This window comes from Impatiens glandulifera, chromosome 2 (assembly GCF_907164915.1).
Source record: "Impatiens glandulifera chromosome 2, dImpGla2.1, whole genome shotgun sequence".
Lineage (NCBI taxonomy): Eukaryota > Viridiplantae > Streptophyta > Magnoliopsida > Ericales > Balsaminaceae > Impatiens > Impatiens glandulifera.
In genome coordinates, this window is record NC_061863.1 from 61617995 (window position 1) to 61725258 (window position 107264).

The 107264-nt window shown below is 28.2% G+C and overlaps 10 protein-coding genes and 1 long non-coding RNA gene across 13 annotated transcripts; 6 read left to right on the top strand and 5 right to left on the bottom strand.

The window, feature by feature from the left end:
* Positions 1-4362: 4362 nt before the first annotated feature.
* Positions 4363-6604, top strand: LOC124926834 (the record flags this gene model as incomplete). Its single annotated transcript, XM_047467145.1, has 3 exons — positions 4363-4756; positions 5017-5051; positions 5603-6604. Coding segments are annotated over 3 exons (1227 nt in total), but the record flags the coding sequence as incomplete, so codon positions are not given.
* A 1027-nt stretch (positions 6605-7631) lies between these two features.
* LOC124927173 (cyclic dof factor 3-like) lies at positions 7632-8888 on the bottom strand. Its single transcript, XM_047467537.1, has 2 exons — positions 8641-8888; positions 7632-8530 (listed from the first exon to the last, which is right to left on the bottom strand). Exons 1-2 carry the CDS (start codon positions 8794-8796, stop codon positions 7793-7795), a joined length of 894 nt encoding a protein of 297 aa, XP_047323493.1. The 5' UTR covers positions 8797-8888; the 3' UTR covers positions 7632-7792.
* A 7622-nt stretch (positions 8889-16510) lies between these two features.
* On the top strand, positions 16511-18334 carry LOC124926387 (myb family transcription factor PHL8-like). 2 transcript variants are annotated; one of them, XM_047466599.1, is made up of 6 exons: positions 16511-16973; positions 17069-17145; positions 17219-17281; positions 17361-17436; positions 17512-17581; positions 17670-18334. In XM_047466599.1, the coding sequence occupies exons 1-6, from the start codon at positions 16912-16914 to the stop codon at positions 18135-18137; spliced, it is 816 nt and encodes a 271-aa protein (XP_047322555.1). In that variant the 5' UTR covers positions 16511-16911; the 3' UTR covers positions 18138-18334. The 2 variants fall into 2 exon arrangements, with proteins under 2 accessions (XP_047322555.1, XP_047322554.1); XM_047466598.1 differs by having other exon boundaries at positions 17236-17281.
* A 5086-nt stretch (positions 18335-23420) lies between these two features.
* Positions 23421-24834, bottom strand: LOC124925141 (amino acid transporter AVT1I-like). The gene is made up of 3 exons (XM_047465111.1): positions 24735-24834; positions 24059-24654; positions 23421-23987 (listed from the first exon to the last, which is right to left on the bottom strand). The coding sequence occupies exons 1-3, from the start codon at positions 24832-24834 to the stop codon at positions 23460-23462; spliced, it is 1224 nt and encodes a 407-aa protein (XP_047321067.1). The 3' UTR covers positions 23421-23459.
* A 9261-nt stretch (positions 24835-34095) lies between these two features.
* On the top strand, positions 34096-35698 carry LOC124925332. 2 transcript variants are annotated; one of them, XM_047465304.1, is made up of 7 exons: positions 34098-34342; positions 34648-34719; positions 34823-34884; positions 34971-35124; positions 35212-35301; positions 35389-35478; positions 35552-35698. In XM_047465304.1, exons 1-7 carry the CDS (start codon positions 34208-34210, stop codon positions 35696-35698), a joined length of 750 nt encoding a protein of 249 aa, XP_047321260.1. In that variant the 5' UTR covers positions 34098-34207. The 2 variants fall into 2 exon arrangements, with proteins under 2 accessions (XP_047321259.1, XP_047321260.1); XM_047465303.1 differs by having other exon boundaries at positions 34096-34342; positions 35389-35649.
* On the bottom strand, positions 34690-35506 carry LOC124925333. Its single transcript, XR_007098306.1, has 2 exons — positions 35379-35506; positions 34690-35299 (listed from the first exon to the last, which is right to left on the bottom strand). It is a non-coding gene; the product is annotated as an uncharacterized LOC124925333 (long non-coding RNA).
* A 7305-nt stretch (positions 35699-43003) lies between the features above and the next one.
* On the bottom strand, positions 43004-44475 carry LOC124925142 (putative NAC domain-containing protein 94). Its single transcript, XM_047465112.1, has 3 exons — positions 44286-44475; positions 43788-44104; positions 43004-43717 (listed from the first exon to the last, which is right to left on the bottom strand). The coding sequence occupies exons 1-3, from the start codon at positions 44473-44475 to the stop codon at positions 43004-43006; spliced, it is 1221 nt and encodes a 406-aa protein (XP_047321068.1).
* Positions 44476-57899: 13424 nt separating this feature from the next.
* Positions 57900-62327, top strand: LOC124923916 (probable methyltransferase PMT2). Its single transcript, XM_047463917.1, has 7 exons — positions 57900-58133; positions 58677-59331; positions 59417-59627; positions 59698-59992; positions 60737-61105; positions 61498-61575; positions 61845-62327. Exons 2-7 carry the CDS (start codon positions 58684-58686, stop codon positions 62077-62079), a joined length of 1836 nt encoding a protein of 611 aa, XP_047319873.1. The 5' UTR covers positions 57900-58133; positions 58677-58683; the 3' UTR covers positions 62080-62327.
* Positions 62328-70164: 7837 nt separating this feature from the next.
* LOC124927320 (transcription factor TCP15-like) lies at positions 70165-71511 on the top strand. Its single transcript, XM_047467718.1, has one exon. The coding sequence runs from the start codon at positions 70387-70389 to the stop codon at positions 71371-71373; it is 987 nt and encodes a 328-aa protein (XP_047323674.1). The 5' UTR covers positions 70165-70386; the 3' UTR covers positions 71374-71511.
* Positions 71512-78258: 6747 nt separating this feature from the next.
* On the bottom strand, positions 78259-80964 carry LOC124926430 (F-box/kelch-repeat protein SKIP11-like). The gene is made up of 2 exons (XM_047466656.1): positions 80652-80964; positions 78259-80218 (listed from the first exon to the last, which is right to left on the bottom strand). The coding sequence occupies exon 2, from the start codon at positions 79972-79974 to the stop codon at positions 78700-78702; it is 1275 nt and encodes a 424-aa protein (XP_047322612.1). The 5' UTR covers positions 79975-80218; positions 80652-80964; the 3' UTR covers positions 78259-78699.
* A 23292-nt stretch (positions 80965-104256) lies between these two features.
* Positions 104257-105607, top strand: LOC124927716 (transcription factor PRE6-like). Its single transcript, XM_047468172.1, has 2 exons — positions 104257-104656; positions 105227-105607. Exons 1-2 carry the CDS (start codon positions 104513-104515, stop codon positions 105377-105379), a joined length of 297 nt encoding a protein of 98 aa, XP_047324128.1. The 5' UTR covers positions 104257-104512; the 3' UTR covers positions 105380-105607.
* The last annotated feature ends 1657 nt before the right edge of the window (positions 105608-107264 follow it).

A 107264-nucleotide genomic window follows, 5' to 3' on the forward strand; every position in this document is an offset into this window, starting at 1 on the left:
AAACAAATGATGCTGCCCAGGATCGAACTGGGGACCTACTGCGTGTAAAGCAGACGTGATAACCACTACACCTTATGTAAATTAGGAAATTATAATTTTTATTAGAGCTTTATATGTATTTCCTTTTTGAAGTTACTAATCATCATTGAGTTTTGCCTGTATCTAATTATCAAAAAGAAGTTGTATTCTAACTTAGGTCAAAATTTGCTTATATTCTTATATATTATGTTAGTAGGTATAACACCCTTGTTTGAACAAGAATATAACATTTCCAAGTTTTTTGGTATTTTTGTTTTTATTGAAGGAGGGAAAAAACTTTTATTTTATTTTATTAAAATACAATTTTATATAAAAAAGACATTTTAAAAAATAAATTAAAAACTAATAGAGACTCATAATTTAGTGGTAAGAGTATAATAACTATGTTCTCATTATCATGAGTTTGAAACTATTTAAGAAAGACAAAAATATAGACTTGTTTACTTTAAGAACATTTAAGTATTATCGATGAAGATAAAGGATTGAAAGACCTAAAATTCACCTCAGATATTCTAGCGAATCACTTCATTAAAGATTCATATTCAAAATTGGCAGATCCAAAATCGAAAGAATATCCAAAGAACGATTTCATGAACCGCTCTCCACTACACCCTCACGAATGTTTCACAACTATAATTTATCTCAATTTATCAATATAAAATATTAAGATTATATACTTAAAATAATAAAAATTTAGATTAAAGATTCAAACATAAACTCATAAATATATTTTAAAACTAAGTGTACATTTAATCATGTTGACGTCGTACCAATTTGTGGTAATATCAATAAATAACACGAACTGACATGTGAGACACGGCCCAATTGTACTAAACTATAATAAATATAATATTTTTAATCATTTAACCTTTGTAAAATACTAATATCAACTCTAATCATGCATCTTTTGTTGCATGGTTTTCTTTTGATGTAATTCTACTAAATTTGTTCTTCTTAATTTGTTTTTCCTATTATTTATGTATTTCATTGTAATTAAAAATAAAATAAATAATTCATTTATGATTATTAACTAATCTTATTTCATTCAGGGTAAGGAAATCTTATTTCATTTGAGGGTAGGGAAAGTTAGTTATTTTTATTACTATTTAATAAAATAAATATTTATTTTAAAAAATAATAATAATATTTAAGTATTATTTAATTGTTAAAGAAATAAATAAATAGATTATAAATTATCTAAATAATTAAATAAGTTATTCAACTAACTTTTATAGTCATCCTAATGATATCTAAACTAGAATAGTATTTTTATTCTATGCTTTGTTCTTTTCTAGATAATTTGTTCTCTTTTTACCATACCCATATATATCAATCCAAATTGAATTTCATCTAACTTAATTTTCATTTGTAATTTAATAACTTAAATATATATTCAACCCTAGGGTAGCGTAAAACACATCCTTGAGACATTACTCAACACAAATCCAAAACTAAATATCTTGACTATTTATCAAAATATTAACCCTCATACACTCTATATAAATGTCTATTGTCATGTTAATCACCCTCACAATAAAATAAGGTAGACAAAAAATATGACCTAGATACCTTAGAGGCCATTTACTAAATATATAACATATTTAGTTAAACATACAATGTTGTAGTATATTGGTTCAAGATATAAATATAAATTTTTATTTTGTTATATATTCAAATCTCACTTAAAAATATTTTTTTTTTAATCAAAATTTTAAATTAGACCTAGGACTTCAAAATAAATATTCACATTTTTTCTTCGTAGAGCTGGGACAGCCCAAAACTTAGGGCCGACTCTGCATAGATGCATAAGTGATCTTTTGATCCATATATAGTTCGCACAACAACCCTCAATAATAACTTAATACATCCCTGGTTAGTTTGGCCCCATTCATCCTTTCAATTCAGAAAAACAGGACAAACATATCTCACAATCTTAACGCCGACTTGAGTTAACCTTTACAAAGCATTCTATGTTGTAACATGAAGGTGTATGTCAGATTGATGAGGGTGTTATATATATGCCTAAAACATATCACTAAACAATATAGATGATCATGATCACCTTCCGAACTTTTGAACTACTCCTTGTCAATACAAATGATTTTTTTTGAATACTTAACTAAATTTTGATTTAATCTCAACTAATCCAGAAACAAAATCCACACCAAAAAGCTGCTGAACTTTTAATGAATTTCATACAATAGTTTTAAAGTCTTTTTTAAGTTAAAAATTTTATATCAACAAATAAATAAGATATTACAAAAAATCATATTATTCGTTAAAATATATATGATAACTTTGTAAGTGAAGAATAGCTATAGTAAAATGTTGTGTTCACTTTATTTAATAGGATTAAACTCTATTAAAAGAAAATGATAATTTATATCTATAATTAAGATAATAATAAAAAAAGCAATCATAGGAGCAGTTGTAAGTGGAATGTGCTTGTGGAGTTGTGGGTTATTGATTGTGATTCAAATCTCCATGCGTGTGTTTTCAGCATTAAAGATTAAACAAGTCAGTGTTGACCATTTTTTTTAAGTATGAAATTAGTATAAAACTAAAATTTTCAATGAAAAAGATGCAACATCATACCATTTGTTGAGGCCGGCTTTAACGACAAATTGATTTGAATTTTTAAATGATAAGTGTTAGAATTATAATTAGTCGAATGAACCAACAGAAATGAAACAGGATAAAAAAAATATAAATAAAAAACGAAAACAAAATACATTATTGGTTTGAAATATGAATTATAATCAATATCGAAACAAAGAAATTTACTCTATGTGACTATAGCTGGAAAGATTCAGCTTGAGGGGGTTTGATCATTCTGATTTTATGGGGTTTATGTTGGTCAGTTTTTTTTTTTTTTTTTTTTTTTGTACTAACCACTAAAATGAAACAATTTCTACTAACCATATCAAATTAAACCTAATTATTTATTAAGTAGTTACAAATTTTACACATAAAAATTTGACACATTAATTTCATTCTAATGTCATCACTTTTTGATAGAAAGAGATTTATATAATACAAAATTCAGAGAAAAGAAAGAATGAGGATTTTGTAGAGATGTGACAAAAAGATGAGGGGTATGAATGATAATATAAGCATCGGGGTTCGCGTTCTTCCCGATTTATTAGGGTTCCATATCGGCCATTTTTCCCACTTCGCTTCACCACAGCTAGAAGAGTTATTCGGTGACCCTAAGCGTAAGAAATTTCTCTATCCTTTCTTTTAATCCATCTTCTGTATGCGCGTATGGCTCAAGTCTCTGTTTTCAACTTGTATTCTTAGCGTCCAAACTTGTTTAATTACTTTGCCCCCCCGTAGTTCGGTGTGGTGAGTTTCTCATTTGAGCGTTTTGGTTTAAAATTTCAGTCCTACCTTTCTCAGATCATTCGAGGTGATGGTAATCTGTTCGTCTTTTCTCTAAAAGGCGGCTGATTTAGCAGGAATTCGACTTCTTACTTATCCTAATACATTCTCATCAATTTCTGTTTAGGTGGCAAAGATTCCATTTGGCTTTTCATGTTGATACTCACTCCGCACGATACTAAAAAACTCATAATTTCATTGTTTTCATCACAAACAATATGCATTTTAAAGTTCTTTCATGTTTATCTCTGTTTAAGTGCTTCTTTTGTGCTGATATTTGTTTGGTTACTATCTCCTAAGGCATATATGAATAGTAGTGATAGTGAAAATGTGCAAAAAGTAGATTGTATGAATGATCTTACCTTAGATACTAGCGGATTGCTTTCACATGGGCGGTCAGAATTTGAAAGCTGGAATTTTGACTAGTCTTTTGAGTTTCAATTAGTGTCCTTTCCCTTTTAAATGTTTAGTGTCCTTTTCTGTGGTAAGATGACAACTCCTTTGTATCTTCTGTTCAAGTATAGCTCAATCATCTTATTCTAGTAACTATTAAGGAATATGATTCCCAATGATTATATGAGGATTCTTTATCTTCCTTTTTATTTCCTCTTTCAGGTTTAACTCTTGGATTTCATTAACTTGAATGTAACTTTAATTTTTTGAGAAAAGTTGAATGGAACTTTGCAGAGTACTGTTGCAATCTAATTATATGATTTGTGAATCTTCGCTGTTAGATTAAGATCCATCTAGTCTAGCAAATTATTTTATACAGATAAATTTACTTAAGTTCACTGTTGAATTCTATCCTGGTTCTGGAATACAGTTGTTGTTTACAATGGAATAAACTGTTCGGTTTAAGCCTGCACTGACTGGAAAAATGAACTGAACAGTTGCGGGGAAGTCTAAGAAAGCTGATAGTGAAGTTGCTGAGTTCCATAAAACATAGCTAAGACGGGGTCCCTCTGTTGTGTGGCCGCGAGGCCACATGGGTCTAATGCAGCCAGTGGAGAGTGGTCATTGGATCCGCAAGAGCCATATTGGCAGACTAATACGAGCTTCTCACCTCGACCGTCAAGATGGGACCTCCAGTACCAGCCTGAAGAATTATCGTTTGGTTCACAAGATGGTGTTCTATTATATGGATCCTCTACATCATCTAACAGTAGAGGGAGTCGGAACTGGATAAGAGGGATTCATATATATAATCATCAACACTCCACATCTGATGGTGTTGGAACATATTTTAGTAGCCCATCTGAGATTTCTCCGGTCCAACAGTGGACTCCATCGATACAAGAAATCAGAGGAGATGATTACGGGAATTCATCAAGGAGAGGTAGTAAATTATGGCTAGTTCACTATTCACTGACCCCATCTTGAAACACCTTTATTTATATTTGTGTGTCTAGAACTGAATCCAAATTCGTTTGAACTTAACTTAAATAAAATCTGATTCAAAATTTTATTGGTTTGTCATCCATACACAAACAATTAACAAAAATTATAAGTTTTTCCAAACACGGCCAGTATAGAAATTCTCTAATATATATGTTAATTACTTTATGTTCTGAAATAAATTTGTTCTCCTATTTGCAGTTCAGAGGCCATCATCTTTTTCGCCTACCATGGAGGTACAAACATTTCATGTTATTTTTGGTATTCATTTTGAACTTGTTTGTTGTTCAAAATAATCTGGGGCACAATGATATGGGTTATTTGAATTAATCTCAAATTATCCACTATTTCTCAGATTTATTTTTTTAATTAACCCACTATCCAATCATCAATCCCCTAATCAATCACTTCATTCAAATCATCAACCAAAATATTGTCTATTTCTTTTGTAAAAAGATATGTTCTTCATTATGTGGTATCTAATGTCATTATACCAAAATAAACCCAATTTACAATAACCTACTTACCTACACCTAAAAAACGTTATTTTGAAATATTCTATTGGTTATTCAAACAAGGCCTGATTTCAAAAAAAATAATATTGTTTGATTGAGAAGTAGATTATTTGGGTTAAATAACTAAAGGATACTTTGTATTTAATATTTTAGTACTATTGTTGATGATTGAAGATTGTATGAAGGGTTAATTGAATTAAATCTGAAAAACCCTTGATTAAACAAGGCCTGTGTGTTTGACTGAAAACTTTCAATATTATCTAATAATGCAGGGAACTGTGACGGCTCAAGACAGTGCAGGCTCCACTTCATCAAGATCCGACGGTAGCGAGTCTGATCCCATTGTGAAATCATCTCAACAACGTCCATTCCCAAGTCGTCGATATTTTATGTCCAAACCTGTTCATCCTATGTCCTACCTGCTAGAAACTCCTACAGAAGAAGTCTCAAACAGGTCAGAGTCTGATGCTGCCACCACTCCACAAAGGGATCTAAGCAGTTGGAGTGGTAGCATCGATTTGACAACAGAAGCTCCCGATCTGTTCGAATGCGAGTCTAGCGGCGGTCCTTTGAAATTCAAATGCGGATTGTGTGAGAAGTATCTTTTCCAGAGATCCCCATGGAGTTCACATCGGATTGTGAGGAGTGGAGACATGCCTGTTGCCGGAGTCCTTTCATGTCGTCATGTTTTCCACGCAGAATGCTTGGACCAAACTACCCCAAAGGGCGGAAAGAGTGACCCTCCATGCCCCTTGTGTATGAAACAAGAGGAAGAAACCGCCTCCTCTCCAGAGCAGAAGAAGCTTATCTCTAAGCTAAAGGGTGGATTGACAAAACATAAACCGTTCAATGAAGAACTTACATCATCGAGACCCTGGGGGGGATGTGTTCAGGCAGGGGACTGTCTGGAAGGAGCATTGCAGGCTCCTTCGCGAAACACGATGCTGTTACTGAATCGGAGCCGCATGAGAAAAACTCTTACTTCCAAGCCTAATCCTCCTGTAACCGAGTTTCCTGGTAAGTTGAGGAAAAATGGAACACTGGTGATTGGTGGTAAGTCTAATGATTAGGGAATGGAAAATGTGTACAGTTTGTTGCTGCCTGCTAATTTCTCTGTTGCTTGATGGGTGTGTGATCCTAAACTGTTAAGACAGTAAGTCAGTCAGGGTATTGACAAATTTGTTTAATTTTGTATTTCCACTATTTGTTTTTGATGACCAGCTTAGCTTAGCTTGCTCAATCCATTGTGTTATTGCCAGAGGCGGATCATATGGTATGGTACTAAGTTTATTCAATCCTACTTTTTTATTTAACTATGAAAATCATTTACAATATCAAATCTTGGGTTAGATTGATTCAGTTTGCAAGATGTTACTAGAAAATTATAACTAAAATATTCTCTTAAAATGTAACTGTCTCTTTATTTTCTTATTTCCACACTTTTTCTTACTCTTATCATTTTTTTTTCTAATTTCTTTTTATTCACTTTGTTAAAAAATTTATTTAATTTATTAATAGTATAAAATTATTATAATAATATAGATTTAAATTTTACTATAAATATATGTTTGTATCAATTTATATGAAAAATATAAATATAATTTTAATTTCAGTAATAAAATATTTATATTAAAATTAAAATCAACTTTTAAATGAGAAGGAGATTGAAGCAGAGAAAATATGCATAGCAATCTATTCTTTAAATTTTGTTAAGAAGTGATGTTTTTTCTTTTATTTATCTAATTATTTATTTTAATTAAATTTAAAATTATATATTAATAAAAATTATAGAAACTATTAATTTAAGTACTTTATTAATATTTAAGGACATATCACACACATATTAGTTAGTTATGAGTAAAATTTTCATTTTATCTTAGTTATTGTTTTTTTGGTGTTTATCTACTTATTTTTTTCTGACAGTTTGATTAGTTAAGTCTTAAGTGTAATTGAATATATAAATATTTGGATAGAGAGTTCATTTTATTCATGAACTTACATGAGTGTTTTTTTGTTGTTGTATTTTGTTTATTATAGTCTTAATTTAAGACATTAACTCTAATAAATTCATATATATTTTCTCTACACAATTTTTAAATAGTTTGTTATTTTAAAAAAAAAAATCTTTATATATTAAAAATAATAAAAATTCGTTTAAATATAACAATGAAAAATAAAAAAATTAGTCATAATATGTTATCGTTTCCAAGTCAGACGACAATTTTTTAAACTTTTATTTTCTCAATTATTTATAAAAGTATTATTCAACCTTCTAAATTGAATATGAACAAGTGACATAAGTTGAGAAAATAACTTTTTTTTTTATATTTATTTCCTAAATATTTTATTGTTCCTTGGTGCTTCACCAAGTGGCTCACAATCTTCACCAATTGAGACAATAATGGTTGAGAATTTATAATACATAAACAACAACCAAACGAAACAGGGTTCATGAAAATCAGTCAAGATCTCTCGTGAAATCGGACAGATCTAATCATGGCCGCCGGATTAGCTTCTAGTACGATCAGCGACGGCTCCACTCTGCTGCTGCAGTTCTGCTGTTCGTCTATATTCAACGGCAACCCTTTCAAACGCCCTCCTCCACCTTCCCTATTCCCGTTGATTATTGAATCATGATCAATAATTCCAAGAGTAGACCATATAGAACTTCTCGCAGCTTCAATTGGATCATCAATCCTCATCGTCTTCGGAATAGTACAGATCCTGTTCTCTGAATCATCCGACTGACTGATCATTTCCACTTCTCTTGAATGTTTACCCAGTGCCAGAGCTAGGTTCAGGGTAGTTGAATAATTAGGCGGCCGGCGTCCATTCCAAGATCCGCCAAGGGCGGCGCAACCCCAAAAGGGGTGTATTGCCGGAGAATTACTAGAACAGTCGGAATCCCCATTAGGTCTTATTAGTATTGGAGGATAATGCAAAGAAGAAGAAAACGGGATCTTGTTTTTACGGCGACCGGAGCCGACCGGAACGTTCCTCATGTTTCCTCCGGCTGTCCAGTACCTTTGACATTTCTTGCAGAAATGACGAGGCTGGTTGATGTTGTAATTGTTGTAGTAACAGAATTTTGTCTCCATACTGTTACAACGTTGGCATGGAATTATCTTGTCTGGCTTCTTCAAACCCTTCTCCTCCTCGTTACCTTCTTCTTCTTCTTCTTCATCTGTTGAGCTATCTTTCTGGAATTTCAATCAAATTGAATTAGAGAAATTGAAGAAAAAAAGTAATCACTACCCATGAATCAAATATGAATCTTAATCAAATGGGTATTATCGAAATATTTCAATACCTCGCTGTCGCCGTGGTGGTCGGAAGGGGAGGTTTTGCCTGCCGGAGGAGTAGTCGGCGGAATAATAATAATGTCCGGATCTGAAGGTTGACGTGTCGGTAACGAGATGGATTTACCAAAGAGTTTTATTCCCGGTTCTTTAAGTTCTTCCGACATACTTAACCGTCGACTCTGTTCTTCAGCTCTCTCTCTCTCTCTATAACTCTCTGTTTAATTTTGGACTTCTCTCTCTTATCTCTGTCCACAAAGTATTTAACTTTTGTATATATTGATGATTGATGAAGTTGAGGAGGGGCTACCACGTCAGCTCCAGACTGGAATCTAAGCCACAAGTTGATTTGTGGCTTCAAGAATATCTTTTTTGGTTCGATGCCTCATGGCTGTGTTTTTATTATTATTATTATTATTCTATCCCTTCACACGTGGCTTACAAAAGAGCAGCACCTTTGTGTTCCTTTACATTTATGTACACGTCATCACCTTTCCTCCTCATCCATTTAAGTAGATTAATTATAAATTAATCTAAGTAGATAAGAAAGGATTTTATTAGGGCAAATGGGATGAGAAACTATTTATAAAATACTATTGAGCATCCCTACCACGTGGCGGGTGGGGGGACCACAAGGCCAATTGAGAGGAAGATAACCGGCATTAAGATGGATCGATCCTATTTGGATAGAAAGCGAAATGAAAAAGTTCTAGGCAGACAATCCCATGTTACAGATCATCGGTTTCTGCCACGCGGTTTTGAAGACCATATATGGTTAGGTATGTTTATTCATTTCTTCCGATCATGGACAAACCAAGATTCGGTTTTGGGATGAGTTAATTTTTTTTTTTTTTTATGATAGACTAAAGTAAAATTAATTTTTTTTTTTAAATAAAATGGATAAATAAAAGTAAATTTTATTATTTTTTAATAATTAAATAAATAAAATAGTGAATTCTATTAATTTTTTTTAATAATTAAGGGATAATATCATATTTTAACCGTAAAAAAAATAATATATATTTTTTTTATTTTTTCGGGGTGGACTTCAGTCCACCCAAGCCCCTACATAGATTGATCTCTGCTTATATGCTTAATTTTGAAAGTGTCCGGATTGTCGGGTCGAGAGATATGGTTAATTTGGATATATATGTGAGACTAAATATATACTTGTGTCGAATTGTGGGTTGACCTGTTCATAAACTTAAAACGATTAAAAATAAAATTAAAAATATTATCACATTTTTACCGTAATATTTTTTTCATGTTAGTTTAAATAAAATCTTAAAGAGTTTTGAAATAGCTAGGTTTCAATATATAGTTGAAATAGTTAAAAGTTAATGTTCATGATAATATTTAATAATTAGTGGTATCTTAATTCTTAATCCATCAATCCAATTTATTAAAAGTTTATACATGGGTGGTTATACAACTGCCACGTGTTAAATTAATCTGACCTGACCCATATTTGGCCAAGTGATTGTTGCACGGCTGACCGAGCAAAGCCGGGTCGATATGTGCAGGAGCACAAGACCAAGGCCAATTATTTTTCTTTTCATTTGTTATTAGGTTTATATTATTTTTTTTAATAATAAAAAAGAATTATTGATCAAATTAACATTACCATATATAAAGTTCAATAATTAGGCTATTAACTTTTACTAACATAAAATCGTCCATCTATCCGAGCTATATTTTTTCACAAAATCTATTGATCAGACTAGTCACTGGAATACAACCATATCATTTCTAATTGAGTGGCTTTAAATAAAATAAGTTGTATTGAATAATCTTTCTATTCATCTTTAATGATTCTCATTTCCATATCAAATATTTTGTGGAATCTTTCATCTACTCCTCAAACACACAGGGACCAGATGTTAGAGTGTGTGCATGGAATAAAGCAATATTTTTATATTTGATTAATTTTGTACTTTTTCATATAGTTTGTAACAAATTAATTCCAAGATGTATGCTCTCATCATTTTTTAGTTTGTCGAATCTAAATACTGGACGAGCTTGTTTGGCAATTACTTTTTAATTAAAAAAATTCACATATCTTATTATATTTCCTTCTAATCACCAAATTAATTACTCTATTTATCAACTAACGTATTCTTATTCTTATTCTTATTTTTATAAATTTTAAATATGAAAAGATATTAATTAATTCAACAAATTAAAAATTCAAATAATTTTTTTTTTTATCAAACAAGCTCCACATACTTAATAGATTATTGCAAGAAACTTCAATATTTACTATAGCTTATTAATTTGAGGAATTTCTTTCCTTTTCAAAATAAATGATTTTTTAGTTATTGAAAATCTCTTTTTATATGAGATAATTGATTGATGATTTTTTAATTTATTGTCTATATGTTCTTCAAATTGTATGTGCAAAGATAAGAAAAAAAGTTATATATATTTAAAAAATCATTAATTAGAATTTTTAAAATTCTCTTTCCCAAATTCCCTCCTTATAAATAAACATTATATATATATTTAAAAAATCATTAATTATGAGTTTAAGTGAGTTGGTTCAAAAATATTACAAAAAAAAAGTTACAAATGTGGAATATTGGAACAAAATGCTTATATATGATCAAGGACTTTTGAGCAGTTGCAAGAAAAAAAAAACTTCATATGAATTATATAGATCCATTCCAATTTTACTAAAAAATGTGACATATGAACATCTAGCTTAATAAAAACATTGACTCGGTGCATCAGCCATCAGGTATTCCAAGTTGATTGGTAAGTTATTTATTTATTAATTAATTAATAAATCAAAGAGTTACATATCAAAAATTAAATTACAGAATAACGTCAATAAAATTAAAACAACTAAACAAAAAATTATGTGTTAAATAATATGACATATTTGAAATAATTAAAATTATAATAACGAAGATCGAATAAATTTATTGAGGGTGACTCCAAAAATCGAACAAACCAATCAAACGGTGTCGAAAGAATCTCAACAAAATATTCTGAACGGTATTAAATTTTGTCCTTGATCGAGGGTTGATAAGTAACGCCGGAAAATGTCATGTCATGTGATAACTGACCATCTACGTATTTGGTAAAAAAAGTGAGAAATCCTTAGAAATAATGGGAGGATATCTGTAAAAGGGTCTCCGTCTGAAAGATTTATTCGATGACTCTTTATTGGAAAATGAAAAACAACTAGAGATCCGGTAACTTCATCTCTTTACTGCTAAAAAGTGGACGGACGCGAACTTAAGAAAACATCACCAACACAATTGAAAGATATGAGCAGCAAATAATCTACCGAAGATTGAGAAAATTATTCAAATTACAAAAATTCGAGATAAAATTTTGATCGACTAAATAAGATACTGCATCGAACAAAATACAATACTAACTTAAATCTGAGTGGTGAAAAGAACTAAAAAATTAAAAGTGATAAATGAATATTTTTTCAACTTTTTATTTATTTATTTTACTTTTTCTTAGAAAGATGATTAGTAAGTTTATTGAATAAGTATAAAAACATTGAATATTTGTTTCACTTGCATTGATGGTATTCGAATTCAAGCATCATACAAAAAAAACAAAAAACAAAAAACAAATTCACGAAAGTGGGGAGAATCTTACATCTAGAGTGGAAAATATTATAGTGCGGAAAAAGATTGTGCGAAAGTTATTTTGGATCATGGGAATTGTCCTTGTGTTCTTTAAGTATGATCATTTTTTTATTTTGTTTTCATTTTTCTGTATATAATTATTATTTTTATTTTATTTAATGAAACAAACTTTAAAAAAATTATTAGTTATTTATATTATATTAATTGTGTTTTTTCATATAACAAAAAAAGATTTCAAAATATTATTATTATGGATACATTGCTATCTAGCATAATTGAAATTGAAGGTCACGAATTCGATTTTAACTTAGAACGACTTAAGTTGAAAATGAAAGTCATAATTATAGGATATAACTTCTAACATAAAAATAAATAATATATGATTCTAAAATAAATAAATAAATAATAATATTGCTATATATGATTCTAGCCAATAAAAAACAAATAATATTGCTATATATGATTCTAGCAAATTAAAATGTAATTATTAATTAATAAGCAACATACCCTTAAATAAAAGATATATCCCTTACTAACGGGCAAGATAAAAGCACAAAAGAATAATAATTAAAGTTAAAAATGTGATTTAAAAAAATGCTATTTAATAATCTATATGTAATATGTCTATAGATAGAAAATAAATAATAGTAACTAAAGTTTAAAATATGATTATTTACTATATACTGAAAAAATTGCGATTTAATGACTCAGATATTAAGGTTTGAACAAAATTTATTTGAAAATATTTTTGTTATCAAATATCAAATTGAACTATTAGTTAGAAGAGATAATATATATTCAATATATATATTGAAAATATTCATTAATTATATATTAACATTTTTACGTAAAATTTAGCTGCACTCAAACAACACTACTGGATTAAACAAAATCTCCACTCCAACCGCTAATATTAAAGACATTAAATGAACAAAAAATTATAGGTGTTTTTATACGGTTCATAATATTTATTGTGTTTGAAATACTTATATAACTAGTTTAAAAGTTAATATCATTAGCTATTCTAATTATTTTAAATTAAATTGCAAGAATAATTTATGTCACATCTTTTTATTTTAACTATATATACTTTGTTAAAAACACTAAATTAGATATCCCTTTTTTAATCTTAAATTAGAAATAGACAAACGAAAGCAATCCCGAAAGGCCAACTCCCTTGACATCACCATCTTAATTTCTTGCTAAAGTATGATTTTCAATTTGTCTTCAACATATTTCAGGGAAAAAGATAAAAAAAAAAAATTAGTTTGAAATTCATCATCTTTATATGCAGGAACAAACAAGGAATATATTCTCCATTAGAAGGTATGAAAATGAAGAACTAAATAAACCTTCTAAACTTGGTACTAAAGATGGTCGGGTTTGGTTTGATTTGATCTGTCTATTTATAGCCACAAAGTGGTGGATTTGAGATCTTATAAGAAAAAATGAAATAGAAATGCAGGTTTTTGGCCCTGCTATGCAACTGCAAGACATTGCTTTTGACATCATTTAATTCTCTAAGCTCATTATTGTAGTTCATCATTTGTTTCCAATGAACTTTTTCAAAAGAAAAGTAATTTCTACAATTAACAAATTAAAGAATATATATAGTATCTACCTTAAAATTATAGCTAATATCATATGATAAAGGAAACCTAAATATAGGTGGAATTCAAGGACAAGAAAAGGAAACCCACTAAATTGTTTGATGTGTGAACGAACCAATCATTCTAGGTATTGGACCGAATCAATCATGTTCCAAAAATTAAGATTGTAATCTATAAAAGTACAATAAGTTGATCTTGCTTTTTCAGGGTAAGAACTCAATTAATTAGATTAAGAAGGGAATTAGGATTCAATGTATCGATTACTTAAAATATCTTATAGACTATTGATGATTACGAAATTATAGACCTATAAGATAAATAAAGGCTCGTTCATGCTATAAAACATGGAAAATACTATTATTGATCATCTTCTTGGATCCATATACAGTAGTACTATCTTTATTCTTTGAGCTAGCTAGATTCCTTGAAAACGTTCCATCTGGGTTATTTGAATTTCATCTGTAAAATCAGCAGTAGACCTGATTGAGAATTTATACCGATTTGTCTCACTGATCACCTCACTTTTGCTACTTGCAAGTATGCCGTTTCGTTTTCAATGAATTAATTAAGCTCTTGTTTTCGCACCACTATTGTTTAGCTTGAATTTCAGAGTCGGATTCAGCTTATGTTATGTATTTTGCTACAAAAAGAAACTTATGGCCACTAGTGAACCCATAACCCATTTGTGTGTTGGTGTAAATTGGGTTCGGGTTCTTTTGATTATGAATCAATTAACACAAAGTTTTCCCTTTTTGCTGTTTCTCTGCTGACGATTGGTGGAATTTGGTAATTGAAATCCTATTCTTCGTTGGAGTAGAGTGTGCTTATAAAACTCTTACTTTTTGGGGTTTGGGGTTTGGGCTGTGTGTGTGGATGAAAAACAAGTGGGAGACAGTTTTCACACTTTTCATTGTGACATGACCCAAGGCATTAGATTCAGGAAGTCGACATAACGTTAGGCAGCATTAATTGCAATTTTCTGAATTACTTACCAAGTTACCATACATACATTTAGTCAATTTCTGAAATGTTTGAGAATATGTTGCAGTTTGTAGGGGCACTTGTTTTCCTTACTAAGTTACTAGACAGAATATCTCTGTTTTGACTGATGTAAAATGCCATAGCAATAGTGAAGCTAGTTGACAGTAGCTCCAGATTTCATGCATTGATTCATGCATGCATGGGTGATGGGAAGAAGCTTTGCTTTGCCTGACAGTAATTTCGTAAGAGCATGTGAAAAAATGTGAGTTGCTGGCTGGCTCCATTTTCAGCATTGCCATTATGATGCATCCATTAACATTATTAGACCAATTAAATATAAATCTCAATAATTTTGTTGGATGTCAATATCACTATTATTTTCCTTTTGTGTGTGTGTGTGTGTGATTCTTAGGGTAAGTACCTTTTTCTCCATCGATCTTAAATCTCTACTTTTAGATGTGTGAGATCTCTGTATTGGACCCTACTGAGGAGGAGGAGGAGAATAATAAGTGATGAGGCTAACTTTTATTTGAATGACTTTTGATCCAAAGGAACTTCCATCCTTCCTTCCTTCCTTCCTTCTGCTAATGTCCTAAGAGTAGCAGAGAGTCACTTGGCATCTCCTGGAATTCCCTTTACTCCTTATGGAATATATTAAAGTAAGATAAGGGGCTCCTAAAGTACTTAAAGAGAAAGGTGTCTTGGAAAACTCCATTTTTCTTTCCTGTTTTTTCAAACATATGGGCCATATTTATCATTTAAATCACTTGCAATAATTATATTCCTTTGATGCAAGATAAGACTTGTTGCTAACTTGGTTTTGTATGCTAGATATATAATACCACATTAAATTCATAGGAGGGACGAGTTCTTCGAAATTAAATTAAAAGGTCACATCCTTAATTCCTTGTCAATGACTCGAAACGAATAACTTTTTATTTATTTTTTGCTATTTCATTTATCCTTTGCTTTGTTCTGTTTTTCCTACTTTTAATAATAATAATCTCTGAAGCAACTTTTTGCAATTTGTTATCTTCATTTAATTTGGCATTTGAATCTTGGTGTTTGTTCACTTAACTTAACCTTGCTGCAGTAAATCAGAAATATTAAACAAGTCATTAATTGAGTGGTGTTTTTGAGGCCCATTTCGTTTGACATGCTTATTAATGACATTGTCAAAGTGATTAAGTATGATTTATTTGTTACTTAGGTTCTCTGCCCTATGAAGTATGAATTGACAAACATTTTTTTCTTCTTCTGTAGAACGATTTTTATAGGTTGAACAAATAGGGTTCGATTCCAATGCAAAGTATCTTGATTATTGAAGTGGGGGTTATTATATATAGTGGATGTTTTGTTAGCTTCATCCAACCTTGTCTCAATTATTATTATTTCTTTTTTAAAAGAGTGCAGTAACATTAGTTTGGCATGATATGATTCAGACAAGTTTGTCCTAAAACCTAGAGCTAGATTCTTTGATTCTCTCATACATACGGTGAAGAACAAAGAAATCGCCCAAACCACCACTGGCCACATAAAAATAAAATAAAAGGAAAAAAGAGAGTAAAAGTACACAAATAAAAATGGGTTTTGCCTTTGGATCATTTCTAAGAAGTTTGATTTGAAGTCCAACTGTTATTTTTTATTATTTTTTTTACCTTTGAAAGCTCTTCAAGTGTGAAATTTAATGTATTTTGAGTTTTTTTCTCAAGACTGTTTTCTTCTGCATGGGAGAGCCCTCTTTCACATTCTGTCCCGCCAAGAAGAATAAAATTATTGAATGGCGTAAATTCAAAGAAACAAGAAGAAGAAAAAGATATTAGTGCAAAAAAGAGAAGTCATGGTATATATTCTCCAATGGTTACCCCACTTCATGTTTCCAGATGTGAAATGTGAATGAATACATATGACAGTTGAATCAAGTCTCTCTACTATAAAGGGAACCAAAGACTCGCCGATCGTACTTCAGACAGAGATTGTAAAGGCCCATACAAGAAGAAATATTGAAAATGGGATATCATCAAAGTAGGCAAAATCAAGATATGAATTTAGTCCTATCAAGTGATGCAAAACCAAGGCTGAAATGGACTCCAGAACTTCACCAGCGATTCCTCGAAGCAGTCTTTCAACTTGGAGGAGCAGAAAGTAAGTGTGAATTCAATGTACAAAAAATATAATCTTAAACTGTTTCAATTCATTTTGGTTTAATATATAATGATGATGATGATGATGATGGGCAGAGGCAACACCCAAGTCCTTGATGAAGGTGATGGCCATTCCTGGACTCAGTTTGTATCACCTAAAGAGTCATTTACAGGCAATTGCAGTTTTCTATCTTTAAATAATTCAGGCTGACATGAAGAGATAGTCTATATATTATATTTACACAGGCTGCTGTTTTCTGCAGAAATACAGGCTGGGGAGAAGCCAGCAGTCAGAAGTCTTCCATGAAAGTAATAATTAAATCAAAATTTCAAGTTGAGCAAGATGGATCAGTTTAAGTTTAAGGTTTTTTATTTGGGGTTTTTGCAGGCTCCCAAGAGAATCTGGAAGCAGAAGTTCATTTTGATGGGAAATTTTCTCCTCTACCACAGAATCCAATCAAAGAGTATGCATTTTAGTCTGGAATTTCATCTTTCCGTTTGCATGTCTGCTAATCTTTTGTGGGTTTTGCCCGAAACAGAACCTGGCAGATAGAACAAGCCCTGCAAATGCAAATGGATGTCCAGAGGAAACTTCACGAACAAATGGAGGTTAGAAATGTTAAAACTTTATCCTCTTGATTACTTAAATAGTGAAGTTGTTGTTCTTGTTGTTGTTGTTGTTGATTACTTTGATCAGGTGCAAAGGCATTTGCAGCTGCGTATTGAAGCTCAGGGGAAATATCTGCAAACTGTTTTAAAGAAAGCCCAAGAGACGTTTTCTGGACAAGGGTCTCCATTAGTGTCGATAATAGAGAGTGGATACCCTAGCTCCTTGTTATCTGAATCAACAATGGACAATGAAAGCGCAAGTATGACAAGTTCAGGTAGGAAGAAGGGAAAAAGATTAAAGTTGGGGGCTGATCTTTCATTGATGGGTGGAATGGATGAAAGGGAAAAGTGCATAATTGATGGGAATGGGAAGAAAAGGATTAATGGAATGGAAGAACAAAAATCATCATCTGGGACTGGGAGTGTGAAAAGATCATCGGCTGCTTCAAATGTTGCAGGGGAGCCATGGAGGAAGTTCTTAGGGACGTTAGATTTGAACAGTCAATGTGTGAATGACTTTGATTCTGGCCCCAAAGCAATGATAGACTTGAACTAAATAAACACTTTGAATCATCACAGAATATATATACTCATATGGTGGTTGGTTTCAGATATGGGTAGTGGTAGAGCTTGATTCAATTAATTATAAACAGTATGTATATATGCTTAATGATATTTGTAAAAGCTTTTGATTTCATCATCTGTATATGTGTATTTTCTCATGCCAATAATTAAGATAGTTGATGACTACTATATATTATACAGTTTGGTTATAGCTATAAGCTTTTTATCAATAATAACTATACTTTGTTTGGCTAGGGATGATAATTTGTGGGTACCGGTTCTTTAGGTTAATCAGGGTATATAACCGGGTTCATGGATGGTTTGAGAATTGAGATACTTGACTGGGTTCCGGACCGGATGAATGGTGATTGGTGAGTGGACAAACCTTCACCAATATTCAAAACTAAAGTTGATTTATTTTTATAATTTTACGTTTTCAACTGTTTGGATTATTTGTACAAATTTAATTATGTTGTTTTTTATAAAGTATAAAAGAATGCTTAAATACTTAAAATCAAGACATTGGTGATATCTTTTACTAATTGAAAAACTATCAAAATTAAAATTGAAAGTTATTTTTTTTGGAACATAACTATTTTTATCTTTTTAAATTTGAATCATGATTATAACATTTTTTTTATTATTTTATTAGTAATAAAGTGACAAATTCCATTTCAATTTAAGGATATATAATTTTTTTATAATGATAAAAATTAAAATTATTTGAAGCATTACTAGGATTCATTGAGTGATTTTCGAGTTTTAGGTAGTTGTTGAAAGGTTTGATTGATGCGATCAATATGACATGCCCACATATTTGGGTTATCATTCCAATTATATTTTGGTCGGAGAGAAATCGCCAAATTTTGAATGATCGCAGTCTTCTGATACGTATTATTTATAATGTTATTATTATAACGCTTTTTGATATTCGTTTCGAAAAACCGATAGAGTCAATCGATGAGTAAATCGTTTTCTCGAGAACTTACCCATTCCATAACCTATTGAGTCACAAAAAATTTTTCATGTCATGCTTTTTCGTTGTATTTATACGTTTTTTTTATCATTTTTAATATTAATTGACTATTTTTAAAAAATAATTAAAATTGTATGGAAATAGTCCAAATTATATAAATATTTAAAATTAGAATGATAGTAGTTTAACGAGAATAAAACTAAGTATTATCATACAAAATTGAAAATTAAAATTCATATAATCAAGAGATTATGGGTTTAATTGCGATAAACTTCTTAACTAACTCCATACATTTATTTATAATATTAATATGAACTATCCCTAAATGAGTTGAGAATGTCTAAAACAAATTTAACCCCACATAAGAAGGTATTTCCACATAAGAAGGTATTTAAGATGAACATGGTAGACCGGGCCAGACCTAAGAAATAGAGTTGGGGTAGGCTTAAAAAAAATTAGGATAGACTTAAAAAAATATTGAGAAAAATTCTGAATAAATATAAATTTTATCATTTTTTTAATAATTAGGTAAACAAACATTGAAATATATTGAAATTTTATAAGAAATTAGTGGGTATAATCAAATTTGACCATAAAAATAATATATATATATATATATATATATATTTAGAATTCAGTCTAATCGAGCCCTTACATAGATTGGTCTCTGATTATTGATTTATATTTGATGGGATAGAAAACAAAATATATAATTATATGATATGTAAATATATAATTATATGATATGTAAATATATATTATATTTATTATATGGGTTAAGAATATTATCAATATTATAGAAAATGTTAGATGGATTAATCTTGTAGTATTATTGATTTCAGTCTTTAACTTTTTAATCTTATTTATCAAGTTAATGTTTTATTTTTGAATATTTCAATATAAATATTCTACATTTCTGTCATATATTGGTATTAATGGTTACCGAGATTTAAAAAAATGATTAAATTGCAATAATATTTTTGATTTGATGTATTTTATTCATTATTTTATAAAAAAAGTATACCCATAATTACTTAATTCTAAATCCATTCATTTTCTACTTACCTATTTCATTTCATTTTCCAAACTCTCATGCACTTTTATATTACTATTTCCAACTATCTATTTTCTCTATAAATTAATAAATTATTTAATTTTATAAATATAAAAATATATAAAATATGTTGGGCCAAATAATCAAAGCAGTTAAAATATGATACTATTCCCAAATTTGTGAGGCACAAGTTGGGCCTAATGATCAAAGCAGTTAAAAAAAGCAAACAATTTTTTTCCAGACAAAAAAATAAAACTACGTAAACATGAACACAATTGCCCTGCCCTTTTTCCGAACGCAACTCTCCTACTTCAAGATATGTATTGATAAAAGGATTGACAACATGCATCGAAGATGGAGTAGAGCCGTGTATAAGTAAATGAGTCCAGTTAAAACTATCAAACTAAAACTATTTAGTTAAATTTATTATAATTTTAAACATAAATTGTTATATCTTTGTTTAACATACAAATTTAGAATTTTTATAGAGTTATAAGTTCAAATCACACCAAAAATATTTTTATTAATTTTTTAAACTAGATCTAGAGTAACAAAAAAAAGATATCGACATTTTTCTACGGAGGACTCAACTATGGATAAGAATATTAACTTCAGCTAGACTCTTTGAGACGATGCATATGAGATTGACAATATTTCAACGCCTATTTAATTTATATTTAATTTTTTTATTAAATAATAATTAGATAAATTAATATAAAGATGATAGAATATATATACCTAACATAGCATTGAGACCATTGAAACAAGTCACAAGGAAAGTGGTGCCTATATATTTTAGGTTGCTGAAGGGCATCATGGTTTTGATTCTCAATTGTATTTGCACATCCCATGTTATTTGAAGGATCAATAAAAGGGTACGTAGTGCCTCATATTTATAATTTATATACATGACTAGCATAGAGTTTGGATTACTAATAATATATTGGACTGCTCCTGTTGGAAAAATGTGAAATTATTTTTGTTGCCATGTCTAGTTTAAATTTTTTTTATAAAAATAGTGAAATTAATTTGAACATATAAATAAATAAAAATTCTTAAACTTTATCTAACCACTATGTTACAATATATATATTTTTTAAGCATACAATAAATTTAATAGTTTTTTATTAAATATACTGCCCTAATAACCCTAAGAAAAGTGGTGCTTATTTTAAGTTGATGAAAGTTAACATGGTTTTGACTAGTACTGGGCACAGTGGGCTAATTCGTGCCAAATCGAAACTCATTCTCATTCTTGTCGTGTCGATCCTTGAATGGATGCACTCAAAATATCCAGACTCACATGACTATTTATATCGTGCTAATTTGTGCACAAATTTGTGTGGCGTGTTGTGCCGACTAGAACTGGTCATTGTGTCAGCCTAATTTGTCGGGTCGAGACCTATTTTTATGTGTGTCATACCATGTCTTGACTCGCTCAAAATATTATAGTTCACGGTCCATTCAATTCATATTACATTATTATTATTATTATTATTATTATTATTATTATTATTATTATTATTATTATTATTATTATTATTATTATATATATGATTTATTGTTTATTTACTTAATTTATCTACAAATATCAATTACCCATTATTATTATAAATATATTAGAGATAGTTAATTAAATGACTTAACTTGGTTTAATAGGTTAAATGGGTTGTTTTAGAATTATTAATTAATTAATTTATATATATATATATATATTAAGTTAATTAAATATGAAATTTTATAGTTTTTAAAATTTTAGATGATAATTAACTCATAAATATTAAAAAGTATATGATATTTATTAGAAAATATTTTTATTTATTTATTATTTAACTTTATTTTTATTATTAAGTTTTAGAATTTTAGAGTAATTAAAATTATTTAAAATAATTTAGTATATACCTATAAATATTCAATTAATATTAAAAGCAATGTATATTGTTAGGAAAAAATATTGGAATAGGATAAATTAATAAAGCGGTCCAACAGAAAAGAAAAGTGCTATTTTTTCACGGCCTACAGGCTACATTTGAGGTCCAAAGATCGCAACGATCCAAGCATCCAACAAGAGAGAAAGTGCTATAGACTGCACTCAATAGAGCTTCTCTCAAAGATTGTTGAATCCATTTTTGTGTTCAGATCAGACATCCACAGGTCCGAAATCCTATAATTATTGATGTGTCATTCCATCTATTTCATGTAGTTATTTGAATTTTAATATTGTCCATTTATATGAAAATCATTAATTTACTCTTTCATAGACGGATCCAAAATTTAGAGACGAGATGAACTTGAAAAAAAATATGGTAAACTTATATAAATAACGATAAAATTTTGGATAAAACGAGTAAATAAAAATAAGTTTTACCATTTTGTAAATAATTAGATAAACAATATTTAATTTTTTTAAAAACAAATAAAGAATAATGTCACATTTTTATCGTAAAAAAATAAACATTTTTTTTTGGGATGGGCTGAAACATAGATATGTCTCTATTTTCGTCATTCTGTAATACATGTATCAATGACTTCAATTTCCTTTGAATTGATTGATTTGATGATGAAAGAAAATTAAATTGATATTTTTTTTAAGGTTATTTGCATAACAACAAAAACAAGGCATATTTTGCATTACTTTTTGTTATTTTAATTCAGTGTCGATCTTCCTAATTTGGAGCTCTGAAATCAAAATATTAACTGTTTCATTATTATGTCAATCTCATCAAGTCAAATGATAGTAATAAGGATGAAAATATTGTCTTTTTAACATTCTCTTGTTTCATTCTCACTATTTTTATAGTCCTGACTATTTTTATTTTTTTAAATATTTTTTTGAAAGTTAGTATTATTTTTATAATTAGAACATCTCACTTTAATTTAGAGTATTTTTATTAGAAATTAAATTAAAAACATTTATTTATTAAACAAATATCTTGTCATTTTAACTATCTTAGTAATTTAAATAAAAAAATTATTCAATTATTGTGAATTATGATTATAATAAAAAGAATATCCTAATTAGGTAATTTATTTATTTCAAAGCCAAAATATTGTTTTATTTATTACTCCATCTAACCATTTTCTAGTTAGTGCAATTGTACAATAGTACTCTAAGTGGTACCCTCATATGCATAGCACCAAGTTTGGTCACAATCAAATACTTAACACTAACAAGTAGGTTTATGTTTTGTCAACTATGCATTTCTTTCTCCTTTTCTAATTTTTCATTTCTCTCTCAATTGACATCAATTGGTAAAATTATTTTATTCATAGATTAGATTAAATTAGGATGATGATGACAATAAATGCATTACAATATTTCTAATAGAAGTATAAGTACCCACAATGGAAACAAATATACCCATCATCAAAATGATCACTATGATCATATACTCTAATCCAAATCTCTTCATATCTTTGTGGATCTTCAAATAACACAAGCACGGAAGCACGATCGAAACTCCCACCCCAAGAAAAGCTCCCATGAACGTCATCACATACCCAAAATAAGGAACCGCCATCGCCACCACTACGGTGATGAGTAATATAGCGGTTCTAATAAGGATGGTGATGACTTTTCTTCTAGAGAAAGGGAACATATCTTCAATTGCGGTCGCGATGGGACAGATCACTAACGCGTATTTTGTTATTGGCCCGACTAGAGTTGTATAAATTGCAATTTTAGAACTCATGAGCTGAGATGGGAGATTTAGTGTCACTTGTGACACAAGACTTCCACCAAACATGAGGTAGCCTTCGATTGCCATGGAAACATAGATGACGGTGCTTATTAAGAAGCAAACAAACAAAACCTAAAATAAATTATGTGATTAATACTAAATTCTCAAATTAAGGTGTCAATTAATTGTAATTAACTCATCACCTTGGGGAAGTGGATCTTGTCTTTCATTGAATTGTTAAGAGTAGGAAAAACTGCATGTCCACAATAACAGAAAGTATATAAGCTTATGGCTGTCGGCAAACTGCTCCATATCCAAAGCTCTCCTTTTTCCTCGAACCCTACACCATCTGCGGCTGCACCTGACCAAAACACCGAGCCCACCATGATAAAAGAGGCGAAGACACCTCCAACCGAAACATAAGCCAACAAGCCCAAATTTGTGAGGCACAAGGTAGGCCAAATGATCAAGGCAGTTAACAAAACAAACAGTTTCTTCCCAGCAAAGATAAAAGAGACACCCGGAAAGAGCTTATCCAAGTTGTCTCCTTGTAGAATCAAGAACTCAACCGCTACCAAGAACAACTCTAAGTACATAAACATGGACACGATTGTCCTCCCCTTTTTCCCAAACGCCAACTCTCCTACATCGGGATATGTATTGGTAAGAGGGTTTGCATCCATGCATCGACGGAGGAGTAAGGCCGTGTAGAAGCAGATGATTGCTACCATGAATAAGAGTATTAAGCTCATCCAGCCTCCTTGAGACAGTGCATATGGGATTGACAATATTCCAACACCTATATATTTATAATCAAAGATTTCTTTATTATACTAGTTATTAGATAGATTAGTAAAAAGATTGAAAATATATAAATACCTGACATAGCATTGAGGCCATTGAAACAGGTCCTAAGAAAAGTGGTGCCGGTTTTAGGTTGTTGAAGGGCATCATGGCTTTGACACTCAATTGTATCCATGTTTGCTTAACATTAATAAAAGGTAGTGCCTCATATTTATATACATGACTAGCTAGATAGGATAGTGTTTGAATTCGAACTATATTATTATTATTTTTAATAAATAAATAAAATAGTAATATAATATTTTTTTTTTTAAAAATGATTAATATACTAAATGAACAAGATGATTTGGAAAAATAATAAAAAAACATGAAAAATAACTTCAAACATAAAAAACAAAATTCATACTATATTGTTATTATTTTAAATAAATAAAATAATAATATAATAAAATTTTCAAAAAAAATGATTAATATACTAAATGAGCAAGATGATTTGAAAAATAAATTAAAAAACATGAAAAATAAATTTCAAACATAAGAAACAAAAATTAAAAAAAAAATATATATATCATAATAATATTTTGTAGGAACTTAAATAGTCAAAATAAAAATAAATGCATGCATACAAACATGCAAAGACTTTAGTAAATCAGAACAACAGATGCCATTCATTTTCTGATCTAGTTCATAATTGCGTTGAATGAGCATCTTGTTATATAGGTTCATAAAGGTGACAATTACTAGTGATGTTGAGTCAATTGTCATTTTAAATGCTTAAACAAAGAAGATGAGAAAAAGAAAACTAAAGTTAATGTTAAAAGCAAATCTGATCAATAAACAATGTAAGTAATTAATTAATGGTTGTCATTGCATGCAACTGCTAAAATTAAAGTCCTCTTTTATGATGATCTTATCATGTTATGTAGATTACACGTATATATATTATTGACAGAAATATAACTATTAGGTTAAATACATTAGGTTACACGTGTTTATATAGAAATATATTTTTTAGGTTACACGTGTCTTGATTATTCACAGAGAAATACAACGTGTGAGTATATACATCTCGATTATTTATAAAGAAACACGTTTTTTAGATTTTACCATAAAAAAATATCACAGAAAAATAAAGCAAGACTATTCACGTATATTTTAAGTCACGCATTATGATTATTCAAAGATAAACATATGAATTATTCACCCAGAAATACTAATGCAATAGCACACTGACTCATCATTCATTTGATTTTATTATTTTTACAAATTCTTTAATATAAACTCTTATATCCTCTTAATATATTATTTTCAAATAAATGAATACTTAATTAGAATATTAATGAAATTAAAAAAAATAAAAAAAAATGACAATATATTATAGAAGGAGTCAACATCGTGTCATATTTGAAAAAAAAAAATTATTATAGAAAGTGAGACAAAAACTTATTTCCTATTACTTAGAGAAAGACAACTATTTCCGCTATTAAAAAACATAGATTAAGAATAGATGCACTAATATTTTAAAACCTAATAATTAGACCTTAGTGTATTAGTTACACTGATGAAAATAGAAATGCCTAATTACAATTTAATATATATTTTAGTATTTTATATTTAAGCATTAGCTAACACAATAGACAAAATGAGTAAACACCACGTATGACTCGATTAATCTGAGTCATCTTGAACATGAATATTAAAATTAGACTATTTTGCATAACACAAATCACAGTAAACATGACGTGATTGGTTCGGGCCGATACTATGCCACATCTAATATAGGTTCGACAAATGATAGAAATATTACAATTTTTTTAAAATTAAACTTAAAAGATAAATCTTGTTATTTTTAAACTTCAAAAATAAACTAAAAACTTCATAAAACTTAAGTAATAAAAATTATTATTTAATTAAGAGACCAAAATGGGAATTTAATTCTCTTTTAAAATATAAGTTGAAATTAAAGATATGATAATTGAGTTACTGATAATTTTTTAATTTAAATAGATATAAAATCTTATAAGTAAATTAATTATTTAGAAAGTATGTGAAATGTGAGATTATTACATAATTTTAAAAAAAAATCTCTAAAGAATTTAATTTACTTGAATTAAATTAAGTTCGTTAATTCCATAATTAGTTAGGTATTTAATTATTTTCAAAATAATACATTTCTATTTTCAAAATTAATGTACAATATTTCCAAAGACTACATCTAAACATTTATGGTTTTACTTGTATTTTTTTTTTAATTATTAGAAAAAGGGTTATATTTTAAAAACCCATTGTTATAAAAGTTATTTGTTATAACTTAATCAGAAACACTCTTAACAAAATCATCACACCAAAATGCTCAATCAAAACTTATAAAAAATTTAAAAGGAAAGGTAAAACAACTCATATGGACTGATATCAACATTAATGTTAACATATTTGATGTTCCATTTTCGGTCTCCGAACAATTTAACTTAAATGTGATGTCCTGAAAAAGATTACGTGATAACTTGAAAATATTTAAACAAATTCATCACCGCAATGTAAAATTCAATATTTTTATGTCATTTGCGTGCGACAATGGTTGTCTTACCATTTCATTTTAGTTATAAAGATAACAGGTATTAGAAACAGAAAAATCGTGAAAGTTACATCACGTATCAATAAACTCACCTTGTTTAAAGCATGCTCGACAAGCACTTGCCGCTTCCATGTTTTATGTCACTTGAAGCTTGCTTTATATGTTTGACGAAACCTCAATTCTAACAATGATGCAACAAAATTGGACTTTGATTAGAACCATTTGGCTCCATGTTTTGTCATTAGAGAATCATTTATTGTTTTTATGCCTAGTTTAATCATAACAACAAAAATATTTATATAAAATCAGAATACACGTACATCAATATTTAAATTAAATTTCTTATGTCAATATGGTTCAACATCCTTCAAATAACAATGTGTATTTCTATTTCTTTAAAACAACCTCTTTTTTTCTCATAGAACCATTTTTCTTTGATAAACAAATCAAATTTTGATGTTAATAGGAGTAGCTTAAGCACAAAGTATTTATACAAATCCCATAATAACATACAAAACTCTAACTAACTAAAGCGATCTCAAAACATTCAAATTATCAAAAAGAAATGGTAATGAGTCATTTTCCATAATACATAATACTCTACTATATATATATATATATATATATATATATATATATATATATATATATATATATATATATATATATATCTTTGCAATCAAGTTTCTAATGACCTTTTAAAATATGTCTGGAAGACCACATACCCCTACATAGTTTCTTGAAATTTGTCCAAACATTAAATTATTGAACTATATTAATTGATGAGTCTCTCAATAGATGCATTTGAAGCACTAATTTTTTCTATCAAATAAAAATGGAGACTTTGATTAGAACCAGTTACTCCTCAATAGTCAATTATATATTATATCCAATTGCTCCAAACTAGTCAATCTTCCTCACCAAATAATACCACAAAATTGTTAAGGATCATCTTTAAGCTGCCAAATCTAGTTCATAGTATATAGTGGTAGTGGATTAAACGCCTAAACATGCATCACAACATTGATATTTTCATAACTTATTTTGTTTGTTATTTTCCGCTTTTATTATTGTAACACTTAAATCCAATTCTGTACAAATTGGATCAAATCAAGACTCAAATTAAGAGATTGCATGCAATAATGTCATATGAAGATTGAAAAAATATTGGAATCAATTTGATATGTCATTTGCATTCCCTTAATCTTCTTTTGACATTATTGCAATGCTATACATTTATCTCAATATCTTATTCTGCTTTTACGTTTCCATTATTATTCATCTTCAAATTCATAACTACAAGATTAAAAGTAAATAAAGTAAAAGTCATTCTAAAGTATGATATTATAAAGTAAATTTAGTCATATGTATCATTTTAATATATGGAATATCGATTCAAAATAAATAAAGTACAAGAAAAGTCAATTCAGTCATATATATATATATATATATATATATATATATATATATATATATATATCATTTCTATATATAATACTTCACTATAAAATTTGAATTTATGACACATTTCAAATACCATATAATTTCTACAAAATGTAAAGTTATAAATTTGTTGTATTAAATTTTCTTTCATATTCTTAAATTTATAGTTCTTAATTTGTGGGTGGCTAAAAATCACATTTGTCAAAAAAAAATAATAATTTAAAATTATGTGCCTTCTTTTTAAATCCTTTGAAACTCATATAAGTGTTAAACGGAAATGACATACATAATCTTATTGTATTGATTCTTACCTCAATTTAAAATACTTTTTTTTACTGAAACTAATTTGTAAATTAAATTTTTGAGACGCGTGTACTCTCACATATTATCTATATAAAATTAAAATAATAAATATGTTTTTTTCCTCACTAGTGGGCGGTTAAAATATCAATCTTTTTTTTTCTTTTTCTTTTTTTTTTTTTTTTTTTTTCCTTTATGTCTTCTTCAATCTTTTAACCATTTTTGGACTTTGTCACCTTTCTAAATTCCTAATAACTGGAATCTTTGAAACTACTTCAAATTAAATTAAATTGTTATCAATATTTATTTGGGTAACGTTATAATATTGAGGTAGTGTTTTGGTAAGTGATACAAATTATATAAAGTATAAGTTATATAGAAGTATAAATTGTAACGAAGTATAAATAATATAGGGTAGTATAAGTTGTATAGGTTATTGATGTTTGGTAAAAATTATAAAAATGGTATAAGTTGTATATGGTTTATAATTTTGTATTTGGTATAAGAATGTAGTATAAGTTGTATAAATAATAAATATTAATTTAAAATTAATATTAATATTATTATTTTATTTATTTATTTATATTATAAATAATATTATTTATTATTATAAATTATTGTTTTGTTATTATTTAATAATTAATATAATTTTAATTAAAATATAAAAAATTAATTGTAATATAAACGATAAATTATGTTTATTTAATTTAAATATTATTAATAATTTTAATAAAATAAACTAAAATAAAATTATTATTTATAATATAAGTAAATATAGAAAATAATAATTAATAAAAAATAAATAAATATTTTTTAATTAAAATATTGACTATTTAAAAAAATATATTTTTAAAAATGATCATATATATAATAATAATAATAATATTATTAAAACTAAATAAAATATTTAATATATTATACCATAATAGGTTATATATAATATTAATAAAAGATATAATAAGAAATTAAAAATTAAATTATACAAGGATAGTGTTGTACCTAGGGGGACTAGTTACTATTTTATACCAGATATGATGTATAAATTATATAGGGTTATAATTTATATAACCGTAAAAATGTAAAAGAACACTATATTAAAACTCTAATGGTATAATTTATACTACACCAATAGTGTAGTACCCCTCTATACTTCTAACCAAACATACCCTGATAGGTAAAAAAAAGTCAATATTAAATAATAACATCTTAGGATGAATATTTGAACAAATAAATGATCTTGTTGACATGGATTTTTTTAGCAAACCTTTTTTTTTAAATGGTTCGGGTGTGAATATATTTGAACAGGACTATGATAACATTAGTTTTTATTTTATTTTTTCTCTACCAATAAGTTGAGTGAAGAGTCTCCACTTTTCACTTAGACTAATTTAATGAGTTTAATCTATTATATTAATATCACCTCCACATATTAAAATTAATTAAAAGAAATTTCTCTTTTTGTGTCTCATGTCTTCTTCAATATTTTTAACCATTTTTGTAGTTCCTTATCCATGTCACCGCTTTCTAAATTCCTAATTAATTACTCCATTATTGTACAGACATTGACAAATGGAATCTGAATATGTTTTAGAATAATTGAAAATGGTCTTAGAGATTGTTTGACATGTGTATTATGAAGATTATTTCCAAATAATAATCATCCCATCAAACATTGAAATGAAACATTTTTTTTATTTTTTTCATAACATTTTAAATTATTAAATCCAAAGAAATTTTTAATTGATTATCTTATTAAAATCAAATTACTTTGACACCAAACATATTTTTATAAAAAAAAATTAAAAAAAAAATTCAAAGAATCCAAGATAAGTGTTGAGATTATTTAAAAAATAATAATAATATAATCCTTTAAATCAATTTCATCACTCAATTCATAATTAAAATATTAAAATAATTTTTATTTAAAAAATTAATTTTATTATTATATATTAATACTTTTTAAATTCTTTTATCAAACATACTAGGAAGATTGCGATACACGAATAAAAATATAAACAAAATAAATTTAATTAAAAAAATAAATAATATATATATATCCAATGTTTAAAATTCTTAATAAATCACGAATAATATATTAAAATAAAAAATAAAACACTCTCATTTCACATTTTATTTATTTCAGTAAATAACTTATCTTCTCATATATCTCATCACATTTTTTTTCCGAATGAATTTCTTATCTCGTGACTTTACATTTTCACATTGATCAATCAAATATTTGATTCATATTCTTTAACCACTTTCAATTGATACCGGTCTATTATCCATCGACAAACCACATATCAATCACACGTAGTTAAAGGGGTACTTGTTTTTGTTAGGTTGCAAGTTCAAAACATACATATACCGTTTGAAATTTATGTCGGGTCAATCCACAATCCGACCCAAATATCCATTTACTTTCACATATTGTATCCAAATTAACCACAGCTCTCGACCCGACAATCCGGATACTTTGAAAATTAAGTATCATTATATATATATATATATATATATATATATATATATATATATATATATATATTATTTAGCTAAAAAGTTGCACTTATATCAAATTAATCACGGCGAGAGCCCCGACAATTCAATTACTTTGAAAAAATTAAGCATCATTTTATATAGGTATATATTTCACTTTTTCAAAATTATCACTTATCAACCTATATTATTTAATCCACCGAACAAGGAACGTAGAAAAAGAAAAGATATATAGCACTGTTATAAATGCTATCACAGTTTGGCTATAAATGAGAGTGGTGAATGAGTCATCTCAGACTTTGCCAACTTTTGTCACCACTATAATTATATATATATATTATAAATAAATTAAAGGAAGCCAATGATTTTTCCTTAAAAATAGATCATTAATAATATTAAAGGTTGATTAATATTATATTGGAAACCAATAGACTCGACTGTGGGTTTGGTTGATCTTTTTTTTATTGTCATTTGCAATGATCTATGCTTTTGAGATAGATATATCACTTTAATATAAATAACTAATTGTGAAGAATTATTATGTAACATTAATGATATAAATAACTAATTGTGAAGAATTATTATGTAACAATATTAATGGCATACGATAGGATCAAAGAATCCCTTCCCATGGGAATTGGTTTGAAATAGTACAACCCCATTCAAAATGTCATTTTTATTTATTTGTGTATAGTAAAGAAGAAATGTTTAAGATAAAATACTTAGAACGAATTAATCATTTCGGTTAGTAACGCCATCTCCGGTTCCTTTAAGGCCTTCACTATGTTGGTTGGTGTATGTGAAATATCGATCTTGTTTGGTTTGACCTTGAACATTGTTCATTTCATTTATTATAAATTTTAAAAAATTTCTTGTTCGGTTTTTACTTTCTCATTCATTCATTCTCCTTTTAGCAATCTGTCGAGAATTAAGAAAAAAACAAAAAAAAAACATATAACATTATCACACATGCTTAAGTTGTAAGTCTTTCCAATAAAGAACATTAACATTCAACATAGTTACGGGGAAGTCAATAAAGAGGTTTAAAACTCACTAAAAATGAGGTTTGTGGTAAAGAAAATATTAGAGATAAATATAAGAAACCAATGATAAATCAAATAATAGAAACACATATTTTTAATTATGTTTCTTTATGTAATGATATTGTCGTTAAAATTAAATAATTTTTATTTAATTTGCATGAATCAATTTTTAAAAAGTATAGACTATAGATAATAATATCTTCTTGTTGTTCATGATAAAACAAACAGTAAAGAAAAAAAAATGCAAAATAGAGTAGTACATATTCTTTTCTAATTCCTTCTTGCTAATAACATTTGAGAAGTCTAAATAAAGAAGGACAAATTTTGTACACCAATTATTATCTCATTAACGGACCCATGAGGCATCACCCACCCACCCACCCATCCATCCGAAACATTAATGAATTCCTCCTCCTCCTCCTCCTTAACGTTGCAACCAACAAGCCAAATGTCTCTTCTTTGTAAATTGTAATTAACCACATGGATCTATAGAGGTCAACTTTGTATTTATCTTGAGAATCATATAAACCCAAAAATTATATTTCTTCATATAGCTGAATTACAAGTTTGTTCTCTTTAGCCAAATATTATAGACTAATATTTGGGTTATTCTAGTACATTATGCAATATTTGAAAAATTGAGTCAATATTTAAGTCAGATTAACTTATTATGATAACAAATCCAACTATAAATTTCCTGATAAAGTTGTAATATCTTTTAATTGAAGGATGAAAAGCAATTCTTGTGGGCTTTCTTACTAGATTTCTTTTCTTTAAGGTCTTATTAAGTGTGGGCTTCATGTATTCATCCAAATCAATATGTGTGTCCGGTCTTCTGTACAAATTTTTTATTTTTATTAATATCAAACTGTTTAAAATAAAATAGGTTGGTCAGTCTAATTTAGTTTTTTTTTAATTAATTTGATTTTCTTTATTTTTTTTTTATTTTTTTTTTATGACTTAAATGTCTTAAAACTTATTCTATTCAAATAAACTTATATATATTTTATATAGATTCTTCAAATTTGTTAATTTTTTGTAAGGTCCAATTATTATTATTATTATTATTATTTTAGATTCGAACTTGGGACAATCTTACTGAATAACTCGAAATTTGAATTTATCCATTTAAGACTCCTACTATCAAACATGTGACCATACGAGAATACTTTTTTTTTTTCAGAAACGAACGGTTTTAGTCCGTCTTTTAGATAATAAATATTGTCCCTTAAATAATATACAAAATAATATTATTATTTTTTAATAAGCAAAGAAGAAATCAAAGACCAGACAATAATTAGTTAATTAGCGAGAAATGTTGAAAAAGAATAGTTGTTAGAAAAGGAAAACATTCAACACAAAGAGAGACAAGGCAAGGCAGAAGAATAGTTGGATCCTTGCTTGCTTGCTGGTTCGTTGTCTCCAACGGCATAGCCCGTCCCACCCATTACGCAGTTCCGTCTTCCTTTTCTTCTTCTTCTTCAAGGTACGACGCTCGATCCCCACATTTTCTTCATCTAATTCTTCAAGGATATGTCTTTCTGGGGGGTGGGTACTCACGAATCCTCGTTTTCCAATAATGATAGACATAATAATAATAATAATAAACTGCGATATGGGTGAGACGCCGCTCTGCGTTTAGACCAGCTCAGGCAAAGCCTGCGGCGGTGCGATCACTTTCAGAGGTCAAAATGGCCGAACCCTCTCCTTCCGCAGCGGATATGGAGAAGGATCCGCTAATTAAGATGGCTGAGTGTCGCATTTGCCAAGAGGAGGATCCTATTGACAATCTCGAATCACCCTGTGCCTGTAATGGCAGCCTTAAGGTATTAGAATTCTTCTTCATTTTCTTTGCTTAATAATAATAATAATAGTACTTAAAAGATGTAACTTTAATTTCATTCATTCAACAATATAGCAGCAATATGGATGTCATGAATTATAACACTTAAAGCTCTACATTCTCCCTTTTTGGGTGTTCTTCTAGTTTCTTCCTTTGAATTTGTGATTTTTAACGTTATTTTCTTCAAAATGTTCAATGATGAATGTATCATTTGCGGTTTTGTTCAATGGTGAGACTGCTTCATAATACTTATTGAGCTTGGATTGTATTGGATTGGTTTTTGTGCAGTTTGTTCATAGAAGGTGTGTGCAACGGTGGTGCAATGAGAAGGGAAATACAACTTGTGAAATTTGTCATAAGGTATTATTTTATGGAGTGCGACATATCTCAATAATAATATGATTGGATTGCATTTAGAAAACCTTGGATTCTCACACTTTTAGTGTTACTTGGAATCTCACAGCCTTACGAACCTAATTATACGGTTCCCCAACCACCACCCGAAGAGATTGCTATCGATATCAGGCATTACTATTAAACTAACTCTGTTCTTTTAATGCGTTTCCTTTCAAATTTATTCTCTTTCAATCCGTTTTTGATGAAAAAAACAGTGGGTGGACCGTCTCCAATACCTCATTTGACTTGCACGACGCTCGCATTTTTGCTATGGCCGAGGCAGAACGACGCTTTTTGGAGGCTGAGTACGATGATTATCAATCTACAAATGGTGGTGGATCTGCATTTCTTCGCTCGGTTGCTTTAATTGTAATCCCGGGAACTTTCTTTTTCATTTTTTTTGGACTCGACCCTTGTTTTTTGCATTGTTGCACTCATTTCTTTTGTATTTGGCAGGTAATGGCTCTTCTGATCATGAGGCATGCATTGGCTTTGACAGATCCTGAAGAAACCGATGATGCTGATGATGAATCTGCCTTGTTCTCTGTAAGAAGCACAATACCATATGTTATATGTACATTTTAGGATACAATTCTGTTTCTAATAAAAAAAACTTGTCTTACGTCGATGCAGCTTTTTTTACTACGTGTTTGTGCGTTTCTTTTACCCTGTTATATTATGGCTTGGGCCGTCAGTATAATTCAGCATCGAATGCAGGAACAGGTCAGTCATTTCAGATTTGATCATGTTTTTGAATCTTTAAGGTTCACAAAATTGATGGAAAAAATAAAAACAGGAAGCAACAGGAGCACTAACAGCAACCCATTTTGCATTTGTGCTTCACACGGATCCAACCAGAGAGCGGCAGTTTGCAAGGGCTGTGGCTGCTGCTGAAGCAGCTGCAGCACCACCCAATGTGATTCCTTCCCAGGAAACTGTATGACAAGTTTATTAAACTTGGGATAGGACCCACATGTCTGTGGATTGATTTTTGAAATCATTCTTTTCCAAGTATTTCTTTCATATTTTCTTGTCCATTTATATATATGCCGCTATGGCAATCATAGGCAAAATGGGTCCCCAGAGGACTAAAAAGAAGTAACAAGAACATGTTTCTCAGGAAATTAAACAAATATAAAGAATTCTTATGAGTGGTGACAAACAGTCTACAGTTGCAGTTATAAGGCAATGAGTTAAAAAAAACATAATTTAAGCGAGAAAAGAATCCGAATGTAACTCCAAGGCGGCTCCTTATGTGTTACAATTGCTAATTGGAACTAAGTATATATTCCTATGCAACTTCTCCCTTCTTTTGCTAAATGGATCCTATGAAGGGAAGATATGTGTAAGAACAATCAATAAAGAATATAATAAGCATCTACTTTTATGTTTTGGCTACATTCTTGGTGTTCACAGTTTCCCATAAATAAATTTAAAAAACAAAAACTATCTTAATCAAATTATTAATGTTCTAAGCATCAGGTTCATCAAATCTAATCCACATATCACAGATTAGCAATACCATCCCAAGATGTATTAAAAAGATTTAGATGAAAAGGGTTCTATATTGGAGTAAAGGCTACATAGATTTGATGTTCAAACAGTCACTCACCAGCCAGACAGCTAGCCTTGCTTTGATTTGATTTCTTTTTCTTTCTGCTTTTCTTTTCTCATCTCCCCAGTACTACTCAGCCATCATAGAGACCATTATTACCATCCTTCACTTAAGAAGAATGACTCATTCCAATGGAGCCTGTAGTTTTGAACTAAAGTTCCAAAAAAGCTTATACTTTAAAGACCATAACCTTGAGAATCTACAAAGTTACCAAGAGAGATGTATAATGTGCACTCTCATCTTTTTCTCTTTCTTTAATAACACATCATAAGGGTAGTAGTAGTAGAGATCATATAACCCTTATTGAGGGTTATGATTATAAAAAGTGAAAGCTACCATAACTAGGCAAAAAGAAATTTTAAAATTTATTTATTTTTTCTCTAAAATGTATTAACTTGGGTCTAAAAAAGCAGTCAGCAGACCAATAAGACCAGTCTTCTTACATCTGAAACTGGAAGAGCAATGGAATCCCCATCACACAAAAGCATAGAACTCACACTTTAGAATGTTCCAAGTTGCATGTGAATTATCTACTATATAGAAGCCATGAAAAGTGAGGAACAAAGAAAAAGAGAAGTGGTCTATATGGGGATATATAAACAAGCAAAGAAAGAGAAAACACAAAACAGGACATGGGGTCGAATTTTGAATATTGAATGAAGAAATAGAACTTAGGCAAACCACCACATGAAAGAGAAATCAAAAAAGCGTAAAAGAAACACATTTAGCACAAGAAACCAAGATTGTTATTTTTTGTTGCATAGAAAACAGAGCCTGGAATTCTAAAGAGAGATCTCCCAAATAGAGCATAAAGTAACCATTTGTAATGTTTTGTGCTACTGTTCTATTCCTTCATTCTTGGCTGGCTAATTGCCTTTTTCAAATAAATTTCCATTCCTTAACAACTAAGGAAGAGTAATTTACATGGACACCCTCCCTTCTAAGAAAACTGTGTTATCTTGCCAAAATGTTATCTAGTTTGAGATCTAACTAAAAGGATTTTAAAAAGCATTATCCGGGCACAATTTTATTTACCAAGTGACCACAATGATTTTGCCAAACATAAAAAAACAAATCTATTTCAACTACAAGTTTGGTCATTTTTCAATGGCAAAACAAAATGGGGAAAATACCACCTTCAAAATAACCCCGAATTTTTGTGGTAGCCTTCCTTCCCGAAGATTAGTCAAGGTGCATAGAAGTGGTTATAAAAAAGAAAATCATACTTTAAGAAACTTACACATAAGACTGCTTATGTGGGATGTTGGTTCGGAACCCAATAGACTGGTCTTTAAAAGGAAAAAACAAAAGATGCTTAGCTTCTCAGTGGTTCTGTTCCTTCGAATACCCTTTATCCCACCCAATCAGATTCTTCTTCTATCTAACCTTTGATTGTATTAGGCTTCTTATCATTGGGATGAATCTAAAATTCATGTGGGACCTCTCTACTTGTTTTGAAACTGTCACTTAACAAGTATTCTCCCTCCACTCCACAGTCCACATCCCGTAAGGGATAAATAGCAGGCTTATTCCTAGAGAAGTGGATGAAAAGAATACACAAGCAATCACTCTCTCACCTTCTCCTTTTTGTTCTCATACTTCCCCCAAATCCATTCAGATCATAGATATAACCAAACCCACCATGGCCATCAAAGCTCAAAGAGTGCTGCTGCTTATCCTTCTTGTCTTCTTTGGCTTTTTATTACTACTTCAACCTGTTAAAGGATCCAGCCTGAGAAGCATAAACTCTTTATTAAGATGGAAGAAAGAAAACCATGTAGCTGTTTCCTCAGTTGCTCAAATGCCTGCTACGAGTGCAGAGAAGAAGAAGCCATCAACAAAGAACAAGAGAATTGGCGCTAACCAGTCAACTGATGATACAGAGAAGAAACAGAAAGTTGATCCCTACCAATCAAGCAAACGGAAAGTACAAAGAGGATCAGATCCTATCCATAACCGTTCTTGACAATGATCAAGGTGTTGTTTCAATATTATGACATGATAAGCAGGTTGGTTGGCCATGGAAAGAAGCTAGAAGGGAATCAAAATATATATATATACCTGCTCAATCAAGTGTTATAGGATTGGATTGATATCCCATCTCCTAAACAAGATGCATGCTCTGAACAAAAGAGATTGAAGGTACAACCAAAAGGAAATGCATGCGTCCAAGTGAACAAACAGATTAGATTCCCTTCAACTTTCTTCATGGCCACACAGTATTTTTTTTTTTTTATAATTTTTTTTCATGAGCAATGTAGTTACAGATTAATCCCGCAAATCCAACTCCCCTTCCAATTTAGAAGACTAAAAGTGTTTTTGCTTATTCTGAAACAAAACTATGTTCCGTAAAAGGAAAGCACAACATGATTGTGTGTATGTGTGTGAATGTGTGTTTTCTTTTTCCTCTTTTTTCTCAAACCTTAGCTAAACATGTCTCAATGCAGTGAAGCTTTTTCATGAGCAGAAGCAAATCATCATATGTTCTTTCCAAGTAAAATATTTAGTTATTCATGTTTCAATCATAATACTTAGAAAAAAGTAGATTAAGTGGAAGTTGAAGCACCATATTGAGTTTGCATGCAAGGAATTAACAGAGACTATGAATGATTAGGAAGAAAGATGATTTTATAGTCAAATAAATTCAATAGTTTAATCTACAAATCTTATTAGCTTAAAAAATATGCTCATCATCCATTGAGCACCATGAATGAGGACAAACAACACTAGTGGTCTTAGAATATTGGCATAAACAAGAAAGGGAGGAGAATATAATTCGATACCCCATTTCTATAAATCTTAGCAAAAAATTGTGGTGTGAGTATGATATCCTGATTCCCATCTATCCAAAGTATTCATTGTGAAATGAAAGATCTTCAATCAATCAGGAAAGGGACTCAAGCACAAAATATATTAACCTCTATTATATTACTTATATAACAGCAGCAGCACAATCTCATGAATTCCATCTGATATCACTTCAACGAGCAGCCGATTAACACGATCAGTTAAACAAGATCCTTACGCGAAGCTCATCCCATCGAATTAGGTTAAAATTGCATCAAAATTCGAAATGCAAAAAATTAGATTTTAACCAATTCTATGTCATTTCCATATACCTTGTAGTTCTCGGGGATTGTTGAGAAGTCAATTGAACTCTTCGAAAAGATCGCGACATATCTGGGCAGATTGCGCGTTTGCGATCTGCAAACGGGCTATTGCGATTTGCGAGAATATGGACTTTGGAATAGAAGGCGCCAAGAGGTCGGGTTCTCGGGTTCGGGTGGGGAAAACCAATCCACCTCCTGGGTTCGGTGTTTTAGGTGGGATGTTCAAAATAACGACGGTATTAAGTTATATATAGTCGTCAATGCTTTTCATACAGAGAATTAATTAACCTCATCAATATTTAAAATAAAATAATAAATAATGTTATGTTTGTAAAAAAAATCACTATCATATAAAACTAATTTGAATACAATATCATAATCAATTAAAAAAACCAATTAAAAAAACTAGGAAGATTTCGCCATAAAAATATATTGTTAAAACGTTCCGCGTTTATCAAGGTGTTAAATTTAAAATATAAAGTGTTATTAACCTAGTTCGTTAAAGAGTTAGTTCTTGTTTTTGTTAGGTTGCGAGTTCGAAATATACTTATAACATTTTTTATTTTCGTTTTAAGTTTATGGACGGGTCAACCTAAAATCCGACTCAAATATTTATTTACTCTCACATATATATTCAAATTAATCACAGCTCTCGGCAATCCAGACACCTTTAAAATTAAGCATCATTATATATATTATATATATATATATATATATATATATATATATATATTTAACAAGATCTACAAATAATCTTTATATAAAATAAATAAATAATTAAAAAAATAAAAACCTATTTAATTATTTAAATATTTTAAAAATATTATTTCATTGCTTTATTTATTATCTTACTCAATTCATTAATTAAAATACTAAAATATTATTTATTTTAAATTAAATTTTAATTAAATTTTTATATAAAAGAATCATCGTTTACTCAAATTCATCATAGTCATTCTATTTTAAAATAAACAAATTATTTAAATAACTGGAAGAATAAGACAAAAGTGTTTTTCAAATAATCCGAAATATCCTATGTATAGAGCCATACTTGAAGTAAGATATGGTTGTCTTATCCAAAAGAACAATCCAGATCATAATATATAGATGAATTATGTGATCATCTCTCACCAATTGAAAGTGATGTAATTGATGCTAGCTATTGTTTGTATCCACAATGTGGTGGTTGACATCAAACTCCTGATTTCGAAGTCAAAGTCTACCCTAGGGAAGAAAATCTTTCATCGGATAAGATTTCAAATCATTTTGATTTTTATCAAAACTTTTATCTTGCTTTTACCTCTAACATTTATATAAACACATTTCATTCTGAATTTATATAATGTGTAATGTAACAATATTGTTTTAATCATAGGTTAGACAAAATTTGCAAATAGGTGAATATGTCTATAAACTTTTGTTAATGGGGTCAAATACACAAATTTGAAAATGAATTGTCTAACCGAATTCTTCCAAAATAATATTAGCAATTTTATTTATTTATTTTTATAGTTTTCCATTTGTCTTTTATAGTAGTACTACTCTTCACCAAGTTGTGTAAGGAATTTTAAATAGAACAACCATGAAAGGATCATTACAAATGCAGCAAGAATAAAACCAAAGACAATTAAAAGGGACATTGAAATATCTCAAAGAGAAAGTCACATATGGTGGGATGATTAATTGAACCTGATCAGATATAATATTTCTTAATACTTACCAGTCTGTTGTAACATTGAGAATCAAGAAATTTTATTCTTTCAAGCTTCAACTATCAATCAAAGATATTACTTTTGATAACAATTTTCTCAACAAAAAAAAAAAATAGAAGAGAAATACTCAGTATTTATTATATGTGATCTTGAATCTTGATGAATATATAGGACATAGCTTTAATATAGTTAATTACATGAAAGAATTCAATAATTTTGAATTTGGATGGGTTTAAAAAATTAAAAAGAAAAATGATGAATAAAGATAAGTTTTGTAATTTTTTATAAATTTAAAATTAAGAGTTCATATTAAATTTTTACCTTTAAAAAATTAATAAATTTTATCTTTTCTATCTCTTCACATTTTTTTTCAATTCCTCTCCTAAATTTCTTTTTCCTGTCCCTCTTTACAAAAAAAAATAAATAAATAAATAAATAATTGACCTGATTCACCCGGGTTAATTAGTGTATGGGCTGGCAAACTGAGATTAGGTCAATGACTAATGGCCCTTATATTAATACTTTTTGAAATGGGCCACTGCTAATATGGAAAGTTTGTAGTTATTTGTAGTTTTGTACTCCCCTCATTATCCAACACTCCCAAATCTCAAGCCCATCTATAAAATGGTAAAGATGATAAGTTGAATTAATTTATTTGTTTTTAATCCACTAATAACTCACTCATTGCATCTCCGCCCATCTTAAAATAGCCCTCGTTTCGTTTTTCTACTCTATTCCACCCCTAAACTAAAATTCAAAATCCGTTTACCATCATTCTCTCTTCTAAACGCAAATTTGCGTTGTAATTGTTTAAATACCCAATTTTAAAAAATATATATAAATTAATCCTCTAACTATTAATATAGGTTAATTTTATATATTTTATTTTTTATATAATTTATTTATATGTTTAACCTTTTGTTTTTTTTAATAATTTTTTACATATCATAAATTTATAATAATGAACAACAATGATAAAAAAAAAACAATTTTTTTATTAAAATAAAAGGAAAAATAATAATAATAATTCGTTACATGAAATAAATAAAACATTCAGATTACTAAATAATACTCAAAAATAAAAATTACATTTCCCACAATATTGAATGAAAAAAAAAATACTAGGTTAAATTTGTAAAGATGATAAATATATAAGTAGTATTGAAAAAGTTAGAAAGTTAGTATAAAATAAAATATTTAGAATTTTTTTATTAAAAAAATAGATTATGAATTGGAGATAAATTAATATTTGATAGGATAATTAATACATATTTAATTTGAAAATGTGTTTTGGGATTAATATCCTTACAACTTACAAGTCCACTTAAAAAAAAAATTCATAAGATTTGAATCATTCACCTGTATCACTAAATTTATCAAAACAATAACCAATCAACTAAATTAATTTATTTTTTTTTATTAATTTTAATGTCCAAATTATATATATATATATATATATATATATATATATATATATATATGTGTGTGTGTGTGAGTGTATGTGTGAAATTAAGCATGCTCTCAGCTTGTTTTAACTTGTTTGTTATTAGAATAGTCTCACTAATTGGACATTTATTTTAACAACTCTAACTTCCTTATAATAAATTATGTTTTCAATCACAAAACCTAACACCCGCGAACTCCAAATCAACTACATTTGGTGTACATTCATGTATTGATATGTTCTCAACATAGTTTTCTAAAAAAAATTGTTCTCAACTAGTTAGGACTAACATATCATAAAAACATACACAAATATTTTTAGAAAAAACATTAATATTGTTAACCGGCCTAGAACATTTCTTGTCTAACTATAGATAGTTCTTGTTAGTTGAATAACAAACATTACTAGTAGACATCTCACTTGGACAAGGAGAATACGAGTCCCAAACCAAACCATTTGGCTTCCACGCTTCCGTCATACTCAAAGGGAAACCAAACGGGAACCCCGAAGCTCCATATCCTCCATCTCCGACCACCTCCGGTTGAAGCATTAATCCCTCATCATTCGAACCCAACTCAACCGAAAAGCGACCTTCTTGATGATGATCATGTACCCCATTCATATCCATAGAGCTTTGGAAATGTCTAGTGGGATCTCCTCCAAATATTGAAGACGGAATCATGTTAGGCAAGAACGAAGATGAATCGGCTCCCGAGGTGGTACTGGTTTTGGGAGTATCCATCAATGGTGGAAGCTTTGTGGACATCATCAATGGGTAGTCTATGGGCTTGTAATTAGAGGAGAGTGTAGTAATATTCATATCTAGTGGAGATGAAGTAATTAGGAGAGATGATGAAGTTAAGTCATTAATGAATGAGTTTGGTTTTGATGAGGTTAAGAGCATTTCATGAGTTTCTGAGCTTAAAAGTGCGTTGTTATTGTTGTTGTTACTAAAGGCACTATGATGGGAAAATGGTAAAAGATCAGTTAGGGTTGGTTGAGGGGATACCCATGAGTGGGAGATAGTCCTTTGAGTAGTGGAACTTTGTTTCTTGAATATCCTACAGATCGCCCAAAGGTCCTGAAAGTTACAAATAAATTAATTAGGTTAACTTTTAGAAAAGAAGGAAAAACATATGAGACGTACGTACATTCAAAGGGAGATGATCTTTGTCTCCAAGTCTCTTTTGTGGATGGGGTGATGAATCTGAGAGAGAAGGCAAACGGAACTCGTGCATCATCCAGTCTGTTTTAATCCCTTTTGCAGCCCTTCCTTTGTAGAAAACGAGTGACTTTTTAAGACCGATGCATTTAGATCCAGAACCTTCAGGTGAGTAAATAGGCCGGTCGGTTCCGGTGGCCTTCCAGAATCCGGCGCCTGTAACCCTATTGGGCCTTGCACTGTTTCTATACTTCCGGTCCCTAGGACAATAGAAGTACCATTCTTTCTCCCCTATAGTTGCCATCTCTGCCAGCCAAATCAGTATGAAAGTTTGTTAATTAATTATGTTAACTTATTTAATATCATCATGCATTAGGGTTTCTTTCTTTCTTTCTTCTTTTTAAGGAAAAATGTCTTAAAGATGATATCATATTAAATGAAATGAAATGAAAGATCAAGAGATGGAGATAGATAGTGTTGTTCTTACTTGGAAGATCCCATGGATCATACTTATAGATGTCAAGCTGCTTGATGACTTCAATAGAGAGGGGTCGATGTTGAATCTTCCTTTTAAGGTAAAACCCAACAAGTTCCTCGTCCGTTGGATGAAACCTAAATCCCGGTAGCATCACTTCCTCTACGTTTTCACCCTCATGATGTTCACCTCTCTCCTCCATGATAATATATTTTCGATCGGTTGAAAAGGAAAAGAGGTCAAAACCCTTCTTGTAATGGAAATAATACCTAACCCTAACTAGTTATATCATGAGAATGGAGCTTATAAGTTTAAGAGAGAAGCTTTAACTTTAATTTCAGAGCCCATTATATGCTACCTCATAAGGGTTCTTCACCCCGAAGGATCAGCCGCCTTTTCTGGTGGACTTTAAAGAGCCCTCTTGATATATCTAGATTTATCTCACAAAGAAGTACAACTACCGAGGAAGCCTAAGTCAAGATATGAAATTTCTAGCTAGAAGACTCTTCTTTTATCTATATCTTCAAATTTGGCCCTCTTTACTCCAAATAGAGGAATCTCAAGAAACTTACCTAGCGAAATTCAGCAGCTCTCATCGGGATCATGCCACTATTACTCTCATATGTTACATATTAGTCCTTTTTCAATTATTTAATTGCCCTTGTCATATGAAGACAAAGAAAAGTCATACATTTTTAATGATTTTTCTTTTATTTCTTTCTCGTTTGAAATTACAATAAAAAATGTGGACCAAATACTCGCTATCCAAGACCAAATTGATAATGTATGTATATATATTTATAAACTGTCAGTGTGAAGATTTTATATCTAGTTTCTCAAGATCCAAAATTTCTATTCCATTCCCCCTCAGCTTCTATTCCACTGAACCTGTCAGATTCTTTCAATATTTATATATCTTCCTGTATTCATTATTTTTGGTCAAATTATAGACCAATATATTAATATATATATTCAGAGAAATGCCCTAAATGGGCAACCTCCTCCTAATTAGCTTCTTTCTTTTTCTCTCTCCTAGGAGTATTTTCTTAACTAGCTAGGGTTGTATATTCTAGCTTTATACACTTATTATCAGATCAGATATTCACCTTTATTTCAGAGCTAAAGCTTTCATGTAGATTGCTTCTATTTCAGTGGCATAGAATTTGTGAACTCACACACTTACATAAATGAATCATGAACTCATGGTACACAAATCGAATTTAGACTATTTTTTTTTTGAAGGAAAATTCATGCAGCCAAAATCACATCAATCTCATATTAATTATAAGAGAGGTGATATCTAAATAGAGATTGTAAAGTAACATCGAACATAACATTTAGCTTTTTTAGTTTCTTAAAAAAAACTTTTATCACTTAAGTTTGTGTTTTTATGCTTAAACAACTATTCATTTTATACCAAACGAAATAAGTAAAAAAAAAAATAACTTAATTATCAATAGCTAAAAAAACTGGAAAATAAATAAAATGCAAAAAAAAATCCCAAATTCGGAGCCCGGCCTGGCTGTCGCCACACCACAGAACCCTTCCTCAATCCATTGTTACTTTGCTTGAGCTGTGGATCGAGGAAAACGAGGTCATTTACGATAGAGGATACTGAGCAGATGATGGTGAATGTTCGTTCTATATATTGTGAACCAGATTATTGTGTAGGTTTGAGGAGATCTTTTCAAATAAATAAATAATGCTTGTTATTATGAGTCGCATCATATTTCAAAATAAGTTTTTCTTTATAAAATATAGAAGTATATATTTCTTTTGAGATTTCATATAGAAAAGCAGACAAATGCATATACAAACTTATTTTCATACATCGATGAAAGAGCTTATTATTAGAATTGTTATAATGGATAATCACTAGCTAGAAAACATATTATATAATTAATATATTTTTGCTCACATGCATGCTCACATGTATTGTGTAGTGTAGGGTAAGTAGAGCTGTTACTAGTTGTCTATTGCCAACTTTGAACTCAATCTTCGTGTGTGAGATTCTTTAATTGCTAAATTGTTAAGAAAGAGACCAATGGGTGTTTCTGTGATCAATGTATATACGAGTTGGTACACGTAGACGATTTTGCATTTCATTTAACTTTGTGACCCTTCGACTTCAACGTGTGTTTCCTAGAATTTCTGCATTCCAACAAAGCAAATATATGCAAATCGAGTTATTGTAATCCGTGAATTCTTATTGTTTAAAATTTCATAGTTTATATATATATAATTGTAATGATGTGTGGTTCTCTTTAGCATAATATTTGTGAGATACTTGTATTCTAATTTAATTTGAAGAATAATAATTAATGTTTAAATAACACTGAAGTACACTTTCAAAATCAAAACAAAAAGAGATTCAAACAAGTTGGCCCTCTTGATGGAATAAGGTGTCAAGCTAGCGAAATGTTTTGTGATGATTTTTGTCAATGACGAATTGAGGATATTGATGAGGGTACGTTGATAATTATATAAAGGAACAAAACGCACAACTAATCTTTCCCAAAAGGAATTGTCGATAGTTGATACGATTTCCATACGCATGGATCCTCATGTATTAATATTGGTACGTTTTTTAGTAGTTATAAAAATTATTTTTGTATGCTATAATAGGAGTTTTTTTTTAAAAAATTACCACTTAGCCTTGAGCGATTTCGCACTACTCTCGGACAAGAGGTTGATGACGGAGGAGCAAAGACTTGAAAGAGACTATACTACCGAGAATGACAATGCCATAATATTGAGTGAGAGAAAATCGCGTGTTAATAAAAAGAAAGAAAAAGTTGTTTCAAGAGAATTTTGTTACAATATGTGGTAGAGTTGGCAATGAGAATATTAGTTGAATATTTTATTTTGGAATGCAAACAAAGTACTAGGAAAAGGAAAAGGAAAAGGAAAAGGAAGCAAAGATAGCTCTAGAAAATATGATAAACAGATTAAAAAAAAAAAAACTTCATAGCAACTTATGAAGATAAACAATAAGATGAGAGAGGTCTCAGACTGTAGCTCCATACATTGATCTCAACTAATTTGAGAATCTCCATTTGAATCATAAACTTTGATGTTGTCACTTGTTTTCATTAATTGAGGTATTTTGTGATTATTGGATTTTAATTTGAAAACTTGAATTACCACAATACACAAAACTTTTGCATTTAAATTTGATCACGCAAACAATCTCATTTTTCAATTGATTATGCTTTATATATACGATATACAGTATACCATTAATTCATAATTAACAATAATGAATAATAACGGAGGAGATATAGGGTGAGTACTGTTGGTTGAGTGAGCTATGGAAATTAGTAGTCTCTCCTTTAATAAGCACGAAAAACATGGGTACAAAATATATTACATTTTTCATCTTAATATTAGAAATTTAATTACAGTTTTAGTGATTTTTTCAAACATAAATTTGAATTATATCCAGTTCTAATTCTTTCTTTTCAAAGTGCAAATTACACTTAAATTTTCATGATCTTCAACATTTTCTTTAAAGTAAAATTTTATTTTTAATTTTAGTATTGAGTAATTTTATATATAATAATAATAATACTTAATTAAATTGGATCTTTATGTGAGATGAAAATGTATAAATGAATTGTGGGTCAATACAAAAGTCAACACACAATGTTTACTATGTAGCTTAAAAAAAGTATCATGTCCTTATATAATTTATAAATTATATTTAATATTTTCGGTGTAAGTGTCGACATTCACAATACAAGGTAGTACAATCTCTCTCTATATATTAGAATATTTTAATTCATTTAATCTTCACTTTTATTTTAATTATTTAAATTTATCGTTTTAGTTTTATGTCAATTCACCATTATTATTTTTAACTTTCAGTTATCAATTTTTTTTATTAAGTGGTTGAAAAGTTTCTTATGTTGATGAGTAAACCTTTTATTCTAATATTTTTTGTGGTTTATTAAGTGATAAGCTCATTAAATATAAATGAATAAATAATTGGTTAATTGTTTATCAGATCATGGATATTAGTTATAATCCTCCTAGCTAGTTACTATGAGTTACTTTTATTATTTTAATGATTAATTACTAGCTAGGAGATATGTACATTAATTTTCAAAATAAAGCTTGATAATTTCCATGGCAAGTAGGAATTATTTAATAGATGAAATTATGATTCAAATGGCAAAATCCTAGAAGCTCTAAAGGTAAGGAGTTAAATGTCCCCCTTCCGTCCATAGGAAAAAACATAAAAAATAAAAAGTCACCGAAATCTAGTCCTCGTTTGGAAACCCTTTTCTTGGTGTGGTGCATATTGATTGACCTAGGGTTTGCTTCCCAACCGTGCAAGCTCTATGGTTAAAAAAATGGGTCAAACTCTTGAAATCCAAGCATTCATACCTCTTTCTATGTGTATAATAAATACATAATTAAACACCCCCCACCTCCCATCTCCACTTAAGTTAACTTAATTTCAATATTTTTGTGTAGGAAATGGGCCATCATTTCATTCAAAACGGGATACATACACGTGTCTGAAATAAATACAAATTAATTAAAGACTTTTTAAAGATAAAATACGTACTAATTTTATTTTGAAAAAATTCAAATACATGCATTGATTTTGAGGTGGCTTAAACTCAATCACAATTATTTGTTTTTAAGGGTAGAAATGTGATATATCTTCTAATTTCTTAATTCTAAAAAAATTAAGACAAAAACTCATATTAATACTTGTTTCATTCAATTTTTCTCATCATTTATTTTTAAAATAATTCAATTTTTTTTCAAACTCATTTTAACTAATTTAATTTTTGAAATTCGCCCCTCTTCTCATATATTCTATAAAATGACCGTTAACTACATCAACAAATTATAATAGATAATAAAAACTGTGGAAGAAAAATATAAAAAGAGATTAAATAAAGAAGAAGTTAAAGGTTAACACAATAAATAATTATCATTCAAATAATATGTCAACAACATTTAAAATCTTAATTTAACTTTTAAAATATTTTAAATTTACGATTTTAAAGGAATTTAAGATTCTGAGTTTAGGTAAACTTTTTAGTTAATTAAACTTTGACGATTTTAAATTCATGATATAATTAAGATTTTACGATTGTACATATGAGTTTATAAATTATTTCGATTTTATATAATAAATAAAGTAAATTTATATTAAATATAATAATTATTAAAATAAATGATTTATGTAATTAATTTTATAATTATACTTTTTTTGGTGTCATTTATTTATTATTGTTTTTAAAATTAATTTTATATAAAAATATAATAATAATTTATATCAGATATTCTTTTAAAATAACTTATGATTTCAAGTAAAATAACGATTTTACAAATTTACAAATGTTTTGACTATTTTAAGTAAACTTTAAATTTCACAAATATCATCCTAACAAACTCTCGTATATCGATTAATTAGTCGTTTTTATAAACTAACAAATAAAAGTTAGATTATAAGTCATTAAAAAAATCTTATTAATCGTATGTTTCTAGCTAGATGGTTTTGATGCATATATAAAAGATCTCTCACATAAATCTTCTTCCTATAAATATTTGTAAGTTCCATTCTTTTCAAATTATCCACCTTAAAACATTAAAGAAAAAATCCATTATTTATTGACATATGTTGGACCATTCAATGCATTTTTTTTGTTTTAGGCACAAGTGCACACCACATTAAAAGTTATACATGTCACCAAGACGTAAGGTTTGATCAAATTATTTTTTTTAGTATAATTTAATTTTCTTTTAACTTGTTTACATGAAAGACTTCAATGTAAATAGTTATCCATACAAAAAAAAAATTGAACAAAGATTAATTTATTAGGTATGAGTGAGGGGTGTTCATCAATTCAGTTTCAGGTTATTCGAGTTACTCAAATCGGGTTTTTTGAATTTATTTTTTTAATTTGAAAATCTAGCTAACCGAATATTAAAATTGAAATTCGAATTCGATCGAATATTTAGTTTAGACCAAATATTGAACACACATGTACAATTGTACTATTTATTACTATATATAATTACACTTGCTCTTATTTTTTACCACTGTCAACAAATTTTAATAATTAGAGTTTTATAAATTTAGAAGAGCTAATTACTTACCTAATAAAATATATAATTATTTAATTATATCTTATAAAATATATAATTAAAATAAATAATAAAAAATGAATGTGTTTACGGTTTAGTTTCGAGTTAAAACCCCAACTCGAAAATCAAACCGAAAACCGTGTTTGAATTCGAATTGGTTTAAAATTCGATTCGAAAACCGAAAATAAAATTTGAATTCGATAAATTCAAATTCGATTGAATATTCGGTTCAGACCAAATATTTAACACCCTAACTCTTAGCCTCATTGTTCCAACCTCCTTCCATTGGTATCAAATGGGAGTGCTCCATGAAAGAGTAAATGATGAAAAAGAAAATTAAAATTTTTAGAAAGTAAAAAAAAAAGAAAAAAGAAAACATTTAAACTGAATTCACGTTTCCTTTTATCTTTTATGTAATTTTTAATATTTGTGCTTAAGATCAACAATTGTAGCTTCTTCTATTTTAGTGACCACGAGCCCGTTTGATCATTTTTTTAAAACAAATTTTGGGTATTTATTAACGAATATATTTATTTTCCTCTCTTACATTGAATGATGAATTAATTTTAAATAAATAAAATATAATTTTAAATTTTAATAAATAAAAAGAATGATTAGATAAATAAAATGATGATTAAGTTAAGTAAAAATATCTTGTAACACACAACAAAAAACAAAAAACAAAAAATGAAACGATATAAAAGTCCCTTACAAAAACCAAAAGATGAAACAAGGCCAAGGTGTAATTAATTCTCTATAGACTATTTTTCTGATTATTCCAATTACGGGCCGGACCAACCCAAATACCCAATTGCTCTATTTGTCTTGGACCATCAATAAGAAGTCAGGTCATGTGTCACAAGTCACAAGTCAGATCTCATGTCAAGTTTTTTATTGGCCCATGATGATTTCAAAATGATAAGATATGATAATGTGATCTAAGTAAATCTTTTGACAGAATTTAAAAGTTTAATATGTGGTAAAATAACAAATTAATACGTATAAAAATATATATACATAATATAAGGATATTTATTAATAAACTGACCAACATATATCCAATTACATCGGTAATTTGCTTATATATAAGGCCGAATATGATATTAAACATTTAATCCATATATATCTGTTTGTTTAAACATTATTTTGATGAAAAATTGAACCAAGGCAAAAAAATGTATAAAATATTTTAAAAAATGGAGTAATTTAAAGAAAAAAATCATATGTAATCAAAAAAATTGAAATTTATAAAATACAACTAAAAGAAAGATAAAATAAAAACTATAGACCACATAAACCAAACAATTAACATACAGAAAATCAAAACAATTAAATTTACGAATTAACTCTTAAAATTTTAAAATTCTAAATGCTTATCTTTTTTATAACATTAGGATTTTAAATAATTTTGTTTAAGAAAATTATTTTTTATTTATATTTTGTAAGAGAAGTGATAGAGTGAGGGAATTTAGTGAGAGAATTTGGTAAGGGAATGACCTGGCATCATCTTCATTTGTTGAAAATTGTAAAAGTGGGAGGAAAAAGAAAAAAAAAAGAAATTATTTGATTTTTTCAGCAAATAAGATTATGCCATGTCATTCTCTCACCAAATTCCCTCACCTAATCATTTCTTATTTTGTAAATATTATTATTTATTCAAATAAATTAACTCAAATGCAATTAATTTTATAATTAAGACTTATTTTTATTATCATTTATTTATTATTATTATTTTAATATATAAAACTAGTTTTGACCCACAATGATTACTTTCATTTCTATTATTTATTATTATTTTAAAATTAATTATATACTTAATTATATATATAAATAATAATAATAATTTATAATACTATTTTAAATTAAATTTTATATTTTATAAATTAATAGGTGGTGAATTTTTTTAAGTAAACTCATCTTCTTGAACCAACTAAAACACCCCTATAATTAATTTTAAAAAAAAACTTTTACATTAAATAAAAATAAATTAATGACAGGTCTATTTACAAATTAATTAAAAATATTATTAATTTCCAAAAATAGGTGCACGGATTTGAATACTGGTGCTTTGGTTAAGGAAAAGAATAGGAGATAATTTGTCCCTATTCAAAGAGATGGGGACTTAAGATGCAATTAAAATATCAAGAGAACCATCAATAAATTATTGCTCATTTCTGCCGACACAACCCAACCGGAAAGTGTTACTATAATCACTTTTATTTTTATTCTAGATCCAACTTAACATGATTATTTAGAATAAAAATTTAATTCAATTATTTATTTTATTTTTATTTCTTTAATATCAACAATCAAATAGAATTAAACTTTTTATTTCTAAATAAATATATCATTATTTTTCTCACCGACACTTGACCAGATCTCTAGGCCACAATGGAACAAAAACCAGGGGCAGTCCACGTGGATGAAGATTATCCCCACCTATACCCATCACCGAGGTTTTTTCTTTTTATATTTGTTTTTTTAGTCATACTAGATTTTGAAACTTTTCTTAAAAAGATAAATTAAATTTAGAAACAATTTAATATTAGTAATAAAAAAAATTGTAATTAAATTTGGATTTGAGTTTTAATAAGAACGGATGAATAAATATTTAATTATATTATCTATTTTAAAGTAACATATGAGATTTTTTTTCAAGAAAAAAATATTTTAAATTTAAAAAAAAAATCATATAATATATAATCGAAAGACAATAGTTTAAGTATAAAGATAAAGATAAAAAAAAATACTAAACAAAGTGGATGAAAACAAAAAATAAGAAACATGGAACCCAGGTCTTGTGAACGTTTTGTTCTAAGTGTTTTTAAATAATCTAAAATTGACTGTAAAAAAAATGGTTGAAAGTGAGTATCATTTTGTATGGAATGAAATTCTTATAAGTGTAAATAAAAAATAAATAATAAATTATCTAAAAAATTCAACTAAAATTGAAAAGTCATTTATTGGGTCTATTTTGTTTATATTTTCACATAGTTCATCTTGTATTTCGTTTGATTTAGCATTAAGTTTAGTCAAATTAAATTTGTCGTCTCGAATTTTTATGATTCAAATAATACTTCTAGATTTTGGTGAGTCGTTTGGTGTTTATACCTACCAATTGATCTGGTGATCTTTTTTTAGTATGTATTCATCCTCCTTTTAGAGGTAAAATGATGAATTTGTTAGCTCTAGAGTTATTTTTAATTTGTTCAACAATGAGTTATTTGAGTTGATTTTTCATTTAGAGCACCTACTATAGGTATTTTAACTTTTTTTTTATGAGTTTCTCATTATTTTGATCATATAAGTAGATGATTAGTTATCACTTAACAAAATTTTTTTCGGCATTTTTTTGCCCAACCCACGAGCAAGGATAGTTTTCACTGTCGTTTATAATACTTGGTATAGAGATTCTTTCGATACCGTTAAATTTGTTTTTGATTAATTTGCTTTATGAAACTTAAACCAAATCATCTTTGGAGTCACCCTATAAAAATACATCATTGTTGGATTATCTTTATTTTCATTTTTATAAATTTAATAATTATTTAATGTATAAATTATTATTTAACTGTTTTAATTGTTTAAACTTTATATTGTATTATTTACAAATGTTTTTATTTTTTTTTTATAGTAACTCTTTTATGAATTGAAGATAATTAATTCTTAATCAAAAAAAATATAAGATAATACATGTTAATTATGACAATGCCACCACTATCAAGAAAATATTTTTTTTAATTGATAAGAACAATTTTGATAAAGAAAATTAAGCAATTGGGTGATTTCCTTATGTGATTTGAGGATCATGAGTTAAGTATCAATGGAAATTATTATTTTTAGAAAGAAAAATTAAAAATTTGTGGCTTATTCAATAGGAGAGAAAAATTATAATAGGTAATAATTAAAAAAAATGTAGAAATCTTTATAATAATTTTTTTTAAAGATATTGATATAAATAAAAAATAATATTTTTAAATAGAAAATAATTTAATATTTTAGTTAATAAATTGGTGATTTAATAAATGAAAGAAAAATGATATTTGATTTTTTAGTTATTTAAAAACTCAAAACTGAATAAGACCTTGGTTTCTCTTCATAGTATAATAATTCATTTTTTTTTACTTAACTTATAATAAATTTTGTCACTATATTTATGCTTACCCTATTTAATTGAAAATCGGTAGTTCTTGAATTAAAAAGAATAAGTGAATTATGCCTTTAAATAAAATAAATAATACTAAATTTGCATTTTACAGTAACGCGTTATTATTATTATTATTAAACCTTTGTATAATAAAAGCTAATAATTAGCAAACAGTAACTCCACTGCCAGTGTAAAGGCAAACACATTGATTGGTTAACCAGACATCTAATAAATTAAATTAAAAGAGAATATGATTATGAAAGAATAAGTGCTCTTTCAACCATCATAACGCGTTTTGGTTCATTTATCATTATTTGTGATAGATGATCATTTTTGTCTTTATGATGAAAATCTAGAAATTTCATAATTTATTACTTTAATTTGTAATATAAAATAAGAAATCAAACAAAGTCAAGTAAACAGGGAGATATATTGAAGACAAATTAAGACATAGGAAGACTTAATTTGTATTGTGTTCATCTATTTGCTAATTAGTTGAATTTATTTATTTTAATGTAAAAAATTAGAATAATTATCGTAGTTACGACATCATTTCAACTTAAAATACTGAAAAATAAATTTATGAATTGTTAATATAAATAATAGATAAGGAATATAATTTTTTAATCCTTATAGATAGTTTGAAAATTTATTTAATATAATCAACAATAACAAACAATGTTGAAGGACATGTGACGACATATTTGAAAAATTCTTTTCATTATTCTAAATATACTTAACATTGGAATATCTTTGAAAATGTATTTTTTTTAGATGTTATTTCATTAACTATCGGGAAGAATGTTAATTTTACACACTAAGTTGTAGGAATGTGTCAAATTTACTTATTAAGCATCAAAATTCTATTTATATGTATGAACTTGTAAAAAAATGTCAAATATGTTTAAAATAACATAAATATTAAACGCCCTCAAAAATTTGGCCACATTTAATATTCACCTATTTTATTTTTTAAATTGACATTACGTTTAATTATTTTTCCATTCAATCAAAACTTATTTTTACTTTCTCTCTCATCTCTCCACAATTTTCCATTTTTTTCTAATTTTTCTCTCTTTGATTAACCCAAGTTCTTTCGGATTTTTACCTTCTTCTAACCTCCAAGTGCTCCATAACTGAACTTTAAACTGTCATCATCGTTGGTGGAAGTTTTTGTTGGCCAATTCCTAAATCATAGACGTTGTGGCCAAAATCTTCATTAGTCGAACCTTAAATCATTGTCGTCATTAGCGGACAATGCCGAATCAAGGTAAAATCTCCCTTAACCGACTTGTTTTAATTTTAGTTTTCTTAATACTCACCATGTTAAACTTTATCAGCTCTCAGACGTAATCCCCAAATCCAAGTATTTCTCAGTTAAACCTTACACTATCATCTTCATTGGTTGAAACATTCATTGATCGAATCCTAAATTGTCAATGTTGTGGTGAAGTCTTTGTTGGCCGAATCCTAAATTGTCTGTGGCGAAGTCTTAATAACTCATTACTTTTTAGAACAATTTTTATAATTAATCAATTAAATATTATTATTAATAATAAAATTAATAATAAGATGGGGAAATGAAGAGAGAAATATTTAAAGAAAATGGTAAGTTGTGAGGGTAAAGAGAGAGAAAATAAATAAGAAAAGATTTTAATGTTTTGTTTGAATAAAAAATAATTAAAGTAATGTCAATTTAAAAATAAAAAATATGTGGATATTATATGTGGCAAAAAATTTAAAGCCGTTTAACATTTATGTTATTTTAAATATATTTGACACTTTTTGACAAGTTCATACATATAAATAAAATTTTAATACTTAATAAGTAAATTTGACACCTTCTTACAACTTGGTGTGTAAAATTAGCATTTTCCCCATTAACTATTTGATACATAATAACTACAATATAATATGTATGATTTGAGTTGTTAATCTCATCCACCTCTATTAAAGGAGTGAGACACTTCACCAACATAGATTAAAATCATTTGGGATTTACTTTAGAGTTCGTTGAGGCTGTTTGAGTATTTCTAAGTTTATCGACACTCTTTGGAAAGTTTAATTGTAGATCGTTTGATGGACAAGAAATAAAATTTGAGCTTGTTTAGATTGATTTTTTCATAAATTTGAGACAAATATATTTATATTAAAAAGTTGAAAGTGAAAAGAAATTTATTTTTTATACAACAACTCTCCATCATTAGTTCTTTAATGCAACTCTCAATATGAAATTTCTTAGGTTATAATAATAAACTTGATAATCCAAGTTTTTTCTTATATTATAATAATAAACTCGTTAGATTGACCTATTATTTTTTTTTTTCATTTGAAATAACGAGGGAATGTGAATTGAGATTACAACAATTGATTTGACCAATAAATTGTAATTAAATCATGATTTTAAATTTGAAGTTTGGTAAAAAAAAAAAAAGTTTAGTTAACAAGAAGTTAGATCACAAACTATATAAAAGAATTGGATATTGTGTTATAATATAAAATATTTTCACTTGTTACCAAATATAATTTTATCTGAATTTTATTTATTATTATTTTTTTAAAATATAGGCGACCTCCACTTAAATGTTTTAAGTTATCCGAATTTTAATTCAAATAATAAAAAGTAAAACCAACATAGTTGGCCTCATTTAGAAAAATAAAATTATTTAAATAAACTGATTTCAGAACCTTTTGATTTCTACCATACTGCTCGGTCAGAAAATAATGGAATCCAACCGAATAAGATCAACGACTAAATTATTTATATATTAATTATATTTTTACTTTTAAATAACTAAAAATTAAATTTATAAAAAAGTAAAAGAACATCAATATATTTTTCATAACGTATAAATTTAAGTTGAATTATTAGCATATTGACAACTGACAAGTATACCACTACTTTTCACATCTTGAATAAATTATTTTGTCTGTCTATTTATATATTTTGTTTAACATGATTTTTTTTTTTATCACATTTTAAAATCCTTATCACTAAAATGATTGGTGTTATATTTGTGAATAATTATTATAATTTATTTTTAAAAACAAATCTATAAAATAAAAATATATCAATTTTATCTTTAACCGTGTTTTAATGAATATGCTAAATACTAATTATTTTAAATAAATAAATTATATATTATTCTTAGCAAATAAAAAGAGAAAAAATTATATATCACCGATTAACTCTCAATTCTTCGCCTAATTTGTTTTTTAGTTACACCAAAAATTGAAATAAATCAAATAAATTGTTTTTTTAAAGATATTAGCTAATAATAATAATAAAAAATAAATTATCTTCTGAACCGCAGAGTGCGCACCTACATAGGACCCAGATTCGCTCATCTCTGCTATTTTAGCCTTTTCCTCTTTCTCAATAGAGAGAGAGAGAGAGAAGCCATTCACAAGCTTAATTCAGAGAGCTGTTAAGTGTTAATCAGCGCTTTCATCGGCGGAGTATAAAATATTCGAATTATTCTGAATTTCATATTTCATCTTCTAGATCTTGAAAGATCAGAGCCCCGGAGTTGTTCTGTTGAGAACCACAAAGCTCCAGGATCGCCGATTTACGGCTCAGCTACTGAAGATTGTTAATGCAAGCTGTATGATTTCCAAACCTTTCATACTCTTTTTCTCTGATCTAACACGTAATTGCTTTATGAATCTGGAATGTGTGATCGATTTTTCTAGATTCCGCTGTTTTTCTGCTTGTCTTTCTCCGACTTGATCGTCCAAGTTAAGTTTTATCAATTTCTTGCTTTTCTTAGCTGACGAATCTGAAGCTATTCGTGTTCGATGCACTAAAATCAAGCTGTGGAGTTTCTGATTCACGTGTTTGGATTATTGTGTCTGTTTTTCTTAGGTTACATGCTGTTGTCTTTTTGGAATTTTCGTTCTTCCAAGAACGGTAGATCCGTGCTTATATATCTTAGTAATAAAGTATTTGTTCAAATTGTTAAACTTTAATTAGGTGGATCTCGTTTTATTAGCCTATTTTAACATACTTGTTTTCTAATCACACAGTTTACAGTAAATATTTATTATTAACGTTGATTGTAATGCTTGCTTGCTTGCTGGAAGGAGTAGAGTAAGTAGCCTAGTAAATTAAATTTAGGATTCACTCGTCTCTGTTTACTGATTTTCAGGTTGACAATGGCAATAAAACCAAATTCTGGGGATGGTAGGACCAGGAGTTCCTTCTACATTTTTATTGTCGCTGGTTTGTGTTGCTTTTTCTACATATTGGGAACATGGCAAAGAAGTGGATTCGGGAAAGGAGATAGCATTGCCCTACAGATGACCAAGAGTGGAGCAGAGTGCGATATCATGTCGAATTTGAATTTTGAGACCCATCATGAGAGCGATGCTAGGTTGGATGATTCCAAAAGAAAAACTAAAAATTTCAAACCTTGTGATGCTCGCTACACTGATTACACACCCTGCCAAGATCAAAGGCGAGCTATGACATTTCCAAGGGATAACATGATATATCGAGAACGTCACTGTCCCCAACAAGAACACGAGAAGTTACGTTGCCTAATTCCAGCACCCAAGGGATACGTGACCCCATTTCCATGGCCAAAGAGTCGAGACTATGTTCCCTTTGCCAATGCACCGTATAAGAGTTTAACGGTGGAGAAGGCTATCCAGAACTGGATTCAATATGAAGGGAATGTATTTAGGTTCCCTGGTGGAGGGACACAGTTTCCTCAAGGAGCAGATACATACATTGATCAGCTTGCAGCTGTAATACCAATTGAAAACGGCCTTGTAAGAACTGCTCTGGACACTGGCTGTGGGGTATGCTGTTATTCTTTAATCTCTTACATTTTTACAAATAATCTTAAATTCGAATTGTTTCACTGATATTAGTGGTTTTGCTTAGGTTGCAAGTTGGGGAGCCTATCTCTGGAAGCGAAATGTTATAGCCATGTCATTTGCGCCAAGAGACTCACATGAAGCACAAGTACAATTTGCTCTTGAAAGAGGAGTACCAGCTGTTATTGGTGTTCTTGGATCTATAAAAATGCCTTATCCATCAGCAGCCTTTGATATGGCTCACTGTTCTCGCTGCTTAATTCCTTGGGGAGCAAACGGTGAGCACTAAATCTTATTTTCTATATTAATGCTACTTTGAGTCTAACCTGTATTCCTGTTATGTTGCAGCTGGCATTTACATGATGGAAGTTGATAGAGTACTTAGACCAGGTGGATACTGGGTTCTTTCTGGTCCTCCAATTAATTGGAAGAATAACTATCAGGCATGGCAACGCCCAAAGGAAGAGCTTGAGGAGGAGCAAAGGAGTATCGAGGAGGTTGCTAAACTTCTCTGCTGGGAAAAGATGTCTGAAAAGGCTGAAACTGCTGTTTGGCAGAAAAGATTAGATTCTGAATCATGTCGCCAATCCCGAGAAAGTTCTGAAGTTAGATTCTGTGAAAACGCTGATGCAAATGACGTCTGGTATGATTCTCAATACCTTGCAGAATAATGGCTTATTCTGTATGCTAAAAGACTTGGTGTTTGGTTTAAGTTTTTTTTTGGCTCTTCAGAAAAGATTTCACATTTGAGCTTATTTGGTATAATAATTTTTTGTGTTGATCATGATACAAAAAAAAATCTATATTTGTCAACTTTTGTAAAAATTACAACCATCTAGAAAATAATTTAGATCCTGATTTTCTTAACATGAAGAAAATATTACACTATATTCTGGACGATGATCTAAGATAATTTCTAGATCATGATCCAGAAAACAATCTTATTGCAAACGAAAGAAATCAATTTCAATATTACTTTGGCAATTTACCAATGGGACCGTGATCGTGACAAAATAGCAATTTCCAAATAGGCTTATTTGGAAGTTGTTTGTTTTTCTATTGGATTGTTTACCATCTATCTTAATGTCTTTCTTGCTTAACAAAGATTTTATGCATTAACAAGTTTAAAGAATAAAGCTGGTTCTAATTAAATCTAAAGTCATGAAATTCTTCAATCAAACTCTAAACTGGCTGCATTCAACAGTTCTGGCTTTTGAAAACTTCTAGTCAAAACTTTCATTCTTTTTAAGGTATTTTTTCTCTTATTATAGGTAGACACTATGCTAATAACCACTATAGTAGAAAATAGTTGGTATTGTGTGATTCATTCATTTTTGTTTATTCACATACCATTTTGGTAATAAAAGTCTATTCCCATCATTTTCAGGTACAAGAAAATGGAACCATGCATTACCCCATCACCAACTTCTATGGACACCACTGTACCATATCCAGACAGACTTTATGCTGTTCCTCCTAGAATTGCCAATGGAAGAGTGGATGGGGTCTCTGTTGAGGCATTTGAGGAGAATAATAAGGCATGGAAAAGACATGTAAATGCTTATAAGAGAATTATCAAAATCATTGATTCAGGAAGATATCGCAACATTATGGATATGAATGCTGATTTGGGAGGTTTTGCGGCAGCACTAGATTCTTCCAAATTGTGGGTTATGAATGTTGTGCCTACCATTGCTAATAAGAATACTCTTGGAGCCATTTTCGAACGTGGACTCATTGGCATATATCATGACTGGTATTACTCAAAAACTACTCTACATTTAACAAAAAAACATATTATCGCTTTTCTTTTGGAGCTGTCTGTGTATGTTAATAGTGCTGAAGATGAAAAAAAGGTACTAATATATGGGAGCTGTCCTTTGCCTTGTTTTCTAATTGGCCTGGTTTGATATGGGAATCTCAAATAACCCAATATCCCCTCACCAATCATACCATTCAAATTATTTTTTTGTAAACCCCAAATATCCCGGTTATTTTCCAGTTATCTAAATAACCCAAGGCCATTTAAAGCTCGTTTTCTCTAATTCCTAAGAATGCTCAGAAACTGATTTTATTGCCTTGCCTATTTGATTTGATTTTTACTTCCAGACAAGACATCATATTCTAATTCAAGATCATCTTTTTCAGGTGTGAAGGTTTCTCCACCTATCCAAGGACATATGATCTTATACATGCCAATGGTCTTTTCAGTTTATACAAGGAGAAGTAAGTATCTTCTACTCTAAATAGTTGTCAATTTCATTTAAACTTGCAAGTTTATTGCCGTGTCTTGTTTTGTGCCATTATCATCTAAGAGTAGCTTAAAAAAAGTGGCAAGAAACTTGGAATCTTGAAATTAAAAAGTTAATGTCTCAAGTTGGATTCTTCCCTCCAAGGGCTGCTGCCTAAGCATCCTCGGTCTAAAAAAAAAATAAAAACAATTTGTATAGGTTAAAATGATTATAATGAGTTTGGTGATTGGGAATGGTTAACAGATGTAATTTGGAAGACATTCTTTTGGAGATGGATAGAATCTTGCGACCAGAAGGTGCAGTGATAATCAGAGACGAAGTTGATGTACTGGTGAAGGTAAAAGGAATTATAGGAGGCATGAGATGGGATGCGAAATTGATGGATCATGAAGATGGACCCCTCGTTTCAGAGAAGATATTAGTTGCGGTAAAGAAGTACTGGGTTGTTGGCGATAACAACTCAACATCTAGACTTTGATCGAAAAATATGGGATAGATGTTTGGCCTTTTATCCATAGGAAATGTCTTGTACCTTTCCAACATCATTTTTTTGGCCAGTGGTGGTGGTGGTGAGAAATGTAAAAGCTTTAGTTTGGTCCATACATCATCATCACCCACCACTTTTAAGTGAGTTTGCAAACTATAAATGTTGCTGTTACTGTAAGTTTAGTTTTATTTATATCTGAATTATTTTCCCACTTTTAAAGATCTTCATTGCTTATGATATTTAACCTCTAATTTCATTTATTCTAAAATTTCTAGTTTTTTCATTACTAAAAAAGTGTTTGCCACTGAATACTGCGTGTTTTGTCGAATAATTTCACTTTAAGAATAAGATCATGGATAACATCATCCAACATAAATTTATAGTCATTCCTAAGTTTAGAAACACGTACCTTTCTTTATTGATGTTTCCATGCTCGGCTGCCATTTTCGTTCTTGAAGGAACCTTTGAAAAGATTCTGGCCAAACTCAAGTTATGAATCCATCCACTGGGTTTAACTCATATTTTTTTTAGAAATGATGGGTTCTCCTTCTATATATATATATATATATATATATATATATATATATATATATATATAACACCTCAATTAATGTAACAGAATGAGAGACTAATTATGATAAGTGACCAAATTTCCAAAAATAAACGCAAAAGGAGGCGCAACTTGTTCCTGGGTTAATTAATTAAATAAATAACATACATTGAACACTATCTACATATCATATACTATATATATTCAATTCATACAAAGAATTCGAGTTAAAACAATATTTCCATTTAATTAATAAAACCCATCTAATTGATCACTTAATACATGCCTAAAACAACTAACCATTTAATTATTCAAACATGTTAACCCCATTTGACCAAAATATATAATTTAAAAAAATTACATATTAATTGATTATTAATCAAATAATACTAATTATAAAACACTTTATATATATATATATATTTACAAAAGTACTATTAGTTTGGAGATAACATATTAATTTATTTAGATTGAGATATGAAAAATAGTGTACTTGATAAGATATATTTTTTTGCTTGGCCTGTGACACTAAAAAAATAGATTTTGGGCATATAAAAGTTGCAATGATTTTGGGCATTTAGATTTTAGAGTTAATTGATAGGTTGTCCTGATTGCAATGATCTTACTAATATATTCTAACTTTATTATATTAGACTCTCTTAATTATAATATAAAATTATTATATATTTTAAATATAACATAAAATACAAAAGTTTAATAAAAAAATATATTTTTGGAATATATTAAGAAAAATGTTTATGATTTATAGTAGGCTAGAATATTGTGTTATTAAAGCCCCAGAATAATAATAAGAGAATGCACCCATAGAGATGGATCGGTCCACGATCAATTACAAATTGGTAATGGCATATGTAATTTTTGGGCTCTCAAAACCCATCAAGTTAATTAACAGACATAATTAATTAAGAGCTCAACATTTAGTTTAACATAAATTTGTGAGAGAAAAAGTATAGTTTAATATAATTCATAAACTTGAGCTCTCTAAACTTTACTATCTCTACACTTCTTGATATTATATATATATAATAGTTTTGTATTATAATTAATAAAAATAATATAATTTAGTTATTCAAATGCTAAGATAAAATTTATTTTGATATTCGGTTCAAAGGTAATGTAGGTTTGTATCTCTTTGTTTTTTTAAGATTATTAATTAAGGATTAATTCTATCTTACCTTCACAAATTGTAAATATTAATTTATTAAAAATTAATCGTATTGAATTTGTAATTTGTTGGGAACCGTGGGAGGGGTCCGCCCAGCCTGAACTTCCAAAAATATATTGGTTTAATTACTGCATCTTGGACTATTAATATTATTATAATTACTACTATTATTATTTTCAGGTAGTGGCATGATTAAAATTATAAAACTTAAATAAATCCCTTATAAAAATAAAAGTTGAATAAATAAAAATGTTTTATTTAAATGTTTTTTTATTGTTTATTTTTAATTAGCCACTCAAAATTTAAAAACAAATCTTGTTGTTTACATGATAGTACTAACTTCACTGAGATTAAATATTTCTCTTGTTTACACCATACGCAACAAGACCAAAAACAGGTATTTGTTAATGAGCAATATATATAAGAATCAAAATGAACAATATTGACAATTATGTATAAAAAAAATGTAAGAAGTTAGTATTTCATAGGCTTATTTAATTAATTCTGTAATAAAAGTAAGATAAAAATGATCAAGTAGTACTACGTGATAATGTGCTAACTCATCCATTAAGCTTTAACAATATTCTTTAATTAACACAACTTTAACGGCTGACCCAACAGTAATAATTCATTTTTTAAATTTATTTTCACACATTTTATTTAGTTAAATAATTTATTTAAAAAATATTTGTACAATATAATATAAATGATATTCGTTTAAGTATACAAAAATTTACCTAGTTACCAAATACACCCAAATCACAACGAGATTAACCATTTGAGCGTAATAATGAAAACATAAACAAAAAATCTAATATTAACGAATTCGAAGATCTTCCTAAAAAGATCAATTACTTAGTTCACCGACTGCCTCTACCAATTTTTCAAAAAAAACAACGAGTAAACGGTGGATGACATGCAAGTATTATCTTTAGTCAATTAAGAGTTAGATGAGATTAATTTGAATGGTACACTAATTAAGATTGACTAAATTTACATGTCAACGGAGAATTTTGTCACCTGTATAAATTAGGACCAAATTTTTGGGTAACAAATTGATGATAGTGATAGATCCTAGCTAGCTAGCTAGGAGTTTTTGTTTCTCATTTGATAAATCATGATTTTAGTTTTTTTTTTTATTTAACTTAATTAAAAGAAATGATGAATTGAATGGGATAGAATGAGATGCTTAGTAACCACCAACATTCCGACAAGATGGGTTGAATGATTAGGAGGAAGGAATGACATCGGAGGGTAAGCCGTCTCCGTCACCGGCAAACATAACATGCCCCCATGTCATGCCATGCATCCATATATATATATATATCATCGATATATAATCATGCATGTCAAATGCTCATCTTTCATTTCTCTCTTCTTGACAACCAGTCTGACCTAATCCCATTGGCCCCATTCCATCGGAAAAAAGTCATTAATGTCCCCACTTTTATATCATTTTCTTAATTCCCTTCAATATTATTGGATATATTTAATAATTTACAGCTTTCTATATCATATATATTATAATAATAATATGTTTTTCTGTTTCTTGTTATTGGGTTCGAGTCCTCCAATTGACAGCTAAACTCAGATCTTATAATAATATATATACCATGCATATATTATTCATTTCTCCATGAATATATATCAACTAAGATCTGGAAATCATATCTAGCTTATATATATATATATTATTAATTCCAAAAATTAAAAAAACACAATAAATATTCGTTCAGTGGTTGCCTTCCTTTTCACCTGTTAGGCTGATCTATATCACCTTGCCAGTCAAGATTATGCTTGAGGCAAATATATACACTTCATATTTGTGTTGATGTTTTGTTTTGTACTGTACAACATTCTATTTAGTCGGATAGGATTTGTTGTCTTGAATTTTTATAATTTGAATAATACCTTCTCAATATTTGGTGGTCTGTTTAATTTGCTTATACCCTCCAACAACCGTGTCAGTGATCATTTCTCAAGTTCTTGTTCATTTCCTTCGTTGCAGCAAATGAGATGGTGTTATCGGATGTAGAGTTTTTTTTAAAAGTTTTTTTTAATAAAGAGTTTTGAAATTTGTCTTTCATCTTGAGGCCCTTTTAGAGATATCTTTTAATATTTTTTTATAAGTTTCTCGCTATTTTAACTATGATTGTAAATTGTCAATAATCATTTCACAAAAATATTTTAGCATTGCTTACCAAGTACTCTTGAGTAAAGATAACTTCAATGCCGCTTAGTACTTTGGGTAGAGATTCTCCTACGTCGCTTAATTGATTTGTTCGACTTGCTCTCTTTTATCACTTATTGTTATAGATATCACATCGGTTCATCTTTGAAGTTTTCTCGAAAAAATTGCATGATTATTAGATGATTTTTTAAAATTATTATTTTTTCAAAACTTGTATTATTTAACTTCATTATTAATGAAGTGGATCAATATGATTTTTTTGAAGGTGTTTTGTATTTTTCTTGATTTAATTATTAATTGATTGTGATGAATCAAATTATATATTACATTTTTTTTTTATTTAAATGAAAAAGTGTGGCCATGCTGACAGAGACAGGGAGGGACCAAATTAAAGGCATTTTGGGAGAGTCGGAGGAAGCAAATAATTTATGGTTAAAATCTCCTCACACAAAAATTTAAATGACATGACCGATTGTCATGTAATTAATCATTCTTAATTAGTTAGTTAGTCCACCAAATTTTAATCTCAATTATTCTATATATCCGCCAACTTTAATTTGCTATCTATAGCTAGACTGTTTACTCTACCAAACTACATATGATTAGAGTGATTAAAAGCAACTTAATTTGCGCTGTTGGGAACTCAAAGGCTACTGTGTATGATTAGGAATTAATTGATATATATAATCAGTACGTAATTGAGAGGGATTGATTGAAAAAACAAGTAAATCCCTCTAGTTTGAACTGTGTCCAAGAACCAATTATATATTAATTAAGTTGCTGGTCATGACAAGATTTTAGTAGATATTTATCATGAAGATGATCACATGTTATGCACGAGGCAATACTGACACATGGTAACATTATGTTTGATTGTGATGATAATGATTTCTCTTTTAATATATTTCTTGAAATTCATATGTTATTGCTGAAATGATAAAAATGTTGTCAATTATTTCATAGACTTTTTTTTTTGTTTTAAAAATAATTCAAACAAAATTAATTTTTTAATCAATCACTTCTCAATAATCACATTACTCATTTCATTAACCAAAATACTAAAATATCATTTATTTTAAATTATTATTTTTATTTTATTTATATATATCAATACCTTTTAAGTATTTTTATAAAAAATAATCACTACTTCTTCAAAATCATCCACCATCGTTATATTTTTATCTATAAGTTTTTTAAAATACCTCAATCTGAACACGGACATAATATTTTCAATAGATATTGCACTCATATTTCTATATCTATATATATATATATCATAGTATTTTTAAGTCCAATATTCAGATTATAAAAAACTAATATATATATATATAGTTAGTCAGTTATGTGTATTAATTTATTGGCTAAATAGTACAACTTTAATTACTTTAAATTAAACTATATATTGAGATTTTCAGTGACTAGATCAAATTATCTATTTTTTTTATGTAAATTATGATAATTAAATTTGTATTTATCAAATTTTGTGGTAATATATATATATATATATATATATATATATATTATATAGAGAGTAATGAATGCTAATTAGGACATATTATTTTATCTCTCCATTAATTAATATTTTATCTATCTTCCTTTCTTATTATTTGTTTCTCTCTACTATTTTACTTACTCAATTTTAAATATGTATTTATATATTTGTATTAGTTAATTAATTTATTTATTTGTATTTTTTAAATAAATAATAATAAGAATAGTGAATAAATTAAATTTATAAAATATATTTTGCTCCAAATCATTACTCTAGCTGTAAATGTTTATTTATAGTTTTTTAAAATTAATTTATTAAGTATCCCTATTATTACTCATTTAAAAAATGTAAATAACTAATACAAATATATTTAAAAATTAGTGATTAAAAGATAAAGGAGAAACAATTAATTAGAAAGAAATATAAACAATTAATATAATTAGTCATAGTTAGCTTTCTAAATCATGGCTCTAAATTTGGTTGACTTCCATTGTCATTACTCTAAAAATAAATATATATAAATTGCAACTTAGCACAGATGTAAGTATTAAATGCTAACAAGTGACATTTTATCCTTGTCATTTATAAATAAAAAAAATTGAAAAGAAAAGGTGCCTAATAAGATCTCATATTTATAAGTATAAAGAAATAGTTCATTCACTGTCTAATTATACATTATATAGCCTCTAAATTACAACATTATGGTGACAATTATCAAAGAATTGTTTGGAATAATGTTTATTTGAATTTTGATTTCTATTTCTGATTCTTCCTATTTCTTTTATTATTTTGGTTTATTGGGTTATCTAGGTGTTTGACACAGCCCAGACATGCTTGGGGATTGTCGTTGGTTCAGCCCAATGACACGATTAGTCCAGTTATGTCGATGCATCACACACTCGTACGTGGTTTTTTGAATTATGTTTTTCTTTTAACTATAATTGTTATCGGCAATAAATTTTGTTTAATTTTTGTAATTAAAAAAAAGATACATGACCTTTAGGTACCATATATCTTAGACATCTTCCTAGATTGTCATTATTCTTACAAAGATTGTCATGATACCTTGAACCATATATATGCATTAAAATATGTCTATTTAAATATCTTATGTTACGGATACTTTTACAACTAAAATATTTGTTAGGCACTTTCAACATCATTGATAATAACACTAACAAGTATAATGAGCCCAAATTGATAGTGCACCATTTGTGTGATAGATTATCAGAATGCTTGTTCTCCTATGAACGTTCAAGTGGTTGATCCCTTGGTGGGATTGAGAATTGGGAACCGAATGAACATAGCACGTTTTAGATGTGTTTGCGACTATGACCATATCAAAAGTATATTACTAATGTTTATCCCACTTTAAAAAATACAACAATAAAAACAGAAAACTTGACGGTTGCAAAATACATTTGTCCAAATATCAAGAAATGTGATGTAGAGTCAACATGGGGTATAATTGTTAAAAAAAATTGACTAACAACCAAATGTGCAAATGTGTGTAACTCAGAATCAGTTGAATGTATAAGAGACACTAATTCATGTGTATATTTTTGTGTCATGACTAATTTAACATATCTTAAATTAAAATAATAAAAAAAATAAAAGAACAGTTTTAATAACAAAAACAATAATGTGAATAGGAATCACTTTATTAGGAAGGTTGTTAGCTTTTCAAGAGTAAGTTACATCATAAACTGTCAAATAATTCAATATAAGAAAGGTATTATATATAGCATACCTCCAAGGGTTAGCCTTTAGGAAAATCTTATTTCACCAAATTTATATAATGACCCTTATGTATCTGATGTAAATAATTGACACATAAGTGCTTTGTCAAATAATTTTACATAAGTAAACTTTATAAATCAGCCAAAATTTCCCACTAAACTTCAATTAATTAAACAATCACCTTTTGCTGCGTTATGATGATAAACTTTATTTTCATTGTTTTTAAAAGTGGTTGAAATTGTCTTAATATTGTCATAACTCGATAGTCCAATTAGTTAGTGAGTCATGTTGTGTAATTTTAATATATTTCGTGTCAAACATAACATGGAACATAATCATTAATATATTTTCTTTTTCCATCTTTCCTTCTACTTCAATTCCTAACTTCTGCTTTCCTTCTCTCTATCTGTTTTCTTACAAGGAGATGGAAATTCTCTGCTGGTGATTCATAAAGAAGGAAATGAAAATTAATGTTACTATTTAATTTTAAAAGGGAAATATATATATAGAAAAAAGTTTATTTATTTATTTATTTGTTATTTGGGAAAATTGGGACCCATTGCAGACGTCCACCACTGCGGTTCTGTGCGTTGTGGGATTTGAATGATAAAAACAGCCCCGCACGTGGAGTCTGAATCAAGGGACTGTCCAAGTCCAACCACAAAAAAGGAGGACCTAAATTAACTCCATATATATATAATATAATTTCAAAAAATTAACTCTCTATATAAAATTAAAATGCTCATTTTTATCTTGCAACATATATATTGTTCCTATTTGTTTTCTTAAGTTTTAAAATTTTACAATGGAGCATACAAAAAAAAAGAGTATTTAATTTAGTTAATGAAAATTCATACAAAAAAATAATAATAATATGAGCAATAATTGATGAACAATATTAAAAAAAAGAAAAATAAAAGTAGGAAATTACAGTTTTGTCCTAAAGAAAGCATAATCTTTTTGATGAAAGAAGATTGCTTTAACATAGCCAACCCGGCCCTTATAATTCATACTCATTATGTTTGTTGCTTAAAGCTTGCCTTCTCTCTCTCTACTTCCTCCTTCTTACAGAAGAATTTGCCATAGATTTTTATTCTTCTTTCTTTATGAAGTTTTTCTGATAAAAAAAAAAAAAGATCATGGATCGAATGGGTGGAAGTTGCCGCCCTAATTTTCCATTACAATTACTACATAGAAAAGAAGAAGCAGATGAAGACGCGGCTTGTTCATCCAACGAGCCGCCGCCGCCTCAAGCCGTGAAGAAAACGCCCCCTAAAAGGACATCAACAAAAGACCGCCACACAAAGGTGGACGGCCGTGGCCGACGGATCAGGATGCCGGCTGCTTGCGCAGCTAGGGTTTTCCAGCTTACAAGGGAATTAGGGCATAAGTCAGACGGTGAAACAATCGAATGGCTCCTCCAACAGGCGGAGCCTTCCGTTATAGCTGCCACAGGAACTGGGACAATCCCTGCAAACTTCACATCTCTCAACATCTCTCTTCGTAGCTCCGGCTCCACTATGTCGGCTCCACTTCATTTCCGGCCTAACTACTTCAATGCGGCGGCGGCTAGTTTCGCCGCCGCTCATTTCGGTAACAGTACTACTACTACTTCCGCGGCTGATCTCTTCCGTACCCAAATTCTCTCAAACGGGTTAGATTCTCCGAGCGCCGGCCAAGGCCAACATGACTTGTCAGGTCTGGGCGGCGGAGGAATAGGAATAGGAAGGAAGAGGATAAGGTCTGAGACGGAGATCATATCGGAAAGTCTTGCTTCAGGGAACTACCTATCTGGGCCGGGAGATCCGTTATGGGCATTACCTTTTTCATCTTCGTCATCTTCTGTTGGTACCGGAGCTAATAATTACAAATTGGCATCGCATTTGATGAACTTTGCTACGCCAATGGCTCTGCTCTCCGGGCAGCAGTTTGGTGGTTCTGGTGGTGGTGCCGGTGGTGGAGGCGGCGGTGGCGGTGGGTTGGTGATGGATGGACAGTTAAGTATGGTGGCAGCTCTTGGGGCTTATAGGCCGTTGACGGCTTCCTTGATTAATTCTGGTGCCCCTGCAGGCGGAGGAGATCAGCATCATCATCATCATCAGCAGCAGCAATCACAAAGAGAATGAAATGTACTTAAACTGCATGAATGAATTGATGATTTGTTTGCATAAATATATATATATGTATATGTTATGTACGTATGGAGTGTTATCTTAATTATATATATCTACGTATTAATTGTATACCATAATTTGGATAATTAATAGGAAATGATTTTTGGTGAAATTTAAATTTTGAAAAATAAAACAACAAGTGATGATCGATCACCTTCTTGACAAAGAGATTTTGGATGATGAAATTAACATCCAATGGTCGACAAGTGGTAATTAAAAGAAAGTAGTGTATTGATCATTTGTATCTAGACTTTATTGGTCAATGTTTTGTTTAAAATGCCAAAGTATTTCATTAGTTATGTGATTATCAAGACTTTAATTACACTAAACAAACCAAACAATTAATCAAAAACTCTAATTCTGTGTTAATATATAGTCTTCACACCAGAAGGGGCCTCGTCCATGCTCTTGGTGCCCAACTCCCATATTTAATCAATCAATTTTGCATCATTTTTCGGTTCAACTCAATGGATCGATATGTCCCCATATACTCTCTTGACTATTGATTCAAAATGATTTATCATTTCACAAATGTGTATTCAGATCTAAGTTGTTAATATTATTTATTTATTTATTTATTAAAAAACACTATTTTCATACTATATCATTTAAAGATTTTATTCAATACAATTAAGAAAAAAAAAGAAAATGAAGAAGTTAAAACTCTAAATAAAAAATAAAAAAATGACATGACTATGATTATCTACATATATAACCATGCATTTGGGGGAGCTAGTAGCCGCAAGTAAATGGATGGGTTGGAAACATCGACATCGCTTTGGCCCGCAAGGTCTTTGACATTCTCTAAGGATCCTTTGACATGCTCAAATTGTTGATCATATGTCATGTCCTCAATCGAGATCTCTCCCAACACCTCTGTTCTCGCCCAACTTGTAAAGTGTGAGCCAACGCCTTACCACGTCGCTTCTCGGCCTCGAGCAACTCCCGAACCTCCATGAGTACTCGAGCATTCAACTCTCTAATGCTGAACAACCGATTAGAATCCACCCATTAATTAGGAGGAGGAGCAAAGAGTACCCCAAGAATCGGTGTGACAGAAAGAGAACACCTTAATTTTTTTTCCTGAGAGAAGACGATCGAGCAACATCTCGACGCCACAAAGCTTAGTAAGTTCATTGGATTTCTTGAACAACTCAATCTCTCTTGGAGAATGTCGCCCCCCAAGGTTTTTCAGGTTCTGTATTTTGGCCATAGTATTATTAGTTAGAGATTCAACACGTGAGATGGAATATGTAATGGGAGTTTGTTTATGCATAGATTAGAGAGGATCTATTTATATATTTAAGAATTGAAGATTAATCATTTGGTTGGCAAATTCCTAATCAAATTCTATATATTTAGTAGATGTAAAAAGTGTGAATGGGGTAATTATATTTTAACCTTTTTTTTTTTACTAAATCAATGAATTAACTTTTTAATATATATATATATATATATATATATATACATATAGTAAAAACAAATACTTATATTGACTATTTTGTTTATATATTAATGAAAATTTTCTCTATTTATTTTAAAAAATAAAAATATTATTGTTACCTAAACAAAATGATGCACAACATATATATATATTTGTTTATTCTTATTTTGTCACTGAATTTATAAATGGGTAGAGTGATATTTAGAACGTATACTGTCATTTATAAGACATTAAAGACAAATTAAACTTATTCATTACTTTGAATAAGAATGGTCTTAAATTTATTCCTGATATAAAAATATATCTTTGTATCTGAAATTTATTGTAAAAATATAATTTTTTTTTACCACAAGTAAAATTTTTAAATCTATGTGACGTATAGAAGAGATTCTATGAACCACTGGTCAATTATTGATGTTAATTATAATAACAATAATTTAAAATATACAATTCAATAATTTAATATTTTTCTTTGTAGTATAATTTATTATCTTTAAATAATTCATTAATTTATTTATATTAGAAAATAAATATTTAAAATACAATATTTTGAACTTTTTAATAAATATATATATATTATTTTGAGTTTTTTAATAAATATATATTAAATAACTAAAGTCTATTTATGTTTGTAATATATTTTCTAAAAAAAATCACACTCATAAACACTTGTTTTATAAATATTATTTGTATATAAATATTATTTATTTGTTGAAATTTGAGAGAAATTGTCGAAATGTCAATAATTGTAGTCGTTATTATGATACTTATTAAGATTCGTTCAGAAAAGACAGTGGAGTCGGTCAGAGAGTTAATCGTTTTTCGAGAATTTACGAGATCACTTATTAAGTACTGTTTTTTTTCTTATTTTTTATTTTTTTATATTTTCATGTAATGCTTTATAATTGTGTTTAAACAAAAAAAATTCATTTTTAATATAAATGGACCTTTTTAAAAATATATATAATATTTATTTTATTTTTAAAAATAATACTTATTTAAATGTTAAGTTTTTTTTAGAATTAAAAAATTCAATGTCAATATGAATTTAAATGAATAAAAATAATGGAAATTGTAAAAAAAAAATTAAAAAAAAATAGTTAAGTGAAATATTAGTCAATTATAATTACAAAATTAAGTTATTTTAAAAAAGATTAAAAAAAATCAGACTTAATTTTAAATATTAGTGATAGGGATGTGTAAAAAAATTATGAATTTTTTAAAGTATCATATTAACCTCTAAACATTTATAAAAATAACATATTATAATAAATTATTTAAATATTAATGTGATTCATTGGGGGTGATGTCGAGTATTTAGATAGTTATTAAAAAGTTGGATTGATGCGGCTAGAGACGGATCCAGAATTCGTTAGGGTGGGCTTGAAAAACATCTTGGTTGACTTAAAATATTAAAGAGAAAAATTTGGATAAAATAAATAGATGAAGGTAAATTCTATTATTTTTTAAATAATTATATAAATAAACAATAAATTATATTGAAAATGTTTAAGAAATTATGGGATAATGTTACATTTTTACCCTATAAATAAATAAATATATTTTTTTCGGAAGCCCACCCGAGGCTGAGACCTTTCATAGATCCGTCCCTAGATGCGGCTGATATGGTAAACCTACATATTTGAGTTATCTTTCCGGTTATTTTTGGGTGGATTATCTTATTGGAGAAAGATCTTCGAACTTTTAATGAGTGTAGTCGTTTGATGCGTATTATTTATATTATTATTATTATTATGTTTTTTAAGATTATTTGTCATCTCGAGGACTTACAAGCTCGATAATTTATTGAGTGCGATTTTTTCTTATTTTTAATATTTTTCTTTTCATGTCATATTTTGTCGTTATGTTTGAACATGTTTTTTTTTTTCATTTTTAATATATAAACTTTTTTAAAATATAAATATATATTTTACTTAGTTAAATATGAAAAACTTGCCCCAAATATAATAATTTGAATTGAAAGATGAGAGCGTTCCTCCTCCTCCTCTGATCAATCATGTAAGATTGGCTAGCTAATTCGAGGACTAGAATTATAGCTCTCATCCTTAATTACTTACAACTAATTAACTATATTTAATTACATCAACATTTTAAGCATTTTTTTATAATTATTAGCGGTAGGAAATATAAATTTTAATACATATGCATTAATGAAATATTTTGATTATCATCGTCAGTTAATATTTGAAAATTTACAATTTTAAAGAGGTTGGCCTTCTTTTGTTTCTTACTTGATCGAATAGACAAGTAGTTTATAAATTTATCCTCTGATTTATCATGATTTCCAATTAATACGCACCAATATTTTAAATTTAGTAGGATACAGTCTTTAGTTGACGTTAATTCTTTAAATTGTTTAATTTTAAGAGAAGATTGTTTAATTCTTTAAATTTAGTAGGATACAGTCTCCGAGTTTCGCGTGCATGAATTTGGAGTTGGTTTAGTTTCTGTGTCGAGGTTATTTAAGAATACAAGTGTCCGTAATCTTTTTAATGTTTTATATATGAAATTTATATAGATAACTTATGAATCAATTTTATTTGTTTTTATGAACTTTTACATATGGAGCAATGAGTGGAATTATCTTTTCAATAAAAAAATAAATAGATAACAGTAATATATAGTGTACATCACTTCAGTTCCATGAGAATGCATCAAATCTGTAGTTGATTAAGGTTCCATCATAATTTCATAATAGACGGAAAATAAAGCATATGTGATTCCCCACTATACACCCCCACATAACCCAATAAAGCTTTTTAAAAAAAAAAAAAAAACCAATCCGAACATAAGATTCAGACGAAAATAAGTGTTTAGATAACTAGAATTATGCCCATTTTCATTTTGGCTTGGTGATGACATCTATGATATTCATGAACAATGTAACTAACTGTGTCAATAATAATAATGATAAATTATTCTACAATTATTGAGGTATTTCCAAATGAGCAATAATTGTTGAGGGTTTTGATGGCGTGACCGATTGAGATGAGATGAGATGAGTCACGTATGTGTGTATATATATAATATAGGAAGACTCAGCTTAATTAATTAATTAGTAGCCAATATTCTAACTGGTTTTTCCTTATTTTTTTTTAAATATATATACTTACGAAATAAAGAAAAGAAAATAAGCACGTGTCGTTTCCTTTCCCTGTTTATATAATGAAATTAGAAGGAAAAGTAATCATCAAAATTCTAAATGTTTTTGTCTGCCACGAAAAGGTTATTATTCCACGGCGTGATGATCACGAATTAGGAAGATTTTGTTAATTAATTTGTGAAATAAATAAATATAATATACATACATAATAAAAGGTGTATAATCCAGGTAGTGTAGCTGGCAAATATATGGCAATATCTTGTGGAGCTGTCACATATGATATAATGCTGGGGGGGTTGTCATTATTTATACATCTTATCATACACTGACTGGGATCAAGAGACATATCATATGGCAAAATGGTCCAAATCAAATGATAAGGCAAGCCATGCAGGCAGGATATTCAACTCAACATATTTAACTTAATTTCCCACTTTATATTTTATTTCATCTTTATTTTTAATCTGTCTTTAAATTAATATTTATAAAGTGGACAAGGATGTAGCTAGTAAGTAAATCATTTAGGTTGTAAATGAATTGACTTGAATTCTTTTCATTTTCAATCTATTTAAAACTATATAATTTGTAAAAAAACCAAGTGGGGTTTTGTAAGAATAGTTGATGCTTGTGTCGGTGAAGTAAAGACAACCGGGTTAAAACATTAGGTACTTCTGACCCATTTATTTTTGTTGCTACTAAAGCAGATAATGTTAATGGCAGGCAGATAGCAGCGGATGGTGGATGGAGGAGTTATTGATGCATGGTTGAAGAGGATGAAATAAGGATTGCAATGACGGTTCTTTGAATAAATCAGTAAATGTTGGTTTGAATCGGGTATATTGGGTCGGGTAAAATTTGAATCAGATAATCTTATATTGGATTTTGTTTGGATTTGGTAAACAAAGGTTGGGTTTTACTCCCTATTGTCACTTCTTTTTTCATTGCTGCAATGAAAGGCCTTCAACTTCCTTATTTTGAAATATTTCATCTCTATGGTCATTATGAACAATTCTAGAAATGATTCAAAACTAATGATCAATAATGGATAATGCTGGCTTAAGTTTGCAATTCATTTCCCTAAAAAACATAAAAAAAAAAAAAATTCAGTTCAATACTAGTTCTGCATGAAGCTAATAAAATCCAGAATCTCTCAAAAACAAATATTAGCCAAAACATTGTCAATATTATTGAACCCTCTTTATTATAACACCATGTATATTGGACAACCTTTTACTTTAATTTCCATCAAAGTCTGGAAAAGCTTCTGCCATCTTATCAGGTTAATAGATTTGTGAAAATTAATGATCAAACCTCCCAAAAGGTATTTTCTTTTCTTTGTTGTTTCTATTCGAATCAATATTAGTTCCACTGTTACTATGCCCAGGTGTGTTAGCAGTAAGGTTAGCTGCATTTCCAGCATTAGATAATAGAGATACAATAATATCACTTTGATTCTTATTTGAATCACAATCCCTTTTTTCTAATCATTGTCATGTCCTAATCTACCACATTTATAGCATAAACCCATAAGTCTTTCATATCATTGAGTTCTCCTTTAGTTAAAAAAAAAAAAAAGAAAGACAAAATATATTCTTTTACTTTGAATTCCACTTAAATTAGATAAGAATTTCAATTGTTAATCACATATTTCAACCCCACCACCACCATTCATCAAATCCCCCAAGCTATCCATTCCTCAATTCTTATTAACACATTTCATTAAGGTTGTGTTTGGTCATATTTGAAAATGAATTTATGATGCTAATACGCATTTAAAAGAGAAAGAAAATCTCTTAAGAATTAAGATTCTATGACATTTTCTCAAACATGGACATGTGTCAATTTTCCTCAAACAAAAAAAAGAAAGAAATAAAGAAATACACAAGTTCTAAGAACACTGTTGCTACAAGTGACCCACCCACAACTTTAAACAAATTCTAAGAACACTGTTCTTCCCACATCTCATTGTTTACTTCAGTTGCTTGTCTGTTCCTTGCAGTAATCACTCTCAAGTATTCATTGCTATATTCTATAAATAGGTAGATGCCAAACCCAAATCAAATATGCCAAACATAAGCACTTAAAAGCAATACATAACTAAATGTCCAAAACCAGATGATGATTCATTTCCAAGTATCATAAGACAAAAGAAAAGGGAATTAATTGCAGCAGTTAGTTTTAAATACCTTGAATAGTAATGTACTATTATTTCCAAGCATTACATTTAGAAGAACTCTCTACCAAGCAAGAATGTACATAAGCAACAATCCACAGGAAAAGTTTACAAAACTTTATTTTCCATCATCAAAGGCCATGCCCCAATAGAGATCAACAATTAAACTGTTTTAATGTCACATTATTTAATCAATGCCCCAATAGAGATCAACAATTAAACTGTTTTAATGTCACATTATTTAATCAATCTGGCTGCTAACTCTCACCTTACAATCTCACTCTGTCAATGGGGAAGGATAATTTAAAAGGGTTAAACTGTTGAATCTAAAAATATAGCTTAAGAGCTTCTTTCTCATAAGATTGTTAAATCTTTAGAAAAAACTAATATTTCTTCCCTCCCCGACCCACTCAAAACCAAAAAAGAATACATTGAAGATGGAAATATTTCATTGAAAAGAAAAAAAACAAAGTTGGGAAAAAAATACCCATTAACCAGAATTCTGTGTTGGTGCTGCAAAGATCATCGAAGCTTTAGCTAGCAACCCATTACAGCACAATTATAAACAAAGGTAGGCGATTGCTTCCTGCTAAGCAAATTCCATTGTGGAGGTCCTTCACTAGGAATCCATGAATTAACCTCTATAAACCCTTCCCCAGATGCTCCCCTTGGTCCGCCAATACAAATCAGCTGATGTCCACAAGCCCTAAAGGCCAAACCCCATCCATTCATCGAGTCTGCCCTATCAGGCAACCTCCCAACTGTAACCCACACTCTGTTCACTTTGTCATATTTTTTAACTTCCATCCCAGCATAATCAGCTGCATACAATTCATCATCTACAACAGCAACCAAAGGAGGTGCTTCAGAAGTTGCAGCCACTTCGTTGTCCCTAGCTGCACGGACAGGGGACATATTAGGAATTTCAGTCCATATTTCTGTTTCCAAATTGAATTCTTCTCCACAAGTAAGAACCTTTGAATCACTTCCTTCGGTGCCTCCTATAACATAAAACTTCCCATCCATAAATACCCCTGAACACATTTTACGTTGCTTATTCATGGAGGGCAGTGTTTTCCAGATCCCTGTTTCCGAGTTATAAATCTCAGCCGAGCTAAGAGTGATACCTTGGGGATCACAGCCTCCAGCCACAATTGCTATCTCTCCAATACTGGCTGAACCAAACAAACACCTCGGAGAATTCATTCTCATACCGGTTGTCCATGAATTCGTCAATAAACTGTATTTGTAGATGACATTTGACATCACCTCTTTTCCAAATACGAGAAGTTCAGTTCCCACAGCTAACGATTCCTTATCAGAATAGAAGAAACACTCGTTAGAAGTCATCATCGGTAAATGCATCCAACGGCCACGATTCGGGTCAAAAGCTTCCCATTCGAGTAAATCGCAAGAAATATAAATCCAATGTTCAACGACGCCATTCTGGCGTCTTAACCTGTGGAGCTCCCCCGTCCGGATTAAATTGCGAAAGCCTCTATTTAACATTGCAATACAACCGTAATCTGATCTCGAACAACGAATCAGAGAGCTAATCGAGTTGTCTCTGCCGATACCATGGATAAGAGGGTCCTTGTTGGAACTATCATTCGATTCTGCAGCTGACATACACAAGTTACCAAATCGCTTGGGTAACTTTTTTGCAACAAGTCCTCGTTCGTCGCCTTCTATTTCTAAGGGCCTTTTGCCATTCAGGATTTCTATTTTATCAAGACGGCAATTCATGCAGGACCAGTTCCCTTCCAGTTCACAGGCCCTCAAGTAATCCCTCCAGATCAGATCTTCCAACATATCTAGAAATTTCCAATCAATTAATGATATTGAAATCAAAGTATATATACAGGTTAATTTCCTTGTTGGCAGGGCACAATCTTCGACTGAAAATGGTTAATCGCGGATTTAAAAGAATCCGTTTTGTTTATAAAACATAAACATATGCCTCCTCAAAGAGACAGGATACAGGAGGAGAGATAGCAAAGAGTCGATCTTGACGTCCAGAAAATCCAACCAGCAATCCCAATCAAATGTAAGAACCCTAAATGAAATAACCCGCATCGAAAAGAATCAGCAATCAGAATGCCAGCAAAAGAGCATAATAGAAAGATAGATGCATACAAATGAGTTATAAACCGAACCCATTTCAATGAACAGTTGTATCAAAAGGATACGATTCGTAATTGCCCAAGTTAATTAACACCGAGACTAAGATTTGGGTGGTAGTATTAGGTGCTGGCGGTGAAAAGAAAAGCGAAAATAGACGAGGGATCTCTAATAATAAAGCAGAGATTCCAAATGAAAATGGATAGTAATATGAAAAGATGAAGAATTAGACTAGTAGATCTGTTGGGTAGTAGTTGCAGTCGAAAAAGAAAATGAAATTTGCGCCATTTTTGTTTATGTTTGCAAATAGAAGAGAAAACGAAAGAAAAGGAAGAAGGGTAGTGTAGGAAATGAATAAGGGAACTTACGGATTGGATAAGAAGACACAGACTGAAGTGAAGGGAGGAATTCTGATTACATGAAAATCTCTTCTTTCTTTCTATCTATCCCTCACAGTGAGTGAGTAGCTACAGTATGTATGTATATATATTCTCTTTAGTGAGTGTTTTGGGGGGTGGGCAGTTTCAGTTCTTCGCGTTCATCCCCTTCCCTTGGATGTCCTTTGGATTCTCTCTGCAAATCAGAGCAGCAGGCTTTGGGGCTAAATCCTTAGGAGGAGCCTCTCCATCTCCATCTCTCTTTCTCTCTCTTTACCCCACAGCAGCAGCAGCAGCAGCACAACTTCTATTACCAACATTTTGCCGTCAAAACTAAGCTTTATATTCCACCAATTACAGAGCTCAGGCTTATTTGGCCCCTATAACCTGGTGGTTCTGCTCAACAAAATATTAACTAGTCAACACAGGAGGAGAGGTATATTACATTTGTATTTTTATTTTATCTTAAAATTATTTTTTCATATAAAATCCAGACTCTCATATTTTTTTTATTTTAAGTTCACTATGTAAATATTTGTAGAATAGAGTTGTTTAAATTTAATGACAAAATCAAATCGCCCCCCATGCATTTAATTAACTATTTGTAAAACAAAAATATAAAACAAAATGCTCACAAAACTAATATACAAAATATGAAATACTTTTTAATGGTTATAATTTTTTTAAATATATATTGCTTTTTAGGCAAAAGAAATAATATTTTTTAAATAAGTTTTAGAGCAAATAATATTATTATAATTTTATAACCAATTTAATTTAATGTCACTTAATAACTGAATGAGTTGTAGTCAATTGTTCAAGATTTGGTATGGATATAACTTTTTTTTATTATTATTATTAATAATTAAAATATTTATAACCCCACCAAGATATCCCAATAGTAAGAGTCGACTTGACTTAAGGGACTAGGTGGTCGCAGAAGTTCAATTAAATCTGAAAACGCTTTAAATAGGGTCATTTGTTTTTTTTTTTTTTTCTTAACATTTTTTTTAATTTATGATGTGGTTTTAAATTGGGTACTGTTTGTTTAGGTTTCCCTAGTTGTAATAAATTTTCTCTTTTCATAGCAAAATATAAAAAGTAAATAAATAAATAAAAGTCTCATTTAAAACACAAATTCTGATTCCAAAAGACAATAAACAAAAACAATATATATATATATATATATATATATATATATATATATATGTGTGTGTATGACTAGAAAATGAGATTAATTAAAGTGTTTTTTAGTTGAGAATGGTTGATTAGATTAGATTATATATTTCTCTTAAAAGTAGTGGATAGTTAAGAAAGAATAGTTAACAAGTCATCCAAAAGTAGATCTATATCCGGACGAAACGTGGTCATTCTAATCTGTCAAACAGCAACTTATCTGTAACGAACTACCATTATTTTCTTCATTTTTATTTATTTATTAATAAATATTCCACCTATTCTCTTTCTCTTCAATCAAAATCAGGATATATTATATATATATATATATATATATATATATATATGCTATTATTACTATTATTATTATTCACTAGTGTAGTTGTTAGACGTTGCTGTGTTTTTTATTTTGTAAAGTTATATAATGTAGATTAATGTTTATTGTATCTCCCTATATATATTATTTACTTAGAAAAGAATTAATTATATATAATAGAATATTTAAAAGAAAATACTATTATAATGAGAAACCAAATTCAGAATTAAGTAAATGAAAATAAATTAATCTATTTTATTTATAATTTTATGCATTAAAGTTAAATTATCATTTATTTAAACAAGGTACTAGTAACAGTTAATGCATTATCTAAATACAATCAAAATATTCAAGCATTTATTCATTTTTCTTATTAATAGTGTCTATTTATCGATTATTTTGTAACTTGTTCAAAGATTCTTTCTAAATTGATACATATAAAAATAATAACTCAAATAATTTAATTATAACCGAGATAAATTTTAAGTTGTTATCTTAAGATTATAATTCTGTAACTTAACTATGTTATCAAATTATTAAAAAAATTAATCGTCTCAATAATATGTTAGACTATATGCTTATCATTTGATAATGTGGCTATGCTTAAATTATTTCTAAAAAAAATAACAAAAATTACATAATAGAAAAAATGAATTCAAGATACGTACAGAAGTATTAATTAAATATAGCTCCAGACTAGCTAATAATAATAATAAATAATGTTACTATAAGGTAAGATTCTTGATCATCAAGACGACTTTTAATTATAATAACAAACAATAGAAACAAAATTAGGTGGAGGAGGTCGGTTTCAAGCAAAATCATCACTACCCCTCTCTTTATTTCTTTCTTTCTCTCTCTATCTGTCAATTTGATAACCTTTTCCTAATTTTTTTTTTCTTTCTTTCGGCCCTTTTCAAATGAGCTGATACAAAAGCAACACAATTATACAAATTTAGAAATCAAATAATGCAGTTTAAAATACAGTTGTAAATAACACAAATACTTTTACTTCAATTTTTACTAAAGAGTAATGAATTATGAGAATCATGTTAATTAATCACCTCGATAATAAATATTAATAAAAATAAAAGTTTAATTAATATTATGGAAAGATTATGAGTGATGAGTTATGAATTATTGAGCTATGAAGGTTAGAATATTAGTCATATCTAAAATAAAAACGAATTAAAATATATGTATATAATTGATCAGTATGTTATTACTATATACTAGAATTAGGTATTTTGCATAAACTGTCGTATTTGACTCGGACAAGTCGTATTAGATTTTTAATTGTGTCGTGTTGTGTCGTGTCTCAATTTTAAGTGTGTCGTGTTGAGTCTTGACTCACTCAAAATATTATAATTCACGAACTCTTTTGTGTCGTGTTAATTTCTGTTCGCAAGTTTATTGATTTGTGTCGTAATAACTCGTGTTATTGTTAAATCTGTAAAAAAATCTAATATTTCTTTCCTCCCCACCCACTCAAAACCAAAAAAGAATACATTGAAAATGAAAATATTTCATTGAAAAGAAAAAAAAGGCAAAATTGGTAAAAAAAATACCCATTAACTAGAATTCTGTGTTGGTGCTGCAAAGATCATCGAAGCTTTAGCTAGCAACCCATTACAACACAATTATAAAAACAAGAAGGCTATTGCTTCCTGCTAAGCAAAATCCATTGTGGAGGTCCTTCACTAGGAATCCATGAATTAACCTCTATAAACCGTTCCCAGATGCACCCCTTGGTCCGCCAATACTAATAAGCTAATGTCCACAAGCTCTAAAGGTCAAACCCCATTCATTCATCGAGTCTGCCCTATCAGGCAACCTCCCAAATGTTCACTTTGTCATATTTCTTAATTTCCATCCCAGCATAATCAGCTGCATACAATTCATCATCAAATGTTTAATTAGGAGGTATGAAGTTTGGACATGACAATGCTGTTGTGGTAATTGATAATTCTAAAACCCAATTGATTTCATTGCTTAATGTGGGAGATAAGGATCTATTTATCGTCATTGTAGTAGGGATGGGTGGAGTAGGAAATACCACTCTTATGAGGAAAGTCTATGAGAGTCGAGATGTTAAGGATGTTGGTTCTCATTATCGGATCTTCTAAGGACAATGATGAAAATGAAATTTAAAGAAAAATTGGGAAGGATAATAATGTTCGTTGAAAAGAAAAGTTTTAAGAATCTTAAGTGGTGTATATCAACCTTTGCAAACAAACTCTTTTAAAGGAGTAAATTAGGCTATAAACCCTAAACTATTTATAAATACAAGCCGAAACCCAATAATAATTAATTAAGCTATAATTGTATAAAAGAAAATAGATATCAACAATTTTCAATTTGCTAACAATCAATGCTTAGACTCACGAAGGAGTACTTTGATTGTCAAGATTTGATTATTGTTTCTCATTTACTAGCTTAGAGTTGGACATGGTGCATAAACAGTCGTATTCGACTTAGACAAGTCGTGTTGGACTTTCAATCGTGTCGTGTTGTGTCGTGTCTCAATCTTATGCATGTCGTGTCGTATCTTGATTCACTTAAAATATTGTGATTCACGGGCTCTTTCATGGTGTGTTAATTCGTGTTTACAAGTTTATTCGTGTCGTGGTAACTCATGTTTAAATTTGTGTTTCGTGTTATTCCGACTAGAGTTTCGACTTAATTGTGTCGTGTCGATGCCTGTTTTCATGTGTGTCATGTCGTGTCTTGATAACTCATGTTAATTATATATATATATATATATTAAATTATATTGTTAGTAAAAAGTATAAAATATGATTATTAATTTATTTATTTTAATTTAGAAAACTTAAATTAATTTAATAAATTAAATGTGTTAAATATGTTATTTAAAAAATTAATTACTATATTAAATAGGTAATTAAATAGGTAAGATGTGTAGATATAAATTTAACCTATAATTCATAAATAATAATTTAAATGTCAATTATTTAAAATATGTTTTAATACTTATAAATAATTATCTAAATAAAATTAATTAATAACTTATTAAATTAAATAATTTATTCATTGAATAAGAATATAAATATATTTAGAAGACGTGGTAGTTTAAGAATGTTAATATAAAAGGAGTAATTTGGGAAAGAAAATTGGAAAAGTAATAGTAATTCAAAATGAATTTATAATTGACATATTTATAAATATATATTATTATATTATATTTTAATGAAAATGTGGGTATAAATTATAAATATATATTATTATAATATTAAAATTAAATTATTATCATATATTTATTATTTAATGTATTGATAATAATTAAAATTTAAAAATAAATTTTAAATTTAAAAATAAATTAATTAATTAATAAAAATAAAAAATTATTAGGAGACTCACATTTTTATTCATATAATTTATTTGTTTTTATTATATTTTATTTTAATTTATATTATTTAAGTTAATATTTTATTTTAATTTAGTAGGTTTAGTTTTAATTATATATTACATTTAATAGTTTATTAATTGGATGAGAATGTAATAGATTTAGAGAAAATGTTAATGTAAAGTTGAGTAGCTTAGGTCATGTGACTAATTGTGTTTATGTCGTTTTGTGTGTATACTCGTGCTCATATTGTGTGTATACTCGTGTCGTGTCCGTGTCGACTCGTGACCGTGTTACGATCGTATAAATTCATAATCGTGTCGTGATCTTGTTGTTTTGTGTTTGTATTGTGTCCAACCCACGATACAAGTGAGATAATATCGTATCGTTTCGTTTTGTACTAATATCGTGTTGGATCGTGTCGGTTCGTGTTGATCCAATCATTATCCAGCTCTACATGTACTCCTTATCATACCTTGTTTATATTTTTAGAAAGGTCCATGTATATTAAAAATGGAAAGAAAAATCGTTTAAACACAACGACAAAGCATGACATTAATATAAAAAATAAGAAAAAACAGTACTTAATAAGTTATCGAGCTCGTAAATCTTTGAGAAAAACGATTAACTCCCCCGACAAACTCTATTGGCATTTCTAAACGAATCTCAGAAAGCATCATAATAATAGTATTATGAATAATATCATCAGACGACTACGATCATTGAAAGTTCGACGATTTCTCTCCAACCAGATTATCTACAAAAGAATAATTAGGATGATAACTTAAATATGTAGGTCTGTTATATTAGCCGTATCAATCCAAACTTTTCAGCAATTACTTAAAGACTCGGGCAACACCCAATGAATCCTAGTAATACTCTATAAAAGACTCCAAATACTAGTCACCCTCGACAATGTAAAAGTAAGTGAGTTGTTGATACAATATTTTTTGACACATACGACTAGACATAATATAATGGTTTTCATGCACATATCATCTATTAAAATTTCACCATGAATAACGCTCCTACCTTGTTTACATTATTTGTCCCAAATTTTCTTTTAACATTTTTTTTCTCTAATTTATTTATAAATTATTTGTCTTTTATTGTTATCAATCATTTTAGTATGGATTTTCATTTTACAATTATATCAAAGATTCCACAACTTAATGACAAATGTTTGGTCTTATAAAATTGGTAGTTTTTGTTTTAATAAAAATGTGAATGAATGATAATTGAAAAAAAAAGTATTAGAATTAAATACAATGAAGAATGATGATAAAAAAAGTTTGAAAGTGAACAACTAGACACGTAAATAATAATGCATTGCATTTGCACAATATATACTAAGAAATGTAAACTGTTTAAGGTAATGTTTGACCAATGTCTAATCAAATTAAAACTTTGATTTGGGTCTTACATTATGTTGGATATAATTTTTTTTTTAAATCTCATTAAAATCAAATCTCATTTCACTATTATTAATTATATCACTCAATTCATTACCTAAAATATTAAAATATATTTTTATTTTATTTATATATATTAATACCTTTTAAGTTTTTTTATTCAAAATAATAATTTCTTCCTCAAATTATCACTCATCATTCAATTTTTATTTTTCTTAATTTAAAAAAAAATTAACTATCGAACAAGACCTAAAAATTTGTTTGATGTTGGGTTATTTAGAATTTTTTTTTAAATAGTTATAATGTAAAAACTTAAAACCGTGTTTACATAAGTTTTTATGTTTTATTGATTATATATATATATATATATATAATATTGTTTAATAAAAGTGAGTTATTTAGATTTTTTTATTGATTAAATTACTGTAAAGTTTTTTTTATTTAAAATTTATAAATAAATAAAATTTAATATATTAATTGATAAATTAAATAGTGTAAAAAAGCACGTTAATAAATTTGTTATAATTATCAAACTGGTAAGGTAGAAAGAGATAGTTTCATTAATCAGCCAACATTTTAAGAGAAGTGACATTGGAGAATAAGAAAGAAACGATGTGTCACTACATCACTGGTTAAAAAAATGATAAAAAGTGAGGAGAAAGAAAATATAAATTTTATTATTTTTTTGGCTAATCAAATTGCGTCACATCATTTTTTTTCTCAAATTCCATCTCTTCATTGTTTATCATTTTTTAAATTTAGCAATTGTTTTGTTCCTTCACTTTGAACTAATTAGTTGATTGTTAATTATATAAATATTTTATTTTCTCTAAATTATAGTGAAATGGCATCCATTGATTTGTTATTTTATGACGTCAAATTTTGATGAATTGTCAGTCAATAATCAAATTAGATAGATGCTTGACAGATGGCTGAAATACCTGTGAGTTTGATCAATTATATATGAGCTTGTTTGATGTGTAAGACTGTCACATTATTTATATTTTAATAATTAAATCACATAATTTAAAAATCAAATTATTTTTATTTATTCTTATAATTTTTAAATAATTTGATCTAAACAATTCATATTTTGATAGAACACGATTTTGAATTTTATATAAGAAAAAAAAAACTTAATTATTGCTTATGATATTTGAAAATTATTTATAAAAGAATCTTAAACTTAATTTTAAGTTATTTGAGATTAAATAACTCAACCTCATCTAAGGATGACAATTTAAAACCGTCACGCGAAAATCGAACCGAATTGTCCAGTTTGGAACGGTTTTTCTCCGAAACCGAACGGGGATGGGGCGGGAATGGTATTTGCATCCCCGCCCCGACCCATTCCGATTTCACCCTGATTTCACCCCGATTCTGTCCCGAATACCATAAACATAGTTAAATATATTAAATCACCAATATATTTATTTATTCACTATATTTTATAAGAGTAGTAAAGTTATTTCTTTATAATAATATAAAATTTTAATATATTATAATATATATTATATTAAAAAATTCGTTTATATAATTTTATTGTATAATTTTTATTTATTTAAAAAAAATATTTTTAACGGTGCCCCGCGGGATTCTTCGAAACCGAAAAAAATCAAATGGGACGGGGATGGTATTAAAAAAATTTCCGAAATTAAAACGGGACCGGGATGGTAATTGCATTCCCCGCCCCATTGCCATCCCTAACTCCATCATTTAATTCTACATTTTTTCATAATTATAATATATAAAATTTAATTAAAATATTATTTTATTAATTAATTTAATATTTTAAATAAAAAATATCATATGAATTATCTCAAGATAATTTGATATTATAATTAATAATTTAAATAATTTGAGTGATAAAATAATTAATAAATCTCAAGGTGGAGAAATGATATAGTTGGGTATGGGGTTGTACAATATTTAAGTTAAAACTCAAAAATAAATAAAATGTTATAACTTATTAAATTTGTATACATTTAAATTTTTTAAAATTATAATAAATTATTATTTTAGTTATTTTAAAATAAACATGGTATATTTTGTCCTATGATTGATTTCTCTCAATTGATTTTTTTTAAATCTTACATATAATTAAATTTTAATATAATTATAAATTTTTTATTTACATTATATTCAAGTTCTTTCTCTAAACTTTTACTTTTTATCAAAAAAAAAAAAAAAAAAAAAAAAAAAATCTATTACTCTTTAATAGCTTACGAATGGGTTATTTAATAAATTATAAAAAAAAGAATGATTGATGATAATTTATGAATGTAGTGATTTTTATTTATTTATTAATGAATTAAATAATTTGATACATATAAGTGAAGGGTGAAGGTGAAATGTAATTCAATTAAATTAGGTTATTTAAATATTTTAAAACGAAGAAGGCTTAAATGTTGAGAATCAATTTGTAGGCAATTTTGGGAATCAAACTAGACATAACAATGAATAATTAAAGTAGTAAATAAAGTACGGGTAGTGAGTAGAATTAATTTAAATGAGCCCGGCACACGAGCCAGTAGGCAAAGCACAAATAAGGGGACTTAGGAATGAGTGCCACGTGTCGGTGCACGTGAGCAGGCCACCTTCTCTAAAAACGCTAGTCCTTTACCTGTCACCAATAGTTACTACTAGTATGGTCTTTTTCTATTTTATTAAAATTAACTTTAGTTCTTTTGTTTTTGTACAAATAAATAAATTTTCAATGTTTGTCCAAATCTATACAAAAATATAACTCAATATTACATTACAATTTGAATTATATTTTGAAACAATCAAGGTTGACTCTTTTGTATACACTTATATATATTTTTATAAAACTCATTTACAAAAACAAAAATGACATTTACAATAGATAAAAAAAGGTTAAAAGGCAGAGTTTTATAGAAAAAAAGATTCGAGCGTGCAATAAGCTCATTTATAATGGTATAATACATTACTAATTAATCTTGTTTTATACTTTCAAAATTACTTATAAATATAAGCTTTCAAGATATCGAGGTTATTACCCACCAATTCCAGTCATCCACGTGTCATTTTCGTTCTATAAAGAAGTGTAAGTCATGTGAAGCATTATGGGAGTGTGAGAAAGTTGTTGCTAATCACTTGTAATTAACGATAAAATTCATGTACTTTTACCATCCCATTACATCTTATTAATTATTTATATTTACGGGATATATGTTGTCAACTTTAATTTGTGTTGGATTTTTATATCAGCCATTCTATTTACATTTATAATTTAACTTGTACAAACCTTCAACTTAATAAATCGTGACATGATCATTTTTAAAACGACGGAGTTAATTTGTTAATTTGTTGTTATATTTTATGACACGCTCGACATGTTTTAGGTTACTTATAATAATTTTAAATATATTCGATATATTTTATGATTATTCGGTGTATGTTTCGGTCTTCGAGTTAATCTTAATAAGTCAGACATATTTTTTTCAAATTCTATTTCGAATAGAAAAAGGATGAAGTTGGCAAATGTGTTGGGGTTCAGAATTTGTGATTTTCCGTCAACATATCTTGGTATGTCATTAGGTGTTAAATTGCGATTCAAGGTCTCTTGAGACCCGATTATCACTAAAATGGAATGTAATTGTCTAGATGGAAAAGTAAAATAATATCAAAAAGGGGTCGACTAATCCTCATTAAGAGTGTGTTGTCATCTATGCCCACATATATGACATCATTATTTATTCTCCCAAGAGTGTGGCGGTGAAAATTAAGAAAATAATGAGTAAATTTCTATAGGGATCTTCCAACTCATCATTTTTCCATCTAACTAGTTAGATGGGATAAAGTTAAAAGTTTTAAAGATTAAGGAGATCTAGATATTCAGGATCTTATTTTTTTAATAAATCTCTTCTATCAAAATGGTGTAATAGATTTGCAATGAAACCGAATAGTCTTTGGGCGTCGATAATCAGATGTAAGTATGGTAATGATTGGTCTGGTTGGTTCACAAAAATGTCTAATTATCCAACGGAGTGTAACATTTGGAGGAGAATTTATCTTTTGTGAAAAAAATTTCGTGAACAGTCTAGATTCGTTGTGGAGGATTGTTCTTTAATTAAATTTTGGGATGAGATTTGGTGTAGTGTCAAAAGTCTAGCTACGACGTATCCTGAGTTTTCTTTCATTGCTATATGTAGAAATGCCATAGTTAAGAACATGTTTGATCTCGGTCTAGTGGATTTGCTAGCTGAATTAGATATAGAAAGAGATGAAACATTATGGAGATTTCGTCCCATAATAGAGTTTTACTTTTGGTAAGATGTAAACAAGTGTCACCGTCTGAACAAGACATTATGGGTTGGTAAGATATGGATAATTTTCATGTGGATGCATTGTTACAAGTTGTTTGCTAAGATAATTCCATATAATTTTTATTAGGAAAAACTTTGGGAGTCAAAAATTTTATCCAATATCTCGTTCTTTGGATGTAGCGTTATTCATGGAGGAATTCTAACAGATGATATGTGTATGAAAAGAGGTTGTATTATGGTTAGTCGTATGTGTCTATAAGAGGTTGAATTGACAACTCACTTATTTTTGCATTGTCGAGGGTGACTGGAGTATTACTGTGATTCATTGGGTGATGCCTGAGTCTTTAAATAGTTGTTGATAAGTTTAGATTGATGCAGCTGATATGACATACCTACATATTTGGGTTATCATCCTAACTATTCTTTGATGGACTATCTGGTTGGAAAAAATCGTCGAACTTTTAATGATCGTAGTCGTCCGATGTGTATCATTCATAATATTATTATTATCATGTTTTTTAAGATTCGTTCAGAAAAACCAGTAGTCTGTCGGGAAGTTAATGGTTCTTCTTGAAGATTTACGAGCTCGATAACTTTTTAAGTATTATTTTTTATTTATTTATTATTTTAATGTCATGTTTTGTCGTTTTGCTTAAACGATTTTTTTTTTTCATTTTTAATATACATATACCTTTTTCAAAAATATAAAAAAATAAAAAATAAGTTATTTTATTTTAATACAAATAATAATAAATAAAAAAGTTTAGTTAAAGCATCGTGACGTTTTTCATTGTCACGTGGGTGTTTCAAAAATTACTAATACTAAAATATAATCAAAACAACGTCTAATTATTAATATGTTTCTATAATAGTTCTATAGAGGAAAATAATACCAACTTACACCTTAAGATGGTTAAAATAATTTTTCTAACCATTTTAGTAAAAAGTTTTAATATAAGGTGACTATAAGTCTATAACAAGTGTCTTAACTATTTTATTAGGTATTCTGTTTGAGACAATTCAAAGGAAAATAATTTCCTTTTTTCTTGAAGCTAAAACAATATCTTGATATATATAATAAACATAAGTTATTGTTTATTAGTAAAAAAACTAAAAGTCATCGTTTAATATTTTTTTGCTTCAATTTTTTATAGAAAAATTGAAGATTAGTTAGGTATAAAAATTTACTTTTCTCTATTCATTGATTATTATTTAAAATTAATTCAATCTAAAATAATCCAACTGAAATATTCTATTTTGTAATTTCATACTTCAATTTTAATTTACCTTGATACAAAATAATGAGTGTATATTTTCCTATTATATGTGATTGAGATAGAAATGATTAAAAAACCATATTAAGGTGAAATAAATGAGGGGCCGTCAAATTAGGCTTTTGTATGCAGAGAGATGGAATAAAAATTAAAAGAAAGAAATTGAATAATCTCAAAAGAAAAAATATAAAACAAAGTATTGGATGATATTATTTTACAAGGGAAACTTGGCTTATTATAATAATGGCTTTGAATTAAATATAAGTTTGAAAAAAATATTTAAATTATTTAAAAATATGTATATTTTTAAGTATTTTATTTAAATATTATTTTTTATGATATAATTACCTTAATTATATATATTAATAATTTTTTTTAAGTTGAAATCGAGTCTCAAATATAAATTTTAGTTGTTTACTAATAAAGCAATTAATAGGATATGATTTTGTTTCTCTCTCACACATAGATCACAACACAGCACACTATGATATGATGTGTCTGTCTATTGTCTAATTAAAGTTTTTAATGGGCCAATATCGTTGTCATGAATGAATATATTATATTATATGGTTTTTTATTTTCTAATCAAAGTTGGTTGCTTTAAGGTATTGTAATCACGCATTTCTTGCCCTCCTCTTTAATTTATTTATTTTTTAAATTTATATGTGAAAGGTCTAAAAACACCCTTTGTTCTTTTTAAAAATTAAAATCAAACCCAACAAATAAAAACAGCTAGATTAAATAAAATAAGTATGTTGGTGTAAATTTACATAACAATATTATTTTTCCTTAAAAATGACCTTTGATTTAGATTAAATATCACTTTAAATTGTCACCACATGAAGTTATGAAAGTCAATTAATTACAATTAGTGGTGGTAGTGGGATTTAGGATTATATTAATTAGGGTTAGAGATTGATTGAAAAAAAGAAAAGAGTTTGGGCCCTATTGACAGATATTATAGCCGAATATCATGATAATTATACATACACAACCATACACACCACATGCTTAGTCTCTACTCCTTTATTCATCCACTTCTTATCTACTACCATCAACATAAATCATTTATTTATTATATATTACCAATAATGTAACACAACAATTATTACTAGTACAAACTCCAAATATAAAGCAAGGGAAACAAAAACAAGACCTACATAATTTTAGAAAATTAATACGACCCATTTCAACTTAACTTTCATTGAGAATCGAACAATGACTAAACTATTATTATTAGAGCTATATATCCTAATGGGTTAAAAGAAAAAAAAAATGATAATCATGTATGACATAACCGGTTAGAAAATTCAAATTATCATTGCTTGCAATACTAACATTACAAATTTAGATAATTGTATTTGTCAAATCTACATTTTCTTTTCTACTTAGCATGTGTCTCTTGTTCTCATATAGTGGTTTTAGTTTTATTCTTCTTGATCAATTTCTTGTCGGAATATTCTGTCACAAGAGTTGATAGCAAGTTATAGGTATTGATGTTGAATGTTCCTACAAACTGAGTATAGAGGGCTTCTATAAATAGAAACAAAATCAATTTCATGGATTCCCAATTCTTCAATATGTTGAGAGGGATTGCCAACAACACTATGATAGTAGGACCTGTATGTATATATGTAACATCCTATTTGATGGGTATTCGATTTCTCAATCAATTACTAATCAATTACTGTTGGATAAATATATAAAAATAATAAATCGCTTATCAAAATTATGTAATCCATGTTATATCAATTTTATTTGGATGTTTATCAAAATATGTAAATTTATACCTTTAAAAATAATAATTTGAATATCCCTAGTTAATTACAGGATTGTTGTGGTTGGGGTCGGAATTTGAATTGACTTGTATCAACATTAATCTAGACTAGAGTAAAATAAGGTAACAATCTCGTTATTAATCTTATTATTTGATTTCCTTTCTATTTATTACATGCACGGTTTCGTGGCTTCTCAATATTAATAGATCTAGTTCGCCTAAAAACTGATTCTAAACAGGTTTTTTATTCTTACTTGCAAGATTTTAAGCACAATTAGAGTTCTATAATATTTTATAGAGTTTAAATTATATAAAAGAAATTGGTCAAGTTACTGTGAACACCTGCAAAATACATTATTCATATAAAATAGTCAATCACTTTTAATGTAAGAGTATCACAAATAATTGTAATAATCTGGCAAATGAAATAAATCCATGTGATGTCTCATTTAGGCCACTCTGGTCTAGTGAACTTGATAACTAATTAATGAAACAAAGATATATTCATTTTGATTATAGACATTTTCAATTTATAGGAGGAACAACAATTTGATCAAATCATGTAACATAATAGCTTCATATTAATGGTGTATATATTGCATTTATGATAGGTTTAATTTGGTTGACTAACAATACAACCCTTTTAACCGGATAACTTTTAGTGTGAATCAAATATGAGACATTTAGTTTTTATGTTATGCATCATAATTAACAAAACTAAGTGTTTATTCCTTTATTTGAATAAATTTTAAATTACTTAATAATGATTGGTATTAATTTTAAGATAATATATTTTTTTTATAAAATGACTTAAAAAATATTAATATATAATAATTTTTTTTTTAAATTAAAGATATTTTAATATTTTTATTAATAAATGGAATGATATGAGAGTATAAATTACATTTTTATTATATAAATTTACAAAAAAAAATTTAAATAATAAAAACAGCCCATACCAGGCCTAAAAAACAGAAGAAACATGTGAATTTAGATAGGTATAAATATTTTAATTAACCTAAATTATTAAAAAGTTGGACTTGAGAATCCTTCAAGGATAGAGGGTCACTTCTCACGGAGAGTTTCAAATTAATATAATCACTATTAATGTGACCCGTGAATAATAATAATATATAATAAAATGTTTTATCTCATTAAAAGAAATTAATACTGATATTCACGGCTAACTTGAAGTATGGATGCTTAAATTTCGCTAATATGTTGATTAAAGAACTTTGAATGAATCTCAAATTACCAACTTAAAATTTGAAACAATTTGTGCAACATGTTAATTAATTTATATCATATATAAATGTAAGGACAAAAACATTAAAAAAAAAAAAAACTCTAAACCCTAAAAAGCAAATCAAAACATTGTTAGCTCATAAAAATAAAAATGCTTGCATAACAAAAATAAATAAAATCTAACTCTGGAATATGTTAGCTTCAATCAATTTAAAAAAAAAATAATAATCCTGATTTCAAAAGTTTTCAAATATACCATCCAAGAAAACACAATGATAAAAATCCAAAAAATTAAATAAAGTACAATCACAAAGATATACTAAAATAACCTTAAGTACCAGCAAAACAGTAACAAGCACCCAAAAATAAAAACAAAACACCCCATATCCTGAACGAAGTACTCTATTCTTATTTATTTAATACAAATTTTATTTTATTTTTATTAAAAGTACTGATCATTAATTTGTTATTCGAACTTACACTTCTTTAAAGTTGTCTTTCAATTATTATTGGCTTTAAGGTCACAAGTTCAAATTTTCACACTTAAACTATTTAAAAAAATTATTATTCTCTTTCAACATTTTCTTGTTTGATGTCACATTTTCTTGTTAATCAATAAATTAATTAAACTATCCACTACATTTTACTTTTGTTTTTCAGTTGTATTTTTGTTTATTCCATGAACTTTGTTATTGAATGATGCAACATAAAATATCATCCTAGAATTATCTTTCTTATAGATTTTACCTTTTGTTTATTTGTTTCATAATGAAACTTCAATTCCATTACACTATAGTTAAATTGGTCGGCGATTATAGGTTACAATTTAAAATTTCATTTATATATTTCACCTTTTATAAAAACAAATAATATATTGAAAATCAAGACAATCATGTATCTGCCTTAATCATTATGCCTCGTATAATAACAAGTGGAGAATCTTTAGGTGATTATTGTTAGTCCAATTTGGATTTGATTTGATTTAGGCTATACCTACATAATTAATTAGAGAGTGCACGTTTGATGTTATCTTTAATATACCACCACATTTAGAAAATGAAATTTATTTTTGTTCTATTCATTTTGATTTCACTAGAAAAATGTCAAAAATGTTGTAAAAAAATGATTAATTAACTGGATTATGAACTCAATCTTTTTAGAACAGCAATTATTTTTTTCTAAAAATAATTCTTAAACTGAATTCACTAAAATAAAGGACATTTAGAGATGGGAAAACTGTAGTTATTGCATATTTTTCCGTCATTAATGAATACAATAGATTGCAAGTACCTATAGTGTAAATCATTAACCTTTTCCAAAAAAAAAAATATCATTAATATTTGATATAAATTAATAATGTTAATGGCGAGACGACGATTAAAAATAAATAATTCACAACTCTCAATAAGTCGTTAAGAAAATATTAAGTGATTGATATAAACAAATGATTTACTTTAAAATGCTTATGTAGGTAAGAATCACACACATAATTGTAAAAAAAAAAAAAAATAAAGGTGTCACTAGCGAATATCATAAGTATATTGGGGTGTTATGATTGATTGTATTTCCCATATTTAATGATAACTAATTAATGTTATTTCAACCAAATAAAACAATATGTGAACCCGAACAGTTTCCCAAACTAACCTTGTTTGGCGTTCACTTTCCCAAGCTAACCTAGTTTGTTCATTTATTCCCAAACTAACCTAGTTTACTATTCAAACTCAGTTTTTTAATTTTATTTTTTTTTTAATTTTTTTTTTACATTTCAAATTTATTATATATATATATATATTTAAATTATTATTTATATAAACTAAATTATTTATATTTTGATATATATTTTAAATTATTATTTTTATAAATTTGATTATTTATATTTTAATATATAATTTAAATTATTTTTTTATAAATTTAATTATTTATATTTTAATATATATATATATATATATTTATATATATATATGTGACAATATGATTTTCATCCCCATAAATTTATTTATTTTACTATTCAAATTATTATTTATATTTATTGGGTTGTCTTTTATTAAAATAATTTTGACAACTTTTCGTTCAAATTATTATTTATATTTATTGGGTTGTCTTTTATTAAAATAATTTTGACAACTTTTTATTCAAATTATTATTTATATTTGTTGGGTTGTCTTTTATTAAAATAATTTTGACAACTTTTAATTCAAATTATTATTTATATTTGTTGGGTTGTCTTTTATTAAAATAATTTTGACAACTTTTAATTCAAATTATTATTTATATTTGTTGGGTTGTCTTTTATTAAAATAATTTTGACTTTTCATTGTGATATAATTTCACAATAAATTTTTTTATCAATTTTTAATGTGTTGTATTCTTAACTTAAGGGTTGTAAAAAAATATGTCTTAAGTTAATAAACCATTAAATATTTATATTAAAATATAAATAATTAAGTTTATAAAAAAATAATTAAAATTATATATCAAAATATAAATAATTAAATTTATAAAAATAATAATTTAAAATATATATCAAAATATAAATAATTTAGTTTATATAAATAATAATTTAAATATATATATATCTATAATAAATTTGAAATGTAAAAAAAATAAAAAATAAAAAATAAAAAATAAAAAAATAAATGAGTTTGAATAGTAAACTAGGTTAGTTTGGGAATAAATGAACAAACTAGGTTAGTTTGGGAAAGTGAACGCCAAACAAGGTTAGTTTGGGAAACTGTTCTGTGAACCCACCAATTCAAATTGATTAATTAACTCAAACCAATGCCATAATTGACCGGCTTTAATTAATACATTTTAATGAATTAATCATTTTGCCATATGTTACATAATTAATAATTACCGCACACCATGCATGACAAATATTTACAATGATTAGGTTTATGTCTAATCACGTGATTGTAATAAATATGACATATATTGTTTCTTGCTAGCATATATATATATATAGATGGATTTTGTTCATTAATATTTAGCAATTGCATTTCTATCATCCACGTCATAAACACATTAATTAATTAATCACTTGTTTGATATTCTTGATCTAAAATTAGTTGTTTAATAATAAGCGTGAGTGGTGTAGCTAGCTTTCGCAATAAGGAAATTAATTAAGTTGGATTAGAGGTAATGCCTAAGAATTAAGAATGTCAATGGGAAATTAAAGCCAATAAATACGGTGATTAAGACAAAAATCAAAACAATTAAGTGGACTTAAAGTTAAGGGGAAAAGAAAACTAATTAATAATGGTAGGTTTGTTTTTGGGTTAATTTAAAGCCGGAGTAAGCAATACTTTGTCTTTGTTTTGTACCAAAATAAATAATCGATAACTTTTAACATATTTTATTCTAAAAAAATATCAACAATATTTGTTAAGTTAAATATAAATAAAATATATTTTCACTTTTACTTTAAAAAAATTGAATTGTAATTATGAAAGTAATAAAATACCAATTTGTGTATGTTTGTGTGAAAGTTTAGTCTATTTTCAAGCACATGAGATCCTCTGCTACCATTTTATCATCCTCCCTTTGTGAGAGGGGAACATGAGAGCATGATAAAATGGTAGCAGAGGATCCTCTTCCATTTTCAAGTGATATTTGGTTTATTAGGAATCAATTTTTTACACTTAAACTATTTTAATGGGTTAATTAAATACTATTTTTCATTAAAAATCTAAATGTTTTTCCTATTTTTTGTTTTGTTAAGATCGATTGCAACTCTATTTTGTATCTTTAATAGGTATTTGTGTCCATAACAACTTTTCTAAAAGATTTGTGATCCTGTTTTTCAAATTAAATATTGTCTTTATTCATTAAGTGTTTTAGACACGTCTTATTTTTTCAATTACAATATCTTAGACATGTCACACTTATATTTATACAAAATTTATTGGCAAATGTTTTTGTGTAATCACAAGTCCAACTATAAGAAGACAAATTGTTTTCTTCTCATTTCTTCTTAGTGTTGAAATTATTTGAAATTTTAATTTGAATGAAAACTAGTGTATATAATATATATGGATGGAGTGGAAAAATTTAGTTGAGATTTTTACAGCCAATCCGGGCTTGAAATCTTTTGGGCCTGAACCGAGGACAACTAGCTAGGTCCAGATTAATTTGACAAGGTGAGAGATCTGGCACAAAAATATTATATTCAAATTACTACTCAGATCTTACCTTGTAAATATGAACACAGATTCAAATATGAAGACTTTTTTATTTATTTATTTTTAAATATTCATATTCAAATATGTAGACTAAATCAGATTTTTAACATGTTGGACATTAAATGTGATGAGAAATATCAAAGTTGTGGACATTATCTATCTCCCACGAAAATCTAATAAATATATGACATTCTTTTATGGGCAAGGGAGCACTATAAATGTTGTAGTTAATATTTTTAGATTTATGGTCACAAATAGTTTGATCATCTAATACAAATATGACTCCTTTTTTATGGGTGATCCTAATATAATATAAATATCTTTTTGAATTGGACTGTGGTGGCCTGATTAATTATGAATTTATGACATTTGTCATCTAGCTAGTTTCTTTTTATATTTTTGGCCACAAATGGTTTAATCATTTATTTATTTATTTTTAAATTACACTTTATATATATATATATATATTATTGAATAAATGTATTACAAATCAAAGTATATACTGTTTAATAAACAAACAATTAACCAATTGCATGTTGCTAAACAAGTTAATGTTGTCACCACCCTTAACAATGGTAAGTGATCTCTTTAATAATATCTGCAAGAGAAAGACCATTTATCGACAGTAATTGGATCTCCAGTTGCAAAATACATTTTAACAGTAATTGATCCCGTAAAAACGTCATCAAGGACCTTTTTCGACTAAGCCCGAATTACAAGTCATCAAGTGTCCAAGGTAAAACACGATACAAATCAAAAGTGAATACCAAAGAAATGAGAGTTCATGATCTATTCAGATTATGGTTTCGAGTTTTCACGCCGAACCATTTAAAAAATATATAAATACGTATGAAGAATTTGGAAATTAATAGGAGAAGTTATGACAACATATATTTTGCAAAATTGTTAGAAAAATAAATATCTTCACATTAAATTAAAAAAAAAAGGGAAAAGAAAAAAACTGTGGTCAGAATAAAATGTATTGGATCCATTTATCGACAGTAATTGGATCTCCAGTTGCAAAATACATTTTAACAGTAATTGATCCCGTAAAAACGTCATTAAGGACCTTTTTCGACTAAACCCGAATTACAAGTCATCAAGTGTCCAAGGTAAAACACGATACAAATCAAAAGTGAATACCAAAGAAATGAGAGTTCATGATCTATTCAGATTATGGTTTCGAGTTTTCACGCCGAACCATTTAAAAAATATATAAATACGTACAAGAATTTGGAAATTAATAGGAGAAGTTATGACAACATATATTTTGCAAAATTGTTAGAAAAATAAATATCTTCACATTAAATTAAAAAAAAGGAAAAGAAAAAAACTGTGGTCAGAATAAAATGTACTCTGATGATCTTATCGGAGATGGATGATTTTATATATATCTTACCCAAACTTACTTCAATTTTGTGTGGTAACCCACTCCTTATCCATTTATCTGTCTATCTATATATATATATATTATATGTTTTAAGCTATCTATCACTTTTGTATTGAAGTTCTCAAACAATCCAAGCATTTAATTTTATTATTTTAATTTTGTTTTCAAAGGCATTTCTAGAACTAATTATTAAAAAATAAATAATATATATTTCTCAATCTTGAGTTTATTGATTGATACAAACGGTTGAAGATGGTACATTAATTTTTTCACAATAACAAATAAAATAATATTTTATCAACCATATTTTTTTTATGGACGGCAGTTGATTCTTGACTAGTCTCCAATGACACTTATCTACTGACTGTGGTATTAAATAGGTTCATACCTGATAATTTTAGCATCTACTAGCTAGTATATATAAATCTTTTTGTGTTTTATTCTCAAATATATATATATATATATATATATATATATAGCAAGTTTACAAGGATAAAAAACACAGCAATATTAATAATTGAGAGAACAATATATAGTTTAGACTCTTGTTAGATATGACTTTGTTCTACATATATAAAACATTTGAGTTGCTTGCTGATGTAGATCACCCTCACCTAAAAACTGAGTTATAATAAATTTATAATATTTTGGGGGGTCACAATATAAACATTTATTTGATTATAAACCCTCCTATAAACCCATTGATTTAGCTATATATTATAATCCCATAGAGACTTTGACTCTTGTAACATCTGCATTCAAACTTCACAAGTTTAAGTGTATCCTAAAGTACATAATTAAAATAACAAATTTTAACACTAATATATATATATGCACCATCTTCTCATTAATTAATAAAAAAAAAAAATACATCGATCAAAACACTATATATGTACCCGAAGCTCATTTCCCTTGCAAGCTTAGCCTATCACAAATATGATCGGTATATTACTTTTTTTTCTAGCCATGGTTGAGGAACTTATATATTTAAGAAATACTTATTTAAAGTATATAATATTATGATAGATATTGAGATATTATATATTTAGAAAATATTTTATTTGAAGTATATAATATTAGGATAGTTTTAAATTTTTCTAATTAGAAATGATTCCTAAATTTATGTATATATACATCGATTGTGTTATAATTTTCTATCAAAGACTTTGGAATTACAAAATTCTTTCTTGGTCTCAAAATTGAACATGATGCATGCTGATGGTATTAATGTAATCAAGAAAATCATTATTATTGATACTTATAAGATCTGTTGATTCTAAATTAAAACCAAAAGATTTATCAAAAAAAATTAAAATTATTGATCTCAAAATTAAACATGATGCTTAAGGTATTGATATAATGAAAAGAAATATTATTATGAATACTTTTGAGATCCATTGATTTTAAATCTAAATTAAAGACATTAAAATTATAAAAAAATTCTTTGTCTCGAAATTTTAAATAATACTAATGGTATTTATCAATGATATTGACATAATGAGTTTTTTAAATCTACTTAAAAACACTCACGGTTATGAGTATCAAACTGAATGAAAAAAAGGTATAAATCTAACTATGAACCTATGGAGGGTATCAAATTGATGAAAAGTTGTAAAAATCTAATTATGAACGAGGGTATCAAATTGCATTAAATATTGTAAAAAAATAATTATAAACCTATTGAGAGGTATCAAACTGCATGAAATATTGCAAAAATCTAATTATGAAGTCATAGAAGTGTATCAAACTATATGAAATATTGTAAAAATCTAATTATAAACTCATTGAGGGGTATCAAACTGTATAAAAATTGTTGAAATCTAATTATATAAACACATGTAGGGGTATTAAATTAAAAAAAAAATGTATCAATTTAACCATCCACCCATTTAGAGATAACAAACTGCATAAAGAATTACAGAAATTTACATATGAACCCATAATTAGAGGTATCAAACTAAATAAAAAAATAACTGAAATTAATCATTGAATCAAGTAAGTTGAGAGACTTATTAACAAGCATAATATTGCATATATTATAATAATCAAGTAAGTAGAGAGACTTATTGGGAAGTTATACGTACTCTATCAATAACTCTGTAGCTGAACAATTTTCAAGGTTTATCGATTATTTCTAAGATAGAAGTTGTTGTAGAACAATAATTAGTCGACAGCCTAACTCAATTCGAACGAAAATTAACACGATTCTTTAGTAATCAACAACATATAAAAAATGTGATTGGATTCATCATTTGTATCTACATGGAGGAGAGTCAATTGTTCTCACATCAACAATTTTTACTCGACAAAAAAAACATTTTGGAAGATGGTTAATCCAACTGCAAAGACTTGAATAATAAACACAATTGACATAAAATAATTATTGCCCAGATGATTCCGGTAAGAACATCAATGATTCGATTCTGATGATGGATCATTTACTAACAATTTACAAAGCATTCATATTAATATTTTTTAAATAAGGTAACATATTCAGATAATTTTTCTAAACCTCTCGATTTTGTAGTATGTAAATATTTTCAATCTAAACTTTTTTTCTTCGATGTCCATCTTGAGGGGAAGATATTGAGATATTATATATTAATTAGAAAATATTTTATTTAAAAGTATAAAATATTATGATATTTTAAAATTTTATTAGTTGGGGATATTTATTAAATTTATGTAAATATACTGTCATAATTCCCATCAACAAACTTAAATATAATAACATAAATTATTTTTCTCATTTCTTATTCTCTACTATCTTTCTTTAAATCTCAACTTCATAGAATAAAGTACGTTTAGTCTTCCATTAATTAAATCTTAACCCAATCAAACAAATGACCAATATTATAAATATTATAAAGTATTTGTTTCTGTTAAAATATAAATTATGGAAGAAACTGAAGTTTGGCCGTTTGGCCATTTCACATTAATTATCATGTTTGGCCTATATTAAAAATTTCAACTCCTTCGCCCATCCCATAATGTACAATTCTACACTTCATCTTCTTTTATTGTTACTATTATTATTATTTGTTTATATTAGGATCAATATATTCCATTTAGAGAAATGACATAAGAAAAGAAGTGATCGGATGAAAATATATAAAAATTTCTCTCTCTTCACACAATTTTTTTTCTTCGGGTAAACGATATAATGCAACTTCATTCCTCCCCAATTTACCTCCTCTTTTATCCCTTCTTTTCCATTTAATACTCTAGATTTTTTTCTGGCGCTCTACCCTCTATCTGGCGCCATATATACTCTCCATACACCCACCCATATCGATCTCAAAAAGATAACTTACTTTTTTTTATTTTCTGACAATTCTCATAACTCTAATTATAAGCTGCAACTTTGAACTTCTTAAGGGCACTCTCTCATTTAACCAGTTCCTTCTCTTCTGTGTGTGATAATCATGTCGAGTAGAAGGTCACGTTCTAATGAATCAAGAACTATTACTGGTTCAACAATCAGCGATGATCAAATTGCTGATCTTGTGTCCAAGCTACAACAACTCATACCACAAATTCGCCATAACCGGCGTTCCACCGCAGACAAGGTAAGTAGGTACCCTGCTTTCCCTTACCCATGCATGATTCATTTTAATGGTGTATTATATATATATGATCAATGATCATCCATCGATTTCCGTGGTATTGGAGTTGCTTCAGATCGAATGGTTAGAAATTAAGAAAATAGACTTGAGTTGGGGGGTCACACATGCCCATAGATAGGCTCACCCCACATCTATTCATATAATAAAAATAATACTAATATATATATATATATATATGCATGTGGGACTCTTTGTTGGTCTCATTATAATACCACCCCCCATTCCAACATCACATAATTAATGCTTTCTGTCTTTCACACTGTTAAAAAACAGAGAGAAAGAGATATTTTATAAATACATGTACCTTATAATAAGGAGAAATTTAATAATGAATTCAATCTTTAAATGTTTATTAGAGAATCTTGAACTCTTTATTTGGAGTTATTATATTTAGTGACTAATTAATTATGTTCAGATTTGTTTTCTTCACGTTCCTTAATTTGATGCTTTTAAAAATAGAGAAAATGATAAATTATTAATATTAATTAGGTTAATAAGAAAGAATGCATGCAGGTTTCAGCATCAAGGGTATTAGAGGAAACATGCAACTACATAAGAAGCTTGAACAGTGAAGTGGACGGCCTTAGTGAACGCTTGTCAGAGCTTCTGGCTTCAACAAATGACAACACTGTCCAGGCCGACATTATTAGGAGCTTACTTATGTAACATGCATTTATAATTAACAATATCTAATTATGTAATTGGTCATTATATAGTTAATTAATTTCCCATCCAATTATGTAATTGGTCACTCACTAGAGACCAATCCTGTGGAAGTGGAACCTAGCTAGCTAGCTAAATATATGTTTATACTATGGCTTAATCATTAACTATTTGTAAGCTTAATTTATGTATCAATGTGGACATTAATCTAGTCATTATTAAGTTCATCTAGCCCTTATGTTATAACCTAGCTAGCTCATTAATTAATATGTAATATATTTAAGGTTTATTACATTGTATTAATAAAATAAGTTGTATTGTGATTAATGAAACCTTAATAGAGGCTCTATCGTTATTTGGAAATCAAATAAGCACGAGTTTAGATGATTGGGAGTAGATCGAGGTGATACAATCGGCATAATAACATTAATATGTACTAAGTAGAACTAGCATGACACTCACAAGTCACAAGCGTGACCTCCATTTCAACCCAAAACGCTTCCAGATATAATTGAACTTTTAATCTTTTGATCTCTTAAGTCGACTCTTACCACTGAAGTGACTGGACTACCTTGGTAGATTACTAATATGTTTATATGTAATTCTTAAACTATTCTCATTTTTCATTATATATTTGTATCATTTAAAAAACAAATGTTTTATAATGTGCAACAACCATCATCATTTATATGATTTTAATAATCATATAATTTGTTCAATTTTTGTTTTAAAAAAAAATTAGGATAAAGATTGTTTATATTATAAGTGTATTCACACATGAATTCATAGTCAAAATTCAAAAAATACAAATTAATATAAAAAAAACCTATTATAGAAAAGAACATGCTTAATCTAATTAATTGGGTTTTAAAAAATATTATAAATATATATAGTTTTATTTTTAAATGGTTCTGGTATGATATAAATAAAAGTCGTTTAAGCTTAACGACAAATAATTATAAAGAAAATCTCAAAAATTAGTTAATCAACCTAGTGTATATTATTGTACAATAATTATATTAAAAGTAACTCATGAAATATTTCACCTATCTTTGTAAGGATTAGTTAGTTAGTTACTAGTAAATTCATCTTTAGTTTTTTTACCCCTACATGGAAGAATACATTTCTGTGGTTTTTGTTTTGAGAGACATATATATTGAATAAAATGAAATGAAATATCTTAAAATAAAATAATTATCAAATGAAAAACAAAATATAAATAACATCTAACTAACTATAAAAGTCACTTAAAATCTGATCATATAAATACTAACTATATTTTTTTTACATATGTATATATATTTTGATATAAATTCCAAGAATCAAAGCATGTAGTTTTATAATATTCTATATTTAACCTCAAAATTACCTCAAAATTTAGAGTCTTAAAAAGTTAGTAAAATTAATATTTTAAAAATTAAATGGAGTTACCAAGCCCATCCATGTATGCAAACAGGCCGGAATGAACGTATATTATTGGCCCAATATTCTTGAAAAAACAGGCGGCTACTTGATTTCCTTCTCTATAAACAAGATGGACTGGTGTATATTATTTCAATTAATAGCCCCCCATCAAAACTAAAAGGATTCTATGGTCAGTAAATTGAGACAAATTTAATTGCAATGCGATGAATTAATACTAAGCCGCCCCAATATTTGAGATGCCCCAATTTAAAAAAAAACGAGGTTTGAACTCATGACAAAATAATAATTATATATTTTTTTCTAAACCACTTGGAAATACTTATTTATATTTAAAAAATTATAAAAATTTATTTTTTATTTAATTTAAGGGGCTGCCCTAGACCCAGCTCATCCAGGACCGGCCCTGGTGGTATCCCGTATCCGTCCCGATCGTCGAACTTCTTCCATTCCTGTCCTAATTTTT

What these genes read in the sequence shown, in the direction of transcription:
- LOC124925332 (XM_047465303.1), top strand. Translation starts at nt 34,208, where the DNA reads ATGGCCGAACCCTCTCCTTCCGCAGCGGATATGGAGAAGGATCCGCTA. An exon ending in TTCGCTCGGTTGCTTTAATT is followed by an intron (nt 35,125 to 35,211) that starts GTAATCCCGGGA and finishes TGTATTTGGCAG; the next exon opens with GTAATGGCTCTTCTGATCAT. An exon ending in ATGAATCTGCCTTGTTCTCT is followed by an intron (nt 35,302 to 35,388) that starts GTAAGAAGCACA and finishes ACGTCGATGCAG; the next exon opens with CTTTTTTTACTACGTGTTTG.
- LOC124927716 (XM_047468172.1), top strand. Translation starts at nt 104,513, where the DNA reads ATGTCGAGTAGAAGGTCACGTTCTAATGAATCAAGAACTATTACTGGT. An exon ending in GGCGTTCCACCGCAGACAAG is followed by an intron (nt 104,657 to 105,226) that starts GTAAGTAGGTAC and finishes GAATGCATGCAG; the next exon opens with GTTTCAGCATCAAGGGTATT.
- LOC124925141 (XM_047465111.1), bottom strand. Translation starts at nt 24,834, where the DNA reads ATGGATACAATTGAGTGTCAAAGCCATGATGCCCTTCAACAACCTAAA. An exon ending in TGGCCTCAATGCTATGTCAG is followed by an intron (nt 24,655 to 24,734) that starts GTATTTATATAT and finishes ATAAATATATAG; the next exon opens with GTGTTGGAATATTGTCAATC. An exon ending in ACAAGATCCACTTCCCCAAG is followed by an intron (nt 23,988 to 24,058) that starts GTGATGAGTTAA and finishes AATTTATTTTAG; the next exon opens with GTTTTGTTTGTTTGCTTCTT.
- LOC124927320 (XM_047467718.1), top strand. Translation starts at nt 70,387, where the DNA reads ATGGATCGAATGGGTGGAAGTTGCCGCCCTAATTTTCCATTACAATTA.
- LOC124926387 (XM_047466598.1), top strand. Translation starts at nt 16,838, where the DNA reads ATGGGATATCATCAAAGTAGGCAAAATCAAGATATGAATTTAGTCCTA. An exon ending in TCAACTTGGAGGAGCAGAAA is followed by an intron (nt 16,974 to 17,068) that starts GTAAGTGTGAAT and finishes GATGATGGGCAG; the next exon opens with AGGCAACACCCAAGTCCTTG. An exon ending in ACCTAAAGAGTCATTTACAG is followed by an intron (nt 17,146 to 17,235) that starts GCAATTGCAGTT and finishes TGTTTTCTGCAG; the next exon opens with AAATACAGGCTGGGGAGAAG.
- LOC124926430 (XM_047466656.1), bottom strand. Translation starts at nt 79,974, where the DNA reads ATGTTGGAAGATCTGATCTGGAGGGATTACTTGAGGGCCTGTGAACTG.
- LOC124923916 (XM_047463917.1), top strand. Translation starts at nt 58,684, where the DNA reads ATGGCAATAAAACCAAATTCTGGGGATGGTAGGACCAGGAGTTCCTTC. An exon ending in ATTGGCATATATCATGACTG is followed by an intron (nt 61,106 to 61,497) that starts GTATTACTCAAA and finishes CATCTTTTTCAG; the next exon opens with GTGTGAAGGTTTCTCCACCT. An exon ending in TTCAGTTTATACAAGGAGAA is followed by an intron (nt 61,576 to 61,844) that starts GTAAGTATCTTC and finishes AATGGTTAACAG; the next exon opens with ATGTAATTTGGAAGACATTC.
- LOC124927173 (XM_047467537.1), bottom strand. Translation starts at nt 8,796, where the DNA reads ATGTCGGAAGAACTTAAAGAACCGGGAATAAAACTCTTTGGTAAATCC. An exon ending in ACCACCACGGCGACAGCGAG is followed by an intron (nt 8,531 to 8,640) that starts GTATTGAAATAT and finishes TTGAAATTCCAG; the next exon opens with AAAGATAGCTCAACAGATGA.
- LOC124925142 (XM_047465112.1), bottom strand. Translation starts at nt 44,475, where the DNA reads ATGGAGGAGAGAGGTGAACATCATGAGGGTGAAAACGTAGAGGAAGTG. An exon ending in TGATCCATGGGATCTTCCAA is followed by an intron (nt 44,105 to 44,285) that starts GTAAGAACAACA and finishes TTTGGCTGGCAG; the next exon opens with AGATGGCAACTATAGGGGAG. An exon ending in AAGATCATCTCCCTTTGAAT is followed by an intron (nt 43,718 to 43,787) that starts GTACGTACGTCT and finishes TGTAACTTTCAG; the next exon opens with GACCTTTGGGCGATCTGTAG.